Source organism: Tachypleus tridentatus, chromosome 1, assembly GCF_004210375.1.
Source record: "Tachypleus tridentatus isolate NWPU-2018 chromosome 1, ASM421037v1, whole genome shotgun sequence".
NCBI classification, from domain to species: domain Eukaryota; kingdom Metazoa; phylum Arthropoda; class Merostomata; order Xiphosura; family Limulidae; genus Tachypleus; species Tachypleus tridentatus.
The window spans coordinates 141,206,367-141,328,262 of NC_134825.1; the positions used below are offsets into that span (position 1 = coordinate 141,206,367).

Sequence of the window (121,896 nt, forward strand, 5' to 3'; positions counted from 1 at the left end):
CGAAACGTTGTTTTGTACTTTATTTTAATTAAAGTTCTAATACCCATACCAGCCGTCTTGAGATTACATTTTTACTTCAAATGGGTTTCTCATCAACACGAATTAAGTTTGCCCTAACCAGTTTCAGTTGTGTTATTTTTTGTTTTAATAATATTAAAAATATCTTTAATTTCCTATAATTTAACGTTTCTACAAATGCTATAACATATTTCCAAGTATATGATTTAATATACCTTCTGATTAGCTGAATATTATTACTATTTGTACATGTTTGGATTTTTTTTTTACACAGAAATTACTTATATTACCCCGTGCATGAACATGCATGGATGAGTTTTACAGGTTCGACCGCTGATTCTTCTTGTAACTACTACTTGTTTTTCTCTTGCTCTGTTGATGTATACCTATTTCAATGATATCAACTTGTTTCCATATGGAAATACGAAGGAGGGATACTTCAGCTTGTAAAGGAATATTATAGAAACTGTAAGAGTTCGATGTCATTGTTAGAGTTTGGTGTTATAAAGGAATATTATAGAAACTGCTACAGTTCAGTGTTATAAAGGAATTTATGAGTTGTCTGTTAGTACTTAAGCACAAAGCTACACAATGGGCTATATGTGCTTTCTTCACCACTGGTATTGAAACCCGGTTTTTAGTGTTGTAAGTCCGCAGACATTCCGCTGTGCCACTAGGGGGTGGTATTATCAGTTACCTAATGTAACAGACAAGCTTATAAACGCAGGTGCAAGTATATTTATGTAAGATAAGTTCTTTATGGCCCCTGATGATCTGTGGCTAACTGTGAAAAAAAATGCAATCTGTTGTTACCGGTTACTTTGATTTAGTTTTTATCAGTAGTTATTGTGACAGTACTCTATGATACATTTTTATCAAATTAAAATTAACCCTTTAATGCCATGTCTTATTTCCTGAATTACAGTTTCTCGGTGTGGAGGTACTTGATATTTATTTACGTTAGATCATGGTCGTAAGTTCAGGACGTTGTCCATCCTGTCTCTCAACACCACCAACGTGTTCATCCTCGTAATGTGGGATTTTAATCCGTTTCTGATCGGATCAAGGTTTGAACCCTTCTAGCTCAGTTTTAGCTGGTATTTTTAGAACACTCTTGGCCTGTTTTTACACGTGGTACTTGGATTCCTCCTCGTCGGACCTAGCGGATGTAAATCGATTTTGACTAAACACCAGAGACCAAAGGATATCGATTTGAGTACGTTTTACTTTTATATAGATCAAAATTAATTTTACGCTAAACCTAGCAATAAATGTACATTTCAATGCTTCTCACCGCAGACACTTCTGTTTTATGTTTACTATTAGAAGTGGTTGTAATAATTTTATTTCTGCCTCTTAAAGAAAATAAAAAGAGAAAGAAACGGTGTTACGAGATTGAGGTGAGTCGTATGTATCGAAGATATTTAAAACAGTTCATGCATGTGTGTGTTTTCTCATAGCAAAGCCACATCAGGCTATCTGATGAGTCAACCGAGGGGAATCGACCCCCTGGTTTTAGCGTAAAACAGTTCATATTTAACGGTGCACTAAAACGAATTGTATCATATTCGTTTCTAAGAAGCAATTCTGAAGTACCAGGTAAAAAATCTCGACCGTAGTGAGCAACATCTTGATGGAACGACACTTCCATCAAAATATGCAACTAAATTAAACCTCTGTTATTTACAAAGTAATCAAATCTTTATCTAATTATCCGTTGTTCGTGGTGACGTCACGATTGACGAATACCACTCTAAATATATGTCCGCTTTCCTACAAATTTTATTTAAAAATTACAGCTTACAGAATGTCATGTTTTCAGGCCCTAGACGAAAAAAACAACAAAAACTCCACCCAATTCACCATCTTCCAATCAGTGGTCAGTCTTGTTTCTTTTGCAGCGAATCAGAATTGACAACTGAAAACATTTGAAAACATATTCATCGTATTTCACATTAATAATTTTTAGTTTAGTATAACAAAAATAAAAATTCAAGAAAATATTATTCAGCAAGAAGAATCCAACTTTAAAGCACCCTATTTATCCTTCAACATCCTAAAATCATCCTTTGAAGATATAATAAAAATATATTTTTCTGCTTCCCAACCCATCTGTTTACCACTCTCTTGTCCACTTTTAGATTGCTTGTTATATTAAAAACCTGACAGAGCGACGTTCGTAACTCTTAAGAAATATTTATGCAATATTGAAATTACTGTATCATAAGTAAGAGACTTTGTCTATGGATAGATATTCTTAGGGTTAAAAAAACAAATTCAAGGACACTGTACCCGTCGACTACCAGTCAGCTAATGAGAACACAGATAGCGGGATATCGCGTGGATATCCTCATTTTGTTTACTTTGTCATGACAGTTGAGTGTTTTTGTCCGAAAGCCCTCTACTGACTACTTATATGTTCAACGTCCTCGGCTTCATTTGTATGGAGATATTACAGCAATGCTAAGGTGATTTATCAACCACTTTTCAATAGCCAGAAGGTAGTTAAAAGTCTCTCAGTGATCTCGTTAAAATGTGGCAAACGAGTGGTAAGAAACTAACTCTCACCAAAACAAAACGTACGATTAACGTTTGTTTGTTTGTTCGCTGTATTCCTGTTCTTCTCCACGTGCATTATCAACATTCCCACTGAGTATTATCTACGTACATAATAAAGTATGTTCCTGACTCCACACTGAGTATTATCTACGAACATAATAAAGTATGTTCCTGACTCCACACTGAGTATTATCTAGGTACATAATAAAGTATGTTCCTGACTCCACACTGAGTATTATCTACGAACATAATAAAGTATGTTCCTGACTCCACACTGAGTATTATCTAGGTACATAATAAAGTATGTTCCTGACTCCACACTGAGTATTATCTACGTACATAATAAAGTATGTTCCTGACTCCACACTGAGTATTATCTACGTACATAATAACGTGTGTTCCTGACTCCACACTGAGTATTATCTACGTACATAATAACGTGTGTTCCTGACTCCACACTGAGTATCATCTACGTACATAATAAAGTATGTTCCTGACTCCACACTGAGTATTATCTACGTACATAATAACGTGTGTTCCTGACTCCACACTGAGTATTATCTACGTACATAATAACGTGTGTTCCTGACTCACACTGAGTATCATCTACGTACATAATAAAGTATGTTCCTGACTCCACACTGAGTATTATCTACGTACATAATAAAGTATGTTCCTGACTCCACACTGAGTATTATCTACGTACATAATAACGTGTGTTCCTGACTCCACACTGAGTATTATCTACGTACATAATAACGTGTGTTCCTGACTCCACACTGAGTATTATCTACGTACATAATAAAGTATGTTCCTGACTCCACACTGAGTATTATCTACGAACATAATAAAGTATGTTCCTGACTCCACACTGAGTATTATCTAGGTACATAATAAAGTATGTTCCTGACTCCACACTGAGTATTATCTACGAACATAATAAAGTATGTTCCTGACTCCACACTGAGTATTATCTAGGTACATAATAAAGTATGTTCCTGACTCCACACTGAGTATTATCTACGTACATAATAAAGTATGTTCCTGACTCCACACTGAGTATTATCTACGTACATAATAACGTGTGTTCCTGACTCCACACTGAGTATTATCTACGTACATAATAACGTGTGTTCCTGACTCCACACTGAGTATCATCTACGTACATAATAAAGTATGTTCCTGACTCCACACTGAGTATTATTTACGTACATAATAACGTGTGTTCCTGACTCCACACTGAGTATTATCTACGTACATACAACGTGTGTTCCTGACTCCACACTGAGTATCATCTACGTACATAATAAAGTATGTTCCTGACTCCACACTGAGTATTATCTACGTACATAATAAAGTATGTTCCTGACTCCACACTGAGTATTATCTACGTACATAATAACGTGTGTTCCTGACTCCACACTGAGTATTATCTACGTACATAATAACGTGTGTTCCTGACTCCACACTGAGTATTATCTACGTACATAATAAAGTATGTTCCTGACTCCACACTGAGTATTATCTACGAACATAATAAAGTATGTTCCTGACTCCACACTGAGTATTATCTACGAACATAATAAAGTATGTTCCTGACTCCACACTTAGTATTATCTACGTACATAATAAAGTATGTTCCTGACTCCACACTGAGTATTATCTACGAACATAATAAAGTATGTTCCTGACTCCACACTGAGTATTATCTACGTACATAATAAAGTATGTTCCTGACTCCACACTGAGTATTATCTACGTACATAATAACGTGTGTTTCTGACTCCACACTGAGTATTATCTACGTACATAATAACGTGTGTTCCTGACTCCACACTGAGTATTATCTACGTACATAATAAAGTATGTTCCTGACTCCACACTGAGTATTATCTACGTACATAATAAAGTATGTTCCTGACTCCACACTGAGTATCATCTACGTACATAATAACGTGTGTTCCTGACTCCACACTGAGTATCATCTACGTACATAATAAAGTATGTTCCTGACTCCACACTGAGTATTATCTACGTACATAATAACGTGTGTTCCTGACTCCACACTGAGTATTATCTACGTACATAATAACGTGTGTTCCTGACTCCACACTGAGTATCATCTACGTACATAATAAAGTATGTTCCTGACTCCACACTGAGTATTATCTACGTACATAATAAAGTATGTTCCTGACTCCACACTGAGTATTATCTACGTACATAATAAAGTATGTTCCTGACTCCACACTGAGTATTATCTACGTACATAATAAAGTATGTTCCTGACTCCACACTGAGTATTATCTACGTACATAATAAAGTATGTTCCTGACTCCACACTGAGTATTATCTACGAACATAATAAAGTATGTTCCTGACTCCACACTGAGTATTATCTACGTACATAATAAAGTATGTTCCTGACTCCACACTGAGTATTATCTACGTACATAATAAAGTATGTTCCTGACTCCACACTGAGTATTATCTACGTACATAATAACGTGTGTTTCTGACTCCACACTGAGTATTATCTACGTACATAATAACGTATGTTCCTGACTCCACACTGAGTATTATCTACGTACATAATAACGTATGTTCCTGACTCCACACTGAGTATTATCTACGTACATAATAACGTGTGTTCCTGACTCCACACTGAGTATTATCTACGTACATAACAACGTGTGTTCCTGACTCCACACTGAGTATTATCTACGTACATAATAAAGTATGTTCCTGACTCCACACTGAGTATTATCTACGTACATAATAAAGTATGTTCCTGACTCCACACTGAGTATTATCTACGTACATAATAACGTGTGTTCCTGACTCCACACTGAGTAGTATCTACGTACATAATAACGTGTGTTCCTGACTCCACACTGAGTATTATCTACGTACATAATAACGTGTGTTTCTGACTCCACACTGAGTATTATCTACGTACATAATAAAGTATGTTCCTGACTCCACACTGAGTATTATCTACGTACATAATAACGTGTGTTCCTGACTCCACACTGAGTATTATCTACGTACATAATAAAGTATGTTCCTGACTCCACACTGAGTATTATCTACGAACATGATAACGTGTGTTCCTGACTCCACACTGAGCATTAAATATTTACTGGAAATCCAAGATTTCACACAGGAAGTACAAGAAAAACCTTTTGAGACGCGGGATTCCAACCGTTGATTCTTGGGTACTGAAAGTTCGTTCCTCAAGTTAGAACTGATGTCGATGGTATCCATAATTTTAAACACTGATGTGTTAGTAAATATATATATATCCCTTGTGCCAAGTTCTCATGGTGTTTAATAATACATTGCACAAAGATCTCAAGGTGTCTAATGATATATTTTACTCCGTTCTCAGTGTATCTGGAGATACGCCATCCAAGTTCTCAGCGATTTTAATGATACAGTGCACTAAGTTTTCAAGGTGTTTAATAACATGTTTTACCAAATTGTGTCTAATAACACATCATTTTACAAAGTTCTCAGGGTGTTTATATTATAAGTTTTCCAATTTCCCAGAATTTCTAATGATACGTTGTCAATATGTCCAGTTAATATGAATTTCCTGTTAGAGTAAGCTATTTAATTAGAGCGAAAATATACTTCAACATAGCAGTCAGCATAGCTAATCAAATACACCCTACTTTCGTCTAAACATACGTAGATTAGAATACAGTTTCATAAGATGGTTATCCATGCTGTTAACGTTATTTTCGGTCGTAATCCCAACAATACCTCAAAAGTTTCGGTCAACCTAGAAAACTTAGATTATTTTTAATTGCATACATTAAATTAATAATGCAAAATAATTTTTATAATAAAAGCATAATAATAAAATAAATAGATCAAAGTTAATACAACAAAACTACTATTTTAAGCCTAGAATTATCAGTTCTGAACTTTATACATTGTTAACTTACTTATTTCCATGCTTTTTCCGGGACTTAACAGATAGTTTTATTCGTAACACTGGACTCTAACGAATAGTTTTATCCATGATACTCTGGACTTTAATAATGAATTTAACCAGGTGGCTAGGGCACTCGACTCGTAATCCGAGGGTCGATGGTTCGAATCCCCGTTACCCCAAACATGCTCGCCATTCAGCTGTGAGGGCGTTATAATCTGACAGTCAATCCCACTATTCGTTGGTAAAAGAGTAGCCCAAGAGTTGGCGGTGGGTGATGATGACCAGCTGCCTTCCTTCTAGTCTTACACTACTAAATCAGTGACGGGTAGCGCAGATGGCCTTCATGTAGCTTTGCGCGAAATTAAAAACAAAATAACTTCGATTATCATGCAAATCGCCTCTCACATTTAACTGCCTTGTTTTCTACAGACATTTAAAACCATTAATATAATCAATAAAAATGTCGGTATCGGAAACAATTCTCAACTGACAAAACACTGAAATCACGTTACGAAGGAACAATTGATTAAACTAGATTTGGTTTGTTTTGAATTTCGCGCAAAGCTACATGAGGAATGTCTGCTCTAACCGTCCCTAATTTAACAATGTAAGACTAGAGGAAAGGCAGCTAGTCATCACCACCCACCGCCAACCCTTGGGCTACTCTATTACCAACGAATAGTGGAATTGACGGTGACATTATAACGCCCCCACGGCTGAAAGAGCGAGATTGATTAAATTAGGTTTGTTCATTAACACAGCTGATTTTCAGAAAGAAATCATCTAAGTATCTTACTTTAATTGGACGATAATGTTGACTGATCACATTTTACCTTTACCTGGTTAATATGTTTCTTCGTTTTTAATTTCGCTCCAATTTGATTTTGACTTATCTCAGTACATTAGTATGAAAAATTGAACATTTTTCAATACATTCTTATACATAGGAGAACAATATGCCATATTTCATATCTCGTTTTCATTTAGTTTATAGATATATATATATATACATATTGTATAAAGCGTAATTTTTATATTTTCCTTATGATATTAGTATTTTGTGCGACACCTAAGTGTTGGAGCTATGCCTGGTTCTGACATGAAAAAGAAAATTGCTTATCTACCTAACCCTTACCTTTCTTAGCTAACAAATAGACTAAGAAACTGGTAATTAGATATCTTGTCCAATTGGAAATTATTTTGCGTCACGTGCACGTGACATCATCGTTTATTGGGTGGTCTTTTTTTTGGGGGGACTATATAAACCCTAACTCCTCTATCGCGTGTTTCAGGTAATAGTCTATACTGTGACGTTTGTAGGGGCAAAGCTACCAGTGCGCGTGCGAGGAAACGTGACGGATCCTCTGAGGCACTGTAACAAGTCGTGCACAATCCTTGACCGGTTGTCCTGGAAAGAGTTTTTATGTTGCCGAGGTTATTGACCAACGGACACTTTGTCTTGGTAAGTTGTATCTAAAAATATATATTAAAAAAATACTAAAAAGGAATATCTTGGCAAACAAAAACTCTACAAAGGAACTTGTCATACGGTACTTGTACTAAAATTTTAAGGATGTACGTTATCCCTGCTACCTCTAGTGTATGTATGTATGTATGAGCTTGGGTTGGAGAATATTCTTTAACTGCTTTCTACCTGTTGCTGTAACTATCCCTCCCTGGTCAGTCAGCGGAAGATTACCAAAGTTAAAACGCTATAACCCGGAGTTCAGTTCCTCACGATCAAGAAAACGCTACTTGTCTATGACATTTTTTTTTTTTTTTTTTTGTAAATGAACAACAAAATTTTTATGTGTACAATTTTTTTTTTTTTTTTAAATTAACTCTTCCATTTATTAACATAGCATAATGTTTAGGGACAACAAGGTGGGTCCATCTCGGCTGTCCCATTCTCTAAGCCAAAGTGAGACTATTAAATTAATAAATTAAAGTCAGCCCTTATCATCCATGTACATATCAAGCTTTCTTTTAAAAGCCCTCATATTTACTGCCTCTACCACATCTGACGACAACCCATTCCATAAGCCAACCACCATATTTGATAACGGCCTCTACCTTGCCTAAATCTGTATTTCTGTCCCTGAGTTCTTTAATTTTCGCTGTTAATTGTGAAAAATATTGATGCATCTATTCATTTTACAGTCTTAAACACTTCAATCAGATTTTCTCTAATTCTTCTTTCTTCAAGAAAAAACAATTTTAAAGGTCTTAAACTCGCCCTCCACCGCAGGCACCGTTTTCAACCTTCTTTCAACTAGTTCTTCAGTGGTTTTTTTTTTTTTATATTTCTGTAATTCAACGCTCTGGTTACTATCTTCTTAATTCGTGGTTTTCGCGGTATATTCATTCTAATAACAATAATGCTTTAAGTTTGAACACGTGAATAAAATTGGTTTGTTTTTTAATTTCGCGCAAAGCTAAACAAAGGCTATTTGCGCTGTCCCTCCCTAATTTAGCAATGATTGGCCAAAATCTGACGTTATTGAATAAGAAAGTTCTTACACTTTCTGTTAGAGCTGCCATATTAAAATACCATAATACTGTTCACGTGAGGCCCCGAGATGGCCAGGTGATTAAGGTGCGCGGATCATAATTCGAGGGTCGCGGGTTCGAATCCTAGTCGCACCAACCATGCTCGCCCTTTCAGCCATGGGGGGCGTTATAATGTGACGTTCAATCCCCACTATTCGTTGGTAAAAGAGTAGCCCAAGAGTTGGCGGTGGGTGGTGATGACTAGTTGTCTTCCCTCTAGTCTTACACCACTAAATTAAGGACGGCTAGTGCAGATGTTCCTCGTGTCGCTTTGCGCGAAAATCAAAAGAAACCAAATCAATTTATCCTCTCTCCTCCCCCCCAAATAAAAAACAACTGCAACAAATAAATTCCAAGTTTATTATCATTCAAAGTTGTTCTTATCGTATCACCGTATATTTCATGAAAAGAAATGATATTCTAAGCAACTTCGAATCGTGAACGATATTCTGCACTTGGACGTTGTCTGTCACTGAAAACCTCGAACTACTTGTTACATCTAACTCCACTGAGTTACTTGGAAACTTCCTTCAATTCTGAAAAGATCACTTTGGTTTTGATTTCCGATATAAATTGCAGTTTCGATGATAAATTTGCTCTCTAAAACTGTTTATCTGGCGGCGCCTGATCAGTTGCTAACCGCCATGTAGTCGTTAACTCAGTGTACATCACATAATTAACAGAGATGTTACAGGATACAAATAACTTTCTTTATTTTGACTGTATTTCTACGCAAGTTTTAATAATTATCACACCGTGTAGGCTTAAAACTATATATTTTTCTTAAATTATTTTTCGGCGTTTAGAAGTGGTTTACAATATTAGATTTTAATCAATATGTATTATTGCTGCTCTTTATAACATTAGACACATTAAATATATATAACATTAAGGTTTTTGTCAAATGTGATAAGCATGGTACAAAAAGCTTTTCATGTTATAATTCTACGCTGGTATTTGGTAATTCGTGATGTAATACCTGAAAATGTTTAAAACTGATTCCCCTCTGGGTGTGGGGGACAGCAGTAATTTGTTGCGCTGCCCACCACGGATATCGAAATGCAGTTTCTAGCGTTGTAAGTCCGCAGACATACCAGCATATATCGCTAAAATGTTCGATGTACGAGGTGGCCACAGTGGAGACAGTATAGTATGTAGTTTTGTTGTTCAGCATATAGAAATCAAAATGATTCAGCGAGTTATTATTAAACTCACAAAAACTCGACATAAATTACGATTTTGAAACAGATTCTTTTTATTTTAAGGAAGACAAAAAGTCCTATAGGAACTCTTTTTCTTTGTCTGGAGAGTTTGTTTTAAGCCTAATCTTCACGTTTTAACAACAAACACGAAAACAATAGAATCCGAAAACTTTTTAATAACCAGATTCGTGTCTTGAAAATTCAACGACGAACCTTGAAACTTTTACCTTAGGTTAGACGACGAAACGTCTTCTGTTAATATCATATCCGGTATTGGATGACTTAGTTTTTGTTTGTTCTTGAAATTGATAAAAAATAAAATAGTTACAATAACATTTTAGTAATGAAACCTACTAATTAAGTGGTTGAATTTGAAACACACAGAGGTAAGGTTTACCTTCATCGCCACAAGCTAAACCTTATCTTTAGAGGGATTAAACCATTCATCAATAGAAGGTGCACCTTACCTTTGGAGGAATAAACCATTCATCACCAGACACTTCACTTAAAAAGCTCAAACTGTTTGTGTATATATGCACATTGTCTTAGCTGTCACAATACAAGTCTTCGTATTGGAAGACAGGTACATATATTAATCAGGCTGGAAACAAATCATGGCTAGTGTATTCAAACTCTACCATTCTTTCAAAATTACACCTCTTTTAATATAGAATGTCTTTCGGTGGTTAAGCGCCAAACTTATTATGATACAATTCAAGGTTAGATTTCCGTGACACACATTATACTAGTAGCCTGTTTTGTACACAATGTCATATTCATTAAAAACCTCCATGTTGCCAGGTGCAATGTGAAACAAACTGTATGTAACACATCTTATTCTAAAAATATTTACGTCACCAACATGCGTTGGAAGACTAAATTTTTTTGACTGTTTGTATTGTTTTGGCCTGCTGGTTAGGGCGCTTGCCTCGCAGCCCGTCACTAAACATATAGTTACCGACTGGGTTAGCGACCCTAATGCAAGAATACTGACCGATTCCAGACTTGATGGGATTAAGGTGGTTATGGTCAAGAAGTATTATTTTGGTTTATCCAGTTGGGACTTCTCCATGTTTCCTGGATTCTCACCTGAATCGTAATGTGATCAACATTCTTTGTACAATTATGCGCATTGTTATAACAACAAAGTAACTCACATTGGTCGTGACAAACTAATCCCTCAACCGACATATACCGTGACAAACTAATTCACCAAATAACATATATCGTGATTAAATTAATCCATCAACCGTTTTAACCGCGCCAAACTAATCCATTAACCAACATATAATGCAACAAACTCATCTATCCATCGATATATACCACGCCAAACCAATCCACCAAACAACATATACCACGATAAACTAATCCATTAACTGATATAAGCCGTGACAAACTAATCCATCAACCGGCATATACTGCGCTAAAATCCACCAAACAGCATATACCGAGACAAACTAATGGATCAACCGACATCTATCGTGAGAAACTAATCGAAATATTAACAATTAATTTTTGTAGTTCGTTTTTAAAAACTTGTAATATAGAGTTTGTTATAAAACAAGAACAGAGGCCACTTCTGTTAAGTTTAATCTGTGAGTGTTTCTTACTGTTCACTACTTACGTTAGTTAAAATAAGAACAAAGAACGGCCTTCGTCTTCGTGAAACTGAACTTTGTTCAAAAAACTGTAACCCGGTTCATTGACCACTCAATCGTCAACAGTTATTATTCTCACTGTTTTTCAGAGTTATATAGAGTTTGTCTGAACAGAGTCAGTAGTGAAGACAACGTGTCTCTATACACCGGGATATATATATGTATCTATGCATATATGTGTGTGTATACACGTATTGTGTTCTCATCAATATGCCATCAACAGTTCTCAAGACCTGTCCTTATATCTCAAGTAATCAATACATACAGATATGCTGAATGAAGCGTAATGTTTACTTCGTACTATATGAATGATAATAAAGGAAATATGTGGAAGATAACACCAACAAACTTGATTACTGTTTGTTTCAAAGTAATAGTTGGAAATACGGCTAGGTTCTAAATGGTTTGGTTTGTTTTGAATTTCACGCAAAGCTACACTAGGGCTATCTGCGTTAGCTGTCCCTAATTTAGCAATGTAAGACCAGAGGGAAGGCAGCTAGTCATCACCACCCACAGCTAACTATTGGATTACTCTTTTACCAACGAATAGCGGGATTAACCGTCACATTATAACGTCCCCACGGTTGAAAGGGCAAGAATGTTTGGTGTGACGGGGATTCGAACCCGCGACCCTCAAGTTACGAGTCGAGTGTCTTAATCACCTGGCCCTAGCCATGCCGGGCCAGGTTTTGAATGAAATAACTGTAAACGTTTGTTACGTAACCCCAGATAAACTTCACATGTGTGTAATTATTCACTTTGAACAGTCCCCCGCTGGGGCAGCGGTAAGTCTACGGATTTACAGCACTATATCAGGGGCTCAATTCCTCTTGGTGGATACAGCAGATTGTCGATGTGTCTTTGCTATAAAAAACATACACGCACACACTCGAACAGTGAGCTATCAATAATCAACATGGTGTGTTACTGCACCACAGATTATAAACTTCACACATGTGTAGTTCTTCACTTTAAACAGTGAATGAGTCAATAATAGTAATATGTAACTTATTCCGTTTAGCAACAACCAACACAATGTGTCAAAGCATCAATGATAAAAATCAGTGTTCAGTTTGAAGTTCGCAGGCAAATGTTAGTGTAGAGCTAAAGACTAAGGTTTATTAGTGGGTTGTAAGAACATAATTCACACATTCAACTTTTGTGTGGTGTTAAGGAAGCAGTAGGATTTCCTGAAACAGGAAAGAGGAGTCACTATGGTTATGAATGAGTCATAACTCCAACTGGTTCATCTGAACCTGAAACACCGACCATTCAATGGCTGTTGTTCTGGTTACATTGCTTCTAGTATAGGAGTCCTACTTAATAATAAGTAAACAGGAAATTAGTTTGGAATACACAGTTATCTGATGTTTTTATAACTTATTTATTTTTTGCCTTCCAATATTTTCCATATTTCTCCGTCTTCCCCCCACCTTTATGTTAACTACGTGATATTCTAAATAAAGTTTTTAACTGTGTCAGTCTATGACTTCTAGATACTTTTAAACAGATTCTACATCTTTAACAGAACAAACTCATTATATGAGGGAACGAGCACGACCAGGTTGTTGTAACCTGAGGGTCGCGAGTTTGAATCTCCATCTCACCAAACATGCTCCCCCTTTCAGCTGTGAGGGTGTTGTAATGTTTCAATCCGCTATTCGTTGGTAAAAGAGTAGCCCAAGAGTTGGCGGTGGGTGGTGATGACTAGCTTCCTTCCCTTTAGTCTCTCACCGTTTAATTAGGGACGGTTAGCGCAGATAGCCCTCGTGTAGCTTTGCGCGAACTTCAAAACAAACAAATATTATATGCACAATCCTTCTGTACTAAAAACCATATCATTGTTTCCAAAAACAATCCAAACTCGACTGAGAAATTGGGAAGGAATACATCTGCTTGGTTATCACGACGTAAAGACGTAAGACGACGTGAATGTACAAAGCATGACAAGCAGAATAAAGAAAATATATGTTCCAAGATTTTAACATCATAACTCTTCTTCAAGATGTCAATTATTAGGATATGTCACGTTAAATATCAAGTTTTATCTTAGAAAGACATTTTGGTTTTTTTTATTTGTTACGTTCTCTGTGTGACAAATGGTTTAGAATCATAATCACGTGCATAGAATGATAACTTGCTACGTTACTTAAAATTTTAATGATGCACAATTAAAGACGTGATATTTCTAATCGTTACATAATCTAAGAGTTTGAAATATGTGTAGATAACTGCCAACAAACGACGTCAAAATCCTTTTCATGGGAAATTTCTTTGGCTTGATCTGTTTTACAGAATTTCCTCTTACACAGCAAATAAGAAAAATAACAGGATGTAAGAAGATCTGAGATGTTAAAAATAAATTTCACTTGTTCTTTCTAAAACTAATAAATAAAGTAAAGTTAATTAAAATAAAAACATTGTTTATTCTCTTTTTGGATAATTGCGCATGATCAGTAAAACAGAACCCACACGTGTAGTAGCCAATGCGTAGAATGAAACGTTGGCCAATGAGTGAAACATAGTAACTGTGAGAAAAAAATATTAAATTTAAATCTGGTATTTTACAGAAACAACTTGTTCTCATTTACTGTCGTCGACACCAGGGGGCGATAAAGTTTTATTGTTTCATACCATAATCAGTTTGACTTGTAAATCACACAACAAGAGTCTGAGGAAGGTCTTTATAATTAAATTATATGGCTGCTAGCTCAGTTGATAAATTAATGCAGTAAGGTTAACTTGAAGAAACGTCAGGCAGTGAACATAACTTGTTGCAGCTTTAATAAAAGCTAATTTCTATAGAAAAATGGTTGGGGAGAGTCAGCTAAAACAACACAGCACTGGACAGGTAGTGGTTTAGTCAGGTAAAATAGCACTGGACAGGTAGTGGTTTAGTCAGGTAAAACAGCACTGGACAGGTAGTGGTTTAGTCAGGTAAAACAGCACTGGACAGGTAGTGGTTTAGTCAGGTGAAACAGCACTGGACAGGTAGTGGTTTAGTCAGGTAAAATAGCACTGGACAGGTAGTGGTTTAGTCAGGTAAAACAACATTGGACAGGCAGTGGTTTAGTCAGGTAACACAACACTTACTGGTAGTTCTCCTTTATTATGGTTTTAGTATTACGCACTTCTGTATGTCGATAAAATGGAAAAAATTAAACTTTCTCAGCTGAGCGGGTAGCCTTTGAAATAGGTTACCTCCAGATGTGGTAGATACATTTAATTTAAAGTTAATGAATATTTTAAGTATTTTTGTATCATTATTTTAACACTGCTTGTTAGATGAAATGCTTGCCTTGTTGTATTAAATTACATTGTATGTACGTTGCATGGGCATCCGTAGAAGGGAGGGGCAAAGTATTGTGAAATGAATAAGTAATTCTCACACACAGGCTGAATAAATAAATAATTATGTTTCTCATTTTCCAGTCGAGGCAAGTACCCCTTCTTGCTCTCCCATATTACGGACGCCCCCGGTAACTAAAAGACAAAATGTTTTGTCCCATTGTTATTTGTAGCATTTTTTTAAAGGTTTATCAATGTTTCAAGTGTTACAATTTTTTTTCCAGCTTTTGTTTTGTTCTCAGAAAACAACTTAAACTATGGCCTATGGGATACTGATGGCGCTGTTGCTCTCGGTAAGTGACGTCACTCCCAATTTCACATATGAAAATAGTGATTTGGACGGACGTTAGAATTTGTTGTTGTTGGTTTTTTAGAGTAAAATATAAACAAAAATAGAGTAGAAATGACACCGCACGAAAATGATGCATTATTAAATGATATATTTCTTCTACATAACTTTTTTTTTTTTCGTTAAAACAAAATTGGCACGGAAACCGACGGCCAGATGAAACTGCTCAATGTAATTACATATTGTTAACATTCGCTCTCGTTTTGAAACTGGTTGGGCCTTTTGCGGCGGTCTCTTGTAGTGATCAGGGGATTCTTAAAGGTCAAATTTCGTCCTTCACACGTCACATGCGGTTATTATGATATTAGAAGTGAACATACTAGTGTTAATTTCTGTTTAAACTTTACCGACACAATAATACTTATGACTGACTAAATGTTACAAGTGTTAAGTCTACTAATTTAAACTACATTTGTTTATTTATTAAGATTATATTAAAACAAAAACTTGAATGAGCAATTTACAATTTATGAAAAAACAAGGTAAAATTAAGTGTTTATTGAGCAAGTAAATGTAAGCATGCACGTGTAATAATTATAATTCTTGTTATTCTAACAAAGAAGGTTTATAGTGTTATCTTGAATGTATGTTATAAATTCCGTTATCGTGCGACCCGGCATGACCAGGTGGTTAAGGCACTCGACTCCTAATCTGAGGGTCGCGGGTTCGAAACCCCGTCACTCCAAATTTGCTCGCCTATTTCAACCGTGGGGGTGTTATAGTGTGGGGTCAATCCCACTATTCGTTGGTAAAAGAGTAGCTCAAGAGTCGGCGGTAGGTGGTGATGATTAGCTGCCTTCCCTCTAGTCTTACACTGCTAAATTAGAGACGGCTAGCGCAGATAGCCCTCAAGTAGCTTTACGCAAAATTCAAAACAAACCAAACCATTATTGTGCACAAATATGTTGCATTCACATCAAGTTTCTTGTTCGTGGAATCGAATTTTTTTAAAATTTGTGGTTGATTGTAGATAATTTATGGATTTCAATGATTAAAAGTTAAATCTTGAAAATGCAAGAAAATAAACTTGTCACCACGGTGACATTCTTGATGACGACAAACCCACCTGAAATTAAAATGTATCTTAAAACTCTTTCTTTGTTAACCTGAAGATGATCTAGGTAGGCCGAAAAGTTGTTTTCTGCTTATCAATAAAAGTGTTAATACCCGTGCCAGCGGTTCTGAGATACAAAATTATCACCAATAGAGACAACTATAGGGGAACTGAACGTTAGGCAATTGAACCATAAAACAAACTAACGTACTTGACATACTGAACGTCTATATTCGAACATCTTCACATCATAAAGTTGACCCGGTATGGCCAGGTGGGTTAAGACTCTGGACTCCTAATCCGAGGGTTCCAATCCCCGTCGCACCAAACATGCTCGCCCTTTCAGGCGTGGGGGTGTTATAATGTGACGGTCAATCCTAATATTTGTTGGTAAAAGAGTAGCCCAACAGTTAGCGGTAGGTGGTGATGACTAGCTGCCTTCCCTCTAGTCTTACACTGCTAAATTAGGGACAGTTAGCGCAGATAGCCTTCGAGTAGCTTTGCGCGAAATTCAAAACACAAACAAAACATACAAACCACATCATAAAACTTCTAACGGTCTATTTTTTTTATAAAGTAGGGTAAAAGTTGATAAAAACAGTTAAAAGATAAAGGTAAATTGAGGAGGAAAAGCATTGTCCAACAATTTTTATAACATTGTCGATTGATTTGAATCACAGGTTTCAGACCAGATAAACTATTTAATTACCAGAGAAGCTGATATTTGATATTCTACTTTTTTCTTTTTTTACACGCTACCAGCTGCCTCATTTCCTGCGTGGACAGGAACCTCAGCGAGATGACACTCATGTTGCCAGTGTTGTGCGTTCAGCAGTAGCAGACGAGTTTAGTAGCGAGATCCTTACCGAAAGAACAACAGGTAAACTTGACTATGTTTGTCCAATAATCTTTATTTTATCTTTTTATTAGGTTAGATCCTTTATGCACGTTACACGAGATCGTCAGTGCCTTTCTGACGTCACGCCTGTTAGTTAAACGATCAACCCTAGGTCGCTACTTTCGGCAGCAGATTTTATCGTAACCAGTCCTTCAGCCAATTAAAATATGATGTTTACAATTTTTTTGTTGTAGCAAGATCTCGTAGTTAAAGGTATTATTATTATTCATAGAATTCAAGTCTTGAACAACAGTTATTCATTAAAGATCCTGTAGTCACGGGTGAAACCCTAACCAATCGGCCTGATTGGCTCTGTTCACGATAACTTAAAACCATACACACAGAGTACAATTTTTTTTTCCAGCTTATCTGTCTTGTGAGTCTGGAGAAATGGTGATTAAGATTAACTTCACCCATCCATTCAGTGGGGTGACATTCACAGATTATGACAGAAGAAGCCCCTGCAAGTTCTTCGGCGATGGAAGCACTTATTATGAGCTGAGGATACCTCTAAAAGGATGTGGAACGAGGCAGGTACGACGGAACACTCCTGTTTATATGCCACCCCAGTGGCAAAACTCTAGAAAATGGGTTTCGATACCCATGGTGAGCAGAGCACAGATAGCCCATTGTGTAGCTTTGTGATTAATTTCTTCAAACAAATAACAAATCTATTTCCAACCATTCACGATAAAATCATGGAAGCTTAGTCTCAGAATAATCGAAACACGAAGGAACTATAATTATTTTAACTTAAAAAGTCATTAAACGAAATAGGTCAAATAATGTATGATTATAGTTGGAATTATTCTTTCCCACATTATGAAATGATTCATATATTTGTTTTTTTTCTTTTAATCTATCAGGTAACAAAAAAACCCTGGATTTTATTGTTCCCCGCAGTAATCACAGCGCAGATAGTCCATTGTGTAGCTTTGAACTTAAAAAAAAAAATACAACGACAACAACAAAATTCTTCTCAAAACGTCCTTACTATGTACCTGAACCTGGCCCCTACATCTGTGAGATAGAATTAATCTCAAACCCTATTGGCTAAATTTTAATCGTCGGAATATAATAAACTATTTTTTTCTTCTTTTTCTTCTTCTTTATAAGCCTGTAGGCGTTTACGTAACATAATGCAATGTTTAAAATCTGCCTGGCTTCGGAGCATACAAGCGTTAATGGTGCTAAGTATAGATTCCAGGTGGCGTATTAAAATAACACTAAACTGAAAAACAAGCAATTATTATCTCTAGTTTTCCAAATAAATATTAAACATAAAGTTGCATTTTAATAAATTATTTCTGTGTTGAAAAGTTAAAACCTTCGACTACTGTTTGGAACTTATTGTATATTCTTGAAAAGTTAAAACCTTAGACTACTGTTTAGAACTTATTGTATATTCTTGAAAAGTTAAAATCTTAGACTACTGTTTAAAACTTATTGTATATTCTTGAAAAGTTAAAACCTTAGACTACTGTTATAAGTTTAAATAAGTTTAAAACTTATTGTATATTTTTGAAAAGTCAAAACCTTAGACTACTGTTTAAAACTTATTGTATATTTTTGAAAAGTTAAAACCTTAGACTACTGTTTAAAACTTGTATATTTTTGAAAAGTTAAAACCTTAGACTACTTTTTAAAACTTATTGTATATTTTTGAAAAGTTAAAACCTTAGACTACTGTTTAAAACTTATTGTATATTCTTGACAAACAGAAACTAAAAAAGAGGGGACTGCGTTCGATCAACTAGGAATCTTAACCCTAGCACTAAATACACCACTGTAAGCGTTTTACACTAACTCAACTATCATTCACAACAGTAGCGGCGCCAGGGGAATTGACCCCCCAAATGAGCCAAGCCCCCTCAGCCTCTTCAATATTGTTACCTACATATATTCATAAAATATGGAAAACACAATCGTCGTTCTTGTTTAACAATTAACATCAAAGAGACATAGATCTGTAGAACTCAACATCTTCATTAAGATGAAAGATAGTTAGCCTGATAGTGACCTTACTTTTCCTCAGAGTGCAGTAACTTCACATGGGATAATTCGTTTCTGCTATGTAAACTATGTTTTTATGTTATATTTCTTTTGATTTGTAGCTTTACTCTTAATGATATATTAAATGTTCAATCTAAGCTTATCTTGATTTTCTTTATTATTATGTATTACCTTGGGTGGAATTTAGGTGAGCTTCCACTTTTACATATACGCATATTTTCATAAACAGATTATTTCTAATTTGTAATAATGAATTATTAATCAGAGTATGAGTTTCCAATGAAAACTGCATTGAAAACGCAGTTCAAAATAGCACACCTTCCTGAAATGTTCCTTGGTATTTACATTATTATAATTTACCATCTATATTTCAAATTGATGGCATTTTGGGAAGCCCCCCCCCCCCAACGAAAATATCCTGGCGCCATCACTGATTCACAGAAGAAACCATAAACCGAAACGTTTTAAGAACATGAATAAAACTAAAGAAATAATACAATTACTGGCTAAATATATAAACAACTGTTTATATGAAAAATAAAGTGTTTACATTTAATAAACAAATTGTTAGTACCAATGTAAAAGCTGTAAAATGGAAATTTTAAACACGAAATATATAAAATACGACTATAATTAAGTTATTTTTCTTTCTTAAAATCTCTTACAGGCATGAAAACATTCAAAATACAGTTTGATTTTACTAGACCGAAGTGAATAGAATAATAAATCGATTATAACACTGAGCATTGGTATTACAACAGCGAGATGTTAGTCGCTACTCTGATATCAACAAGGTAAATAAATGACGTAGCTAAAGAAATGTGGTGGATTCTGAAAGAAATCTGTCTTTATGACATAAATTACTAACTGTAAAAGGTTTAATAATTAATAACAATTTATTAACTACATCAAAAGAATGCTGATATTGAAAAGCCCCAGTCCCGCCACACTCTGTCACGTTTTCTTATTTATTTTACCAATAAAATGAACCTTCAGTTCTATAGGTTAATTAACAAAAAGTACTCTGTTCATTGGCATTGCTTTTCAAATCTTATTAGAATATATAATAAATTAAGATTGCGTGTTTTGAATTTCGCGCAAAGCTACACGAGAGTTATCTGCGCTAGCCTTGCTTCGATGTATTTGTTAACTCCATTTGTTGCTTAAATTAACAAAAAATAATATTCCAATAAATCTTTTATCACTTCATTTTACTAGCCCTAATGGCAATTATGAAATTAGAAAATCTTTTGAACGTTTTTATTGTAATCTTGAATATCTCAGGTCCCATAAGAAATGTCCAGATATTTAATACAGAAAGTGTATCATCATTTCTGTCTTTGTAGAAGGCTTTAATGACTAAAATATGTAGTAGGGCGCATATAAAAATGTTCAAACAAATAAAAGAAACTAACCCAACTCCACTTTTTCAGATCATTAATCAAATAAACCCTTTATAAAGATGGATGTGTCTGTGGAGCACATTAGATATATAATGCTTTATGAGTTTTAAAACAGGCAATAGTGCAGCAAAAACTACACAAAACATTCAAGGTATTTATGGTGTGGAGTCTCTCAATGAAAGAAAATGTTGAAGGTGGTTTCAGAAGTTCAGATCAGGTGACTACAGCTTAAGTGATGCGACACGTTCAGGTTGTTCTGTTGAGTTTAATGATGACTTGCTGCTGGCTGCACTTGATGAAGATTGTACCGTAACAGTTGAAGAACTAGCACAAAAGCTTAATTCAACCCATTCAACAGTTCACCGTCATGTGCAACAGCTTGGAAAGGTGTCAAAACATGGAGAATGGGTGCCCCATGATTTGACAGAAGCCAACTTTTAGAGCAAGAGTGGACATTTGCAGTTCTCTGCACTCTCGTGAATGTAACTCACTTGTTTTGGACAAGTAGGTAAATGTAGATGAAAAATGGATATTTTATAAAAATTTTAAGCGCCGCAGACAATGGATCAGTGGAAACTGGACCTCCACTCTAGGAAAGTCTTGTTAAGAGTTTGGTGGAATATCGTTTGGTGGAATATCGTTGATGTGGTCCACTTTGAGTTTCTGCCACTCATTGTATCGATTACATCACACTCATACAGTAAACAGTTTGAGCGCTTGAATGTTGCGCTGAAAGAAAACAGGCCTGCTTTGATCAATCGTAAAGGTATTGTGTTATACCAGGATAATGCACAGCCCTACACAGGAAGGATCACATCTGTAAAGATTGAAGAGCTAGACTGGGAAAACTTCCACATCCTCCTTATTCTCCAGACTTTGTCCCATCTGGTTATCAGCTATTCTGAAGTTTGCAGAACTATCTTGATGGAAATGAGCTTGGAATACATGAAGATCTCAAAACTACCCTCTCTACATTCTTTTCCTCTAAACCCCAAGAATTTTATAGAAGTAGCATTCAGGAGCTTGTAAGTCGCGAGCAGGAAATAATTAATAATAATGGAACATCCATTATTGATTAAATAACATTAAAAGAGTTTGAAATCCTTTTTTAACCTAAAATCGGACATTACTTAAGGAATGACCTGATAAATTATATCGTTAAGAGAATTATAATTGATACTGTATTTTAAAATTTATACCTGGGGTATGTTTCGTAACTGTGATACAATTCTTCGGTACATGGAAATAAACACTAAAAGTTTTCTAACTTACCTATATTTTGTGTGTTTCTCACCTGAAAATTTTCCAGGAAGCTCCACGTGTATTCATCAATAATATCATTGTTCGTTTTCACCGGTCTCTAGAGTTGGAAGAAGATGAAATTAAAACAATAATTTGTCGTTATCCACCGCCCGTGGCTCCCTTGTCCGGCGCTGATGTTCCTTCACTGTAAGTAAACTTTCCCAAGACCTTTTAGTCTGTACTGTGTCTTCAAATAATGAGCTTGAATTTTAATTGTTCTTGTTATTTTTTAGAACAAGTATTAGAATCTGTATTAATGTTAGGTCTACACGAATTATTGAACAATAACACACTAACGTTAGGTCTAATCGAATTCTTGTTTAACAACTCACTGACATTAGGCCTAATCGAATTATTGAACTACAACACTGACGTTAAGTGTATTGGAATTATTGAATAACACGCCGACGTTAGGCCTACTCTAATTATTGAACGACGACATACTAACGTTAGGCCTACCCTAACTATTGAACGATGACACACTGAGGTTAGGCTTACTCGAATTATTGAACAACACAAATACGTTAGGTCTACTTTAATTATTGAACGAAAATACACTGTTGTTAAGCCTACTTGAACGACAGCATGAATGATAACTAGACATGATCTAAAGAACAAAACAGCAGCTCACTAAAACACAAATCATCCAATACACAGTATCCAACAACTTTATTCAATCACTACAATTAATTCGTTAATACACTATGTCAGTTACATCATGTAGGAACAACACATTTTAAAACTTGTAAAGTAACAATAGGACGTGCTACTGCAAAGGAGGATTAGTGCAGACTTTGTAATGGGTTTTTATACAACTGTTATGAAAATTAGAGTTGTTAAACACTTCATGCAACACCTTTCTATCTTACACACTTTTCTAATAAGATTGAATTTACAACAATAATGCTATTTTTGTTTTGCTCTATTGTAGTTGTTTCCAGATTTGAAACACATAGACATACAAACATGTATATATATATAATATACGTGATTTTATTATATGTTTGTGCAACGGTACTTTTATGTTTATCGTCTATGAAATAAATTTAAAGGCATAATAAAACTTTATAAACAAATACTATTCATGTTCTATGATCTTCATGAAAAGTACCTTGACCTTGCTTTCACTCATATGTTATTATAATTTCATATTTTAAGGTTTTACATCTTGTGACGTAATGTATGAGGTAGCTTCGTTTAAAAATAAGAGGATCATGTATGTCAAAATAATTTTGGACACGTGAAAAAAGAAATTAAGGTTTATTTAATGGCAGCCATTACAAGATATTCATTGCTTAACTGTTTCCCAAGAAATGAATCCTGCTGGCGTCTTCGTTAAGTATTGTTACGAAATATTGCATTTGTACCTCGTGTATCTTCCCAACTTTAATTTTAATCAAGTTGTAAAGAAGTAAAAAAAAAATTAAATTATTTTTGTTTCCTTTTGTAATGAATTCCACATAGCTAACTACTTTTTGATGCTTTGAAATACAAAGCTTATAAGACTACTTCTGACATAGAAGGATAAGACACTTTAAACATTGGAAATGGATTTAATTTATGCAAGGGCGTAGCCAGTACTACAACGTATTCTATAGAGCTTTACCTAAGTTTTTTTTTTTTTCAACTGCACAATTGTATTTTAACTTCATTATTTTTTAATAGATGACGCCTTATTGCACCTCATATATACAGGCCTAGTAACAAATTGATCCACAAATTAAATTTTATAATCTTAAATATATTTTTTATATATATTTATCCACTTGAGCTTACTTATGTAGCTGAATTTTCAACTGCACGAATATTTTCACAGTTACACAATTTATTACAAACTGCACTCTAGGAAAACTCCTTCTCTTCTTCTATACATAGAAATTAAATGGCTTGCATGAAAATAAGGTGTTTACTTTGTTTTTTTTATCACACAACGTCTGGAGCCGCACATTACTTCATTCGTGTTTGAAAACACCTTGAAGTGTTTATTACCAATAGAGTATATGACGTTTAGGTCATAAATTATTATAATACCGTTTAAGGTATTTAAGGCATTGAAACATATAGTACATCTAACGTTTCTGTTATGCATTACTTTAATACTGTTTAAATAATACTTTGAAGTGTTTATTACTAATACATTTTATAGCGTTTCGGTTGTACATTAATACCGTTTAAAGAATACTTATAAATCTTAGTTAAATTTAAAATTATGTACGTTTTCAGCTATACATCATTCATATTTGAGAATACTTTAAATTCCGAACTACATGGAAACGATTTTTAAGTATTTTCTGTTGCTTTTGTTTAACTGAGAGTTTGATTAATCATGTGTATGGTTTATTATAGATTGGCACCTGCGCCGATCGCCCCTGTTGTTGTTGCACCCAAGCTTACAGAAGTCGATCTGTTGTTAATCATTTGTGCCGTATTATTTCTAACACTTTTGTTGCTTGGTGTTGGTGTCGCCTACTTCTGTTTAAAGAAGAGAAACATCAAGGTGGTGCGGCGGAAGAAATCCTTGTCTTCTGCTCCTGGTAGTGTAATCACCAGGTTCAGTGGCGCTACCTCTCAGTCTATTATCAAACCAGTGACAATACCACGTGTTGTGTCATGCTTGTCGTCGTCTGGGTCGGAGGCTGCTTTACTACAATCAGTGTCGTCTCACTACGAGTCAAGAGAAATGAACGAAACTATTCCCTCAAACTTCCCACGTGAGCCCCTTCTTCCCCCCCTTTCTGTAGAGGAAGACGATATGTACATAAACGTATCAAGTAACAACAGTCACAGACAAGGACATCATGCGACGTTTCTTTCTGATGATTTCTTTGAAAGATCTGGTTATCCAGAAGATACAGAAAGAGCCCACAGTGTTTCTTCTGTCTCATTCCAAACAACAATCAAACCTGATGCAAAGGTGATACACCGCAGAGAAGCCAGACCACGTCTAACTAAGCAACAAATACTGACCACCATCAACGAAGGAGATTACGTGTACACAGACACGTGGGATGAAAGAGTCGCTGGAATGACAATGGCACAAGAAGAACATGAAGACGACGCTGCTGTGTACACCACAACTAGACGAAGAACACCATCCATGTCGTCATATTCTCTTTCATTAAATGGTAGTATCCCTGACAATGACAACCAACCACACACTGAGATGATAGAATCAGTACCAGTACGTGGACCACATTCTGTATCGTCTCATGTTCCTTCCCTTTATCTTTACCTTCATGATAGTATCTTTAACAATGACAACCAATCGCACACTGAGATGATAAAATCAGTGCCAGCACATGAGCTCCCTTCTGTATCGTCTTATGTACCTTCCCTTTATGGTAGTATCCCTGCCAATGACAACAGATCTCATTCTGAATTCGAAACAGAATCTCCTGTCACGCCATATATTCGTAAGTCTAAAACTCAAATTCCAACTTTATCAGACTTCTACCTAGACACTCAAAAGAATATTGATATCCAAGAGGATGCTGCCCCAAAGAACAAGTCAATAACACAACATCAGGAATCAGATTCAGAAATACCTGAGGGAAAGGCTCTGGCACCTGCTTCTCATGCTCCAAAATTCACTGTTCAAAACATTAATGATGTTTATCTTACTACTCTTATCGAAACTCACGCAACACACCGTGTTACCAAGCATAAGAAAGATTCAATGGAACAAGAAGCGAAGTCACCTTTTACTTGCGATGTAGCCATACCTCACTACCAACCCGAATCGCCTGAAGAACCAAGACCAGGCAAGGCATGGGATACTTTCTCTAAAGTTAGTGAAAAGTGTAGAGATACTGAGAGTACAGTTACAGAAACACCAGTTCAAATACGTTCCAACTCACCTCCAGTACCACCAGAGACAAACAAAAACTCTTCAAACTGGGATGTAATATTTAAGGAACTTCATTTTCCACCAATAGAAGGTGTCCAAGAGCTAACTAAAGAAGATAAAGAAACGTGGAAGGCTGTAGTCAGCACAGACTTGGGATTCCATTCAATGATTCAAGAAGCCAGTACAATTGAAGAGCTTGTTCGAATCAGCCAAGATGAGCAATATAAGAAAATGTATACTCCAAATAAGTGGCACGTCATTATTCGAATTCTGACGAGTCCTGACCATCTTGAGCCTTCTATCCATAAGCAACTCTCACCACATGTGAAACCACCACCATTCAGGAAGAGGAGAGATCAAGAGCAGCCACCACGTAGTCGCAAAGGCTCCCTTCCTCCAGTTCACGAGATTATAGAAGATCCATCTCAGCCGGGAAAGCCACCAGAAAGTGTTCGTTCTAGACGTATATCCAGATCAGAATTAATTAAGGACCTGGACGTTCGTTCTGTGACCGAAATGGAAGTTGACTTTGCTCGCGATGACAGAGAATCTCTGTGGAGTGTGGACACTGGGTATACATACAGAACATCGCATAGTGTGGGTGAAAGATCGACCTCTGAATTTCTTGAAGAGGTTCCAACTGTCCCAAACCGTCGAACCTCCTCACAGCATTGAATCGCTCCATCTCCTAATATTCGTACTGACATTGGTAACGCAAACGGATTGTACGACCAGGCTTTGTCCAATGAAAAGGTCTTAGATGCTGAACAAAGAAATTATTTAGAAAGCACAAACCAACCAATTTTAGGGAGGGCTAGTACTGAAATTATAATCAGTTTGCCAATAATGAGACCTATGAACGGTGTTGATACTGATGACACACAATAAACTAGAAGCCTTGCAAGAAACGCCTTCTTACGCTAGGAAAACCTGTAGCTCGATATCATTTAATATGACGAGCGTTTATCAACCATCATATAGTTTTGTAACAATGTGAAAATAATGTACAACCTTCCTAATAAGTGTGGTGTCTTAAACACGATTTGTGTATACAAAATACAATAATAAAAATTATTGTTTATCGAACGTTAATCCAGACATATTGAATGGGCTTTAAAAAATGTTAAAGTGTATTTTTAGTAGTGTAATTGTGTTTAAAGGCATGGCAGTTTGTAGGATCGAAACTCGACTCTAAACATGCTCGCCCTATCAAATTTGTGAGCGTTATAATGTGGTTGTCAAACCCCCTATTCGTTAGCAAATTAGTAGCTCAAGAGCTGGAGATAGGTGTTGGTAGCCGGTTACCTGTCCTCTGATGGACAGTTTAAAATTAGACATCGTTCAATAGTTTTGCCATTAAAATAAAATACAATCTGAGAAAACTCCCTCTGGTGGTGTGTTTCCTGGTATTTTTTTATTGTTCGTTTAATCTGGTGCTTTAAAATATGTTTTTTTTAAACTCGAAAGATTGATGTTTAGTTATAAAGACTTAATGTTTAATTCAACCACTGAGATAAAAAAAGTGCTAATCGGAAATATATTTATATTTTAATAATAAATTAAAGAAAGCGTGATGGGGCGTTTCTGTTCAGTTTTTATTTCAATAGTATCAGAACTAAAGCATTGACGAATTTCATTTTTAATGAATTTTTCGTCAGGATAATTAATATTTATATTCCTAACGGAGCTTAATTGTAAAATGTGTCCTTAATTGATGAATAACTCCAAAATATTGGATAAGATTGTAGATATTAAAAATATAAGTGGAAGAATAATGTGTGTATATATTCTGTGTCTGACGATCGTTTGGGAGAAAATATAACAATTTAATAAAGAATGCTTAACCTGTTCAGTGCCGTAGACAAGATAACTCGTCCAAGCCGATCGGTAACACAGTACCACGGACGAGTTAATTCGTTCTCAATAATGCCTAACTCTAACGCTAGATTTCAGCGCCATACATGCATTTGACCTACTTACAAACTGTTTCACTTTCGATCCAAAATGGCGTCACGAAAAAGTTATAAAATGAAGAAGCATTAGAGTTGTATTGTAGCAGCTGAAATACTTGGCACTCAACAGGTTAAATCACAGATTGTGTTTTGTAATACGATGGTTCATGTTTTAATATCCATAATACAGATACATCCACAACGATTACTAACATCCCAGGACGTGAAAACTACGTGTATTTGTTTTATTAGTACGCCACGTATTTCAGTCCATTCCGTTATTCGTTCTAGAAGTCTGGACCAGATGTCGGGAGACAAGGAGTTCTCTGGATAATTCTAGAAGTAAATAATGAAATTATTTTAACGAGATAATTACATTAAAGTAACGCTGAAAAGATGGCGATTGTCAGAATCACTAATAACATTCTAGTAAACAACGCCTTTCTTTCTGACAAATGTTTTATCATAACTGACTAAACCGTAACGCCTAAAGGTGACGGTGACCAAAACCAGTAATGGTTATATTCTACTATTACTAACACTCGTTCCTTTTGTCCTATAACAACGTTTTATCGTAACTGTTAATATCGAAGAGTATTAACGATACATTATCTTTATGTTTTTAATTCGTTGCTGAGAAATAATAATAAAAACAGTGAAAGTCTATGAACACATTTAAATCAGTTTAAAAATCATTTTAACTTAGTTTGAGCCAATTTAAATATAACTAGAACACTGTTTATAAACAAAAATTGATTTTTTTAAACTTCAATAATCATGGTAAAAACAAGAAAAGGTTAAGAACGGTTCCACCAGAACGTGCTGGTTGTTGTTCATTCCATAGCTCAAAACGACGGTTGTTCCATCAGAATGTGCTGGTTGTTGTTCATTCCATAGCTCAAAACGACGTCTGTTCCATCAGAATGTGTTGGTTCTTGTTCATTCCATAGTTCAAAAGGATGTCTGTTCCATCAGAATGTGTTGGTTGTTGTTCATTCCATAGCTCAAAACGACGTCTGTTCCATCAGAATGTGCTGGTTGTTGTTCATTCCATAACTCAAAACGACATTGTTCCATCAGAATGTGTTGGTTGTTGTTCATTCCATAGCTCAAAACGAGGGCTGTTCCATCAGAATGTGCTGGTTCTTGTTCATTCCATAGCTCAAAACGACGTCTGTTCCATCAGAATGTGCGGGTTGTTGTTCATTCCATAGCTCAAAACGACATTGTTCCATCAGAATGTGTTGGTTGTTGTTCATTCCATAGCTCAAAACGAGGGTTGTTCCATCAGAATGTGCTGGTTCTTGTTCATTCCATAGCTCAAAACGACGTCTGTTCCATCAGAATGTGTTGGTTGTTGTTCATTCCATAGCTCAAAACGACGTCTGTTCCATCAGAATGTGTTGGTTGTTGTTCATTCCATAGCTCAAAACGACGTCTGTTCCATCAGAATGTGCGGGTTCTTGTTCATTCCATAGCTCAAAACGACGTCTGTTCCATCAGAATGTGCTGGTTCTTGTTCATTCCATAGTTCAAAACGACGTCTGTTCCATCAGAATGTGCTGGTTCTTGTTCATTCCATAGCTCAAAACGACGTCTGTTCCATCAGAATGTGCTGGTTCTTGTTCATTCCATAGCTCAAAACGACGTCTGTTCCATCAGAATGTGCTGGTTCTTGTTCATTCCATAGTTCAAAACGACGTCTGTTCCATCAGAATGTGCTGGTTCTTGTTCATTACATAGCTCAAAACGACGTCTGTTCCATCAGAATGTGCTGGTTCTTGTTCATTACATAGCTCAAAACGACGTCTGTTCCATCAGAATGTGCTGGTTCTTGTTCATTTCATAGCTGAAAACGACGTCTGTTCCATCAGAATGTGTTGGTTGTTGTTCATTCCATAGCTCAAAACGACGTCTGTTCCATCAGAATGTGCTGGTTCTTGTTCATTCCATAGCTCAAAACGACGTCTGTTCCATCAGAATGTGCTGGTTCTTGTTCATTCCATAGTTCAAAACGACGTCTGTTCCATCAGAATGTGCTGGTTCTTGTTCATTCCATAGCTCAAAACGACATTGTTCCATCAGAATGTGTTGGTTGTTGTTCATTCCATAGTTCAAAACGACGTCTGTTCCATCAGAATGTGTTGGTTGTTGTTCATTCCATAGCTCAAAACGACGTCTGTCCCATCAGAATGTGTTGGTTGTTGTTCATTCCATAGCTCAAAACGACGTCTGTTCCATCAGAATGTGTTGGTTGTTGTTCATTCCATAGCTCAAAACGACGTCTGTTCCATCAGAATGTGCTGGTTCTTGTTCATTTCATAGCTCAAAACGACGTTTGTTCCATCAGAATGTGCTGGTTCTTGTTCATTTCATAGCTCAAAACGACGTCTGTTCCATCAGAATGTGCTGGTTCTTGTTCATTCCATAGCTCAAAACGACGTCTGTTCCATCAGAATGTGTTAGTTCTTGTTCATTCCATAGCTCAAAACGACGTCTGTTCCATCAGAATGTGCGGGTTCTTGTTCATTTCATAGCTGAAAACGACGTCTGTTCCATCAGAATGTGTTGGTTGTTGTTCATTCCATAGTTCAAAACGACGTCTGTTCCATCAGAATGTGCTGGTTCTTGTTCATTACATAGCTCAAAACGACGTCTGTTCCATCAGAATGTGCTGGTTCTTGTTAATTCCATAGCTCAAAACGACGTCTGTTCCATCAGAATGTGTTGGTTGTTGTTCATTCCATAGCTCAAAACGACGTCTGTTTCTAAATCCATAGAATTTCGAATAAAGTCATAAAGAGTTGGTTACAAAACTGACGTTATTAAAGAAATAACCAAACCAAATAATTTCTAATTCTAATTATTGTTGTTTGACAAGTCATCTGTAATTTTATGAATGAAATAAAATAATTGGGTCCACAACGAAGAGTCGACCATTTTAAATGAAAATCTGTATATTGCACGAAAAAGTGAGAAATAACTTGCTTATTTTGCTTGAGAAAAATAATATACATTATTGTTATTCAAGGCTGAACAGTGTGTTCATAATTCATGTACCTGTCCACCGTGAATATCAAAACCTCATGTTTAGCGTTATCAACCTAGTGACTTACAACTGACCCACCAGTGGGCACTACTTTGTAACGCGGAATCATTTACAATGATAGTGATAAGCCTTCCACGTCAGCTATATATATTTATGCCGTTTTCAATCTTCCGTGATTCATGAACATTTCACTAGCGACCGGGTATTACCCTGACACGTGGAAAAAAGCCATCATAACAACGATCCCCAAGAAACAAACTAATAGAACAAATCCAGATAATTTCCGCCCCATCAGTCTGTTAAGCTGCCTTGGCAAACTGATGGAGAAAATTATTTCCAACCGTCTCCTCCATTTTTGCGAATCAAACAACATCCTTCCAGAATCTCAAAATGCCTCCAGAAAAAATAGACAAACAACAGATCACCTCACACGACTCACCGAATCAATCTACAAAGCTTAGAACAACAATCAAGTAACCATCGGGGTATTCCTAGATGTCAAAAAAGCATTCGACAGCGTATGGCACAGCGTCATCATATACAAACTAAATCACCTACAAATAAATCCCACGATAGTCAAATGGATTTCAAATTTCTTAACCAATAGAACAGCACAAGTAAAAGTCAATAAAACCATATCCAAATTATTTAATATAACGGCAGGAGTGTCCCAAGGATCAGTCCTCTCTCCACTTCTATACATAATTTTCGTCAGTGACATACCTTTTCCAACTCTAACATACACACACAATTCACAATACGCAGACGACATCGCAATCTGGAGCACCTCCAGAAACCCAGTAATGGCCATGTCTCGCGTACAAGAATCACCAAACAACGTCTCAACATGGAGCAACAAGTGGAGGGTCGTGTTAAATCCAACAAAAACACAAGCAATCACCTTCTATAGAAAACTAAAAAAGCAAAGAAAAAATCTAGAAAAAATAAAACTATCACTTGGAAACACAACCATTAACATGAGCAAAAACATCACATTCCTTGGCGTCACTTTCGACACAAAACTAACATGGAAAAACACGTAAACAATATACACTCACCAATCAGAAAAGGATTTCATATCTAAAGACTATAACTGGTAAACAATCGAAATGCGCACCGAACACCATTATACAAATATACAAGGCTTACATCCGTCCACTAATAGAGTACGGATGTCAAGTAACATACAATATGTCAAACAACACACTCCAAAAAATCCAAGTGCAACAAAACAAAATATTAAAATCCGCATTCAGTTTACCATCTTTTACGCCAACAAATTATCTACACCAAATTAGTAATTTACCAACTATAAGAGACAGAATAACAGAACTTTCTCTCAAATATTATCTAAAAGCAGAAAATAGAAACAAACTAACGGCATCACTACACAAATTATCAAGTGCACCAACAAAATACATATCACCTTACAACATATTTCAAAAATCACAATCCACTCAACCAAGAATCTAAATAAATAAAATCCATGTTATTAATATGAATTCCTTTTTTTCAGGTACAGGGCACACGACAGGCAAAACTTTCGGCGCCTCTCGTGTGAAAGTGGGTTTTCTCGGGGCACTCCCGTTTCCCCCCACATCAAAATCTTTAGGCATTGGATTTCTAGATCCCAGCCCAGGCAACTCTTTTGCCAGACCCTGAATCGTGTCGTTTGATTTGATCTGGATTTGAATGAATTATATTCATGTTCACATCTGCCCAACTTCTTCCTTTCGGGACAGGTTCCGGCCTTTCTTTCTACTGCTGCCTTTGCTTCCACCCAAAACAACATTTAGAGAGACATTCTCCACCCAAAAAGTCAAGAACAATAACAATAATTAATTTATTAAAATAATAAATAAAAAAAAACACCACTTAATCTTAATAACAATCCACGAAAGGGGACGAAGAGGAACCACAAAGTTCCTGAACACCCCAGTTGGAGAGAGAACTCTTCTGATTTCTCTCTCTCTAAACTGAACCCCTGCCACGTTAGTTTAGTTAGTTAGTTTAGTTTAATCTTCCGTGATTTAAAACTTAAATCAGCTTAGACAAACTTCATGTCCCCTAGTGGCATAGCGTTACATCTGGGTGCTTACAACGATACAAACCGTGTTTCGATACCCGTGGTGAGCAGAGGATACACAGCCCAATGCGCAGCTTTGTTCTTAGTCGCAAACAAAACAAAAACTTTACATACCAGACTATGGGTCTACAGATGCGTTACAAAGGTGACAATCAAGTCCTACTGTTCCGTCTGACAAGGATAGCCAAATTTCTGGCTGTGAGTGATGTTGACTTGCTGACTTCCTTTCTTGCTGATGACTTGATAATTCGCGGCTGCAGATGCCCTTGGGTAAAGTAATAGTAAAATTAATGAAAATGAAATTAAATAAACGAATGATCACCATGTATGACTTCGGTGACAACAGGCAAACATTCCTACAGCTTGTTTGAACATTTTCACCATATATTCGGAGGAACTGAAATGATAAATCGTTTGTATTTTACAGTTATTAAACTTACTGCAGTACCATTAAGAAAATATATTTACAATGTTGTACAACAATCATTTGGTTGCGTTTAAAATGTTCAAACTGATAAAGCATGATCGTAACTAATTTTACTCCGTTATAGAGTCCTGTTCCGTTGAAGTGAAATGGATATTTCTATTCCTATTACTCGTTAAAGAATCATGTTTCAACAACTTGGACATAATAAGCACCAAATGTCTTGATGATCTAAAGAGAATTTCGGCAAAGATGCTGTATATTTATAATTCACCAGCCTGATGTGCTCTTGGCACGAGAATTATGCCTCGTCGACAGTAATTTATAACACTAACAAAAATATTTTTCCTAGAAACATGTAAATAATAATGCGTTGAAAATTACTATGAATCATACTCTTATGAACTAACACAACTGCTGTCAAATAATAAATCACGTTTTAGGTGTTTCGGCAAAATACACCATAAGACACAATGTTGGATAATAATGTTTTTATAAAGTGTTGCAGCTGAAATCCTACTCTCTTTAATTGACTATGTCAAAAAGAGAACTTCTTGTCTTTCCTTCTTAAATTCCCAAAACCTGGAAATGGTAAAGTACAAAATCAATTATTACTGGTTTTAATATTGACGAAATAACATCTATATTGCTATCCATCTCCTTCGAGGGGTATTTAACTGTGAATCCTAGAGATTCTTGCCACAGAATCGTGGCCCGTACTTTAAGTTTGTGGCTGCTTTATAAAACTGACGATAAAGTCCAAATTTTCTATTAAAGAGACAAAACTGCTTATAGTTAAGGAATACAAGTACATATATATTTTGTGTAGCTAAATCAGTTCTGTTTATTAATGTTCCTGACCCGTTGCTAATGAGTAAAACTTCATATACAAAAACGGCTCGTTTGGGTTGAGAAAATATTTTACATAGAAGAGCGAACAACGTTTCGACCTTCTTCGGTCATCGTCAGGTTCACAAAGAAAGAGGTAACTGACCGGAAGCTGACCACATGTTTGAAAGGGGTTGTGTAACTGAGTGTCGGGATGTAGAGGGCGGTATTAGATGTTTGAATATATAATTTTATTTATTTCATTATATTAATATAGGTATAAAGGCGTTCCTTTATATTGGTTTATTTTGGGTTTAAGTTGTTGTAAAAGTAAGGCTTCTTTAATTTTGCGTTTGTTTATGTTTGTTTCTTTATTTAGTATTTGAGTGTTTTCCATGGTTATGTTGTGTTTATTTGACTTGCAGTATTCGAAAACGTGTGAAGGTGACTTTTTATGTTCTTTGAATCTGGTTTCCATTTTTCTACTTGTTTCTCCAATATAGAAGTCGTGGCAGTTATCACATTGTGTTTTGTAAATAATGTTGGTGTGGTGTTTGTCAGTGTAGTTTTTACATAGCATAGACCTCAGTTTTGTGCCTGGTTTTTGAATAAATTTGGTATTAACTGGAATGTCATATTTTGTTACTAGTTTTTGCCAAATGTTGGTTATTTGTTTGCTGATGTCAGGAATATATGGTATACAGCAGTATATGGTTTCGTGATTTTTTGATTCGTGAGATATATTTACTTTAGTTGGTTGATTTTGCTTTCTGTCTAGGTGTGTGCATATAATGTTTTCTACGGTTTGTGGAGGAAGCTTATTGATGTTAATGAAGTATTGTTTTATTTTGTCTAATTCATCGTTAATTTTATCTGGTGAGCATAGTTTTATGGCTGTGTTTATTTGGTTTCTTAGTATGTTGAGTTTTTGTTTTGTTTCATGTGCTGAGTCTCAAGGAATGTATAGTCCAGTATGGGTGATTTTTCGGTGGATTTCGGTTTTGAATTGTGTGTCGGTTCTTGTAATATTGAGGTTAAGAAATGATATTTGATTGCTTTCTTCTTGTTCACATGTGAAGTTAATGTTTTAATACATGCACAAACATTATCCAAAATTTACAGAAAAAACTACTTAAAGCCATGTTGAACACAAAATACAAAGAACTACATGACTTACAAAAACAAAAAATGAACCTAGACCATCAACTGGCATGCTGCATTAAACCAGAGATTTACGGACTTATACAACGAAACATAAACCAAATCAATATTAAGAACGACAGAGACAAAAAGATCTGCCACAACAAAAAACTAGAAAAACTAAGATGCAAACAACAAAAAAGACACGAAAACGACAAACCGTTGACTAACCTCATAATTAACAGATCCGACCGACAATTAAACACTGACGAGATACATCTACTTAACAAAGGACTCAACTTCGCAATAGCACCTAGGTACATTCCAACCATAGAAATCAAAACTTGTTTAGAAGACCTAGCCAGGAGACTTGTGATACTTTCTACAGAGAAGAAAAACAAGGAAACAACCAAAAACAACCAACAGAAAGACGAGAACTTAGATAATTTTAGTGACATCCAATAGCCAAACTTCCCAGGTAAAATTACAAATTTATATTTTCCAGAAACACCTAAAAACAACTTCTTAAACAATTTTTTCAAAGAATTTTCTCACAAAACCATCAACATAATTTCACAAAACAGGAAACTAAAAAACAACCTTACAAAAAGAGACATGAATTCCATTAAAAACTTAAAACAAGACAAAAACATAAAAATTCTAAAAGCAGATAAAGGTAACGCTATAGTCATAATGAACACGAATGAATACATCAAAAAAATGAATAACATCCTATCAGACACAAACAAATTTAAACCAATACACAAATCCAACAAAGACACACGAGACGCAACTGAACAAATTGCTACTACAAATGGAAAAAAGCCAACACAATTTCCCAAACACTTTATTCCTACCTACGTAAAACCGACTCACGCACACCGCAAATATACACCATCCCCAAACCTCATAAACCAGATTGTCCATTACGACCAATAATGTCCACATATAAATCGTTTAATTACAATCTTGGTAAATACATAGCATGGGCATTCTCCAAATATGTAACATCAGCCAGCTCATTCATCAAAGACTCTTTTAATTTCAAGTCTAATCTAAATCAACTTAATCATAAAGCCTTAATGGCCAGTTTCGATGTTATATCCCTCTTCACAGAAGTTCCAACCACTGAAGCCTGCAAGATAGCCTTAGAACTCTATATCCGAGACCCTAACCCAACTATAGACATTCCCAGTAACCAGTTAGCAACCCTAATAGAATTCACCACGATAAAGACAAACTTCATGTTCAACAACCAAAACTATATAGAAACAAATGGCCTAAGCATGGGCAACCCAGTATCACCAGTTCTAGCCAATATTTTTATGACAAGTTGAAACACAAGCAATTAACACAGCATTACATCCACCACTATACTGGTACAGATATGTAGATGACACGGTTGCGGGATTCAAATCTACAGAACACATACTTAATTTTTTCAATCACATTAACTCTATACATCCCAACATTAACTTCACATGTGAACAAGAAGAAAGCAATCAAATATCATTTCTTAACCTCAAAATTACAAGAACCGACACACAATTCAAAACCGAAATCCACCGAAAAATCACCCATACTGGATTATACATTCCTTGAGACTCAGCACATGAAACAAAACAAAAACTCAACATACTAAGAAACCAAATAAACACAGCCATAAAACTATGCTCACCAGATAAAATTAACGATGAATTAGACAAAATAATACAATACTTCATCAACATCAATAAGTTTCCTCCACAAACCGTAGAAAACATTATACGCACACACCTAGACAGAAAGCAAAATCAACCAACTAAAGTAAATATATCTCACGAATCAAAAAATCACGAAACCATATACTGCTGTATACCATATATTCCTGACATCAGCAAACAAATAACCAACATTTGGCAAAAACTAGTAACAAAATATGACATTCCAGTTAATACCAAATTTATTAAAAAACCAGGCACAAAAGTGAGGTCTATACTATGTAAAAACTACACTGACAAACAACACACCAACATTATTTATAAAATACAATGTGATAACTGCCACGACTTCTATATTGGAGAAACATGTAGAAAAATGGAAACCAGATTCAAAGAACATAAAAAGTCACCTTCACACGTTTTCGAACACTGCAAGTCAAATAAACACAACATTATCATAGAAAACACTCAAATACTAAATAAAGGAACAAACATAAACAAACGCAAAATTAAAGAAGCCTTACTTATACAACAACTTAAACCCAAAATAAACCAATATAAAGGAATGCCTTTATACCTATATTAATATAATAAAATAAATAAAATTATATATTCAAACATCTAATACCGCCCTCCACATTCCGACACTCAGTTACACAACCCCTTTCAAACATGTGGTCAGCTTCCGGTCAGTTACCTCTTTCTTTGTGAACCTGACGATGACCGAAGAAGGTCGAAACGTTGTTCGCTCTTCTATGTAAAATATTTTCTCAACCCAAACGAGCCGTTTTTGCATATAAATTTCTCAACAAGTGGGTTTCTCGACATCACTGAGTAAAACTTTGTTTGTTTAAGTCCTTTGACCCACTGTTAATTACTGACTGCTATAACTTGATCCTTAAGACATAAAGATGCATTTGAAATCTTAAGAGTCAAGGGATTGCAGTCATTGTGGTTCTGGATCCACAAAAATGAAATTAAAATAAGCATTTTAACCATAAAATACGTGTCTTCTTGGGGCGTGGCACTCAGTGGTTCAACTGTAAATAAATAATCTATTAAATATTTTCTTTACTTGGGGCATGGAGATAACATTCACACCTCGAAAAATTCTTTAAATCAGTGATTACGAGATATACTGTATAAAATAAGAAAATCTCCTGAAAGCTTCCAAATCGGAAATATAGACGGCGCACTTAAAACAGAATGTGAGCGAATTTTTAGCTGTTTTTTAGTGTAAAACGATTTATGACTATCCCAAAATTAGGCAATTATTTTCGAACGATATAAAAACAGTTAAAAATACAGACAAGAGAAAACAGCGAGTAAAATCGTATGAAAATATAGAAACCCATTTATATTTATTTCACTTTTCTATTTCTTGATAATTATGTGAGTAAAATATACGTTTTACGCACAAGACTTTCAAACAATTCTGTCGCCAAAGACGAAGTTTATAAAAACATTCACCTTTATAATGTATTTCATTTTATCAGGTAGGTTATAGTATAAATATAGGAAAACACTGCTGCTTTCAGTCCATAAAAGTAACGTTATGCATTAGGCGTATAACAAATATTAAATATTGGTTTTACCTGATAAAATGAACATTCTTCGTTAACAGATGAAAGCTTTTATTTATTGTGTTGTTATTTTTACGCTTCACACCAGCAACCTATTTATTATGTTATGATTTTTAGCTTCACACTAGTATCACATTTAACGTGTTGTTATCTTTATATTTCACATTAGCAAGACATTTAGTGTTTCGTGGTTGTTACTGTGTTAAATTATTAAAATAGAACAATTTCTCAAAACTAAGTTGAACGAACTGAACATTATAATAACAGCACTAAAAAATTCGTAACGAACACGATGAGCTCATTATGTTATTAGACTGAGCTATAAAATAACTACATCAGGACACTCGTGACGAACACACTGAATTTTTATTTTAGTCTACTAAACAATAATGTAACCACACTAGTACACGCTTGACAACTCGTAATCCGAGGGTTGCGGGTTCGAATCCACGTCACACCAAACATGCTCGCCTTTTCGGCCGTAGGGGCGTTATGATGTAACAGTCAATCCCACTATTCATTGGTAAAAGAGTAACCCAAGAGTTGGCGGTGGGTGGTAGTGACTAGCTACCTTCCCTCTAGTCAAACACTACTAAATTAGGGACGGCTCAGTGCAGTGGGCTAACAACCTACTCACTTAAATACTTGTTGAAGAATCCGCAAGCGATTGCGGCCCTATGTTCCTAGATGGAGTCTAATGGTGATAACTAACTAACTAAAACATAACGTAAACACAGGATAGATGCCATCCCCTATTATTTGTCTTTTATTTATAGTTTAGGTAATTCTTGTTCACAACGTTTTGTAGAAGTACAGTGTTATGACTAACACATATTTTCGAATGTTTGTCATAAGTTGAAGTAACAACACAAAGGTGGAATTATTTCTGCTGATTTTTAAGCAGCCCAAAAATATCTGAACAAAAGTGTCTGTTTAATATATTTGTCAAAAGTTCTTCTTGTTGTTTTTTCACGTGACGTTTACTTGGATAAATTAATAATTATACAAAGAAGGGATTATTACTTGCCATGTATTTATGGGCTGATGAAACCCTAAAAGTTTTGTTTAAAATTAGTTTCAATAATATCATTGATTCAAATTTTAAAATACCTTTTTGTTTCATTTATGTGTTAATCTAATCTTATGAATATTATTTCGCATTGTTAGCTTATTATCTGTGTCGTTACTTTAAGAGTCCAGCCTTAAATGGGAATACAATACATTCACTAAGCGTGACAAACCTCATGAGATGTTATTGGGATTACGGCCGAACATATCTTTAATAGCGAAGATACACAAATGATGTCTCAAACGATTCTATCGTTCTACGTCTTGTAATCAGCTTGTTTTATAGAATTTACTTCATTAATTGTAGGATACAGCTCATTTGCGATATGTATAAGTAAATCCTTCTTGATCAGAAATTACAGGTAACCGGTTCTTCATAAATTGAACGAGATAATTAAACCAGAGAGCGTTAAAATCGACACCCTCCAAAATTAGAATAGGTAAAATATACAAAGGATAACAGCTCGTTGAAACAAATTTATAACGAGGTTCAGGAAGGTGTGAAACAAAGTACCTGGGGACTTACTCGTGTGTAACGAAACAGAATGTTATTTAACCACTGTATAGGTAAAAGTAACAACGAGTGGGTGTATCAACTATTCATCGTCCACAGTTTCGTGTAACCTTGCAGATGAAAACAAAAATATCAAAAGAAGACGAGTTATCCTAACTATTCAGAACCACTGCTTAAAAATATAGTTTAAAATAACTTGAATCAAATTAAGACTACTAATTAGATTCTCAACATAATTCATTACTACGTAGCAAAGATAAAAAACTATTATTCAATTACTTTTTATTATCATTACTTAAAAAAGTTTTCTCTTATATTACATAAACCATGACGTAATGTTAACAAGTTTTCTTGTCAACCTACGAAAAGACGAGACATTATAGTTAACAAAAGGTGGAATTAGTTAGAAAGATGTCCTATAGAGGGGCTGTTTGACATGATTACATTATTACACACAGACATTCTCAAGTAACAAGAAAAAGCAAGATATATATTTTAAAATGGGAAACTCACTTATGCAGAATCATATGTGATAAGTTTGTTTAAAATTTGAATAATTACACATGAAAAACATAAGATCATCAATATAGGAAACGCACTAAGATTTTACTGTGAAAGACCACAAGACATCACCTATCCATGCTGCTCCTCCAGTGGATGAAAACACAAGACACCACCTACCCATGCTGTTCTCCCGGTGGATGAAAACACAAGACACCACCTATCCATGCTGCTCCTCCAGTGGATGAAAACATAAGACATCACCTACCCATGCTGTTCTCCCGGTGGATGAAAACACAAGACACCACCTACCCATGCTGTTCTCCCGGTGGATGAAAACACAAGACACCACCTATCCATGCTGCTCCTCCAGTGGATGAAAACACAGAGAACTCATATCCATGCTGTTCTCCCGGTGGATGAAAACACAGACAACACATGTTTATGCTGTTCTCCCGGTGGATGAAAGCACAAGACATCACCTACCTATGCTGTTCTCCCGGTGGATGAAAACACAAGACAATACCTATTCATGCTGCTCCTCCAGTGGATGAAAACACAAGACACCACCTATCCATGCTGCTCCTCCAGTGGATGAAAACAGAAGACATCACCTATCAATGCTGCTCCTCAAGTGGATGAAAACAGAAGACATCACCTATCCATGCTGTTCTCCCGGTGGAAGAAAATACAAGACTTTACCTATCCATTTTAATTCCCGGTGGATGGAAATACAAGACATTATTTATCCATGCTGCTCCTCCAGTGGATGAAAACACAAGACACCACCTACCCATGCTGTTCTCCTGGTGGATGAAAACACAATACAATACCTATTCATGCTGCTGCTCCTCCAATGGATGAAAACACAAGACACCACCTATCAATGTTGCTCCTCCAGTAGATGAAAACACAAGACATCACCTATCCATGCTGCTCCTCCAGTAAATGAAAACACAAGACACCACCTACCCATGCTGCTTCTCCAGTGGATGAAAACACAAGACATCACCTATCCATGCTGCTCCTCCAGTAAATGAAAACACAAGACACCACCTACCCATGCTGCTTCTCCAGTGGATGAAAACACAAGACACCACCTATCCATGCTGCTCCTCCAGTGGATGAAAACATAAGACATCACCTACCCATGCTGTTCTCCCGGTGAATGAAAACACAAGACATCACCTACCCATGCTGTTCTCCTGGTGGATGAAAACACAAGACACCACTTATCCATGCTGCTCCTCCAGTGGATGAAAACATAAGACATCACCTACCCATGCTGTTCTCCCGGTGGATGAAAACACAAGACACCACCTATCCATGCTGCTCCTCCAGTGGATGAAAACACAGAGAACTCATATCCATGCTGTTCTCCCGGTGGATGAAAGCACAAGACATCACCTACCTATGCTGTTCTCCCGGTGGATGAAAACACAAGACAATACCTATTCATGCTGCTCCTCCAGTGGATGAAAACACAAGACACCACCTATCCATGCTGCTCCTCCAGTGGATGAAAACAGAAGACATCACCTATCCATGCTGTTCTCCCGGTGGAAGAAAATACAAGACTTTACCTATCCATTTTACTTCCCGGTGGATGGAAATACAAGACATTATTTATCCATGCTGCTCCTCCAGTGGATGAAAACACAAGACACCACCTACCCATGCTGTTCTCCTGGTGGATGAAAACACAATACAATACCTATTCATGCTGCTCCTCCTCCAATGGATGAAACACAAGACACCACCTACCCATGCTGTTCTCCCGGTGGATGAAAACACAAGACACCACCTATCCATGCTGCTCCTCCAGTGGATGAAAACATAAGACATCACCTACCCATGCTGTTCTCCCGGTGGATGAAAACACAAGACACCACCTACCCATGCTGTTCTCCCGGTGGATGAAAACACAAGACACCACCTATCCATGCTGCTCCTCCAGTGGATGAAAACTTAAGACATCACCTACCCATGCTGTTCTCCTGGTGGATGAAAACACAAGACAATACCTATCCATGCTGCTCCTCCAGTGGATGAAAACACAAGACACCACCTATCCATGCTGCTCCTCCAGTGGATGAAAACATAAGACATCACCTACCCATGCTGTTCTCCCGGTGGATGAAAACACAAGACACCACCTATCCATGCTGCTCCTCCAGTGGATGAAAACTTAAGACATCACCTACCCATGCCGTTCTCCTGGTGGATGAAAACACAAGACAATACCTATCCATGCTGCTCCTCCAGTGGATGAAAACACAAGACACCACCTATCCATGCTGCTCCTCCAGTGGATGAAAACATAAGACATCACCTACCCATGCTGTTCTCCCGGTGGATGAAAACACAAGACACCACCTACCCATGCTGTTCTCCCGGTGGATGAAAACACAAGACACCACCTATCCATGCTGCTCCTCCAGTGGATGAAAACTTAAGACATCACCTACCCATGCTGTTCTCCCGGTGGATGAAAACACAAGACACCACCTATCCATGCTGCTCCTCCAGTGGATGAAAACACAGAGAACTCATATCCATGCTGTTCTCCCGGTGGATGAAAACACAGACAACACATGTTTATGCTGTTCTCCCGGTGGATGAAAGCACAAGACATCACCTACCTATGCTGTTCTCCCGGTGGATGAAAACACAAGACAATACCTATTCATGCTGCTCCTCCAGTGGATGAAAACACAAGACACCACCTATCCATGCTGCTCCTCCAGTGGATGAAAACAGAAGACATCACCTATCCATGCTGCTCCTCAAGTGGATGAAAACAGAAGACATCACCTATCCATGCTGTTCTCCCGGTGGAAGAAAATACAAGACTTTACCTATCCATTTTACTTCCCGGTGGATGGAAATACAAGACATTATTTATCCATGGTGCTCCTCCAGTGGATGAAAACACAAGACACCACCTACCCATGCTGTTCTCCTGGTGGATGAAAACACAATACAATACCTATTCATGCTGCTGCTCCTCCAATGGATGAAAACACAAGACACCACCTACCCATGCTGTTCTCCCGGTGGATGAAAACACAAGACACCACCTATCCATGCTGCTCCTCCAGTGGATGAAAACATAAGACATCACCTACCCATGCTGTTCTCCCGGTGGATGAAAACACAAGACACCACCTACCCATGCTGTTCTCCCGGTGGATGAAAACACAAGACACCACCTATCCATGCTGCTCCTCCAGTGGATGAAAACTTAAGACATCACCTACCCATGCTGTTCTCCTGGTGGATGAAAACACAAGACAATACCTATCCATGCTGCTCCTCCAGTGGATGAAACACAAGACACCACCTATCCATGCTGCTCCTCCAGTGGATGAAAACATAAGACATCACCTACCCATGCTGTTCTCCCGGTGGATGAAAACACAAGACACCACCTATCCATGCTGCTCCTCCAGTGGATGAAAACACAGAGAACTCATATCCATGCTGTTCTCCCGGTGGATGAAAACACAGACAACACATGTTTATGCTGTTCTCCCGGTGGATGAAAGCACAAGACATCACCTACCTATGCTGTTCTCCCGGTGGATGAAAACACAAGACAATACCTATTCATGCTGCTCCTCCAGTGGATGAAAACACAAGACACCACCTATCCATGCTGCTCCTCCAGTGGATGAAAACAGAAGACATCACCTATCCATGCTGTTCTCCCGGTGGAAGAAAATACAAGACTTTACCTATCCATTTTACTTACCGGTGGATGGAAATACAAGACATTATTTATCCATGCTGCTCCTCCAGTGGATGAAAACACAAGACACCACCTACCCATGCTGTTCTCCTGGTGGATGAAAACACAAGACACCACCTATCAATGTTGCTCCTCCAGTGGATGAAAACACAAGACATCACCTATCCCTGCTGCTCCTCCAGTAAATGAAAACACAAGACACCACCTACCCATGCTGCTTCTCCAGTGGATGAAAACACAAGACACCACCTATCCATGCTGCTCCTCCAGTGGATGAAAACATAAGACATCACCTACCCATGCTGTTCTCCCGGTGAATGAAAACACAAGACATCACCTACCCATGCTGTTCTCCCGGTGGATGAAAACACAAGACAATACCTATTCATGCTGCTCCTCTAGTGGATGAAAACAGAAGACATCACCTATCCATGCTGCTCCTCCAGTGGATGAAAACAGAAGACATCACCTATCCATGTTGTTCTCCCGGTGGATGAAAACACAAAACACCACCTATCCATGCTGCTCCTCCAGTGGATGAAAACACAAGACATCACCTATCCATGCTGCTCCTCCAGTGGATAAAATCACAAGACATCACCTACCCATGCTGTTCTCCCGGTGGATGAAAACACAAGACAATACATATCCATGCTGCTCCTCCAGTGGATGAAAACACAAGACACCACCTATCCATGCTGCTCCTCCAGTGGATGAAAACGCAAGACATCACCTACCCATGCTGTTCTCCCGGTGGATGAAAACACAAGACACCACCTATCCATGCTGTTCTCCCATTGGGTGAGACGCGAGGTCTGACTTGTTCGTGCTTCTCCCTCAGAGGGTGAGAACACGAAACCTGATCTACCCGAGCTGTTCTCCCAGTGGATGAAAACAAGAAACTTGACCCTTCCGTAGTGTTCTTTAAGAGGATGAGAACACGAGACCTGTTCTATCTGTGCTGTTCACTCAGAGAGCAAACAATAAGTTTAAGGATTTACAACACCGAAACCCAGGATTTGGTTCCTCGTTTTGGATGGAGTGTAAATAACCTCTTATGCAGTTTTACAATAAAAACAAACAAATCACAAGCTCAAGTGACACCGTTCTAGATTAAAACTACAATTTCTTCATAATTCTACTGATGTAAGACCCGATATCACTTGATAACTAATATCGTTTCGTAGAAGTGTGATACGTCGTGGCCATGTTTGCGCATTTTCAATGCCAGCTAGGACTCTTTAAAAACTGCTCAAATAATAACGTCGACTTCACTCCCTGTTCCTGAAATACACATACATTTTACTTCCTATTCTAGAAATTCATGTCGATTTCACTTCCTGTTCTAGAAATTCATATGGATTTAACTTCCTATTCTTGAAATTCATGTCGAGTTCACTTCCTGTTCTAGAAATTCAAGTCGATTTCATTTTCTGTTCTAGAAATTCAAGTCGATTTCATTTTCTGTTCTAGAAATTCATGTCGTATTATATACAAAAAGTCAAGCATCGAAGCAGTGTCTTAACTTTATTGTGTTACTGCTACAATTATTCGACTCATCTGTGGTTTTTAGTTTAGGTGCTTGTGGATAAGGACTGCATGCGTTTTATTTTATTTTTTGTAGCACGATTTGTTGCTACTATTAAATTCATAATAAAATGACAGTTTTAGGAAAAAAAATCTGTCAGTCGATATATTTATTATTTATCCATATAAATAAAGTTCTGTTTTCTAACAAAACAGTTGTCTAAAGAAAAACAATATTTGGTTTAGAATGTTTGAAAATATAAACTAACTGTCTTACCTAAGCGGCATTGGATTGTTTGTAGTTAAGTGCAAAGCATGTATCAAATATTAGCGTTACAACTCAGTAGAATCGCCCCTGTGCTACTGGGGACGGGAGTAAATACTTTGTTTTGAATTTCGCGCAAAGCTACATAAAGGCTATCTGCACTAGCCGTCCCTAATTTAGCAGTGTAACACTAGAGGGAAGGCAGCTAGTCATTACTAACCACCGCCAGCTCTTGGGTTGCTCTTTTCCAAAAAATAGTGAGATTGATCGTCACATTATAACGCCCCCATGGCGTGTTTGGTGTGACGGAGATTCGAATCAGCGACTCTCTAATTACGAGTCGAGCGTCCTAACCACCTGGACATGTCGGACCAAGAACATTAGTGTGATATCATTTTTGTTAAAACGTGAAAGTTTAGTCTTTTCTTTCTATAAACAACATCAGTTCAAAATTAATGTGTAACTAGTAGTTACAGTTTGTTTATTTGTGTAAACTTAAGCACAAAGCTACACGATAGTTATCTGTTTTCTGCCCACCACGGGTATCTAAATCCGGTGTCTAACGTTGTGAGTTCTCAGACCTACTGTTGTGCCACTGGGGGCGCTAGTAGTTATACATATCAGTCAAAACGGTGACATTATCGATTTTTTAAAATGTTTTACAGAAATTTCTTGAGGAGTGATAATTACATGCGACACTCAGTCAAGTCAACTTTTTTTTCTTTTCACTAACATTCTGATGGATCTTTAGTTTATTGTTCTTACTAATTTACTTATGAATAAAAGAGAATTAGTGCTACAGAAAATAATATTCTTTAGTGAATTAATATATCGAGAAAAGATTCACATAACTTTGGTAATTTAGTGAAGTTATTTATTATAATAACTTGTGAATAAAAGCAAGAAAAATATTTAGTAATCTGTCAGCCATGGTATTTTTGTTATATTTAGTTGTGATGTCCATTGCTAGGAATAGGCCCGGCATGGCCAAGCGCGTTAAGGCGTGCGACTCGTAATCCGAGGGTCGCGGGTTCGCATCCTGGTCGCGCGAAACATGCTCGCCCTTTCAGCTGTGGTGGCGTTATAATGTTACGGTCAATCCCACTATTCGTTGGTGAAAGAGTAGCCCAAGAGTTGGCGGTGGGTGGTGATGACTAGCTGCCTTCCCTCTAATCTTACACTGCAAAATTAGGGACGGCTAGCACAGATAGCCCTCGAGTAGCTTTGTGCGAAATTCAAAAACAAAAAACAAACAAATTACTAGGAATATTTCATCCCGCTGGGATACAATAGACTTAGTTGTGGTTGTTACAATATTTATATTATCAAGTTGCACGAACAACAACTAATTTAGTCATTACACATCTAAGTTATGGTAAGGACTTTCTGAAATCCGGTATACAATAAGAAACCGTAGGCCTATTTGTTGTTTATTTGTTCTTTGCCGTGTTTAACTTTAGTATCGTATTTTGTTTTACTTTAGTTTCGTATTTGTTTATACCTTGAGCTTTGTTTGGGATTAAATGTTGGAGGAGTAAACATGCTGAATTTTTATGGGAGTCTATGGTATGAAAATATGGCAAATTCCGGATTGGAAAACCACCACTAGAGTGGAATCATCCTTTGAACAAGACTTAACCATAATCGATTCACAAAATGTGAATTTTATATCACACCATGACTACAAAATTAGAATTTAGTTTCGACTGTAACTCATCCAGCTAGTTCATAGTTTATATTTTAAAATAGAAAATTAATCATAATAATTATAAATTGATTTTATTTCAAAAAGAATTGCAAGCTCTCCTTTTACTTCAGTTTTCTTCAAACATAACATCAAAAGAAAAACAGCTGTCCTGAGTATAGTGCTGCTATCTAGTGTACAGTGTATGAACCATTTAATAGTAGGAAAACTAAATTTTGCTTTGATGTCGAGAAAACCCCTTGTAGAGAAATATATATGCAAAAATGGCTCGTTTGGGTTGATAAAATATTTTACGTAGAAGAGCGAACAATGTTTTGACCTTCTTCGGTCATCGTCAGATTCATTTTGCTTTTAAATGTTTTTTTTTTGTTTTTGAATTTCGCGCAAAGCTACTCGAGGGCTATCTGCGCTAGCCATCCCTAATTTATCAGTGTAAGACTAGAGGGACGGCAGCTAGTTATCACCACCCACCGCCAACTCTTGGGCTACTCTTTTACCAACGAATAGTGGGATTGACCGTCACATTATAACGCCCCCACGGTTGAAAGAGCGAGCATATTTGGTGCGACCGGGATGCGAACCCGCGATCCTCGGATTACGAGTCGAACGCCTTAACACGCTTGGCCATGCCGGATTCTTCTTTTAAATGTAAGCCGTAGAGTGTAGAGAAACTGCACTTTGTAAACCGCGGGGAATCGAATTACAAAGTTTTAGCGCTGTAAATCAGAAAACTGAGAGACTTTACATTTGACAAAAAATAAGAATAAATTGTATCTTAATTTATAACAATGAATCTGAATGTAGCTGAAAGATTGTTAGTGTTACATTTGAAATTTCTTCGTAATGTTTTAGACACAGGAAATTACCAATGACTAAACTCATAAATATCAACTATTAATATCCTAATGTGAGCTTAAAACGTGATTTCATCTCCACAATGAGAGATTGGACTAAATAAGGCGAACAATGAACTTAAATCGTTTGCTTTATTTGTTGAACTTGATTGTTTTACTGCAAAGCCTCAGAGAGCAATCTGTTCACCGTAAAGAATCGAACCCTAGATTTTAGCATTGTGGCGCCCTAAACTTATCGCTAACCCATTAATCATGCAGTCTGAGAACAATAATGAACTGAATACACGTGGTGCGAGCCACGACAAATAGTATTTTGTTTTATAACTTTGAAATTTGGAAAATATAACGCTTTTGTTCATTTTTTCAGAGACTTCAGAGTGCGTTATTGGTTGTAAAAAGTCCTCCGGTGAGTCAACAGTCAATTTACTGAATTACGATGCTAAAGTCCAGGATTCGATTCCACACGGTAGACGGAGTAAACATTGTCTTAACATTTATTATGTTAAGAAAAAATAAAAACGTATTATTATATTCGTTGTTAGAAACGTGTTTTTATTTCGCTGTCCAACGGTCGTGTACTCCAGTCGCTGTTATCTAATAAAGTCTTTGTTTTTAATTTTTTCTTAACATAATAAATATTAAAAGTGTAATAAAAATACAGCGTTGTTTTCTTTGGTTGTTTTTTTTACTTATGAAACCATATTGGGCTATCTACCGTATCTTACGCGGAAAATTGCACCTCGAATTTTAGAGTTGTAAATCCGTAAAGTTCCCACTGTGCTAACTAACTTTCACTGACTCCTTACCTGTGTTCATAAATACAAAACTTTCAGATAATCAACTTGAATATAAAACAACCTTTTACTAGTTTCAAAGAAAGTAGACGTTAAAAAAATGTTTTACACATTTACAGCTGGAAAATAAAATAAAAAAATCAGGCTTATTTAAACATTAAGACTGTAGGGGTCACAAAGTGAGAGTTTAATAGAAGCTACGGCATTTCTTTTGGTATAATTATACATATCTAAATATTTGTCGATAGTAATTGAGAGAAAGTTCAGCCCCGTGAAAAGAGATGCCACTGCACTCGCGTGGTATTTATAACTCAATCGATCACAAGTGTATTTCGTGTTATGTACAATTTTAGAAATATTTTTATTTTATTTTTACAACTGATTGTATGTTTAAGAATTATCGTGTAAATCCACACCACAATTGCCCCTAGTTTGAGACACAAGAAAAGCAGCCATCATCATTCATCCGCTGCCGGTTCTTGGGCTAATCTGATACATAAGTGAAATTTAATTGTTACTTATTCAATACATACATGACTTCAAAGTGCGTTACGTGATTTTCGTGGATAGGGTTCTCGAATCAAGTATCCTTAGATTCATAGTTCGGCATTCTAACCACTAGGTCACACCCTGCTCGTTTTCGATTTAAAAGCTACTCTGCAATCTCGCGACAAAAGAAGGTAGATAAAAAATATAAATAATTATTTATATCAAACATTGAAGACACTTTTATTAATAATTTCGGGACACATCGTAAATAAACTACTCAACAAAAATAATTTTATATTAAAGGAGCAACTACAATGTGCGAGTGATCCATATATATATACATACACATATATTAAATGTAGTCTAAGTTATACATCATAAAATAAGTTGGAAGACTATTTGTTAAGAGTTTAAACTAATAAGGTGAATAGACCATTAAATAACTTCAAACTTTCAATAGCTAGATTTCTCTGAATAAGATAGTTCTGTATCGTCACTGTCGTAGTGGTTAGTGTTACACTTTGAATGATCAGTTGAGTACCGTCACTATTCTGGTCGTTTGTGTTGGACTTTTAATCATCATTTGTGTACTGTGACTGTCCTAGTTGTTAGTGTTAAACTTTTAATTATCAGTTGTGTACTGCCACTGTCCTAGGATTTAGTGTTGGCCTTTTAATCATCAGTTGGGTACTCTCACTGTCCTAGTGGTTAGTGTTTGTTTGTTTTTTCAAAGCTACACGACGGCTATCTGCGCTAGCCGTCCCTAATTTAGCAGTGTAAGACTAGAGGGAAAGCAGCTAGTCATCATCACCCACAGCCAACTCTTGGGCTACTCTTTTACCAACGAATAGTGGGATTGACCATCACATTATAACGCCCCCACGGCTGAAAGGGTGAGCATGTTTGGTGTGAAGGGGACTCGAATCCGCGACCCTCAGATTACGAGTCGAACGCCTTAACCCACCTGGCCATGCTGGGCCAGTGGTTAGTTTTGGACTTTTAATAATCAGTTGGGTACCGTCACTATCATAGTGGTTAGTGTGTTGGACTTTGATTTCAAGAATCTATGGTTCCTGTCCGTTGCAACAAGTACGCGCCCCGAACTCTGTGGTTATGGTGCATTATATGGGTGACAATCTAATCCAATTATTCAATTTCCAAGAACTCATGGTGTATGATTTTGAGCACCTGCTTTTCCTCTGGTCTTTTATTTTAAAATTCTAACATTTCGTTTCCAAAATGACTAAAGAAACTATGATAAGCAATGTGATAGAGTATTGATACACTCTTGTATTGTAACACATCAAAGCTAAGACAACTGTACCTTCGCGTATTGTTTCCATTTTAAAATATGTTTAGAACTTCAACTTCTACACTGAAGCAAAACTCCCCTATTTAACTTTGGTGGCATTTAAAAAATAAAGGACTACGTAAATTTTATTTTAATACAAACTATTATTTCAAGCGTCATCTATTCACAAATTGTATATTTACATAAAGAAAAATTAGCTTTTGAACTGCTTTTATTGTTGTTGTTGTTTAAAGGTAAGGCTACACAATGGCTTTGTCCGCCTCAAGGATCGAGCGCAAAATTTTAACGTTTATAAGAGCTAGCTGATTTGCTTGTAAATAATGAATATTATCACGATTTCTTATATTTATTTATTTTTATGTCACTTCTAAAAACTTTCTATTTTATATTTTAAAAGTTTCCAGAAATATTTCATAGAGTTGAAATATAAATAAAGAAATTATAGACAAATTAATTTTGCTAATTGTATTTTTAATAAAACGAATGCACTCTACAATATTATTGTACATGAGATAACCTAAATTAGTTTCAACAAAGGTAATAACAATAAAAGTTAATTTCCAGAGCTATTTGAAATAAGGTTGACTGAATCATGGCAAGGATTTGTTACATTCGGTCTCGTTTTATATTACTGAAATGTTGATGAAATTACCATTATTTTAATATATATGTATGTATCTATATCAACCATAACTTATTATTGGTGTAAAGTAGTACCCTTCCCGCTAATCAGTTTGATATTAGAGTTAGCTATCAGTCATCAACATTAAACGCTCACCCTAGGATTATTTATGTTCGAACCGATAGTGGGATTTGACCTTCATTCTTATACCTTTGTTTGATTCTTAGTTTTGAATTCCGCCCAAAGCTGCACAAAGGCTAGCTGGCTTTACCATCCATCGCCAACTCTCGGGCTACTTTTTTACCAACGACTAATAGGGTTGACTGTCTCGTTATAAGACCCTCACCTCATGTTTGGTGTGATAAGTTCGAACCCTCGACCCTCAGAGTGCGAGTCGAGCGCCCTAGCCACTAAGCCATGCTAGGCCTCTTGTAGCACAGCCATGGCCACAGAATGCGAATCACATTTTAGTGACAATTATACGCTAATTAAGAGTTCTCAATTTCACAGACCGAGTGCACTAACCGCTAAGCCATTATGTGATATATACAAACGTACTCTTAATTAAAAGTTCAGGGAAATATACTGATGAAGGTAAAGTTTGGAATTATAAGATTCGAATGTCCCCATCTAATACCACTTATAAAAACACATTGTTGATTTTGATCTTAATATTATCTATTGACTGTTTTTCTGCTTTACAGCTGACATACCTATATTGAAAAGTAGTACCGCTAGATGAATATAAATTCTTGAATTGTTAAAATATTGGTGTATGTATTGAAAATCCACAAACAACAGTTTCAGTGTTTATATCAAACATCTAGATCGCACAATGAGATTTAGTATTTAAAGTAATTGGGCCAAATTATTTAAAGTGAGGCTCCTTTTAGGCATGAATCTATGAAAAATTAGAATCAGTCATATTTTTATGAATGTTTTAGACGCTACTGTTCGTTATATTAACTGTTGTCTGTCGAATGTCGTAGCTTACTCAATCGTGGAACTGATTCTTTTGGGTTACATCATAAAAGTAACAAATGTTCTTCGCTTATAGAGTCAGTCTCAGGGGTTCTGTGGACGTCAAGACACACACACTGTGTGTGTGTCCGTTCCGTTCACCCCACTCGTATGATTCGTGACGTCACGCTCCACTTGGCCATCATTGGCTGCGGCCGATCACGTCACATCACTTGGCCTTAATATCTGTGCTGCAGGGAACTTCGTGCGCTTAGCAGTCGACTTGTGACTATAGTAATCGTGTGTCATTTGTGATTTTTTTCCCTAATCTTTCAATCCCTTCATACTAACTATGTCGAGTAAAAACAGAAAGTGGTCAGACAAATACGTGCAATATGAATTCACGTGTATAACGGAACATGATGGGAGTCAGCGTCCTCAATGCATGATTTGCAATGTCAAGTTGAGCAATTCTAGTCTAGCACCGGCAAAACTAAGAGAACACTCCCTAAAGCTGCATGCAGATGGGAAATACAAGAACACAACGCTTGCTGAATTCAAGGTAAAAAGAGCCAGATAGATGAAAAGGCTACTTTGCTTTGCCTGTTCTCAGCTTTGTAGACCATCGACAAACCGATCCTAACAGCATCGTACGAAGTTGTGCACTTGATCGCAAAGCAGGGCAAACCACACACCATTGGTGAAGCACTCGTTAAACCAGCTGTGTTGAAGATGGCGAATATCATGCTGAGAAAAGCTGCTGAAAATAAGTTATCCCAAATTCCTCTTTCAAATGGCATCATCATCAGCAGAATAGATGACATGAGCGATGACATCTTGGCTCAAGTAGTTGCAGATCTGATTTCAAGCCCAGCAAAATTCAGCCTTCAACTCGACGAGACGACCGACGTTTCCAGTCTAAGCCAACTTGTTGTATTCGTGCGCTATGTGAAGAACGACGAGATAAAAGATGATTTTTTATTTTGTAAGCCTCTTACAACAACAACTAAGGCAGCTGACGTGAAGAAACTTGTGGATGATTTCTTCAGAGACAACGATCTTTCGTGGGATATGGTTTCTGCAGTTTGTTCGGACGGAGCTCCAGTCAGGCTGGGACGAAACTCTGGTTTTGGTGCGCTGATGAAAGCCGATGCACCACACATCATTGTAACGCATTGTGTTCTGCATAGGCATGCGTTGGCAACAAAAACCTTTCCTTCAAATCTGGCAGAAGTATTAAAAATTGTCGTGGAATGTGTGAACTTTGTGCGAAATAGTGCCCTGAAGCACCGCATCTTCAAAGAACTGTGTAATGAAATGGGCTTTGAATTCGAGGTACTTCTGTACCATTCTAACGTTCTGTGGTTATCCCGGGGAAAGGTGCTGAATCGTATTTTTGCCATGCGTGTGGAATTAGCCATGTTTTTTGAGAGCACCAACATTGTCATGCAGATTGCTTCGAAAAATCTGAGTTCATTCTCATTTTGGCGTACATGGCCGATATCTTCAATGCTCTCAATCATCTCAATCAACAGATGCAGGGCGGTGGAGTCAACATCATCGAAGCGGAAGAAAATCCGAAGGCTTTTCAAAAAACCCTACCGTTATGAAAATGACGAACAGAGAATGATAACTTCGCAAACTTTCCCCTACTGGACGACTGTGTAAGTAAGATCGAAGATGTGCCTAAAATCGGAGACATTTCTGTACCCGGGGAACTGAAGCAAGCAATTGTCATGTACTTAGATGAGCTTGCAAAGTCTCTCGACGGATACTTCCCCACCAGAGAGTCATATCCAGCATGGGTGAGACAGTCGTTCACATTTAGTGTTGTTACAGCAGATGTCAATGATGAATACCTCGACGAAATCATTGAACTTCAGCAGAGCCAGGTTTAACAGCAACTTTTCAGAACAACAACGCTCTCAACGTTTTGGTGTAATGAAATCGTAGCGTACCCTCTTATTGCTAAGAAAGCCCTTGGGATACTCATACCGTTTGTTACAACGTATCTTTGCGAGCAATCCTTTTCGAGAATGGTAGACATAAAAACGAAGAAAAGGAACAGATTTTGTTGCGAAAATGATATGAGAGTGGCACTTGCCAAGGTGAAGCCGCGCATTTCTGAACTTGTCTCTGAAAGGCAACAGAAAAAGTCACATTGATTTGCAGTAAATATTCATTGAGTTATGTTTTAGTTTTTGCGTGAAATTCATGTTTTGTTGGCTTTGTTTTTTGAACACAGTGATGTTGTGTGCAACTGATGCATGGTTCCTTTTGTGCACTAATAAAATATTTGAAAAAATCATATTTTATTTTTCCAATTACGAAGGGTTCAGTGAATGCAAGTACGAAACTTACGGGGTTCAGTACTTCCAACAAGGTTAAGAACCATTGATCTAAAGTATCATAAAATTATCAATCAAAGCAAAATATTATTTTTGAAGAAATAATAAATTTAACATTTTGAGCAACTTTTTTTAGCTAACTGTCTGTTATATAAAATAAAAATATCCCAAATAATTTAACAAATTATACATATTGTTACTTGACTCTCTATGCCTGGCATGGCCAAGAGGTTGAGGCACACAACTCGTAATCTGAGGGTCGCGGGTTCGAATCATCTTCATACCAAACATGATCGTCCTTTCAGCCATGGGGGCCTTATAACGTAACGGTCAATCCCACTATTCGTTGATAACAGAGTAGCCCAAGATTTGCCGGTGGATGGTGATGACTAGCTGCCTTTCCTCTTGTCTTACACTGCCAAATTAAGGACGGATAGCGCATATAGCCTTCGAGTAACATTGAGCGAAATTCAAACCAAACTTAGCCATTTGCCTAATTTGTGCATTTGCTTTCTAAACATTTTAAATTATTGCTGCATAACATCTAAGCGTTCTATTTCCCAAAATAAATTGTAAATGTACACGCATATATGTCTAAAAGGTACGACTTGAAAACTTAAAATTAGCAAAGCATTAAAGGTGAATTTTCAACAAATTTAATAATTGCCTTAGAAACTGTACTTTGGTTAGTTATAATTCCTGTGTGGTTGGCAAATTTTTAAACACTTTAGTTTTTAACTAAAAAATGAAACAAAATATACGGGTTCTCAAACTCGAGTTCCTCTCGGTCATTCGGCTGTTTTCGTGACGTTTTACAACTATGACGTAATACTTGTCAAACACGCTTCGTTGCGCGCCGACCATTTTGTTCCTTTCAGTGCTGGTGTTTTATGTAAATCTATCGGTGCTTTTTTCGGATTGCATACTTTGCGAGACTATTTTTTGTCATGATATTACTAATTTATGTTTGTTTTATGATAACATGGTTTACTGCCATGCTTACGGTTGTAAAAACGGTTCGGCATAGGGCAAAAACTTCTTTTCGTTTCCGTGCAAGGAGAAGGAATCGGCAAGGTGGCGACAGTGGTGCGGATGGTCAACAGGAAGAACTGGACACCTTCACACCATGAAAAGCTTTGTCAAGATCACTTTGAATGCTCATGTTTTGTGTCGGATCCCACCGTTTTAGATTCCGTAGGTTTCAAGCCAGGCAGGTTGATACTGAAAAAACCATCGGCAGTAGACAAGATCGTCCCCACCATCTTTCCTCGTGTAGAGCTGAAGACTGATTTCAGCCTGCAGCGTACAGGTTCCACCCCTTTGAAGCTATCCCTTGCCATCACGAAAAGAACAAACTTAAAGATATGTGTGCAGTATAAAGCGATAAACAATAACTAGTATAATATAATAATTTAAAAAAGTACAAGTTTTCGAAGAATGTAACTAGACATACACATTTCACATTCATGAGCGTGTTTTGCATTTGTGGTACCTGAAAGTCAGTGAAACCTTGATTTCCTAGTCTAGACAGTGGACAAATCTATCCCAAATAGAGTATATTCCAAATTTAAAAGCTGGTAGATCATTCTGTAGATGTTTTTGTATCGTTTTTAAATATGGAAAAGTTTGAAGAATTCCATTTTTTAAATTTAACATTTCAAAATAAATTGAAATAAGACTATGTCTTGAACATGTCGAAGTAATCAAGTACATGTTATGTGTTTAAAAAAATTCTTCACTTGTAAAAAATCAAATATAAACTACATAACATATTTCCATAACTCATCATAATAAAATTAATCTCAACACAGTACTTTGACATTGTCATATTAAATGTAAATCTCATAAACCTCATAAAGCACGTTGTTTTAATACATAATCTTATATCTTCAGCTTTAAGAGGAAAGTGCTGCTGATGACACAGTGCCTACTTCTGTAGAGGAAGTTGTGATTCAGCCCTTCCCTGATGATGACTGCCAAGACTCTAGAGCTGACTCATTTCAGAGTGTTCAGACTCTTGTAAGTAGATTGTGATTGTTAAATTAAACATTCATAAGTTGGAATAATTGATGTATAATTTTATTTACATTAATTTGACTCTAACCGTGAAAGAATGCTATTATTTCAGTACCTAAATAAAAACCTATTGTTTTAGCCTATCCCAAGTATTCCATAAAGGACACAGACTGGCTGGTATTCTGTTTCCAGAGGTGTACAAGTATTCCTATTTGGCTTGAAGACTGTAGCTACTCAGACAGAAAATCTTCCAACAATAGATTTTGCTTGTGGTACTGGTAAGTTAGTTTGAATATGAATATGAAATTTTCATTCATTATTTAACAATATTCAATAGTCAGAATAGTCTTGTTAATATTATTTTTGTTATTTATTATAAACTATTGCTGGTAAACAGTACATTGTTCATATATATGTAATTCTTTCACTGAATTTTGCACAATCATCACCTGCTGCTAAGAAGTTCTCTGTTTCACAAGTGACAGATGCTAATCATACTGATGATGTTCATATGAGTGATGATGAAGGTGCTGATTCTGACTAGAACTTGTCAGATCTGTGTCAAAAGTAACTGTTCTAGGTTCGTTCACAGTAGGTTCGAATTGATATGGCACTACTCGACACTGTTCAGAACACAAAGTCAAAACAGACTCCACCTCTGTTTCTCCGTATGCACTGGCCATGTTTATTTACATACAACGCACTGGCGTTGGCGGTTTGTTTGGCAACTATTACGTCACAGTACTTTTCATAGCGGCAAACGTAAAAACTAAAACGTTCGGATTGCCACTCGGAAAACCTCTTTCTGCACCAAGTTCTGTGTTTCATTTATTAGCACATACTTTTTATAAAAAATGTGAACCTGCAAAATTAATCAGTATGAGTAGTTCTTTTGACTGCAAAGTTTTCTTTTTTTTTGTAAAATTCACCTTTAAAAACTAATAGGTATAACATTTGTTATTTGTTTTTTCTTTTTCTATGTACTTATCATTTTCAGTACGATAGATGGCACTAGCGTAAAACTTATGTCATGGGCCTACTGGAATAATGAAAACAGAAAAGTAAATTAAGTAACAATTGTTAAGTGTTGTAATATTTGTTACATTTTTTTAGTGGCAGTTTCTTTTTGTGACAAAAAAGCGGTAATTATAATATTGATATTAATATAAATATTTAATCTGAGCCTCTTTTTTTTTTGCCAATATTTACTTAAATATTTCTGTAGTCTACAAATATTCTATAATACCAGTATTAATTCTAGATGTAAGTGAATATTATAACTCTACTGGGAACGTTACCACTTTTTAACGCAAGCAGTTAAGTGATAGCAGTAACATTACAAGTTTAGCTTTAGGCTTACCTGATCTACTTATATAAGGTGTGCACAAGTATAACTATTATTAATAACAATTTGCTGTACAATAGCAATATTTTTCATAGTTGAGTGAACATTATAAACTTAGTTTTTGTGTGTGCTTATTAAATTGTGCTTTAATTAAAGACGTTCATTTTTGTATCATCAAAATGTCGGCACTTTAAAAGTATTGTAATACTAATAGTGTAAATAAAACTTAATACATCCATAAGTAATAATTTGCAGAATTGTTCATTGTTTTACAGGTAAAGGCTGTTATTTCTATTAAGCTGAATACAAAAGGTTTTTGCTTTTGTGCTGTTCCGATCATCGTAAGAATGGTGATTTAAGACTTTACAGACTGTTGAGTGGAGATTTTTTTATATTAAATATTAAAGAGTGAAGTAATTCTAAATGGATTTAAACGTGAATTGGGGAGCTGAGCTCTGGGTAAGAAGTGTTTTTTTATGTTTCATTTTGCTCTTAAACTTTCAGCTTTTGTTTTCATAATATTGTTTAGCTTTGGAAACTGTGATATATAGTTTCTAGACTGTACTACTACAAAAAGCACTAATTTCATGCAATAACATATACATATCCTATACAAAAAAATAACTTGTATGCATGTATTTTATTTGTAATATAGTTTATTGGGTTTTTTAGCTGTGCTCAGTAGTTGATAAAAATGTTTTAGTTGTCCTAAGAAGAGAAGTTTATTAAATAAGATATAGTGAAATATTTATTAATGCACAGCCTTGGTTGTCATACTTTTTTATCATTTGCAGTATTGGTGAGCTTGTTTTAATTAACAATAAACATCTTAATAAGTGTATTATATTTGTACACATAATTATATTTAACCCGTAGAAAACAAGAGACCATTTAGGCCTTGAAGATTGCTTTTACTCAACTAGTCATCAAACAGTTTACAATTTAAACCAGTCCTTGATATTCTAGAAAAATCACCAGTTCCCCTTAAACTTTTTTAACGTGTCAGCCTGTGGTACTGTTGACAGCAACTGATTCCATAATTTAAGCCCAACTTGTGTTCTCTCATCCTGTTATCTTCAAAATATGAGATATTGTCATGATTGTCTTTTTATATCTGTATTGAGTGACATTTTCTTTATGGCTGTTTTGTTCGTTGACTATTTTTGTGGTCATTTTTTGATCTCACAACAGTTGAGTCTGTCTTATTCTGCTATTTCTATACTTCTTACTGAATTGTGTTTTATTACATTCTTGGTTCTTTTGTTTATATAAAGTTTTTTTGTTGTCTTGCAAATTTTGTAAGTATTTCAAACTAATTTCTCGTGTCATCCTTTTTGTTTCTCTCTCTGGATATTCAGTAGTTTTTTGGCATATGAATGACCTTTAACATTTGTTTGTCTTATGCCACTTTGCTTATTTTATTATTTTCTCGATGGGTTTTACATTTTTGTTATAATAATGAGTATTTTTTCACCAGTTGAGAGTCTTTCTATTTCTTGTATAATATCTTCCTGATTGTTACTTTATCTTTGTGTATGGTAAATATACTTTTCCTCATTGTATGAGTTTCAATATTAACTCAATGACTTTGTGTAATTTTGGTGGTACTTATGTCACTTAAATGGTCCTTTTTAACTGTGTTGATTCTTATTGTAATGTTTTCTGTTATTATCACTGATTCTTATGCTAGTGTAATGTTTTCTTGTGATATTAGCGCATGAGTCTTGAATAACTTCTTGTCACTTATTCATATTTTTACTTGTTGATGTACCCATAAGGGAAGACATAGAGAAGTCAGAATCATACATTGATTCTCTGTCATTCACCAGGACGGCCATAAGAACACATACGAAGTTTAGTAACAATTTATTCAATAAACACATATAGCAGAGTAATCGGACAGTGGTGTAAACATTTGTTTCTTTCAATTTTTATTGAATCTAATGGATATTTACATGTTCTTAGATCTCAGTTTTTTTCATTTCCACTTCGGGTGATTATCCAACTCTTAAAATAAGCAACAACCTACAACAAAGCCTTTATAAGATCCATGGTAATTTATGAAACGTCACATGTGACAGCAGGGGGAGAAAAAGCTATCATAATAAAAAAACTAAACATGATATTTTTCTTCTATTTCATAATTATTGTTTTCTGTTAATAACACAAATATTAAGATTGCATATACAAATAAAACTGTTTATAGACAAGAGGAATATTTAATAATACAATTACCTCACATTATCTAATTTGAAAATTCAGTTATAATTGAATTTAATGGATTACTGTAACAAATTAAGGCAAATATGAAATTTGTAATAAAGGTTTGCATTTTAGGTTTGAATGTGTGGGATTATCTGTGCACATATTTCCTAGTTGTTCTGCAAAATACTGGCCTTCTTTCATGTATGAAATATTTATTAAAGAAAGATAGATAACTCCTTAACTAGTAGTTTTTGCACTGTATAGGTTTAATTGATAAAACATCTGTTTACATGAAAATCAGAACCTAACATATACTCTATCAACACCATGTGTAGTGTAAGTGACGTGTGCTTGGTTTTATTGTGTATTTTAGTACCAGAGTAAATAATTCAATACTTCTGAAAATTTACAATAATTTAACATACCTTAACACTACACTGTATTGAACAAAACAGGAAAGATTAGGTTTACATTATCTCAAAATATTAATGTTTGACAGCGAAACTGTTAGGACTATTTTGGTGCAAATTGAAGCATAAAACAGTTTTAAGTTTCTTTTGATTTTGACTTGGTAGAAATGTTGAATACTGTACATGTTCAACATGACAAAGATGTTTTGTGAGGTTCAATTTCACCAAAAAACATTAAATCAATTCAAACACCTAATGTATGCTTTTTCTCCTTATCCTCATGAGGATTGATCCTTTGTACCATGTTCATATCTATTGAGTATGTCTTTGTATAGAACATTGTTTTCAGGTCACACTGTAACATTTATTGTAATGTTGTCTTGATCAATGCACTTACAATGGAACTTTTTCTCTCTCTGTTTTTTTCTGTGGACTTTGTCCTAATTTTGAAAACTGTTGTATTTAATTGGTTAGCTATCTCTGATTCTGACATCTCTTCAGTTCATCTGCTTTTGAAGTTCTAACTCAAACTTGTTTTTTATAGCCATTATGAAGGTTGTGTTTTTTTTTAAATTAAACAATAGTGTTTTTATGTACTGATTTGGCCTCTTTAGGATTGTTTGCATATTAAATGGCGTCTTTTCTAAACAGTGTTTTGAACTTTTCCTTCAAGTATTTTCAATTCATCCTGTTATGTTGAAATTTTAAAAATACACACTGCTTGTTTTCTTTTTCCCAGAATATGGTTTTTTTGTTTGTGATCACAGCTAAAAGTAGGTCCAATAATGTTGGCATACATGATAGTGTTGTAGTATCACACCTTAACATGCAGTATGCTCTCACACATGTGTGTACTATGAAATAAGTTACGTTTTTCACAACAAAAATCTGTTTACTTTTATCAATAGTTTTATAGAACAATGCTCAGTTTCTTTTGAATTTCTACTTTGGTAAATAATTATATTGTTAATTGTTACCAGTAATTATTCTGATTCTTATGTGACTTGGATAAAATCTGTAGAGTAATTACACTTAATCTAGTTCACAAATAACAGTTGTTGATTGTACAACTAATGATACAAGCAACATCTCGACAACCAGTTAGTCTGTCATATCCCTGATGAGTCCTGGTGTTGAACAAAAGGTTTTGTTGGTACTGGATATAGCAGGTTACTTATTACTACTATTATCTTGCTTATAAGTCCTCAGAATAAATAGTGTTTCCAAGTTATTTTTGTCAATTGGCACTTTTGTTGTTGTGAGTGTAAAGGTACTGTTTGTGATATTATAAATAATATGGAAAACTGGAAACAGTTATAAGTTAAATAGGAAAACCAGATACAGTTAATAACATAAAACTAAAATGGAGAGAAGTTTCAATGGGTAAAAGTAAAACCTGAAAGAAGAAAGTTTAGTGGATTTTTACATATTATTGATATCCACAAACATAAGGAGGAAACACGGTCTGTTTTAAGGTGATGTTCCTTTACAAGCAGTAACAACAATCTCTAAACTAATCTACCCATGAAATATTAGTCTAAATTATTGTTCTAAGTTTGAGAAAACACAAAGTATATATGTCTGTCTAACTTCTTAACACAACTTACTACTGGTATGTGTGTGCACTGTACTGGCATGATACTGCAGGTTTTACTTCCTCTTTTGTTGTGTAAATGTACAGCTTTATGAATAATTTTAACATGCATGATATAAGAAACAACAACAACATTGTAAAATAACTTGTAACTATAAAGGTTAGGTTCAAATTTTTTTGGCTGTAATTAGTAACCTATTTAAATTCTCCTTACACAGTTTTGACTTATAAGACATAAAGAACAGATGCCAAATAAATATAGAGAATTTAAGTCTTCTTAGAACCAGGTCATTGGTTAAAAAAACAAAGGTATTGCATGCTGTACATTTTTAAAATACAAGTGTGCGTTTATAATATCAAATGGAAATTCTCATTTGCACCTGCTATATATCTGTATAAGGTGCTTTTGTACACTTAAAGCTAGGAACCTGACAACATTGTTGTTCCCTCTGCTAGTCGTACCATTGAAAACTCATCCGTAAACAAGTTGTGTACAATGGATGATATTTACCAGAACTGATAAGGGGAAATAGTATGATAAGTGAAGTAAAAAAACTAATGTTTGATTTTACTGGTATGGTGATTGAATTTTAACTTTAATTTTTTGCTCTACATGAATGTTGTGTCTAATCCTTTGCAATACATAACTGTTATAATGCTGTGATACATGTGCTATAGAGCATAAACCCAGTTAGAAATAGCTGATTGTATTTTTGTTGTAGTACGTTACCTTCTCATATACCGTTTGATTTTGAATCTGTTGTCTCAACATGCATGTGATAATTATTCACTGATGTCTTTCAGTTTCTATGGTAAGAGCTTATAACATTTAAACTGTATGATATTTAAACAAATGAGAGAAAAACTGCAAAACCTTCAAACTTCTCAGTGTAAGACTGTGAATCATGTGTGAAGGTAATCTAAGTATTATTTTACCATGCAGTTTGAAGAAGGCAACTGTACATGTTTGAAATGAAAGGTTTTCATTACAAAAATACAGATGTGTGAAACATTTTTCGACTCAGGAAACATACTGGTGATAAAAGTGTAGATTACATATTGCAAAATTTTTGTGGTGTTATATCGTTAAACTTGAATTTAAGTGTTTGTTTTCTTATGTTTTTCCAGCTGTGATTATAATCGTGTTGACAAACGTTACACTACTAAAGTACAACAACTTCTAGGCTGGTTTTAGTTTTCTATCTTAGATTATTTTGATTCACTCATGGCTTACTCTTGAAAATGTTTTGATCAAATGACTTTGATGATATCAGTTGCTTTTGTGGATTTAATAAGATGTATATAAATTATAGACAAGTTGAACTGAAAATGTTTAGTACATATCTTGTGTGCAGAAAAATGCTGTTCATTGTTCATAGTAGTCTTAAGGTTTTTTGTCATCATGGTTTTAAAGTCCAAACCATTGTTTCATGTAGGCTTAAGGTTCTTTGTCATTACAGTTCCCAAGTCCATGTTCATTAGACATTAGCTGTTTAATTTGTTCATGTATCAAAATAATGTGTTAATAACTTTGTATTATATATTTTATCATGTGCACAAAAGCCTTTTATTGTATGAAATACTGTAGTTAAGTTTGTATATATGAATTTTTCTTTCATTAGCAATATTTATATTATTAGGGCCCAAAATAAATGTTATCAAATTTATAGAGAGCTGGATATGGCTGCAGTTTTAGGTATTAGAAGCAAGAAGGTAAAATTAAAAATTTTCTAGTGCGAATATCATAATGACTATTTGCAGGCTCACATTATGAAGTATCAATATTCCCATTGTCTGTGACGCACGTATTTCAGTCATTTTAGTGTAAGATTTTGAGTACATAAGGGTACTGTAATCGTGATTAATAAGATGCTTTCACACATCGCTTTGTGACCTCCATCCAAACTACATGTTATGCCCAGGCTATGTCTTTGGAAATAAGGATAGCAAAACTCCTACTGTAGCTTTTGTGGTTGGTTGCCAAGACAATTAATTCATGAACTTCCACCATCTGATCTTCATAGTGTAGTTTTGCTGGAAGCATAGTTGGAAATACTGTGTTAAATAGGTTGCAGTGAAAAATCACCTGGACTGCAAGCATTTTCTCATCTTAACCTGAGAGTGATTAATTCAAATGTTATGGTTACTCAGTTCTAATGCTTTGCTGGCATTTGGCATTTATACTGCATCTCATAAGAATAAAATAGTTTTTATAGTATAGAGTGGCTGTCATTAATGGGGAATTGTTTACCTTGTCAATCCAAGCACTGTGGCATAAATACACCAGTTTCTGCACAACACAAGCATCTTTAAAATGTTGTGAAATATATAAAAATACTGTTAGATGGGATTGTACTTAGTTTTGACATTCAAGAACATCTAAAAACACAACACGATACAGAAGAATTATACATGAGAAAAAGATATATACATAGTTATTAACATTTAATACATTAAATAATTAATTATAATACCATTACAGTTAATATTATAAAATAATGTTTTTCATTAGTAACAAATTTATTAGTTCAGACACAAACTAATGACCATTTGCTAGCATCTTCATTAGTTAAGGCCAAACTTTATTGATACTTAAAAATCACATAGGTTAAAAAAATATTTTAATCACATTTCAATAAACCTTACATCCCCTGAAGAAAGAAGTTTTACTACCCAAAAGTGATTGGTTATAGAGTGCACTAGTATATGAATGAGTACCTCCAAAACTAGTGGTATTATGAGAAATGTTCACATTACTTTACCTGTTGTGGTATACTAAACTGTACTTAATGTGACATGTAAAGTATCCATGTTGTACCACAGGTACTGCACATGGATGTACCCTTATATGCAAAAAAACTAAGTAATAAGTGTTGTTCACTTTGTTTCTCTCATTGTGCCTGTCAAGATTTTCACACGATTTATTAGTTTAATTGTAAGTCAGACAAAACATATGGTTGTTTCAAAGGACTTAGTTTGACCAACTTATTTCAAAGGCTGTAGAACTAACTGTCCATGTTAACTTGGATTATTTATAAAGCCAAAGGGTAGAAAGTTGAATGTTAGTCATTATTGTTGTGCTAAAATAACTTCTGTACATATTGTTATTTTCTTAGGAAGCTGTTTGAAAGAAAATTTTCTGATTGCAGTATTGAATGGGCAGATATTTTCTCGGTGTATTTATTTCCATGCGGTGCATAAGCTAAGCTTATAGATAAATTTGTGATTTAATAAAAGGTCACATTTCAGTGACCTAACAAGATGTGCATGCACGTTTTGCGTGTGTTACTACATGCAACATCAAGTATAAGTATGGCATACTCGACTTGCATACTGTCTCGAACGTGTTATTTTATTCAAGAGATTACTGGTAAAGGCTCGATATGCACGTGTGTGACGTCACGTATTGTTGACACGAGTACATTAGCGATAGTTTCTCACGTTGTGCACGAGGTCAGCATGCCTTATCTGGTTTCTTCTGTTTCCTCCCCCTCTCCCTCAGGTACTAGCTCAGCGGTAAGCTGTAGGTCATATCATGGTATAATTCGGGATTCAATTCTTGCGATGAGCAAACAGTTCATTTTGGAGCTGTGCACACATAAAACTAACACTTATCTACAATATAATGGAAACGTATGTTCGGAATTTTGAAGGAAAAAAAGACAAGTATGGTTAAGAGAAAATAAATATTTTTTAAACAATTATTTGTGACGTCGTCAGGAAAGCTTTAGAAGAATAAGTACATACTTTAACCGTATTTATTGTACTATCATTTTCTTTGCACACACATTGTAACATACTGTAGTTTGTTTAAGCCAAAACACAAATCTGAAGCAGTGAGCGGACTTTGATCTGTAGGTTTATCTGTAAACGTTTACATTTCATGAAACGGTAGCAGTTCTATATTAACACCTGTTTGAAGCATCGAATCTTAAAATAAGACGATTTGATGTACACGTAAACCCACTTCAGATTACTCGAGGACTTGTCCTGAAGTCCAACCCATTTATGGAGTGGAAACGGATATTCACTCGTATAATCCCGTAAAAATAAAACCAATAAATACACGTTGAAAACAGCGCATGGATTTTCAGTTACCAGAAACGACCGGTCTACTTGCAAATAAGTTACGAGATGTATCCTGTCGAGTAGACGGAAGGTGTCTTTGACCTGTTGCCTCAAAGCGATGTATCTGTCTTGTGTTGAATCGGCGTTAGATATCTTCTAAAGAGTGATAAAGATTTCTTTGTGTCAGTCATAGATCAGTTCTAGAAAAAATATAAACTTCAAAAGTAATTTTCAGGTGGGGTAGTAAAACATCTCGACTTCTAGAATGTTGCGAATGTTAATCATATGTGAACATTGATACACGACATAAATCATATAAGAAAATGTCTCACACGATTAACTTACGCAAGACTTCAGTACATATTAATAGTTTCAAGTATTATGAGAATATTTTGTAGTTCTTTAGTATTTGAATGGAAATATTTTTAAGCCTAACTGTATGAATAAGTGAAAGTATAGGGACGCAGGAAACATATTCTTGTTTGTTGTTAGTAAACATTTTTTCCGATTTCCGTTTATAAGGTTTTCTTCGAAAGTCTGACTACAGTACAATTATATTATTATTGTTAAATGGCAACATAGCTTTTGTTACCCAGGAAACTGGTGGTGTGATAAAGTCACTCCGTTGTGGACGGGCGGGAAGCTTGTATTGCTAGATAACGTTTCCGTGTATAGGTTTTCGTGTTCAGGGCAACGTTCAATTTTCAATATGCATAAACATTCAAAACGGATCTAATTCAAACAGTGCAGTTTTTAATTAAACATTTCTTCTCTTGATTTCGTGTTGCTTTCCCTTGTTGTTGTTAATAATACGTTCTTGACGAGAACGTCCTGTGTTTTTACATTCTAACATAAATAGTATTATTAATCTTCGCATTAATTATGGAAATGATTTTATTGTTAACGTAATGCGATAACCCAGGACAAGATAAATTGTTTTAGTATCGAGCGTGGCATGAATCAGTGATCAAAACACACATATCTGAAGAGTTTGTTTTTTTGGCATGAGTATCCATTGAAATTATTTATGTATAGATTTAATTCAAACGTATCAAAGACGTATGATGTTGGAGAATAATGATTACTTTGAGGCCAGGCGTGGCTGAGTGTTTATCGTGCTGGAACTGTTGATGAATGGACGCCTTGTTGAAAGCCCTTTACTTTAGGCTTTGGGTGTGATATAAAAGTGACAGTTAAATTCTACTGTTCGGGCAAAAGAAACGTAACTGTGGATACTGTTATCTGTCTGCCTTCACTCTAGTCTTTTAGTATATGTCAATCGCTATTACATTATTGTAATTATGAGTGTTGTTATCTGTCTGTCTTCACTCTAGTCTTTCACTTCAATATTGTAACTATGGTGTGTTCATTGTCTGTCTTCACTCTAGTCTTTCAGTTCATTATTGTAACTATGGGTGTTGTTGATTGTCTGTCTTCACTCTAGTCTTTCACTTCATTATTGTAACTGTGGGTGCTGTTATCTGTCTGTCTTCACTCTAGTCTTTCACTTCATTATTGTAACTGTGGGTGCTGTTATCTGTCTGTCTTCACTCTAGTCTTTCAGTTCAATATTGTAACTATGGGTGTTGACTGTCTTCACTCTAGTCTTTCAGTTCAATATTGTAACTATGGGTGTTGTTGACTGTCTTCACTCTAGTCTTTCAGTTCAATATTGTAACTATGGGTGTTAACTGTCTGTCTTCACTCTAGTCTTTCAGTTCAATATTGTAACTATGGGTGTTAACTGTCTGTCTTCACTCTAGTCTTTCACTTCAATATTGTAATTATGGGTGTTGTAATCTGTCTTCACTCTAGTCTTTCACTTCAATATTGTAACTATGGGTGTTGTTGACTGTCTGCCTTCACTGTAGTCATTTACTTCAATATTGTAACTGTGGGTGTTGTTATCTGTCTGTCTTTAGTCTTTCACTTAAGTATTGTAACTGTGGGTGTTGTTATCTGTCTGTTTTTAGTCTTTCACTTCAGTATTGTAACTGTGGGTGTTGTTATCTGTCTGTCTTCTCTCTAGTCTTTCAGTTCATTATTGTAACTGTGGGTGTTGTTATCTGTCTGTCTTTAGTCTTTCACTTCAGTGTTGTAACTGTGGGTGTTGTTATCTGTCTGTCTTCACTCTAGTCTTTCACTTCATTATTGTAACTATGGGTGTTGTTATCTGTCTGTCTTCACTCTAATTTTTCAGTTCATTATTGTAACTATGGGTGTTGTTATCTGTCTGTCTTCACTCTAATTTTTCAGTTCATTATTGTAACTATGGGTGTTGTTGACTGTCTGCCTTCACTGTAGTCATTTACTTCATTATTGTAACTATGGGTGTTGTTGACAGTCTGCCTTCACTGTAGTCATTTACTTCATTATTGTGCTTAACTACAAAGTAACCGTTTTCCAGTAGAACCTGACACTTACTATTAAAAGTTGTAATCAGTATTGTACAACGAAACTTTTTCAAGTTGTGGATCTTTGTATGGTCATCGGGATTAGTTTGCAGTTACTTGAGCTCATATTTTGGTCACTAGAGTCGAAATCGCAGTTACAAATAATGTCTCTGTCTATATGTTACAGAAAAAATGACCTAGTTATGTGATCAAAATATACGGAAGAATGAAGGTGTTTTTGTGAACTTTGATCTGCGAGAGTATCGTGACACTAGAGTTCACGTGTGTGTTCGAAACACACACGTGATTATTTACAGAACTAAAGTGTAGCCGAGTTAATTAACTGATTTAAAAAATACTTTTTCATTAGACGAATAGTACTGTCCGCCCTCTGTGGCTCAGCAGTAACTCGTAGGGTTTATAACGTTAAAAACCGGCTTTCGATATCTGCGGTGGAACAGATAACCCATTTCGCATCTTTGTGTTTAACAACAAACATGATCTTTGTTATGTATTGTTTGTATTGGTGGAAGACAAACAATCCGAACCAGGAATGAAACAAGTCTAGACATTAAAATATTACGGTTGCCTTCTTCATATCGATCAAAGACTTGTCAGAATCAATACAGTCCACAAAATTAACAATGACAGTTTAGTTAGAAAGGGGATATAACAGCTTTATTTTCGGACATCTTTATCAGGTTTATAATTTATTCTAGAATGTATATAGTTACAATCCCGTTTAAATATGTTGCTTCATGCCACAAGTTTAAAACTTTTGTTCAGAAAGTTGTACTTCGCTCTAAACGTTTCCTGGATGATACGAGTAAAATGTTCACCATAATACGTAGGCTTGTTATATTAATCCCTCCCCCCCTCGTGAATTCCTGTGCGTGGTGAGGGAGACCTCCCAGAAAAGGGTCTGTTCTTTCAGGTTACCTCCTCTGGGATCTAAACATCCGCTCGCTAGTTTGTCTTGCGTGGCGACCCGTGAAGGGGAAGAGAGGAACCTGGCGGTTGAGGGATCCAACCCTAACACACCACTCTGGCCTTGAATTCCTGTAGACGCGCGACATTGGGGTGGCCCACCTAGGGTCAATCAAGTGGTCAACTTGGGCTAGAGTCAACCAAGTCCCAGTGTTGGATGTTCTCAACAGGTGTTGGGGACATTATATCTGGTGCTGGTGTTTGGGTATAGTGTTCACGAACCCTGACGTTGCTGCAGTGTCCTTGTTTAGCATTGTAGTGTGTTCCTTAGAAGGGCTCCATGGTGGGTGGGGTAAGTGGGCATCAAAACATTCTTTCTTTATTATGGATCTCCCCAAATAAAAACGTAAATAAAATAGTGAAAAAAAACAGTCCATAGGTAAGTGACCACGTGTTGAAGATTCTTAGCAGCAGTCTTCAACATTTGTAACACCTGCACTTCATTTTCTTATATTGCATTCTCTTTAGGACAAATGACTTTTTTATTCAGAAGGGACAAGAGGGAGTTGGTGGCTCTCCAAAGTTAGTTAAAACGCTTCGCTCCAGTGACATTGGTGGAAACATCCACATAACACAGTGAACTCCTCTTGCATTCAAAGGCGATTGAGGGTATATCTATTGAGGTTACATCTCATGCTACTTTGAATTCGTCACGAAGAGTTATTGTTGAGAGGGATTTGAAGAACATCCCCGAGTCAGAGATTCTCGCTGGTTTCTCCACTCAAGGAATTTCTGCAGAGAGGTGTATCTCCACTCATTCTGACATTTACACCACCACATCCACCTGCCACCATCAAGGCAAGTTATCTTAATTGCAAGGTATGTCCATACATTATAAACCATTTCAGATGTTTCCGGTGTCAGTGGTTTAGTCACTCGAAGACATCATGTTGTGGTTCCTTGACGTGTGCTCATTGTAGTGGCAAAGACCACGATGTCTGTGAGTGTGAAAAGGACCCTCATTGCATCAATTTCAATGGCTCTCACCCGTCTTACTTTCGTTCTTGCCCTAAATGGTTGGAAGAAAAAGAGGTGCAGCGTTTGAAAACGATTCAAAACATTACTTACCCTGAGGCTCGAAAGTTGCTGTCCACTACTTCATCTCGGACGTATGCTGCTGCATTTCGTTCCACTACTACAGTGGGAGTGCAGACGATCTCTTTGTGCCTCCAAAAGAATTGTTTTCAAACCAAATGAAAAGTCTTTTGACCTCCATGGTTAAAAACATTAATGAATCAACTTCAACACCCATTTCTGTCCCTAACATACATTCCATTGAACCCCAAGATCCACTTCCTTTGGTTCCGGGTTCAAACATTTCCTCTAGTACATCTTCTTCTCCCACCTCAAGATGCAAAACAATCATTTGTTCACGTCTTCAGTCGCTGGAATTCTCTTCCAACAGCAAATACCTATCTAATCGACCCAGGCAGGATCCATAGAGGTCAGTAGACCTCCCTCGAATAAAGACAATAAAGAAAAAAGACGTGATCGTAAAAGAGGGCTCTCCACCCAGTTCGCCTACACATAAATAAAAATGGCTACCTTGATACAATGGAACTGTCAAGGTTTGCATTCTAATCTGGATGACATCAAAATACTGATTGCTTCCTACCATCCTGTATGTCTTTCCTCACAGGAAACATTTCTGTAACCTGCCTGATACAGTCACCTTTCAGCAGTTTTCTTTGTACAGAAATGTCAGGTGTGTGATGAATGAGTGCAGTGGGCATTGTTGGTTGATCAACATGTGTCCACCCTGTCTTTTGCCACTCGACACACCCATGGAGGTCGAAGCCACCTGTGTTTCCTTGGGTCGTACCATCACTGTTTGTTTTCTCTACCTGTCGCCTGGAGAGACCTATGATCAATCAGATCTTGATGCTCTCATTGAACATTTGCCATCTTCCTTTTTAATCCTGGGGACTCTGATGGACATATTCCCTCTGGGGAGGTGCTGATATTGATGGAAGGGGTCGCTCTTTTCAATAGTGGTTACTATACTTGTTTCCATGCACCTAGTCAGTCCTTTACTGCTACTTTTCTTTCAGTTTGCTCCCCTTCACTATTATCCCGCTTTTCATGGAGGGTTGACAATAATCCACGAGGCAGTGATCATTTTCCTATAATTTTGAGAAAGACTGGCCATGGTCGATGCCATCCGACCCGCATGCTCAGGTGAAAGTTGGATCAAGCAAACTGGCCTTCTTTCACTGCTCTCGCAGAACTTGATCCTGCCACACGATCGTCTATTGATGGCTTACAGTCAGCTACTTAATGTATTCCTAAAACCTCGACACATTTTCCATGATATTCTCGTCCATGGTGGAATCCTGCCTGTCACATGGCACGGAAGGCTCAAAAACGGGCCTGGGATACTTTTCACAGGTATCACACACTCTGCACTGCATCACTTTCCAGCAGACCCGTGCACATGCTTGGTTGGTAAACCATCAAAGCCAAAACTCTTGCAAGAAGTTCACAACCAGCATATCTTCTACCACCAGTTCCAAAGCAATATGGGTCAATATTCGAAAGGTCAGTGGGCATTATAATTCTGTTTCCCTCTTGATCTTTATCTCTGATGGCCAAAAAGTAACTGATACCCAGAGCATCGCCGATACACTAAGTGAAAGTTTTTGCCGGGTATCTAGCACTTCTGCTTCTTCCTCCACCTTCTTAGCCGTCAAGACTCGGGCAGAGTTATCACCTCTTTTCTTTTGAGCTGATTGTCTCTATGATTATAATCGTATCTTTCCACTGGTGGAACTCAAACTGGTCCTTCACTGGTCTCCTAATCGGTCGGACCTAATGATGTACACTATGAAATGTTGCGTCATCTATCTCTTGCTTCTCTTGTTATTCTTCTAATTGTTTTTAACCGGATCTGGCAGGAGAATGTTTTTCCTCTTGCCTGACACCAGGCTATTGTCCTACTTTTCTCTAAGCCTGGGAAGGATCCCAAGATTCCTTCAAACTACCGTCCAATTGCTTGGACGAACTGTCTAGTTTTTTTCTGGATACCGGGCCACATTGGTATTCGCGGGAATAAGCTCGCCAACACCGCAGCTAAGTCTGTCCACTTTCGCACTATCACTACTGTGCCTGTTCCATACATGGATTATGATCCTGTATTCAAAACTCGGTTCTGTACCAATTAGCATTTGACTTGGAGTGAGCAACATGAAAACAAGCTTTTCCAAATAAAACACTATAGGACTTTGGCCCTCTTCTTTTGTAAGGATTGGAAAGAGGAAGTTGTTCTCACTAGACTGCACATTGGTCACAGTTTTCAACTCTTTCATGTGTTGTCTGTGTGATACTCAGGTCACAATAAACCACATTTTATTGTCTTGTCGTCGTTACGACTCTCAAACAACGGCGGCACCATTTTAAACATGATCTGTCTTCAGGTTTAGCCGTAACGTTAGATAGTGTTATTGGTGTTGGTGACACTGTCCATCTTATAAATGTTTTTAGTTTTTAAAAGTCATTCATTTTTTAACACCGAGTTTTTAATTCAACAATTAAACTTTGTTTTGTTTTACCTCCATTCATTTTTACGAATTATAATAATTTTACTTTAACTTTTTACCGACTGTTTGGCACAGATTGCCTTACGCCATAAAACGTCAAACCAACCAACGAACCAACTTAACTTCCCTCTCCATTCCCTAGTAGCTCAGCAGTACGTCTGAAGGTTTATAACATAAAAATCCGGGTTTAAGTATTTGTGGCCGGCACAGGAAAGATAGCCCATTGTGGAGATTTGTATCTAACGAATAAACAAACAAGTATATTGACAATAATAGGAGTAAAAGTAATACCAATCGTTTTAATATATGTAGTAAAGTGTCACAGGACAGTATTTTTCAAACTGAAATCTGTTAACCTACACCAGGGCGTTCGCGAGTGATGTCTGAAATTAAAAAAAAAAGAGCTTACGATTTATATAAAATTCATATGTAGTCTCTTTCCACACACACACACACACACACACACAACAAGAAATCATCGATAGGTTGTTTTGTGTCTTAGCGTTAGTAAGGGCTGTTGTACTGGGGAGAGAAAATCAAAAATCTTGTGTAGTTTATTACACTGAAACTAAGTGTTAATGACCAGTAATCTGTGTAATACTTGGTGATGATTACTCGGGTTAACGAAACGTACATATTCCTTTCATATAAAGACGTTAGGCTTTATATTAAGCCTAAAACAAGCAGTTCAGTTTGAAAGCTTTATATTAAGCCTAAAACAAGCGGTACAGTTATAAAGATTTGTTTAATGTAGAAATAAGATTTTTTCTATATACATGTTTTGAAAGAGGTGAGGGGGGAATTAGGAGGGTTGTTGATGTACACGTTTTATGTAACATTTTCCTGAAGTGCATTTTAAAATATTTAGTTGTTTTTTGTCGTAATTACTATGTTTGAATGTTTGTGCGTGAACAAGCACATAGTAACTCGACTGAACTTGTTTTTACTTAGCACATTCATACGGCGCTAATTAACGGAAATAATGAATTAACGCTGTGTGTTACAGACGTTACAGAACTGTAACATTCTTTCTTCAGATAATTACTCGAAACTCCAAAATTAAAATTAGATCAGGTTCAGAGATTTTCTGGCGATTTTTAATAAAAAACAATGCCCTAACAAAAACCGGAGATCCGTAGACATAACCTTCACAGAAGTTATATCACCCGAACCTATTTTCAAGGACTTTGTGTGTGTGGAATGAGCTTCATTTATACATTAGATACAGAAGGCGTGGACCTCTCCACCTTTGACATCAAAGTTACGCCACTGCTCGTGATAAATGGCTTTTAATTATCAGGTTTTGAACTTTTTAAATATCGCAAAAATATCGCTTGGCATTGTGGTTTTAATCAGGGCCAGCACTGGGAGTGTGTTGAAATTGGCCTTTACACCCCTATATTTTCCCCCTGGCTTATCCAAGTGCGTTTACCCTACCATTTTAAGAAATTATCACTTTTATCCTAGTGGGATAGGACAAGTCTACAGACTTGTAAAACTAAAACACCATGTTCGATTCTCTGCGCCGGAAACAGCTCTTGATCTGAAAGAAACAAGTTGTACAATTTTAGAAATCGCCAAAAAGAGCCTACAAAGGGACCTCCTTCACCCTTTACTGAAGAGAAAAAGAATTGGAGCCGCCGCTGTTTGTAATTAAAATAAATCACCAAAATTAAATCGTTATATAGAAACACGATAGCAGTTGAAAGTGACTTTTACAACAAAAACACTAACTTGATCGACCTTTGAAATTTGTATATTTAATATTTGCAGTCAGTAAATTAGAAACTTGTATATATATTAGCACATCTGTATAATGTTAAAATAATAAACCTACAAGGTTGAAATCTATACACACAATTAAAATCATTTCGAAACAATGACTACACAAGTTTCTACGTGTCGCAACTATCTTCAGGCGTGAACTTGCGATGAATTTCACAGTTTTATTTTTAAATTTCACGCGAGTTGTCTGTAATTTTGCATTTTTGCACAAATATCAGATCAGGTCTCGTCACATTCTTAGACAAAGAGAAAATTACAAACACGTCGCGTGATATTTAAGAAAATATAAAAGTGTGAAATTCTGAGTTCATAACTCCATTCTTGAAGATGATGTGTGACGCTTTGAAACAGGTAGTCATTATTCACTTACACGGAAAAACTTAAAAAAAAGGAAAACGTGATTGTGCAAAAACTGTTTGGTAAAATATGATTAACACAAAATTTCACCTGAATATGATATACTTGCAAGTGAGAAAACGTGATTTTAAATTACCATTGTTTTTGAAAATTTTAGCTGTCTACTGACACTAAAAATGATACAGGTGCGTGAGAAAAATAATTACTTGTGGGAAATAAGTGAAAGAACAGTATCTGTATCTTGACTTGTATGAAGAGGAAAAGACGAGTGTGGGGGACCCCTTCCCTTCCCTTTTCTGCCTGTCTCGTTTCAGGGAAGTTACTAGACACGTAACGAAAAAAGCATTTCACAAGACTTTTTTGTTGTTGTTGTTGTTGTTCCGATATTCAAGATGAATAAGTTGAGCGAAATTTATTTTACAGACGAACCCGTTTAGGTAATGACAGTTTGTAATGGGAACAAAGCAGAATTATATAGGGGTGAATTACTGAGAAATAATAACTTGGATTGTCGTTGGTTTGGAGATTATTGTAAAAATCACGTTCCAACAGCATAACTGGTAGTTACTAGTTGTTGTTTTTTTATTTGTATTAGCAGCATTGTTAAATTTGTGTGCATGATTGCATTGAACAGTGCAAATATTGACTGTATTATCCTGGTTTGTATAAGGCAGTGTTAAAAGGTAATGTTTGGTGTAGCTTTAACCATAAATTTATGTAGAAGAAAATATGGCTTTTAGTACCTGATTCAGTTTGATCTTTTGGCAGGGTCAAAGTTGCAAACAATGATTCATATGTAACTCGTATAGTTCAAAAACATAATATAAATGGACATAACTAGTATGGTATCTTACATTAACATGGTAACCATGGTAATAGGTATGGTAGCTTGCAATAGCATAGTGACCATTATGTAACAGATATGGTAACATGTATTAGCTTTGTAACCATTGTGCAACACATATGGTAACTTGCATTAGCATGTTCACCATTGTGCAACATACATGGAAACTTGTTTATTAGCATGATAACCCAAATAACTATTATTGTAACTGTTATACACTAGTATAACTATTGTGCAATAAATGTTGCAACTTGTGCACCTCTATGGTAACTGTTGTGCAACAGATATGTTAACTTGTAAATTGGTGTGGCTATTGATGTGTGACTAACTTAGTAACTCTTGTAAAATGACTTTACAATATTTTAGACTTTCTGGTCTGTGAGTTTTGATGGTCCATTTCTTGTAAAATTATATTAATGTTTCTTGTTTTATAAGATGCATACAAATGAATCAAGGGAATATCAAGTTTTCCAAAATGCCTAAATATTTTGGAAGGGTACAATCATTTGTCTTCAATGGAAAGATTTATTGAACATTTTAGTCAAATTTGGGAGTTCTTTAATGGATAAACTTTTGACACAGACCATTCAATTCAACTGCTGTACAAAGCCCAGGAATTTAAGAAGGTTTTGGCACAAATTAATCTATCAACTTACGTATGTTCACACACACATACACTAGCAGTGTTTAAGTGATGCGACCTGCATTTAAGCTGATATGTATGCTTGGTATTAATATTTTTTGTACTATCAGTTCTGTTTATTTAAGATTTCTTACACTTAATTGTTTTGACAAGCAGACTTAAATAAGTGGTGGAGGTCAGTTGAAGTATTATTAATAGCTTGTGTTGTTTTTGATGTAGGATCGTTATGAGAGTGTTAGTTCACACACTAATCGTGGAGTTGAGTTTCTCGAGAAATATGGTCAGTTTGTGAAAGAAAGAAGTTCAATTGAATCTGATTATGCAAGTAAATTGAGGTGAGTATTGTGGGAAAATCTAAGTGACAGAATGAAAGAATTTTCAAGTAAATCACTTGTATAAGAACAGTTAAACAGGCTTAACTAGTCACAGTCCACATGTTAGTAGTTCAGAAAATAAGTTAAAATGGAAATAAAAATGCCATCAAATTTGTTTTTGTTTATCAACATATTTTTCATGTATTTTACTGTATGTACATAATTCTTGGTGTAGGGGTCCCCTGTGACACACATTGAAATGTTTTTAAAATGATTTTAACTTTTCAGAAATTTCATTTTCAACTCTTATAAATTTCAAACTGGTCATGATTACAATATTATTTAATTTTTGAACACTATATTTTAATGTCACTCTTGTTTTGTAATAACTCAGGTTTTTTTTCCAACCAGTAATATTTTGTGGTGCAGCTGGGTGTTAAAACTAAGAAAAAAAAGGATTAGAATTAACTGTGCAGTATGTTAATATGTTAAAACTATTTACTTTGAAAAATTGCATTAAAACCTCAACATTAACATTAACTACAGTAAAGCATACTCTAGAATGTTGATCATGTTTTATTACACCTTACATTTAACAAAAATCTGCTTTATTAGGCTTAACTAATGAAGGCTGTTTTACCAACTTACAGAAGTGTACTAAAATGTTCTCAGGCAATTCTTTCCAATGCATATATATACTAAAAGTAAGCAATTGTGGAATAAAAAAATTGTTTGAGTTTTTTTCATATTTCTGTAGGAGGCTTGTGAAAAGTTATCTACCAAGAAAGAAAGATGACGATGAAAACCAGTAAGTTCAATAAAAATGATTAATTTTGTATCTATGTAATTGAAAATTTTGTTATATTCAGCCTACAGAATTTGTCAATTTCTTGTGTTTCATCATCCCGTATAACCGTTTTATAAAGGTATTCACTTTACGATGGGATTCAATATTTTTGTACATTATTCACAATTTTTAGTGTTTGGATCAGGTTTGTTATATTTCTGTTTAATTTCTTTCTTATTTATTGCTGGAGTGTTAAGTACTTCATCCAGATCTGAAGCTCTCAGACTTCTGTATTTTGTAGAATACTTAATACTAGTTGTTATGTCAAAATTTTGAGTGTATTAATCATAAAGTATACCAACTGGTTGTGACATTCGTTAAAAGATGCCTTTATCTCGATGTGAGTAACTGTAAATTTTATTATAAATGTTTCATACAGTGATAAAATAGCAAGTGTATATAATACATGTTGTTCTGGGATATAGACGTTTTTTTGTAAGAGTTAAACTGGAATTGAGATTTGTTGTGTTTTAATTTGTAAGTGAATTATGAAACTCGTGAACAGAATATGTACTTTCTGGTTTTGATTGAATGTTTCTTCCTGAAATACATAAAAGTGTGAAATAAGACATAGTTTTTTCTTGTAACAGATTAGGAGCTGAATGTTGACTTTGTTCCCAATAACAAAAAACCCTGATTTTGTTTCCTAATATTGGGATAAAGGAAAACAAGGTTATCTTCAAATATTGCATGTTAATTTTTATTGAAATAATTAAATATGTGATTCTTGTTATTAAAATGTTTCATGTTGTACACCTCTGGCAGTACTCTGTTGTGTAACTTCTTACAAATCGATACTTGCTTTGCTATATTTTATCATTTTACAGTGTGTTCGGCATGTGGTGAAAAACATTTCACAACAACAAGTATTGCATGTATATTTCAAATAAAAATATATTCTAAGGGTGCTTTACTCATTGCAGTTGGTTAGCAGTAACTCTGCAAACTTATAACTCTAAAACCCAGATTTTGATGCTCATGGTGGGTATAGCACAGATAGCCCATTGTATAGCTTTATGTTTAAGTACAAACAAACAATATACTGTTAGAACATTTTTCTTTATTGTTTAGGTATTCCTCTAACAAAGCATTCATTAGCATGTTGAATGAAGTTAATGATATTGCTGGTCAACATGAAGTCATGGCAGAAACGTTTATGACAGATATTGTAAAAGAGATCCATAACCTGATTAAAGAGATAAAGGAAGAAAGAAAAAAGGTTAGCTCGGTTTTCTAATTTTATCTCTGAATCATTTGGAACCTTTAAATCTGAAAGCATTACTGCTGTACAATAGAATTAATCAGTAATTGCTTTTCATAGATGTTATACTATATGTTTAACCTGTTGACTGCCAAGTATTTTAGCTGCTACAATACAATTCTAATGCTTGCTCATTTTGTAACTTTTTTGTGACGCCATTTTAGATTGAAAGTGAAACAATTTGTAAGTAGGGCAAATGTGTGTATGGTGCTGACATCTAGCGTTGAAGTTAAGTATTATTGAGAACGAATTAACTCCTCCGTGGCAATGTGTTACTGATCGGCTTGGACGAGTTATCTCGTCTACGGCACTGAACAGGTTACAGAGAAAAGTTTTGAAAACCATATAATGTATTCATAAGAGTTGTTTTGGATTTAATGCAAGTATTATATATTCACATAACATGTATTGAAATTGTACACAGTTAAATTAACAATTTTATGTTTTATATTAATAACAGGCAAATTTTAAAAACCCTAAGAAAGTTGAAACTATATCTAGTGAGATTGAATATTTCAGTGGTTTTGAAATGATGTATGTCCTTTCTAATGATATTCTTATAAGGTTGGTGTTGTTTTTTAAGTAACTACTTATAAATCTGATGAACATTTTTTGAGAAAATTAAAATGGTTATGCTTTTCACAAGACTCACACCTTTGTAAGAAAATTGTAGTACAAAACTGGTAAACAGAAATTATCTTCAACTTTGCCACAGTGAGTTTATATACAGTTATTGCCTTGATGTCTTTTATTAAAAAGATGTGTATATTAAGAAGGGAAAATAAAAGAATAATAACACAGGCCTGCAAATTTAAACTTCATAAAAGTTGTTTTGGTTTTAATAGCAAATTTTTCATAATTCAAGTATGTAGATTTTGAAAGTAAAATTAATTGTTTTCTATCTCGTAAGAATTTTTTATAAATTGGTCAAAAATTTATTTTGATCAAATTATTATTGTATTTACTGCAACAAACATTTTGTATTGTTATGTTAACAAAAATACAAACAAACTGAAGGAAAGGGAAGAACAATAATATCAAACAAATACACATCTTCATTCATCCTGGTTTCTTTTATGTGTGTGAAATCTACATCCTTTTATCTTAAACGTATGTGTCGAGGAGTGTCTGGAGCATCTTGTTTTCATGATCAGTGGTAATCTGTTGTCATGTTAATGTTCATCTTACCAGATGTCTCCTCTCCATTTCCTTGATGTCTTAATGAAACTTTTCCAGAAAACAATCCCTATCGAGTGAAACTGTGTGAAGGGTCTGGTGTATTAGGTACAGGTACAACAGGTATTTTAGCAAACTGAAGGTTCCAATAAGAAATATCCAAAGCATGTTGTAGCCTTGTATGTTACATGAGCAAAAATAGGAGTTATCTCCATGTTTTTTTTGGATTACACCAGACCATTATTATGTTCAAAACAGCAAAGACATTTTCTTACCTGTAGCCTATTGTCTGAACTCTTCAACACAAAAGATGCAAACTTGTGCAGAACCCATGATTTATCTGTCTTCTTGCTTTTCTTCAAAATACCTACAATACATTTTTAAACAAATTCTGTAATGTTTTACTTATCTTTCTTTACAATAAACTGAAAAATATAATAATGTCAAAGTGCAAACACAAGTACCTGGAAATGACACATCATGAGGTGTGTGAACTGTTTATATACAAGAGGTGTGTTTCTTGTGGGTTCTAGAGCAAGTGATAAGACTCTCATGTCACACTTGTTCTAGAGAAATCTACATCCAGTGGTTGACATTTTAAGAATAAAAAATGTAACCTGATTTCAATGAAAATGATTCACTTGTGTAAAGGTATGTATAACATTTTGAGAAAAAAAATCTGTACATGATGTATAAAAATGGATATTTTTTAATTCAGCATACAGGAATTATTGTAGAACTTGTCAAAATTTCAGAATGATAAAATAGTTACAGACACGTAATTTCTCAGTAGTGTAAATTCACTCATAAAAATAAATAGAAGTTATTTCAAATTCTTCTACACTAAGTTTACATACAATTATTTTCCTGCTTTTTTTAAAAAATATGTATTATGAATTTAAAGTAAAGAGAATAATAATTTATTAAAAGTGTATTTATCACGATAAAGAGTTTTGTAACTTTCTTGCTGTATTCTATATTTCAGTATCTTCGAGAAGGGGAGAATCGTCACAGTCAACTACAGAATGCTTTAATACTACATGATAAGGTAAAGGGATTTGTCTAATGTAGTAATCATTAAAGTACACTGATGTGAGTCATTAGTACAACTAGAGATCTCGCTCTTAAATGAAAGAAAGTTTGATGTCAAGTACAATCACAAACTTGTCAGATGACCTTATTTCTCTGTATTGTGTAATAAGTGGAATAGATATCATTTTCTACCACACTCAAAATAATTGTTCCACCACCAGTGGCATAGAAGTATGTTAACAGACTTCCATTTCTTAAAACTGGGATTTGATACCACTGTGGGCAGAGCTCAGATAGCCCATTGTGTAGTTTTGTGCTTAACTACAAACAAAACAAATGACATGAGTACAGATATTTCATGTAAAAAGAAACTTTTCAGTAGGAAGCATAACTTTGTGGAAAAAAGGTTACAAAATCAAATGGTAAGGCCTGAACCTACCAAATATTAACTGTTTAAATGAACTGGCATGAAGATTGTTTCTTCAAAAGTTCAAGTCTTTTGAAGTTGGAGGAAAAACACGAGTGAAATAACTTTTTCATATATGTATACTGAGGCATTTGTATCATCATTTGAATTTTATTTCCAAAGTTAATAATTCACTCACCAGGAGACTTTTAGGTCTATATATTATTATCTTAGGTTATCAGTTTAGAGATGACTTCCTCACTTGAGCATTCTTTTGATATATATGAGATGGAGAAAGACCTAGAAGGGAATTTGTGTTTTTTGTTGTTGTTTTTTTTTTAACAACTTTTTGTCAGTGTAAAAACTGATTGAATTATATAACAACCTAGTAAACTGATTTATGATTATTTGTTCCTGTGGGCATTAATTCATAGTTATGTTAAGTATTTGCAAGTGTAACTAAGTAATGTATTTTGGGGAGACAACACAACATGTTTTGACAGAACACAGATCTTTTGAAATGTAGTGTGTTCTCTCAAAGATAAATCACTTTATTACACTTATAAATCATTGTATAACAATTTGTTATTATATTAGCATAATGTGCTTCCTTACTTATAATAACTTGATGTTAATGATAGCTGTAAACTTAATTTTGGTGTATTTTTAGTGTATAATTGTGGTTTGTTTTAAGTTTTTGAAGTCAACTTAGATTCTAGTAAATTATTAATAATAAATAAAATTATTTCCAAGAGTCATTCAGAAAGGTTTTTCTATATTTAATTTTGAAAAATTCATTTTTTTTTAAATTTTTACACAAACATTCCTTTTGTGGATGGTAAGTATGTATATAGGCATACTGGTTTGTTGTGGCATTTTCCTTTGTTACTGTTCTCACATTTAACATGTTTAACCAAATTGCATGAAATTTGTTGCACACATTTCCTTAAAGTCTAGTTTGTGCTTGAAAACTTATATGATTTGGTTAACCATTCATATCATACTTTAGGCTGTGAAGTATTGGAAAGTTTATACTAAACAAATCAGTGTAAAACGTTTATACTAAAAAGCCGTTTTAAAAAAAAAAAAAATAAAATAGTTTCATCTCAGAGTTTTTTTTTTTTTTCTGTATTGTATGGCTAAAAATATTTAAATGTGTCCAATAAGAGCTATTTTGTCAATAAAACTAATTTTCTTGTCTGTGTTCTAATAATAATGATATAGCCATTTTCTTGTATGTTCATACGAGTTTTTATTTTAGGAAACTAAGTATTATAAATATGAAAGAAAATAAAACTGGATTTCTTTAATACTCTGAATCAGAAACTTTCATTTTATGCATCAATTTAGACCTAACTTCTTCTCTTTTACTCAATTTTTTTTATATTTATTATTTATCTTTACCAACTGAAGCACCTTGTACATGTATCTAAGAACTACACTGACATCAGCAGTATTTTTTTAACAGTTTTTAATCAATCTGAATTTCTTCTTGATTGATACAAAAGCACATTGCACATGTATCTAAGGCCTACATGTTTATGTTTCTGACAATTTTGTGATCAGTCGTTTAGTGATTGTAGTTACTTTTCAATATCTGATACTCATATGTTCGAGTTTCCTATTGCACACAAAAAAAGAAATCTGAATAAGTCATTGTCACAGGTCTTCAAGTTTACTGTACTTTCCAGTCTTAAACATCCTTAGGTGTCCTTGTATTATAATAATAATCCTTTAGTTTTGAAACACAAAAAAACTATCAATAGAAACACTACAGAAACAGGTTTGTTCTGTATTTATATTACTTTTATAAAGTGTTTAATCTTTATTATTTTTGTACCTAATAATTTAACCTCTTCAATATTACTTACTAAAAATGCAATATGTATATTCAGAAATGTTCAAGAACTCAATATTTGTAACTGTACAGATATGTCAAACATTCTTGTTACTGCTGTCATGCCACAGTTCATCGTTATGTACCTATGATATCCATTCCTGACATTCTATGTTGTTGTTTTATCAATGTTATATATCAATCCTCCACCACATTTATCATTTCAGAACTTAGGTGTATCATGTCTGGTTATTAACAAAAATTGATAAACAAACCTGCTTTCTTAAGACCTAAACTGCATACAGTTAGTCTTTTTCTCTCTTTTTTATTAACCTTGAAGTAAATTATTATTCACTATTGCAAAACATGGAGGAAGTTAGCTTGTTTTTATTTCAAATATGTTGTTTGTTTCACAGGCTAAAAAAGCTTATGAAAAAACATTCAGGGAAGCAGAGAAGTCCCAGGAAAGTTACATTAAAGCTGATGCTGATATTAACTTGTCTCGAGCTGAAGTTGAGAAGGTATTTTTGTTAAGAAAGAGATATTTGTCATCTCTGTATTTAAAATGCTTACAAATCATTGTAGGAGGTGATCATTTAGCATGTGGAAACCATTTTTCTTTAGTTATAACTTTTTTCTTTAGTTATTCTGTATTATGATTTGTTATATTTAGTCTATTGTAGCTGTTTTTCAACAAACAGTAACTGTAAACAGGTTTACTTTACATGTTAAAGCTTGTTTTAAACTTAAAGTACTATCTTTAAAATGTTAATGTTCTACAAAATGATGAATATATTATTATTCAAACACATGTTTTTCATAAAGAATGGACTGAAACAGAAACAAGGTTGAAAATACTATGAATATGTTAAAGTGTCTTTGTATAAGGCATCATATGCCACTAGTTTATTTTTCCAGAAACATAATTTATTGTAATAATATTTTTTAAAAGCAAACAAAATGGTCATAAAAGCAACACTTTTAACGTTTATTAGTTTTATAAGCAGTAACAACTAAAGTATACAATTTTCATTAACACACAGAAATGTACAATAAAACCATAATAGTCACACGAGAACTTGGCGGTTGCTCTATGGTTTTAGTTTTGTTAACCATGTATTGTCATCCACATCAATGTTTAAGAATAAAAATAACACACACACACACATGTTAAACAGTTTGTTCCTCTTTATAAAATAAAATAAGTAATTAATTTATGGTGAAATGAAATGGATACAAAAGTCCCCATAGGTGTTCAGTAAATCAATAAATTTATTAAGTAAAATAACCTTCTAATGGAAAACATGGGTAGATGTATGTTTAATAAGCTTCGTTTGATAATAAGTTGTTTAAGCCAGTTTATGACGTATTGATAATTAAAAAAGTAAAACCTTTTTCTGCATCATTCTTAGTTATAAAAGTGTTAGAATATTCATTCTGTTTATATTTTTTGTGTAATTTAAAATGATTAAATGTTCAAATATTCATTTTCTGTATATTTTTGGTGCAATTTAAAATGTTTTTTTAAATATTGTTCATTAAAGGCAAGAATCTTCTCCAATGCAAAAAACCAGCTTTGTGAAGAAGCAAAGACCAACTATGCTGACCAGTTACAAAAAACGAATGAAATACAAAGAATACATTTCTTTGAAGCCATGCCACAAATATTTCAGGTACATGAGTCATCACTCAGTATAGCCAAGTGCAGCCTTTTTCGTATTAAATGGGATTTTGTGAAATGTTGATATTTTTCTGTAAATTTGGATGTGTAATGTTTATTTCAGTGAAAATGCTTTAAATATTTACTTCAGTCATAAAATGCACTTTTGTTCTTTACAACATAGAGTTATCTGATATATTTGAGATTTTGTGGTGATAGCTATGTACAAATGGAATTTGAGTTAAACTACAACAGAAGAATTTGGAAAGAGGAAGCTTGAAAATGAATACCAGAGGAGCAGAAGTCGTGGTAACAGGAGTAGGACAGTGAATCTTAAGATCAAACGGGTAAACGGAAAGCCATTGGAGCAGGTAGATGGCTTCAGGTGTTTAGGAAGTGGAATCCAAAGTGAAAGAGGAAGTGAGATAGCTGTGAGAGAGAATTCAGACAGCTTGGAAGGAAGTAGCTGCACTCAACTGTGACAGAAGGTTACCAAGATAGTTGAAGTCTACAGTAGTTAGTGTGGTGCCCTTTTAACCACCAAAACCCAAATCTTGAAGAAGAAAGGTGAAAGCATGTTGATAAGAGCAGGAATGTGAGTACAGAGTTAGCTGTTGGGAGTATTGCTGTAAGATAATTGAATGAATAATGCAATTAAGGAAATGACAGGAGTCTGTGGAATAGAGGGAAGGCAAGAGAAGCGAGGCTGAGGTGGTTTGGTCAAGTGAAGAGCAGAACAAGTACTGAGGAGAGCACTAGAGCTGCAAGTGAAGCAGTGGAAAGATAGGAGTAAAGAATACACAAATGACAAAAGAATTACAGAAGACTTGGCAGCAAACAAGATGTTATTGGAGGAGGGCAACACATGAAGGAAAGCAATCCTTGCTAAAGAGGAAAGCTGAAGAATAATAAAAAATAGGACCACTTTAGTCTGGTAGTGCATCAAGAAAATTTTAAAGTAGTCTCTTTTGAAACAGTATTATAAACAAACTTTGTCTGCTTGCTCAACTATTCGTGACCAACTTGTAGAGCAGATAAGCAATAAACAGGGAATTACATTACTCTTTTAACATTACTTATGTCTGAAGTTGTTTCAATTTATGTAATTTTCTTGTCATTGTAGGCTTATACAAATGTTGGAAGGAAAAATGAAAAGTTTTGCACAGTGTGATTTTTGTTAAATATTTAGTCTATATGAATAGTACCAGAGATCCAACTGTTTTCTTTTAAGAATCCCTCTTTCTGACCTTATTTAGATTACTTATAATCCCCAATCTACCCAATTTGTGGATAGTAGAGATTTCCATAAATCAACAGGAATTTGTTAGTAACTCCACTTTGTGACCTCTCATGGGTATCCTTGTAACTATTTAATGTAATGATCTTGTAAAGGTGGGAATTTGTGCACATAGGTCAAGATAACCCCCTCAAGGTAAAAAGTAATTGTGAAGCATAAGTTACATTGATATTTTTAATGATAAAGACACTTGGTTGACATTACCATATTCTAAAAATAAAATTAGAAAAAACTAATTTCCAGTTAATAATAATATAAAATATTTATATTAATCCTTTGTCAGAACTAGCTGATGCATACTTAATACTATAAGTATGCAATATCTGTATCTTTTACTAACCCTAATGAAGTAGCAATGAAAAAATGTTGGCCAAAATTTAAAGTTATTTGAAGAATAAAGGTCATATTTTTATTACCATGGTGTCAGAATCCTTCATTTGTACTAAAACAGTAATAAATTCAATATCATAGTGTCTTGTCTGTGTCAGTACAGAAACTAGGTGCTGTAATATTTCTAATACTATCATGTACCACTTAGTTGATTGTGTATCACTTGTGTTTATTATGAAAGTGATCTTGTTTTGGCGTGAAGAATATTTCACACAACTACTATTCCTGATATCAATTTATGTAAATTAACACCGTTTCTTATCACTGCTATCTTGATCCCTTAGAACATCCAGGACATGGACGAGCGAAGAATATCGTGTTTCCAGAACTTTCTCAAAACGTTTGCAGATATTCACAAGCAAGTGATTCCAATCATTAATAAATGTTTGGAGGGAATTATTGTAGCAGCAAAAACCATTGATACAAAACAGGTGAATGTTTTATGATAGAATAAAAAACTACACGTCAGATAAAGATCTCAAGTGACCATTTTTTTTTCTCTATTTTGACTATATGTATGTGATTCTGATGAAATATTCAGAACAGGGAGAAATATTTGGGAGGGGCAAAATGGAAAAAGGGAATCAGCATTACAGTGTATGTCAACAGCCTAAAAGAATATATGCTATATGTGCTTAAATGCAAACACGGATTCACGGTTTTAATAAAAAAAAACAACAACAAATATTTTTGTTTAACTTCTGTGTTAAGTTTACATCATAATGCATGCAATTTTTTATGATATGGGGGGAGGGGGGCAAATGCTCCCTTTTATCTTTTTTCTTGTAAGTAAATTTGTGGTTAGAGGCTTTTGTGAAAATCATTAAAGATCATTGTCATGTTGTATTCTGTCATAACTTTTAAAATGTTGTGTGTATGGGGGAAGGAAGGTTGTGGTCTTCTAAATATATTAAAATTTTTCTTGATACAAAACTGGTAATTGGATTAACCTTCTTAATTAGAAAAAATTAAATGTGCTAAAGAAAATAACCTAGGTCTGTCAATTAAAGATTATGCCTCACCTTTTCTCTCCATCTATAAAAGCTTTAGTGATGTCACATTCTGAAACTCTTTGTGAAAAGATTGTCTTAAATGCCGTTGAACTTTGATCACAGGTTGTGTTGATCATAAGGTGTTATCTTTTAGTGAACCAAATATACTTATGGACAGCTCATGATGACGAGAAACCCACTTGAATTAAAAATGTATCTTGAGACTACTACTGGTATAGGTGTTAACATTTTTACTAATAAAGCAGAGAATGTTTTGTCCTTTTCAGGTCATCTTCAGATTAAGAAAGAGAGTTAAAAAAACAAAACTCTCTTTGTTAACCTGAAGGTGACCTAAGAAGGTCAAAACATTGTCTGCTTTATTAGTAAAAATGTTAATACCCATACCAACCGTCCTGAGATTGATGGAAGTCTAGTCTCATCAATTGTATTAAGGTCCTTGCTATGGTATATTTAGTTATTTGCTATGTAGAATTTTCTGTCAGTTGTACATTTTTGCATTTTCTATTGAAGTTAAGCCTTATCTATCTAACTGTTTACCCCTCCTCTACTCTTTTGATTAAAAAAGTTTTACACCAAACAGATGAAACCTGTCAGTCATCGTTGTAACCATAGATTACACATGTAGCTGTAACCACAAGTTGTAATGAACTGTTTTACTTAAGTAGCTATAATAGAGGCCACAGTTTCTCTTGTAAATATGAATTATGTGAGTGTACTAATTACTATATAGATGTTTGTTTGTTACCATTTGAGAAATTTATATTTTGACTGTTAAAGCTTTTAAAAACTGATTTGTTTATTGTGAACTTAAATGTAATAAGCAATGCATTATGTTTGACAAGGACTCAAAACTAGTCATAGAAAGGTTCAAGACTGGATTTTCTCCACCAGAGGATTTACCATTTGAAGATCTTAGCAACATTAAAAGCACTGAAAACAATACAAATTCTCAACAAGTACCGACTGTGAAAGTTGAAACAATAAAAGGCTCTGTGTCATTAGGAAAGCCAAAGAAACGCCACGGGCTGTTTGGGATATTTGTTTCTAAGGTAAATGCATCAAACAATTTAAATAATATACAAAATAAATTACATAGTTCTAAGTTAAAAACTGGGGAGATTTTGATGTCTTTTATTATGTGAATATTTTATTCTAACCTGTCAGTATATTTGTATCTTGGTAGCATTGTATTACAATATGACAGTGATGATTCTGACAATGGACTGATTTATAAGTTTATAACTGTTTTAAAATATGCCAACAATGATGATAGTAAGTTTCCTTAGACTGTATTATATCTTAATGATGTTTTATGGAATGATATTTATAATGGTTAGTTTCAGTTACATTGTTTACAGTATCTTAGTGATGACAGTAAGTTTCAGGAGACTGTTTCATATCCGTACTACATTGTTTTACAGCATGTTAATGATGACAGTAAGTTTCAGTAGACTGTTTCATATCCGTACTACATTGTTTTACAGCATGTTAGTGATGACAGTAAGTTTCAGGGGACTGTTTCATATCCGTACTACATTGTTTTACAGCATGTTAATGATGACAGTAAGTTTCAGTAGACTGTTTCATATCCGTACTACATTGTTTTACAGCATGTTAGGGATGACAGTAAGTTTCAGTAGACTGTTTCATATCCGTACTACATTGTTTTACAGCATGTTAGTGATGACAGTAAGTTTCAGGGGACTGTTTCATATCCGTACTACATTGTTTTACAGCATGTTAATGATGACAGTAAGTTTCAGGGGACTGTTTCATATCCGTACTACATTGTTTTACAGCATGCTAGTGATGATTATAAAGATGATTTCAGTGACTTGCCTCCGGCACAACGAAAAAAGAAACTTCAACAAAAAGTTGAACAGATACAAGTAGCTTTACAGCAGGAAGGTGCAGCAAGGTAAACATTCAATTTTATTATTAGGCTACTCAAATATCATTAATTTACTGTTAGTAACTGTAAAGAAAATGAGTTAGAAGAATGGTATAGAAAAGTTTACCATGTGAATTTAATGTTCTTCATTATACATATACTGTGTAGATTAAACATTAACTACAGGTACATTTAAATTTATTTTCAATATTTCAGTTTGCATCATTTTCAGAGTTCTGTCACAAAAAATAAGTGAATCTATTTATGTGAATACTCTGAGTATTTTTATATTTTGTTTAGTATTTCCAGTATATATTTTATTTTGATCTTTAATGATGAGCAATATTACCCACTACCTTAAGTATCTTGTATTAGTACTCTGACTTACTGGGCCTCCTAGTGAGCCTTTAAAATTTGTATGATTCTTTTAGAGAACCTGTAATAACCCCACGACAGTCTGTCTCTTTTTGTATGTTTCAGTCTGTAAAAAAATGTATATTATTACAGCAATGTAATTTTTTTTGTCATTTGAAATATAAAATTCAGTCCTGAGTTTCTTAGCTGTTGTACGTGTGCACTGAAATTGACACTTGAATATTTTCAGTTACATAATGAGAAAGATTATCTTGAATTGTTATGTATAAAGTAAGGAACAGTTGTGTTTAAAGTATATACCCTGTAGGATTTACCCAATTATAACATAGCACCTTCATCAGAAAGATTTCACTAAAGTTGCCTTGTAGTCAGTTTTGATCTGTACTTTGTTTTAAAGGCTGATAAGCAAAAGATATTGCTGTGAGGTCTGCCTTATTTGTAATTATTAACAAATGATTAAAGATTTTGAAGTAATTGAAGTGAATTTGGTGTGGTACTTTATTAACAAAATCGAATTCTGAATATGAAATCTGTGTAGAAACATCTGTTTTTAGTTTCAAGCTAAAGAAATATATTATTGATTCAGTTCCATATGTGTATTGAGATTTTATCTCTTAGATATTGGTACATTGGTTTAGTTTATTGTTTCTTCACATCAAAATATTTGAATTTCTTTTCCAAGGCTAATTGTTATGATTCCAAAACCAATTTTATTATATACATAAAAAATGTCTATTGTGGTCTTGAATAAGTTCTAAAGTTTTGCATAGAAAGTAAAGTTATGAAAGAGCTTTTTTATTCACACATGGACATGGCAGTTATCTTCAAACTTATGTTACTTAAGTGTTTATTGTGTTGTTTATGGTACTGTCTTATAAGTAGGACTACTTTGGGAAACGTTTAGTGGTTTAAGATTGTACTGTGCTATCACCTGTTCACAGTGATAGAAATAAAAAACAATAATAATAAAGCATCACACACACACAGATAAGTCACATATACATTAACTTAAGAAAAGCTAAGATATGATGGTTGAAGTATAAAAATTGAATTGTTTCAGTGTAGAAATCAACAAGTGTTGAAAATGTATACTAAGATACAAAAATAAAAGATAAATAGTGCAGTAAAAGAAAGAGAACAACACAGCTGAAGTGAAAATAATGCTGTTTTATTGACTTATTGTTTTGTGATGTTAACCCTAAATTGGTTTTTACTGTATTAAGACTGACCCTAAACTGGTCTGTACAGTATGAAAACAAAAGGTATGATGACTAGGACAATATAGACTAAACAACAATAACTCAAAATACATGTCCTATCAGAGAACAAAAATTATGCTTCTCTAACATTAACCAGTCAGAAACAAGCTTGTAAATTATGCTTTTCTAGCATTATCCAATCAGAAGCAAGCTTGCAAATGACCATTTCTTATGGAAAAGTTGAAAATTAACAACACGAGATTGCTTCTCACAAATACCATGAGAACAAAGTGATAACGGAAGGCCAGTGCCCTATGGAGAAACATGGCAATCTTTAGGGTCACATTTCAGACTATCTTTTAAATAGGACCCAGCATGGCTAAGTGAGTTAAGGTATTCGACTCATAATCCGAGGGTTGCGGGTTCAAATCCCGGTTGCACCAAACATGCTTGCCCTTTCAGCTGTGGGGGTGTTATATTGTTACGGTCAATCCCACTATTCATTGGTAAAAGAGTAGTCCAAGAGTTGGCGGTGGGTGATGACTAGCTGCCTTCCCTCTAGTCTTACACTGCAATATTAGGGACGGCTAGCGCAGATAGCCCTCGAGTAGCTTTGCGCAAAACTCAAAACAAACAAACAATCTTTTAAATCACTTAATTTGTGGGTACAATGTTCTGTAAAAAATTTTAATTTGTATTTCTTTTTAAAATGCTGTACTCAAACCCATATGGACTGATGACAAAAACATGTTCATGGTGGTCATTAGGGACGGGTTGTTGAAAATGAAGCAGGTTTATGAAACCAATCGAGGATTGGGCGATCCTGAAAGTGTTGAAGGACAATTGCATGAACAAGAACAAAAGCTTCATAGTCTTCAGACCGAACTTCAGAAATACCAAGTTAGTACTCGTGTTAGTAACTTAGAAATATTTTATAGAATAGCTTTTACTAGGAAAACATTACGAGCAAAACTCTGCCCTGTGATGTATGGAAGATTAATTATGACACTTATGATATTACTTGTTTACAGCTATTTTATGCTCATGATTGTAACCTGTAGTTTTACGTGAACAGTTATAGACACAAATTGTTTTGTCCATTAAATTATAGAATGTCTTAGATTGATTTGGACTTGTTTTTTAAACTAGAGTTATAGGTAGTTATCTTAGGCCTTTATTTTATAATATATGGAAATTATTTTTTAGTTCAGTTAATATTTTTAGAAAGTATTTCTAATTTGATGTCACATGCTCTTGATTTTAGGGATATCTTGCAGATACTGATATCACGACACTCACACCTGTTGTTCAGAAGAAAATACAGAATTCTCTGAACTTGTCAGATAATGCTTTATCAAGAAGTGCATCAGAGTCATGTGTTATCAATGCTAGGAACTTCAAAATTTCAACACCAGAGACTTCTCATGGGTTAGTTGAGTTGATGTTTTTTTAAAATTATTTTGGCATCTACAGGTGAACTTAGTGCATGAGCAAAATAAATTTATTTCCTGTAATAACAGTAAGCTGTAGTTGTGGATTGTGTTATTACTGAGTTATTCTGTCTATCTTTTCTTCAAACCAACTCTGTCTTCCACTCCTTTTTGTATCTTCTGTCTCTCACTTCATCTAACAGTGCTTCTTTCCTTTTACCCATGAATCATTAGACAATGTGTATGTTTTTATGAACAAGTTGTTTATTCATTGCTGTTCTACCAGATTAAAAAAAAAGATATGGGAGTATTTCCACACTAAAGAAAACTAGTATTCAAACTCTTGCATATGATGCCAAAATTAAAACTGTGCTCATTTATATAAAATAATTATCTACATAGGGATGTTATAAAGTGTTTCTTTATGTTAAAATTAATGAACTTTAAGTTTTTACATGAATAAATGATTTTTCAGAAGGAATGCTTGCTAATTATTCCAAGAATCATGAGATCTTTGTGAACACTTCTCTTTGTACTAAATGTTCAATTGATTCTATTCAAGTTTAATTGGTAGCAATATTTGGTGTTAAAATAAACTTACTGTATAAACATAGTGTGGTAACCAAGTAGATAAAATGGTGTATGTGTTTTGCCAAATTTAAGAGAACATGAAAAAAACATTTTGTGAACCCTTGAATAGTTACTGGCTTTATGTTCTGTTGTGTTGGTAATGTAATGAAACTGGTGTAGCCTCTCTACTTGGTATTTCTGTCACTTTTTAAAAGCATCTCTGCACCAAGTCATTTCTCTAATAAGAATAATTTTGTTCAGTTGTGTATTTGTGTGTATAAAAACTGATAACCTGTATAATTACTTTATTTTAAATAGCTGAAGTGTTTGATCTTATAATTTGAAACTTACTGAATAACTTTGATAATTATAAGTTGGATGATTATATAACTTATGGAGACTTCTTTGGTCAGTTCGTACCACAGTCAGGATGGTATAAATAATGATGTAACGGTCCAGCCCAGTGAAGACATTTATGGTAGTCCTGATCCAGAGTTTGAAAATATAGATGACTTTGATGATTCTGACAGTATTCCATTACCTGCCATAGGAACTGCTAAAGCTCTTTATGATTTTGATGGTAAAAATAATGTATCTGAATTATTTATTAGTTACGACTGATTTACAGTATTTATAGTCTCAAGAAACATTTTTAATCAATTTTTGTTATTTTTAATCTGAGGTTTATATGGATTTTTAATTTATTTTTTCATTTATTCTGTATATAGTTTTTAAGTTTTATATATTTCAAAATGGCTGGTATGGGTAAAGAAAGCACTAACAGAGGAACGAACGTTTCCAACCTTCTTCGAGAAAACCCACTTGTAATTTTTTCTACAATTGGATTTTTTTGTCATCACGGATTAAGTTTTACTCTGTTGTCTATTCATGTTTAATTGTTTTTGTTTAGACTTCTTTGCTTGAAATGCTTAATGTTTCATAGTTCACATTTTTACCTTCTACTGACTATTTATGTTACTTGTACAATGTTATTTATTTGGAAGTGTGAGTCTTCAGGTTACACGTATTAAGATTGATAGAAAACCAATTGGTTAGACTCAACTTTCTGAGCATGTATGATGTTGAACTTGTGGTTTTTAATGTTGTCATTGAGTATAATTTCCAAATCATTTTGAAATAAGAGAATGTTAGGTATGATATTCCATAAGCTACATTTATGAATCATTCTCTTTAAAATTAGTGGCACTGTAATATTTCTGAGAAATTTAATTATAAGCTAATTATTACCATTCATTAGAAATGTAAAAGTTTTTAAACATTAGTGTGTTGTCTTATACATTTATTTTTAACCAGTAGTAACAATGTACTTGCAATTTCTAAACAAATATAATAAATATAATTTCATTAGATAATTGTTTTTATGTGCAGTACATTTTAGTTTATCCAGTTGATGTATTTTTATGTCAATGGCAAATTAATAAATTTTGATATTTATAACAAGTGACTTTAAATGACTATTGTGAAAAAATTTGCAATTAAGTATTGACCAAATGATTGGAAAGGTTAACTTTTTTGTGTAGCATTTGTTTAAGACAATCAAACAGGACGTCTGTGATAAGTATACTGTATGTTCCAAAGGTTATTATCCAATGTTATTGTAAAGGGATTTCATGTTTCCTCTATCTGGTTGTATAACAGGACAAAGTGAAGGATCAGTGTGTATGGAAGAACATGAAGACCTTCTAGTCATTGAAGTTGACCAAGGTGATGGATGGACAAGGGTCCGTAAAAACACATCAGAAGAAGGATTTGTTCCCACGTCGTATATTGAAATTTCCATTCATCAGAGCGAATGCTAATGTAAGAGTTTTTGTAGCCATTTTACTAATGTGGTAATACCAAATGATATCTTAACAAGGCTTAATTTTCTATATGGAGAAAATGTTATTTTTTATGTCCATGGCTCAAAATATCAGTGAGTATGACTACAACGTTCTTTAGAGTTAACTGTTAGGATTTTCAGGTTATTTTGTTTTTGGAAAAAAGGACCACAAACATTATAACCTTTTTTATACCTTTTGACAGTACAATAGTGTAATAGAAAAATCGAAATTATGTTTGTTACTAAATACCTCTAACATACCCCTAACAAAGTTGTACATATATTTCAAAGTAAAAGATCATTTTGAATCAATATTTTTTAAACGTTTTTATTAAGTACTGTGATTATTGTTAAGTGAATCATTTGAATACTTTTTATGCTAAAGATCATGTTTAGGTTTAGCTCTTTTGTAGGCTTTTATAAAGTTTTCACAGTGTATGTAGTGGTCTTCAGGTGTGCCTGGTTATGGCTCTACTTGCATCAGACTTTTAAACTGTATGAGCATTTTATTTGTATATAAAAAACATGATGTGTACCTGAACAGATGTCCTTAAATATACATACATTCTAAGCTGTCTGTTCCTCAGCAGGTTTGTGCTAAGTTTACAGACTTAAAAAAATCTGGGGTTTGATTCTTTGAAGTTGGTTGAACTCAATAACCTATTGTGTAAACATGCTAAACTGTGGTACTAAGTTTGGACAGCTGGAGTTTAGCCATTGCATTTTGTAATTGAAAACTTTCACACTGATGTGTATTTATGTATAATAAACTATATGTTGCATGTAACATTTCTTTATATTTTACACTAATTTAAAACTGTTGAGAGTAAATGTAAGTAACCTTTTCACTCTACAGAGGGTCAAAATTTTTGTGAAAAGTTTGCAGGTCAATTGAACTATAAGCTACCCATAATTATAAAAATATTTATTTAAAAATAATTATACATGTTTTTAATGTATTCCTCCCCCACTGAGTGTTTATGTGGACTAACACTTGGAAAACAGCATGTTAATATACTATTTTCAAAATTTTCTGTAACCACCATTGTTGTAAGCCTAACCTATTTTGTAAGTATTCTAGTTTTGTTGTCATTAAGTTTTGATATGATTTATTACACTTTTGTCATTACCACTGTTGTAAGCCTAACTTACTTTGATGTGGATACTCTAGTTTTGTTTTCATTAAGTTTTGATAAGGTGTACTGTATTTTTTGTCAAATATTTCTATCATATTTGTTGTAAGTCTAACCTACTTAGATGTTGGTTACTCTAGTTTTGAAAAGGTTTACTACATATTTGTTAAACACTGTTGTCATTTCTGTTGTTGTAAGCCTAACCTACTTTGACATTAAGTTTTGATATGGTTTACCACATTTTCAGTAAACATTTCTATTATATTTATTGTAAGCCTAACCTACTTGGATGTTAGTTATTTTAGTTTTAATAGGGTTTACTACATGTTTGTCAAACACTGCAGCCGTCATTGTTTGTTTTTTTTAAATCCAACCCAACTTGACGTAATTATTCTTGTTGTGTTGTCATTATGTTTTAATCCTAATATTTTTCTCTTTCAGATGGAATTGTACAGTTTCTTTCAGAACACACCACCACCACAGACTTGTATGTGGATTATCATAGAATTTATAGACCAAGAACAGAAGTTGTTTCTATGAAACAACATAATTACCAAAAACTGATGAAACCAATTTGTTGTTTGTTCATCAAGCAGCTGCAATGGCCATAAAAATAGTTACCTACTTTTTGTGTTCAGCCACAACAAGCTACAGGAAGCTTTAAACCAGTCTTTCTGCTGTTGTTATTTTAAATTCAAATTAGTTACTGACTTTATCTTAAGGTAATTGATAGATACATAAATATACAAAACAGACTCTGACTCACAGGTGTAAAACTTATGCTTATGGCCTCTTGTAGTTAGGGTACGTTTCAATCGATATTTTAACTAGATCCATATTTTTGAAGTTTGTAAAAGTAAACGAAAGGTTTCATTGTGTATCCAAATGATATTTGTGTGGGTGCTAATCTATTCATGTTGGTGCTTTTCATTGCGTTTCTTTCTAGATTTATATTTAGTTTTATATTGAACCTATCATATAGTTTATAATTAAAGCACTACTTGTAAGGTTATATGGGTTTTGTATATCCTAGAAGTATAGCTTTTGAGCTTTCTTGGCCATGTTATGAAAGTATAGTCAATACACAGTATTGTTTAAAGTGCAATTTATTTATGGTATCTTAGGTCATTCAAACATTTCAGCAAATATTTATAGCTAGAAACAGTGATACATATAATCAGTAATATGTTAATATGTCTACATATTAAATTATTTTTGTTGTTTACAAAAGAAAAGGTTATGAATAAAGATACTTCATCAAAAATTGTTTCATTAAGCCATTTTCTAAAGTTACTGTACAATTGTTTAAAAAACTTAATTGCTTAAGATTTACTTAAATTAAGTTTATTTTATCAAGGTAAAGAGCAGGTGGTGTTAAACTGTGTATAACTATCGTTATTGTTTAAGGAAATTACATTATTTTGTAAATGCCGATGTTTTCCATTAACAAAAAAAAATTGCTGAAAAGTACATTTGGGCTTAAAAATTAATAGGGTGTTACCATTTTACATATATTAGTGATATAAAAGAAACATTTTAATACATATAAAAGTTATTTCTCGTGGTGATGTTTCATTATATAATAACTGCATTTTTTTGTATTTGTAACTAAAAGCGTTATTTCAGTCACTGGATAGCTGATTTGTACTGTATATTTATCAGTTTTTTTGTGTGTAATGTTTCACTTACCATATGATTAAAGCTGGCATATTAACTGAAGAAGGTTTTTGTCATTACATTGTATTATCTTCTGTAGAGATATTTTCGTAGCATGATATAACTAGTTGAATATTTAACCAACCATCTATTACGTTTTTTATTCGCTAACGATAAGAAAATCTAACGTTTTATCATCAGGTATCATAAATGTCTCCTTTTTGTTTAGTTAACCCTAACTACAAACAATATAGGTTTATAATAAAGCCTTTTGTAGATAAGCTGGTTTTATATATTTAAGTAATACAAATTAGAAACTCCCTAACAGATATCCCACTATTCATCCAAAAATATAATCCTTTCTATACGTTAATTCTAAAAACAGCTTTTGTAACAACTACGAAGTTAGGCCTAAGAACCCTTTGAAAACTTTTATAATTGTACGAGTTAATTTGAATATTCCCGAAAAACAGTATTAAGTGGCAGGTGTGTATCAGTGTATGTTATTTTTTTTTATTTTACGTAGGTAAAAGTGTAAATAATAAAAATTTTTTTGCAAATTTTCTGAAAAAAAATAAATATATGTATATAATTTTAATAGGCTATTACAAGTTTGGTTTATTATTATTATGAAATCATCATAATTTCTTTTTCCCATTGATAAATAGTAATAAATTGTTTTTTTTAAATAATTTTAGTAAAATTTTTAGGCCCTAAAAACTAATTTTATGCTAAAACTATTATTTTATTAGATATAAAAACTTGTTCATTTTTACTAGAAATTATGAGAAAAGAGAAGTGCTTTTAGCTCTATGTAAAATTAAATCCGAAGAACATCATGAGAAATACTTGAATAAAAATGTAAAAATAATTTTTCTTACTTGGATGATGATCCAGACGTTGAACGTCGTAAAGCATATGCATGTGTATAAATCGTATTAAATTTTTAATTTTATTTCGTAGTCAAAGAACTTTACTATACGGTTACATTATGACCCATAAACGTTCAACTTGAAACCTACAGACAAATATGTTTTAAAGTAGTAGTAAGTTTAATATTTCGAAAACGTCGTCATTTTAGTAGTCATACATGTAGGCTTCAGTAAAAGAAATTTAAGTTTATTTTTGTTCAAGTTGTTTTGAAATATTCTATTCGATAATTTAATACGAGGGTGGAACATGAGAAGTCAGATTTTAAACATCTGTAAACTATAAAGAAATTTTTGATACTTATTTAAACGGTGTAGAACTTCTTAACATTATTCAGTGAATTGTGAAATTACCGATTTCTATTAAATGTGAAAATAGTTTTCCAAAATTATTTTATCCGGAGTATAGCGTGCTTGAATGATTTCCCATTATCATAACAGAGGATATTTCAATATTAGTACGTTAGTTTCGTATCGTAAATAGTGTTTAACGTCTGAGAAAGTAGTTTAGGTGCAAGTGTTTTAGGCTTCATCTTACTGAAACCAAGTATCGTTTCCAAATTTCTCGAACCAGACGTGGTGTAAAGTGCATCTCAACCATCTGCCTTACCTAAAAATTATTCTTAAATGTTTGTAAAGTTTATTTTGTAGCAGTATTGTTTATGATATATACATGGTGGAATTTCTCGTGTATAGTTTTAATGTGTTATGTTGGGCTTAACATCTGCAAATGATGGAAGGAAAACCATGTAAATGTTGGTTTTATTATCGTTAGTCGAGATAATCAGTATTTTCTTCTAATGGTCAATTGTGGTGGACCAGTTTTTATTATTTTTTTGAAATATATATATTCGAAGATAGTTTATTAGTGTTTACACTTTTATACATTTGTCAAACTTCGGGTGCTCTTCCCTTGCCGTACATTTTGTGTTTGTGCACGTTTTCCTTTTCTATCAAGTAATTACGATACCGATTGTTGTAAATGTTTTTAAAATTTTCTCCAAGGATGCTAACATTATTAACATGCACAACCATGATTCAATGATACTTATGAACTTGTTCAATGAAAAACTATAATTTTTCTGAAGAGTTGAATTTTTATGCTAAAAAATGAAAGTTTGTGTTTAGCTTTCATGATAATTTTATTATTTTTAAATTTAATACATTGATATAGTTATTATATAAAGCCTGTCCTTTTTCTGTTATTGGGCTAATTTATTCATCTAGTTGATGTAAAAAAATCTTAAAATAAAGTTCTACGACGAAGAAATTGTCAAGGTATATCGTTATTTATGCTAACATTTGAATCTTTGCAGAAAGAGGCTTAGGATAATGTTGATATTCCAGTAAACTTATGCTTCCTGTCATCTAGAGGTGTTGTAAGTAGAACTGCATGAAGTTATTCAAAAGGTAGTTCAGCTGTAGGCTTGTAATATTAAAACTAAGGGCCTTAACCCCACTGCGTTCTCTGCACAGAATAAAGAAATTTGAGAAGTGAGCCTCGTGATCAAAACCAAAGTAATTAGGAAAACGTGAATGTTAACAACTTGCTCTGGTTTGCACACGACGAGTATGCGCAGTACGTTAACTTGCGATTGTCAAACGACTTGGCTTCACTTAACTTTGCAACATATCACATTTGACCCCTATTCAACAATCTTACTACAGACCGAAAAAACTCTAACCCTTACAACTGATTTCAAGTCTAACGTTACTACACAAATCAAACAAGAAGGTAGCGTAGTCACGGCCTTAAATAACTTCTCTTTACGAAGGACGTGTTAGTTTAATTTAAGCGCATCTTAATGAACTCGTACATCGTTGTCGAAAATAATTACTGCCTTTTAATAATAAAAGCAAAACAAACTAATCATCATTGCTGAGAAACAAACTTTTACCGAGAGATTTCGTTTATATTAAGATTTCCTTCAGATCCTAATCACTAGTAATTTTCCTTTGATTAAATCAAAATTAATTAACAGACTGACACTAAAGTGCACGAGGCTTATGAAAATATAGATATTATATTCGAGAAATCGGATGTCGCTCGCTCTCAAATTCACTTCAAAGGACACCATTGGCTTCTGTTCTATTATTCTAACGTTTGGAAATCATGTAATCTTGATGAATACTCTGCCTAAACAATCTATCAAAGAATATCATGTAATATTATTATAATGAACGTTATTATCTATAAATGTAACCATAATTCCTGCGCCATCTTTTGGATGGTATTACAAAAAATTACAAAACATTCATTAGGTATTCAATATTCAAGCAATTAAAAAGTAAGTGTGGTATGTGTTACAACCATTTCTTTATTACAGAACACAGTTTTAAATAAAAGTATTCACAACAAAAACACGATTTCACTAATAATGTACATGAGGGTTTCATTATATCTTTATTTATAAATGAGAAACTGGAGTGGTTAAAAAACCCTATCATTCTTCATTTTTTCCGAGCAACATTTCCCACAAAAAAATTTTTTTTTTAAAGAAAACGTTCACTTCTCTTTTTTTTTCTTATTCAAATGAAATATTAGTAGTACAATTAGACATAAAACTGTAGGGTGGCGTTTCTGTTACTATATATAAACTTGAAGTTCATATCGTTGTATGAAATTAATTTATACGGTTGTGAACACAAATTATCTGATGCCGACTTTTTCATTATTTCCTAATTTATATTAAGTACACATTTTACTTGTTCTTTGTCGAGATCTTTCCTACAAGATATTAATTCCTCACGATTATTGAGTTTGAATCGTAATCTGTGGGCATATGTTTGATTTTAATTGAGATGGTAAAGAATCAGCAATTTTTAATAAAATATTAATGGTTTTTTTCTTTCTTCTTCAAACACAGTTATCCTTTTTCAGAGTTGTCCACTGGCGAAGGCAGATTTTCCAGTTGACACAGGGGGTGGGGAGGCAGAATAAGGAGAGGCCATTAAAAAATTGAAACTGATGGACATTTTTAATGAAGTTCTTAACAAATCAACTCGGCTGTAATAGTGTTTATAGAAGTTTTAAGTTTTATTAAATGTTACAAAACTAGTTTATTATATGTAAAAGCTGAAAAATAGCATGTGATCAATATGCCTACATTTTTTGGGACAGGAAGCTGGTCCCCTGGGTTGCGCAGCACGGTATGGCCACGTGGTTAGGACGTTCGACTCGCAATATGAGGGTTGCGAGTTCGAATCGCTGTCACACTAAACATGCTCACCCTTTCAGCTATGGAGACGTTATAATGTTACGGTTAATCACAATATTCAGTGGTAAAAGAGTAGCCTAAAAGTTAGTGGTGGGTGACGATGACTAGCTGCCATCCCTTTAGTCTTACACTGCTAAATGGGGAACGGCTAACGCAGATAGTCTTTGTGCAGCTTTTCGCGAAAATTCAAAATAAATAAACAAAATCACGTCTCTGTGGTTTTCCGTCCATTCCTATTGTATCATTTCCATTGTTTGTTTGTATGTTCTTATGGCGTTAATCGCTATAAGAACAAACTTATCATTTTATTGTTACATGCAAGTAAGTGCGGAGTAACATGGTGTTTCTCTGTTTTAGTTGTTAGTGGCAAAAATATACAACGGGTTACTTATGTTCTGTTTCTTGTTGGTATCGAAACCAGATTTTTACCGTTTTACAAAGGAGTCACTGGCGAACTGTTTTTGTGTGTTGTTATTTTCTTCTCTCTAGAGGTGTTTATTTTGAATTTTTATTTATTAAATATTTAGTGTTCGATTCCTAGTTGACTATGATGTCTTATTTTGTATTTTCCTACACATTTCTTTTTTCGAAAATAAGATAAAACGAACTGTTGTTGATCGTGTATGTAATATTACTAGGAATAAAAAATATCAAAAGAACAATGCAAATAGAAAGACTGTTTTTTCGTAAATGGGATTTCATTTGTATATTATATCTCTTTGGCATTATATTTTATATGTTACCTCGACTGCCCGCAGGAAGGAGCAAGAGGGGACATTTGCCCTCTTTTACAACTGCACATGTGAACCTAGGTTTGTTTTGAATTTCGCGCAAAGCTACACGAGGGCTATCTGCACTGCCGTCCCTAATTGAGCAGTGTAAGACAAGAGGGAAGACAGCTAGTCATCATCACCCATTCCCAACTCGTGAGCTACTATTTTTATCAACGAATAGTGAGACTAACCGTAACATTATAACTCTCCCACAGCTGAAAGGACAAGCATGTTTGGTGACGGGAATTTGAACTCGTGACCCTCGGATTATGAGTCGAGTGCCTTCACCACCTGGCCATGCCGAGCCAGATGTAAACCTAACATCATAGTTAAAGTAAATTTTTAAAGTAATTTTTATTAAAAGTGTACAGTTACGTTTGCTTTTAAGCACACTTGACACATAATTCTTTAGTATGTTGATTTAGAGGAAAAGTTACAATATATACATGGCTTTGGATTTTACGGTTTAAACTCAATGTCAATACCCGTAAAAAATATAAATGATTTTTTACAATCTTGTATGTTTGTGAGAGAGTAATACAAATATTTAGGTTCAATTAGCTCATATTTTAAATTTTTCGTATTAAGTTTGTAAAATATTTAATTGAATGTATACGCCACGCTCTTACAGATTGTCCTAAATTATTCCAGGTGGAAGCCTGGTAGCTCACAGGTAGCCCTAACTAAATCCATCTGAAGACTTGGTACGTGACAGACAGTCCTTACTGGATTCTGGTAAAGGACTGGAACGTCTTAGATAACCCTAGGTAAATCAGACTGAAGGCGTGTTACGTCACAGATATCCCCAAATAAATATAAAGGCCTGTTACGTCATAAATATCCGCAAAGAAATATAAAGGCCTGGTGCGTCATAAATAGCTTTAAGTAATTACGCCTGAAGGTCTCATTCGCCATAGTCAATTTTTAGCACGCTTATTAACCTAGTTGAAGGCATCCTACGTCACATGTAACCCTAAGTAAATTCAGCTGAAGGCACGGTAATTTATACAATAATTAGAATTCACCGAGAGGTTTACTGTTTACGTTTCGTATTCTACGTGTGTTAAAATGTTGAGTATTAATTGTATCACGCGACTTTCTTCGCTAACTGAGACACTGGTGTCATATTAAGAGTCACACTTTACGTATTGGGCTTGTTATATGTTCGAAGCTTTTTATGTTATAGAATATTACATCTGTTGATAGCATTTATTGCTCAGAAACAACATTTCTGGTGCACTCTCGTGGTTTATAATGTCTATATTGAAAGTTAATAGACACTTTTATTTCAACCCTAGGAAACCTTATGTATGTATGGGTGGGCTAAACAGATTTGTAAAAAAAAAAAATCCCTGGTGTTTGAAACTATGGCCTAGAGTCGAGGAAGCCAGCCACTCAGCGTTAACCGTTGCTATCCATAAGAGTTTCTTCCTGGCTGTAAACTGAATAACGAGATTAACTGTCACTCTTATAACGCACCCACAGTTAAAAATGGGGAGTATGTTAAGCGAACTTGCGTCCTTTGAACTGTAGCCCAGTACGATATCGAATCGACTATCCCCGTTTCCAATATCAAAAGCCATCGTTATTGATCGTATATAGTTTTGTATTAGAAAACTGTGTTAACGTACAAATGCTGTACAAGTGTCACTGGAAAGTACATTTTATTGATTGGTGGTATTTCCTTGTTTCAGAACAAAACTGACATCGACACTAAATACGTTCGCTTGTCAGGTGATTAGACCATTTCTGACATTTATATATCAAGTCAACCGTCAAGTAACAGTCTTTTGTAAACTTTAAGAATACAAGTGACAGAAAATTGTGACATCATGATTCTAGAAACTTCGAGCACGCTGTAAAGGAGATTGTCATGAGACATTTATCTTTTCTGTTCTCGCAGCTCGCATTGATTCCCACCCCCGTCTGTACGGATGTGTTATGTAAGTAAGCTCGTGGCGTAGTAGTAGCGGTAGTTTTCACGTGCAGTGAACCGATGTGAGAGTGGTCGAGCCGACTCGTTGTTTTAATTGTATCGTCTGGAACAAGATGGAAAGCAGTAGACACTGATATTGTTGTGGACAAGTTTTACATACTATGATATCTTTAAAGGATACTATCAGACGTGCTGTGTATTATAACATGAAAATCGGATGTATTATACTTTGGTGATTTCAGAGCTGAAAGTAGATAGGCCTTACTTATTTCGGTGAAAGTGGTAACTCGGTTGAGTTATTCCACGACGGACATCATGGTTGTACCTGTTTCAGATCTTTCGATCTCAGGTAGGCCTAGCATTACTAGCAGCAAAATAACATTTCAAACTGTTGTTGTCTAGTTTGCTTTGCCATTATATTTTGATCGATAAATATCCGACATGCTTGTCTCGACGTTTTATAAACTTTTCTCTTTTTTTTATTTTTACAGGTTTAACTAAATATTTGCGAGTATGTTTATTAGTAAGACAAATTTATGGGTTAATTGGAGTGTAAGAAACAAAGTAATTTGTTGTTTCAACCTTTGAGTTTATTTACACCTAATTTATAGTCAAACTAAGGTTATGCTATTTTAATTTTGGATTGTTCTTCCTTTGTGTGAATTTGGAGAGAGAATAAATAGAAATAATCTATACTAAGTTTCAAGGTTGCTCCAATTGGAATTTTCATCTAAAATTAGTAATATTTTATCTAGGGTTAAAGGCTACTTTCATGTGCCTTTGACTTAATCCTTACATTTTCTTTGGTTATAAACAGGTGTGAATGGGACTGGTTTTCGTCAGGTACATCTCCAACAAAGCGTAACAATGTTGGCCTACATAGACCAGACAGCAGGTAACATAACTGAAATGCCACAAGTTGTTCATAAATGGCATCTCGACAAAAAATTCACAATATTTGTTGGTGCAGCTATAGGTAAGAAATCAAACATGTAATTCTTCTTTTTTCATCTATGGAAGCAATTATTTTAAATTTATTTGTTAACATTCTCCACATAGCATTATTTGTAGTATAAAAACTAGTAATATTTTGCAAGCAAAATATATATGTGATTAATGTTGGCTGATAATAAATGACAATTTCAATCGTTAATACGAATTTTATATACTTTAGAGACTACTAGTGACATCTCTTTCCGATATAAGTTAATAGACATGAAGAGAAGGAAAGCATTTTTATGAATAATTTTGTAGGTAATGTCAAAAACATTAAGAGGTATGAATTTTTTCCATCCTGTTATGAATGATTTATAATTATGATAAATTAGCCTTTAAATTTTAATTTATTTTCGGGAGAAATACGTCAGTTTGGAAGTTCTCATACGTTTAACACTTTATTATCCAAATGTAACAAATATAAAAAATAATGAATTTTGACAATAGGGGAAATTTATCAACATTTAACTGAATTTAACAATAAAATAGGACAACAATGATATCTCGAGGTTAGTGTGTTTAAAACCCTTGTTAAGGCAAGTATTAAAAACAAATTGTTTTATGTCCCCACCCATTTTTTTTTGCATCCTCCTCCCCAAAAGTTTTGATTTTTTTCGTTTTTTCTTTCTTATTTGAATTATCATATTTCGATCATACAAATAATACTTCTGAACTTAAAAAAATTGAAATGATATGTTCACAGTTACTTCGTTTTACCCTAAATTTGTCATGAATTCTGTATCGTTTTGATGAAACAGACAACTTCTGTTTGACATAGACCCTTTGAAAACAAGTAATAATCGTGGGAAAAAAAGGGTTGAACTTTCTTTCAAAGAGGTCACTTCAAGAAAAAAACGCCTCAATTTGACAATATGATAGGTTACGTTAAGTGAGACATGTTTAAAACGAGTATATTAAAACAAAAAGTAACTAAATAGAAATAACTCGTATCGACAGCTTTGTTTTAGTTAGATAATAGTAAATAGACAACTGATATGTTACTAAACGTACGAAATAATGTTTTATCAGTAACTAGTTTTAGTCCTATTGTCTTTTATATAGCGCATGCGCAATCATTAACAACGATTTTTTTTTAAAAACAGTTTTCATTCTATATCGTTATATATATATTTTTTGACAATAAGTTTGGTGAACTAATTCAGTTTAGTCCACCCTCGTTTATAAAATAACTGTGTTTCTTTGATACATAGGCGTGTATCAAACTTCCATTTCGATATTACCTTGAACGTGAAGGAATTTATTTCTCAGTTACTCGAATAGCGTGGTCTTTCATAATAAATTTATTATTAATAAATATTTCATGTTGTTGTACACGTGTTTGTAGCCATCTGGTGGTAGACCTGGTCAAGCAATCGCACTGTATGCGGTTATGTTCTAGAAAAATAAGCTTTTAGTCGGTTCTTTTCACAAGAAATTCTAATAAATTGATTCACACCTCAAGATACAAGTATCGCTTGCCTGTATACCCGCGATACTGCAGAAGAGCACTACAAGTAGTAACTGCATTATAAAGATGACGAAATTACACTACGTCATTGGTGGCCAAGATATTGTTCAGTTACAAAGGTGAAAGAAGTTTCGTAACAAAGGAACATTGTTAATTTCTAAATTAAGACCTGAAATAAATGGAACTAGTTTATCAGTTGGCCTGTCGTTAAAAATACTTGTTATATTGGAGTATCCTATATAGTATGTTTGATCTATCGTATTAATATAGTATGGATATCGACCGGTGTTGTTTTTTTAAATCAAAGCTACACGAGAGCTATCTGCAATAGCCATCCCTAGTTTGATTGTGATAGTCTAGAGAGAAGGCAGCTAGCTATTCACAACTACCAATCGCCAACTCTTGGGCTACTCTTTTTACCAACGAATAGTAGGATTGACCTAAAATTATAACGCCCCCACGGCTGAAAGGACGAGCATGTTTGGCGTGACGAGGATTCGAACCCGTTTTAAGTAAAGTATTTAAACAAAGAACTGAAATTTTAAGCAGTTAGAAGGTATTAGTATCATTTACACATTATTGTTAACATTGCACCAATAGCTTACTGTGTAACTGTGCTTTGAAAACAAAACAGATATTTCGAGAAAATACATACAGTCAACTATCAAGTCAAAATCTTAACGTCTTTAACCCTGTGAATATTTTGTAGGGGCTCTAGGTCTTTGTGTCGTTCTGGTCGTAGCTGTTTTAGTATGGAACTGTTGTTACCAAAGGACGCTGAGACAGAAATTCAGTAAGTACTTTGAGCATACTTAACTTACCTGTTTTAAATAACTTGCTGACAGTGACCCAGAAGTACCATTATAATAGAGAGCACAACGGGTCCAGAAAGAAACCTTGGATAATATATTAGGATATTCGACTATCAGTTCCATTGTCTTTCGAGTAACTTCTTCGTGCTACCAGTTTTTTTACTCCTAATTTTGAACGAGTTAAGACTGAAAACTGGAAATGTTGAAACGCATTCAATGTATTTAAACTCCTTTCTTTTATTATATGCGTATTACCATACCTACAATAACTTCACATTTCATAACTAAAATAATTTTCGAAATCAATTTTGATCAACAAAGAGGCAGAAAAGTGTAGTGGAGACAGTCAAACATCGATCCATTTCCTTGTGAACCAATTAGAATTAAGATCATTCATTAAATAATTTTGTGGCGCATTCATAGAATTATTACTGGTAAAAGTCAATTAGATTAACAACTTCTAATACATATGGAAAAGAAAGGGCGCTTTGGTAAAACTTCGTTCCAATAATGGGGTTAGTCATGTTGCTTAACAACAAAGGTATAATCTAATATTGTTGTTAGTCTGCGTACAGAAAGTATAACATGAAATTATAGACAACTGGAAAAGTAATTGTTGATTTCTTAATTTGGTCTCCGTTTATTAAAGTGGTTCGTGTTTTTTTTATTATTAAAAACGTTAGTGATATAAAAGTTTAATTCAGCAACGATTTAAGTTCAAAATTTAATCGATATTTTTGTTTCCATTCTAAATTTTATGCACTTGGTACAAGGCTAGGTGATCCGGAACTTGGCCTGTGCTTAAAGCTTATTATACCAACTTTTACTACACTCATAGGGTTTCACGGCTCCATTTCACCCCGTCACTAAAATCGTAATTGGCAGACAGTAATGGAACTGTTCTATATGGACAAATGCGTTTTGGCTTTTATGACTCCTCCTGTTTCAAGGAATCAGACGTGACGTGACGCGACACACATTGGATTTTATACAGGTTAGGTAGAGCAGTATTATTAGTTCTTCAGTGTCGGAATATCTGTTAACTTTAAGTTTTCTTATATTCTTTCTGCATTTTACTCAGGTTTAACCGAAGAAAAAGAACCCAAATGTGTAAGAGAAAGCGAATCTGGGATGGTGCAAAGGTAAGTAAACAGCTCAGTTGTATTGTTTTTAAATATAAAAGTTGCTTGCTTGCTGGGTGTTGTGTGCTAAACAACAGGACGTCACGAGACCAGTTTTATCGTAAAATATACGTAACAGATTTAAACGGTTGACATTGCAATGATGTGCTTATTGAACGAAAACTTTGGTACTCAAAGAAATACGATAAACCGACAAATGATTTTATAATTAGTGGTTAATTCTCTCTTTATTGTAAAACCACCGCATACACCATTATTGTGTTAAAACACATCAGTGGAATATTTGGATTAAATATTTTGTTTCGGTACCTTTTGAATCTGCACGACTTAGTATCAATTTCCGTATACGATTTTGTATGCATATGAGTTTAGGAACTTTCGCCTTCAGTCAGTTACTTAAAGCACACAAAGCCCTACAGTAAACTTTCATTTAAATTAGTCAAATTCGTCTGATTTTAACCTTCTTACACTTCTTAATTGGATTGTTTTAAGCTCCATGAACCACGCTGGACTTCACCAGTTATGTCTTTCCAGAGGGTTACTTTCTCCTAATAAGAAAGATGCCAGTAGTTCGGGCGCTTTCTGGCGGCGTGGCTGGGAACACCGGGTCTCATGCTGTCGTTGGATCCATTTTGTTGATTACACGTGTACTCGCTCTTATTATTCCACGTTTCAGTTTCCACTGTGACAAGTTTATGTTAAGGAAGCTCAGGTCAACCTTAGGCCACCATGTTGACGGACTTTGTATAAATTCCTCGCTGTATGTGGACGTCCACTTGTAAGTTTAGGTAAATCTCTGACTACCATGTTGTCAGATTGTCAAATGTATGTGGACGTTTGCTTCCAAGATCACGTTTAAACCAACCAGAAGTACTAAAAAAATGGTTGGCGTTGCACAAGTTCCTTAGGACATTGTTATCGAGAATGCAACAACTAGATTACAGATGTAGTTGAGGCTTCTAAACCTTCGTGAACTTCGATTCCTTGTTGGTTGTTTCGATAAGTTAATGACGTTAGAGATGCGTCTACTTTCATTGCAGTGATTTTGTTTCTAGAACTTCACTCTGTAGGTAAGGATGTTGCTTCTGATTCGATTGGAAGAATCTTCTTTTTGTTAAGGATTTTGATTTTGATTCGATTGGAAGAATCTTCTTTTTGCTATGAATTTTTTCAGCTTCCAAATGTAACAATAATAAAAAAACAACTTTGTATTGTTGTGCCTTTTGGAAAAAACCTCCAGTCATAAAGTTACCAACGGAGGCATTACACTTTCTAGTAGTCAAGAATTCGCCGAGAAAGAGTAAATATAATATAGGGGGCTAAATATTTCGACCGCAGCGTCACAGATTGCACGTCAAACACCTCGTCACTGTATTGCAGGGTTTATATAGTGTGAATATCCATTCCTAAGTGAGTTATGCGTGTGATAAGGAAGATACGATATTGTGATTATCAAATATACATATACGCAAAGAATCGCGGACTTTGATCAGAGAGATTAAAGTTTAGTTTCATATGCATATCATAAATACACGTACATTTTTATGAATCGCTTTCGTAGTTGCTCTTTAGCCTAAGTCATTGTTATTAGTATGAAAAGGTGTTACATAGGGGTAAATATTAAAATCAGTTGTTTCTTACGAGCCCCATCTGGCGAGAAGTTGTAGTATCGACTAAGAAAGACCGATGATGCAGAAATATACACAAGCGTATATAATAATTTTAAATCGCAGCATAATTAAATATGTGTGGCCCACGTTATATTAGTTAACATTTTAAGCATGTTTCTTGTATTGTGTTACAGGTTGAACTCCGGTTAGGTAACCATTCGTATCTGGTGTTATGACAACAAATTTAACACGAGAACTTGTGTTCCATGTTACACTTGTGTATATTTCTGCATCATCGGTCTTTCTTAGTCGATACTACAATTCCAGTTATTGATAAAGTACTGTAAAGGCGGGGGGGGGCCTTCTCGAACCATATATCCAGACAGTGTTTCCATAGACCCTTTGTAAGAGCACGTCAGCTTCCAAGACTTCATTTAAGTAGAACAAATGCACAGACACCCACCGAAGATGCATCATGAGACACAACAGTTACGTGATTGAATGGACTTGCAATAATTCCAGTTTATGTTTACCATGTTTCTCTTGGAAAAAGAAGCATGGGATCCTATAACAGTTTCGAACCCATGTTTTTCATCTTTGGTCTCCAAAATCAGGCTTCAAGCCAACTCTATACAGAACCGTCATCCGTAAAGTGAAAGCTATGGCTACGAAAGAGAGCCTTTCAACCCATTGCTGCAATGAAGCTAAGCAATTCTAATTGTATTGTAGCTTCGTGACATCGGATATCTGAACTTTGTTAATGTCTTTTTTTTCTTCTTCTCTCATTTGGTATCCTCTGTGTGAAAAAAAAATCCCTGATACCTAGGCTAGATTATTAGATAATTTTTGCATCTCTTACACGATAATCTATGACCTTTCAACTTGTAAAATAACGAATTACTGTAAAATAAAGATACCCATAGTGTAGAATACAGTTATCCAAGTCTTTACTTTTAACTCTATATCTTTGTTTATCATCTTCAATGAGTTTTCTTTTTTCCTATATTCGCAGTGAATCCGTGGTTTTCTTAGGAGGTGATTCAACTCAGCAGTGTTTGACTCATGTAATTGAAAGCGACAAACTCTTTGAATTGTCCTCGCCAGAAGACACAGAAAAAGAGGTAGTTTATTTTACTGGTGTTAAGTATGTTATTCGTTCTAACTCGTGCCTGTACTGTGGGGTTTGGTTTGGTTTGTTTCGGAATTTCGCGCAAAGCTACACGAGGGCTGTCTCCGTTAGCTGTTTTAATGAAGTAGTATAAGACTAGAGTGAAGACGGCTAGTCATCAACCACCCACCGCCAACTCTTGGGCTACTCTTTTACCAACAGATAGTGGGATTGGCCAACACAATTAAACGATCCCACGACTGTAAGAGCGAGCATGTTTGGTGTGAAGGGGATTGGAACCCGCGACCCTCAGATTACGAATCGAACGCCCTAACCACCTGGACGTGCCGGGCCATCCCACCAACTGATGATATATATTTTTTATTCTATAACTGAGAGATGGTTATATAAACGAATAACAAAGGAGTATCCGATGGTACTTGTGTGAGAGTGTTGTTTGGATTTCACATACAAAAAAAAAACTTGTTAGAAAATGTTACAAAGGTATATTGGACTCTTAACTGAAAATAAAAATATTGTAATTGTTAGATAGGCCACAGCAAAACGGTTGTTGGATGTTATTTTATATATCTATATCTATATTTCATAGACGTACCATAGTCTTATAAAGGAAAACGAAAATCATAATAAAAATATTAATTCGTCAGTCATTGATTGTTTTAATGAAATGGTTTTTTGTAGTAAGTTCAGACCAACGTCTCTATCAGACAGAGCGATTTATCTCACTGACTATGTTTAAATATAGTACCATACTTTCGCGCACAGAAATCTGTTATAGAAACGTTACGTTTATAAACAAAAATAATAATAACTAATTGACGCAAAAGGGTTATTTTCACTAATGTATGCTAGCACAGGCAAACCACGCGCGTGAGAAATACGTTTATTTTGCACCTAATACCCGAGAGAGAGTAAGGACTTTTGGGCAAATTTTCTGAATTCTTGGTGACGAGAAACCCACTTAAAATAAAAATGTATCTCAGGACGGCTGGTATGGGTATTAACACTTTTATTGAAAAGTCGAGAACAATGTTTCGACCTTCCTGTACTCTCGTCTATAAGACGTGTCCGGCAACGGTCACATTCAAACTCTCTTTTTCTTAACCTGAAGATGACCTAGGAAGGTCGAAACGTTGTTCTCTCCTCATCAATAAGGCCCGGCATGGCTAGGTGGTTAAAGCACTCGACTCGTAATCTGAGGGTCACGGGTTCGAATTTCTGTCACACCAAACATGCTCGCCCTTTCAGCCGTTGGGCGTCATAATGTGACGTTCAGTACCACTATTCCTTGGTAAAAGAGTAGCCCAAGAGTTGGCGAAGGTGGGTGGTGATGACTAGCTGCCTTCCCTCTGGTCTTGCACTACTAAATTAGGGACGTCTAGCGCAGATAGCCCTAGGGTAGCTTTGCACGAAATTCAAAACAAATCAAACTAAAATTGTCGTAGTCACAGTGACAGTTTTTCAATGAGACATTCATGTTTTGATTATCCTTCTGGTCGGAGTTTCCTTGGGTAATTGCACCCAATCGCTCCCACCATCACTCTAATCCAACCCTATTCAAGGCAGTTATTTGTCATCCTTTCATATTAACGTAGACAGACAATTCTTTTTTTTCGTTTATTTCGTACCCACATTCTACTTTGATTAGTTTAGTTCGTTACGGAAGTGTTCTTTCATGTCAGATGTTATGTATGTTTTAAATTTTAGAAACCTGAACGGCTAGAAGGAATTGGGTCGCTCATGGCTTGTTGCGAGGACTTTTGACTCGAAACCTGCGGGTCGCGGGATTGAAACCGTCACGAAACATGCTTGCTATTTCACTGTTAGGAATGTTATAATGCGATGGCTAATCACCCATTCGATGGTAAAAGAATAGCCCAAAAGTTAGCTGTGGATGGGTGTGATTAGCTGCTTTCCCTTTACCACTTCTACATAAGGGGGACTAGCCTCGATAGTCAGTGTGTAACTATGCGCGAAATTCGACAAGCAATTAAGCTGTTGGAATCAGGTGAATAAATTTCTTTGTGTGACGACGTAAAAATAATTACTCCAGAAAATGTATACTCTTCAAAAAAAGAAACGCAAAAGGGATATTTTTGTTATTTTAAAGAGAAATATGTGTAGTAACGTTACAAGCTCAGAGTATGTGATGTTACGCGTGTTAAGGCACTGATTGTCAGACCAAAATGACAATAAAAGTTGTGCACTTTGAAAACGGAGGAAAACATCGGATTTTTCGCCGAAACGCATTCGTGTCCAATAAATTTGTTTGAGAGATCTGCATGTTCTGCAAGTGCAACATGTGCAAAATTCCTATAAAAGTGACGGGTTCTCGGTTTCCATAGCTCAGTGTTAAGCCACAGACACGCAATACAGTTACGCCAAGACTGACTGAAGCACAACGCAACAACGCCGTTGGTCGCTTGAAAGCAGGCGAATCTCGATCAGATGTTGTCAGAGCTGTGAATGTCCACCCAAACACCATCACAAGGCTATGGAATCGTCACCGACAACATGGATCAACTCGTGACCGTCCACGATCTGGCAGACCTCGTGTGACCACGCCCGCACAAGATCGCTACATCCGGTTACGTCACCTTCGGGATAGGACCACCACTGCGACGTCTACTGCCTCAACCACACCAGGGCTGCGTAGGATTTCCGATCAGACCGTACGCAACCGTCTACGAGATGCAGGAATCCGACCTCAACGTCCAGCCAGAGGCGTCATCCTCACCCAGCAACATCGTCAAGCACGGATGCAGTGGACTCGGGCACATCGGGTATGGCCTCATCGACGATGGAGGCATGTTTGGTTCAGCGATGAATCACGTTTTATGCTTCGTAGGCAGGATGGAAGGACCCGTGTTTACCGTCGCCGAGGTGAACGTTTTGCAGCAAACTGTGTGCAGGAAGTTGACAGATTTGGTGGTGGCAGCGTCATGATGTGGGCTGTCATCGCCTACAATGCCAGAACAGACCTTTTGCACGTTCGAGGGAATCTTACGGCTCAACGATACGTCGACGAGATTCTTAGGCCCCATGTGCAACCCATCATGGTGAACGCCAACGACGTTTTTCAACATGACAACGCCCGTCCTCACACAGCCTGACTCACCACTGTCTTCTTGAGACACCACAACATCAACGTTCTTCCCTGGCCCTCCAGATCACCAGATTTAAACCCCATTGAACATCTTTGGGACGAGTTGGACCGACGTCTGCGACGGCGACAACCTCAACCGCAGACTCTACCTCAGCTTGCAGCAGCTTTGCAGGCTGAGTGGACAGCCATTCCACAGGATGTGATTTGTCATCTCATCGCTTCTATGGGCAGGAGATGCCAAGCAGTTATTGATGGTCACGGGGGCATACTCGTTATTGACGTTGAGTGACGTTAAACTTCACCTAGTGAGCATGGACTTCGTCTTTGCAGACTTTGGATGTTTAGCAGTGAATGTGCAAAGTTTCACACATGTCATACAGAACTACCCGGAATAACAATTTGTCTCAAATTTTGCCTTTTGCGTTTCTTTTTTTGAAGAGTATATTTATTGTTTAATTTTCGCTGCACTTGAGTATACAAATATTTGAAACTGACATGTCACCTAGGTGGTTAGGGCGCTCGACTTCCAGTTTGAAGATTGCGGGATCGAATTTCCGTTAATCCAAATTTTTTCGCCCTTCCAACCGTTGTAATGTTACATTCAATCCCCTTATTCGTTGGTAAAAGAATAGCTCAAGAGTTGGCGGTGGTTGATGATGACTAAGTTGTCTTCCCTCTAGTCTTATATACTGTTAAATAAAGGACGGCTAGAGCAGATAGCCCTGGTGTAGCTTTACACGAAACTAGAAAAGAAACAGAGACATTTCACCATGGTGTTTAAAGATAACCGGGTTGGCTTAAACGTATTTTAGTTTATATGCAATTAGAAAGTTAAGAGACTTCGCACCCTGGTGGCTCAGCCGTAAATATCTGGGCTTATTATGCTAAAATCACGTTTCGATTCCCATGGTGGACACAACACAGATTCCCTCATCTGTTGATTTTTGCTCAATAACAAACAAAACAGTTGTTTCATAGATGTGTTAAATTCGTATTACTCAAGTTGTGATTACGTTAATGTATGACATATGATACAGTTTTGGTCAATGATAGTCTTGTTTATTTGAATTTTTTATAAAAATTAATATTTCTGGTTTGAGGTTACTTGAATTGGTAGTTTCTGAAGTCTATGAGTTTTTTTTTTTTTTTTAAACCGTGTGCTTTATGTGTTTTGCTCAATGATAAATTTTAGGCTTCGCTTTAGCGGACGAATGTTCTTTTGATTTGATATAATCATTTACGTTTTTTTCTATTTTGGCTGATCCTCAGTAACAATGTTTTAAAGATTAATATGTTACAGTCTGTGATTGGACGGCCGCGAAGTCGACCTTTACAGCTCTCACCTGTCCATCTTGACAAGTTTCAACTTTATCCTGAGAAGGACACCGAAACCTCTTCAACACGCGGGAGTACCAGTCGTGCCCTCTCTCGGATACCTGAAATTAACATCCATGGTCACAAACATCTTTCAGATTTGCCAAACTTTGGAGAGTGTACGTCTTACGAAGGTGAGATTAAAGCGCTACCATCGGCGTGTTGCAGTTAAAGCATCCAAACGATATATTTTGAACATCAAATTTACAATACTCTTGTACATTACAGTAAGTTAGATGTGGGTTGATAAACGGCGGATTAGTGCATGGGCTCGCTTTGTAAAGGTTTCTCCAATCACTTATCGTACATTAGTGTTTCTCAAACACACACACACACACACACACACACACACACACACACACACACACACACCCTAATGATGACAAGGAAGTAGCCCACCTGAGAGACAGTGGTGTGTCCGCGGACTAGCAACGCTAGAATCCGGGTTTCGATACCCATGGTGGGCAGAGTAAAAATAGCCTATTGAGTATCTTTGTGCCTTATTACAAACAGACAAACAAGAACAAGGAAATCTTCGGTTGGTCGAAAAACTGAATCCTTTTCTAAAACTTCTCACTTCACTTTTCAAAAATACAATCGCACCCCACGAAGGGACATGTTCCTCAGTTTAATAATCTCTGTTCTACGCAAGGCGATTCATCCAGGACGTTTTGTGATACTTTCGCAGAAAAATTACAATTCGTACCAATGGCGATTCTCTTGCGGTGTAAGAGTTTGGAAAACTAACAGAATATTGACGACGGATGCTGTCTTAACTTACAAATGGCCGATACAGAGATGGAAGATTCTGTTCTGGCATGGTTGTAACATTATTGTTCACACGACCAAAATGATACAATAATGAAACTCTTGCTTGTATGCATAATACTGGAAAAAAAACTTTATTTATTGCGTGATGTGCAATCCCCAACTTCGAAAATTTTATCCTGTCTGCATGTAAATGTGCAACAGGGGCCACGATTTTCCCGTTTCTCCACCGTTTCCTGTCACGAAGAACTTTATTTTTCTCCATTTTCAGTCTGCAGTTATGACGTCATGAATACGTCTCACGCGGATCTAATGCACTGGTAATCGGCAGGTTAATATATTTCCCTGTAGTTTGGGTCCCTCGTAGTCGCACGTACGTATTTTTTATTGTTGTTAGTTTATTTCTCTACATTTAATGTTTGTGGTACTTGTCGCGCGAAGAGTTACGTTAACAGTTTCTGTCGTTCCGCGTTGGGTTGTGATAGATATTTGTCAAAACTACAGGATATGTTTCGAGGCTTGGCATGGCCTGATGGTTATGGCATTCGACTCGTAATCTTGGTCGGCATGTTCACCTTTTCAGTCGTGGGGGCGTTATAACGTGACGTTCAATTCCACTATTCGTTCGTAAAAGAATAGCCTAAGTGTTGACTGTGGGAGGTGTTGACTAGCTGTCGCTCCTTCGAAATTCAGAACTGCTAGCCCTGAAAACCCGCAAGTAGCTTTGAACAAGCTTCAGCGAACAAAATCCCTGTATATGGCCAGGTAATTAGGGCGCTCGACTCGCAACTTGAGGGTCGCAAATTCGAATCCCCGTCACACTGAACATGCCCCCTTTCAACCGTGGGAGTGTTATAATGTTACGGTCAATCCCACTTTTCGTTGGTAAGAATAGCCCAAGAGATGGCGGTGGGTGGTGATGACTAGCTGCCTTCCCTTTGGTCTTACACTGCTAAATTAGGGACGGCTATCGCAGATAGCCCTCGTGTAGCTTTGCGCGGTGTTAAAAAACAACAAATAAACAAACATCATACGTGAAAGTTACTTTTTTTTAGTTATCTTAATATTGAACCTGTATTTTAATATTACGTATACGTGTTGCAAAGCTATTAATTTATACTAATAACCAGAAAAGAAAACTGGATTGAATCAAAGCATTATCATGTTATATGATAGTGAAATTTAGAATACATGTAACACGACTGTATCGAAGATAAGGGTTAAAGTGTTTTGTTTTGTTTTCTGTGTCTTCATAGTACAAGACTCCCATAAAAAAACTTTGAAGTGACATTAGAAACAGTAGTATTTTAATAACTTGCCAAGTGTGTAATTATATGTAACTTACATTTAACAAACGTGTAATTAATTATAATATTTATATTTAGTTGCATTTTTATATACTTTCTGTGACTCGTTAAGAAAACATAATGGGACACAGTTAATTTGGTTTGAACACTTTAGAAATAGAGATCGATTTAATGCGACTGTTATTTGTTATCCTTATCGCTTCGTCATTTTTTTATTTTTATTATTTTGTAAATTCACAGTTCTAAACAACCCGAAACATTTCAACCGGTTGAGGGTTGTCAATCAAGAAGTGACAATGAAAACAAGAAGTCTACCGTTGTGGGGTCGCTCGAAGGTAACCTTGGACGATGATGGCCGCAGTGAGCTGTTTTCAGGAGTAAGTACGTCTTAGTCTTAGAGCGCCCTCTGCTTAAACTCACTTAACGTTTGGGAATATTAAAAATATTAAGAGCCATGAAATGGGTTTCATTTAGTGTCTGAATATATGTGTCATTATCTTTTCACAGAGGTTGATGGTAAGGTATGTCTTTGTAAGACTTGGCGGCCAAGTATGGACTTTGTCTCCTGATGTGGTTTTTGTGATAATTTATAAATCTAGAAGGATTAAGATAAGATTTATAACGCTTGTGTGAGCTGGACTGCGTGAAACTGTTTTGCAATGAATATTATAAAGATAAAAGTATATTTTAACACATTTCGCAACGAACTACAAGTTCCACTAATAATTTTTGTCTTCTGATACTGTTTCATATATCGGGAGTTTCCTTGTTGAAGATCGTGGACCTGGTTCAAACATTAACATAATCTGAGTTGACAGTCGAAAATGTGCGTATTGCAAAAGCTTTTAGGCTCTAGTGGCTCAGCAGTGAACTGAGAGAGCTAAAAACCGAATTTCGGTTCCCTCTGTGGGCAGGGCACAGACGGTCGGTCGTGTAGTTTGTGCTTACCAACGAACAAAGTTATTAAGTTGTCCGTTTGTCGTGTTGTATTTACAAAACGAGTTCTTCGTTGTTTCAGATGAACTTCAGTAAGAAGAGAAAAAACCGAATGAGAAACGACAGTGCTGCCGCCATAGCTCTGAACAGAAGTATGACTTCGTTTCCACAACTGAAACACCAAGACACAGAATCTCTAGTAGATAACGAAACTGTTGTTGTGTACAATGAACGAACTGCACTATGACTCGCTGAAAAAAAAACTTCATTCTTATACCCAGAGTCTTGTCATTTTTTTTTCGGCTTTGTGTTTTTGTTTAATACATTTGTATAACCTAAGAATATCGGAACCATACCTCGCCGTTCCTGTATAAGGAGTTTTTCTAACTCTGCCTAAGTTGTTGTTGAGCGTTAAGTCAGACTGCATGTAAAGGTAATAGAGTTAACAATATTAAATATAATAAACGTGATGTGTTGACTGTGATATAAGGTAGATTTATGGTTACATATCATTGTCAGTGATTAAAATGAAAAGATGAGACTATATAAATATTTATTTAAATATATATAGATATATAAGTTTTACAAATGAAGGTTACATAATGTAATTGTAAGTAAATTTAAAATAATTATGGTTGATGAGAAACGTTATAATTCGTTGGTTGTGGTATACGCCTGCTAAATTTGTCAGGACACTTTGTTAGGTGTGTGAATATGAGAGGCTAAATACTAAACAACATTAAAATATTTATTTTATGAAAACTTAAATCTGATAAATATGTACTTAGACACCATAGTTTGTGTATATCTAATCAAAGTAAGTGTTATAATACTGTTAACAATATTCCGTTTCACTTTATCAAGTTTCAAATTTATTTATAATTTCGATAGTTGTTTAAAATTCGAGTTTATTATTTTTCTCTTTAGACCAGTTTTTTTATTTTGATACAAACGATAATCTAACTCAAGAGTTGTAACTATACACTGTCGTATACTTGTACAGCTTTAAAACAGTATCGAATTTTATCGAAACATCAATTGTGAACCTTTGTGAACCTGACGATGACCGCAGAAGGTCGAAACGTTGTTCGCTCTTCTATGTAAAATATTTTCTCAACCCAAACGAGCCGTTTTTGCTTATAAATTTCGAAACATCAATTGTCTAATTTCAGTGTGTCTGAGTTTGTTTTTTTTTATTTTTACTTTTCGTGAAATAATTACGAACTGGTATTTACTGACTTTTAAACATTGTTTTCCACGTTA

The 121,896-nt window shown here is 34.9% G+C and overlaps 4 protein-coding genes across 15 annotated transcripts in view; 3 read left to right on the top strand and 1 right to left on the bottom strand.

Annotated features, from left to right (window-relative positions):
* The window catches only part of LOC143233220 (voltage-dependent calcium channel type A subunit alpha-1-like), a 37,027-nt gene extending 36,523 nt beyond the window's left edge, over positions 1–504 (bottom strand). The window contains exon 1 of the mRNA XM_076469202.1: positions 405–504. Coding sequence (XP_076325317.1) covers positions 405–504 — 100 coding nt within the window. The remainder of the gene's footprint in view (positions 1–404) is intronic.
* Positions 505–7,823: 7,319 nt separating this feature from the next.
* LOC143225694 (uncharacterized) lies at positions 7,824–27,530 on the top strand. Of its 5 annotated transcripts, XM_076455572.1 has the most exons (6): positions 7,824–7,982; positions 15,503–15,571; positions 17,444–17,561; positions 17,944–18,113; positions 22,305–22,444; positions 24,644–27,530. In XM_076455572.1, exons 2-6 carry the CDS (start codon positions 15,536–15,538, stop codon positions 26,817–26,819), a joined length of 2,640 nt encoding a protein of 879 aa, XP_076311687.1. In that variant the 5' UTR covers positions 7,824–7,982; positions 15,503–15,535; the 3' UTR covers positions 26,820–27,530. The 5 variants fall into 5 exon arrangements, with proteins under 5 accessions (XP_076311687.1, XP_076311700.1, XP_076311679.1 ...); XM_076455585.1 differs by lacking the exon at positions 17,944–18,113 and having other exon boundaries at positions 22,360–22,444; XM_076455564.1 differs by lacking the exon at positions 15,503–15,571.
* A 31,346-nt stretch (positions 27,531–58,876) lies between these two features.
* Positions 58,877–101,328, top strand: LOC143225716 (formin-binding protein 1-like). Of its 6 annotated transcripts, none has more exons than XM_076455616.1 (16): positions 58,877–58,895; positions 59,253–59,436; positions 78,019–78,134; positions 78,871–78,921; positions 80,032–80,179; positions 82,383–82,445; positions 85,089–85,193; positions 86,217–86,345; positions 88,304–88,450; positions 89,875–90,081; positions 90,832–90,950; positions 93,265–93,397; positions 93,762–93,925; positions 94,911–95,077; positions 96,157–96,318; positions 97,915–101,328. In XM_076455616.1, the coding sequence occupies exons 2-15, from the start codon at positions 59,401–59,403 to the stop codon at positions 96,315–96,317; spliced, it is 1,746 nt and encodes a 581-aa protein (XP_076311731.1). In that variant the 5' UTR covers positions 58,877–58,895; positions 59,253–59,400; the 3' UTR covers position 96,318; positions 97,915–101,328. The 6 variants fall into 6 exon arrangements, with proteins under 6 accessions (XP_076311731.1, XP_076311722.1, XP_076311746.1 ...); XM_076455607.1 differs by having other exon boundaries at positions 58,889–59,010; XM_076455631.1 differs by lacking the exons at positions 58,877–58,895; positions 59,253–59,436 and adding an exon at positions 58,934–59,010.
* A 2,964-nt stretch (positions 101,329–104,292) lies between these two features.
* LOC143225735 (uncharacterized) lies at positions 104,293–121,103 on the top strand. 3 transcript variants are annotated; one of them, XM_076455681.1, is made up of 8 exons: positions 104,293–104,816; positions 106,803–106,961; positions 109,159–109,242; positions 110,343–110,403; positions 113,026–113,134; positions 117,534–117,756; positions 119,938–120,074; positions 120,716–121,103. In XM_076455681.1, exons 2-8 carry the CDS (start codon positions 106,853–106,855, stop codon positions 120,878–120,880), a joined length of 888 nt encoding a protein of 295 aa, XP_076311796.1. In that variant the 5' UTR covers positions 104,293–104,816; positions 106,803–106,852; the 3' UTR covers positions 120,881–121,103. The 3 variants fall into 3 exon arrangements, with proteins under 3 accessions (XP_076311796.1, XP_076311778.1, XP_076311787.1); XM_076455663.1 differs by lacking the exon at positions 104,293–104,816 and adding an exon at positions 104,890–106,334; XM_076455672.1 differs by lacking the exon at positions 104,293–104,816 and adding an exon at positions 104,903–106,334 and having other exon boundaries at positions 117,549–117,756.
* Positions 121,104–121,896: the final 793 nt, after the last annotated feature.

Bases quoted from the DNA above. Each gene is read 5' to 3' on its own strand.
- LOC143225735 (XM_076455663.1), top strand. From the start codon at position 106,301: ATGGTTGTACCTGTTTCAGATCTTTCGATCTCAG. The intron at 106,335-106,802 runs GTAGGCCTAGCA...GGTTATAAACAG, and splicing joins TTCAGATCTTTCGATCTCAG to GTGTGAATGGGACTGGTTTT. The intron at 113,135-117,533 runs GTAGTTTATTTT...AATGTTTTAAAG, and splicing joins CAGAAGACACAGAAAAAGAG to ATTAATATGTTACAGTCTGT.
- LOC143225694 (XM_076455564.1), top strand. From the start codon at position 7,944: ATGTTGCCGAGGTTATTGACCAACGGACACTTTGTCTTG. The intron at 7,983-17,443 runs GTAAGTTGTATC...ACACGCTACCAG, and splicing joins CCAACGGACACTTTGTCTTG to CTGCCTCATTTCCTGCGTGG. The intron at 18,114-22,304 runs GTACGACGGAAC...AAAATTTTCCAG, and splicing joins AAGGATGTGGAACGAGGCAG to GAAGCTCCACGTGTATTCAT.
- LOC143225716 (XM_076455616.1), top strand. From the start codon at position 59,401: ATGGATTTAAACGTGAATTGGGGAGCTGAGCTCTGG. The intron at 80,180-82,382 runs GTTAGCTCGGTT...TCTATATTTCAG, and splicing joins TAAAGGAAGAAAGAAAAAAG to TATCTTCGAGAAGGGGAGAA. The intron at 88,451-89,874 runs GTGAATGTTTTA...ATGTTTGACAAG, and splicing joins AAACCATTGATACAAAACAG to GACTCAAAACTAGTCATAGA.